We start from the raw sequence: 141,765 nt of genomic DNA, 5'->3' as shown, positions 1-141,765 counted from the left end.
CCATAGTTTCCCCAGTGCAACCACCCTCCTCATCTCTCCAAGCCTTTGGGACTCCCATGCTCTTTCTGAAAGGTAGCAGGTGCCAAGGCCACGCACAGCCCAGAGCCTAGTGTCTCCCTGGGGACAAGCAGGGCTGGGTATGAGGCAGGTGCTGCCTGGCAGCCCAGGCCTGCCCCTCCGATCACCACCCAGCATTGCCAAGCCCCGCAGGTCACGCACGGTCACGGCGTGACACACGTGCACACTAGCAGTCAGTCCCGGTGCCCGCATGTGCGCCCCATCCATTTAGGTTCACAGACATGCTTGTACCCACACACAGAGGGACTCACAAAACACCGAGACACTGCTACATACACACACGCACAGGGTACGGGGACATGCTCTTGCACGCACACTTGCATTCACACGCACAGGGGTCCGCAGAGACACACGCGTCCACACAGGAGCAATACACACGCAGGGACACGTCTGCATGGATATGCAAGGTGTGGGACACACATGGGGGCTTGCACACGCACACGTGCGCACACACGCACACACACACACACACACACACACACACACACCTTCCTTCCCCCACTGCTTGTACTTGGTCTATTTTGCCTCAGTACCCAGCGGCCAGGACAAACTGCCTCCACCCCATAGGTCATGGGGAAAATAGGAAGGGATGTTTCTTTTCTTTTTTTTTTTTTAACTCAGTGAATTAACATATAGTGTATTATTGGTTTCAGACGTAGAGTTTAGTGAATAATCAGTTGCATATAACACCCGGGGCTCCTGACATCACATGCCCTCCTTAAGGCCCGTCACCCAGTTACCCCATCCCCCACACCCGCCTCCCCTCCAGCAACCCTCAGTTTGTTTCCTATGATTAAGAGTCTCTTACGGTTTGTCTCACGCTCTGATTTCATCTTGTTTTATTTTTCCCTCCGGAAGGGACGATTTCTGCCTGGAAGTGCATTACATGTGGGAGACTGGGGCGGCTGATGCTGAATCCAGAGAGGCAAAGACCTGCAATGCGGGGCAGGCTTGTCAACTCCCAGACTCGGCGGACCCGGAGCGGGGCAAGGGGGCGGCCGCCAGGGGCCCAGCCCTGGGACACAGGATGTGACAGAGCTGGATCTCAGTGTGGCTGACTGTATTTGCATGCCTGCACCCCCACAGGAGAGGGACTCCCCCCAGGGCCGGCCTGCGAGCTCGTTGAGGAGAGGGCAGGAAGCCTGCCAGGAAGTTGCCATCCCTGGCTTCCAAAGGCCTGGGCAGGTGGGCTGACCTCATGGCACAGTGCCTGGGACACAGGAGCTGCTCAGTAAATACCTACTGATTGAGACGTAACTCTCGGCTGTCATGACCTTGGTGTTGAGTTTTTATGCTGGGTGGGAGCAATTCCAACAGCCTACGTAGGAGCCTCAAGCCTCGGGTCGGAGGGGGTCATTGCCCCGAGCCAGCCAGAGGCGGACCCGGATTCTAGCCCAGCCCCCTCCCACCTGGCTGTGTGATCTGGTGAGGCCCTATCCATCTCTGAGCCTCGTGGCTTTGTCCCCTGTGAGAGAGCTACTAACTTCAGCCTGCCGGGCTATTGTGGGGGGCCAGGCGGCTGAACGGATGGGAAAGCACTTGGCAGTATCTACAGCCCCTAAAACGCGGCACTGGGAACCCCATGCACCCCACCATTTCTCAAAGAGGAAAACATTGTGTAGCTATGAGCAAGGAATACCCTAGAACGGTCAGAAGTACTTATTATCAGCCTCACAGGATGTAAAAACATAACTCCCGTTCTTTTTTTTTTTTTTTTTTTTTTTACAGGTTATGATGTGATTTTACATGTTATCAAGTAAAAACCTTGGGTTTGGGGTGGGTTTTTTTGCCCCTTTCAATGCATGTAATTTCAATAGTCTGTTAAAAAGAGCCAACAAACAATATCAAATTACATTTTGTTGGGTTTATTCTGTAACCGCATTTTAAAAAAAGATTTTATTTTATTTTAAAGATTTTATTCATTTATTTGACAGAGAGAGACACAGCGAGAGAGGGAACACAAGCAGGGGGAGTGGGAGAGGGAGAAGCAGACTCCCCCGCCAAGCAGGGAGCCTGACGCGGAACTAGATCCCAAGTCCCTGGGATCATGACCTGAGCAGACACTTCACTGACTCAGCCACCCAGACGCCCCTAACAGCATTTTTTTTAAATCACAAATTTTCATCAAGTAGAGGAAGTCTCTGCTTAGATTCCTTTCCAGCATGGCGTGGAGACTCTTGCGTGACTTTGTCATCTGGGACATTTAAAAAAAAAATCATCCTTCTGTTGTCCCTTTTCCCAGCCTTGGTGACTTTGGTCCATTTAAGAGTGACGCCATCCTAGATTCTCTTCGTTCTCAGCAGTTTCTCTTGCCAGGGAGCCTCTCCCACCATCTCCTGGCTCTTCTCTCCTTTCCCTTCCCTTCCCCGCCCTGCTCCCTCTGGGCTGGAGCTCCGGGGCGGGGTGGGGATGCAGGGAAGGAGTGGTGCCCAGGCCCACGAAGGGCAACCGGCACCTGCGACCCTCCCACAAGCTAGTCAGGGCACACGTATGCCACAGCAACGCCCAAAGACGAGGCATTAAACGTCACCAGCCTCCAACGGGCTTTCTTTGACCAACATAGTGTCACCTGAAAATTCACCGGACATGACAAAATTTTCCAGGTGTCTTTTTTTCTTTTCCAAGATTTATCTATTTATTTGAGAGAGAGGGAGAAGCAGACTCCTTGCTGAACAGGGAGCCCGACGCGGGGCTCCATCCCAGGACCCCAGGATCATGACCTGAGCCAAAGGCAGATGCTTAACTGACTGAGCCACCCAGGCGCCCCTTCGGCTGTCTTTAAAGCAGCAGGATTTCAGGCAACTGTGGATCCAAACGCCTATAACCGGGGCTGCTATCCTGGGGGCACGAAGCTGTCCGGCCCATCAGCAGGTGTCCAGGCAGGTTGGTTGGGCGTGTTTTGATCAATTGGGCATCTGATGGCATGGGTTCGCGCCCTCCTACAAGAGTTATTCAGTATTCTACACACCACCCCCAACCCCAACAATTGCCTGAGGCGAAGCAGTCCAAGCGCACAGCTACTGAGGGGCCCGAGCCTGGGTTAGAACCCGGTGTTGTCTGACTCACTTCTCTACAGCTCCCCCTACTGGCTAACTCCTGAAGAAGCCACTCGAGCCGCTTCCTCCCTTCAACTTCAGGGGTTAAGAGAGCATGCATGCCCCGTCCCTAGGCCAGGCTTGGAGACGCCAGGGATTCCTCCAGCCTTTCAACGGCCTCAACAGGAGAATGAGATAGTCCAGGCATTGCCCTTCTCTTACCAATGCAGATACTGAGGCCCAGAGTAGGGCAATGACTTACCCATGGTCACACTGAAAATGGGAGACAGGCTGGAGATGGAAACTGAGGGCCCTACGCTCTATGCTGGGCTCTGCCCGAGACCCAGACTTGATTATTCTGCCGTGCTGCTGGAGGCTGGGATCCCTGAGTCTTCCCCACACCCCCGCCCCCGCCAACTTGAATCTACACCCTCTCTCTGGCTGGAATCTGAGGGCTCAGTCCTGGCCCTTAAGGCTCCAGCCCTGCCCCCTAAAGTGTCCCCCAAAGACCTCCACTCATTCACTTGCTCATTCGACAAGGGCTCCAGTGTGCCCTCCCTCCATGGGCGCTCGCGGAGTTGTCGGTGGGGTCCGGACCAAGTCAAACCACAGCCTCTTTGTGGTGGGGCTGGGACTGAGGGGCCGAGGGGTCCAGAGAAAGCCCCTGGACCAACATGGGGTGGGGCACAGAAAAAAGGCAGGCTGAAAGAGGGGACATTTATCGGGACCTTGAGGTTGTTCAGTAAGAAGCTTTCAGGCAGCAAAGATGGAAGGGATATTCCAGGCATGAAGGAAAAGCATGTGGAAAGACACCAGGGTGCGCTGAATTGTAACTTAAAAATAGTTACTTTAGGGGCACCTGGGTGGCTCAGTCAGCTGAGCGTCTGCCTTCGGCTCAGGTCGTGATCCCGGGGTCCTGGGATGGAGCCCCGCGTCGGGCTCCCTGCTCGGCGGGGAGCCTGCTTCTCCCTCTTCCGCTCCCCCTGCTTGTGCTGTTCTCTCTCGTGCTGTCTGACAAATAAATAAATAAAATCTTAAAAAACAAAACAAAACAAAAAAACCCAGACTTGGGGTTGAGTAGTGGGAACTTGGGTGCATGACAGAGATGGTGACAGGTAGTGTGTGTGGGGGGGAGCGTCTAGCCTGCAGGGAGGAGCTCCATGTGGATGGGGCCTGACCTCTGAAGATCCTGAGGGTGGGACCAGATGGATGGGGTGGGGCACCTAAATCAGATCCAGCTGCCTTCGTCATGAGTGAGCTCCCCGTGTTGAGAGAAAAGCAAGCAGAGCTGGATACCCCACCGACAACCAGGTGAGGCAATCTTCCCGGGAGGAAGATGGGGAGGGGCTGGGGAGAGGAGTTCAGAGAAGACTCCACAGAGGTGGGCTTTGAAGGCTGAATAGGAGTTCTCTGGGTGGGCAGGGAGGAGCGGATGTGCTGGACAGAGGGAAGAGCATGAAAAGGCATGAGTATTCCAAGAACTGCTTTTAATAAGAAGACTTAAAAATGTATCAAGCTGCAGACTAAGTATCTGACCTACATTATCACATCTAATCCCGATGACGACACCCTGGGTGTAACCGGGAAACAGGCTCTGAGAGGTTGAGTAGCTTTCTCCAAGTCACACAGGATTACATCGCAGGCAGTCTGACTTCAAGCTGTGGGGGTGAGAGGTAGGAGCTGGGGCTGCAGAGCTTAGCAGGGTCCTGGATGAACAGTGGGGCGCCACTGTTCATAGGAAAGAGAGGAAGACTACACGTCGGGGACCCCAGAGCGGAGCTGTGAGGCTTGTTCTCCTGAGGTGTGGGACCCAGCAAGAAGGGCCCAGCCCCGTGGCCTTGGCAGGCAAGCGTCTTCCTAGATACCTGGCACTAGTGCGAGGGGGTCCTCATCTCCCGAGAGTGGGTGTTCACGGGCACCAGCTGCTTTGGCAGGTGGGTGCGGGGGCCCGGGAGGGTGGCGGAGAGGCGCTCCAGCAGGGAGGCCCCCAGACTCACCGTCCGCTGCCCTCTATAACTGGCCGCCGTCACTTCAGAGTGACCCTGGGCTCAGACCGACTGGTGCCGGACACTTGCGAGAGCACGTCCCGTGTGGCGGAGCCGCTCCCGGCCCCAACGCTTCCTCCCGCGGCAGCTCTGCTGAGCCCAAGGGTTTGACGCTGATTTCAGTAGGATGGGAGCAGAGGCCCGGGACGGGTGTGGGCAGCAGGGGGCGCTGGCCCAGGCGAGGCGGGCACCTGCGGAAGCAGTAGTCCCCACAGACCCTGAGCCCCAGGGAACAGCCTGGCTCTGGTCCCCTCCCCTGGCACTCTCCTGGTCTCCTCCCCAGGCTTAAAGCTTCCCTGGGAGGGCTGTGAGGATGCAGGGCAGGATGGAGCCCTAGTAGAGGGGTGTGGGGAGGGGGTGGGGAGGGGGGGTGTCGGGGACGGCGTCCTCCCACCCTACCCGGGGCCTCCTATTCCATATCACCCAGCCAGACATCTAATGTGCACACTTGGTTAGTGGGTCGGGCGGGGTGCAGAGGGAGAGGGAGAAGCAGACTCCCCTCTGAGCAGGAAGCCCGATGCGGGGCTCGATCCCAGGACCCCAAGATCATGACCTGAGCGGAAGGCAGATGCTTACCCGACTGAGCCACCCAGGCACCCCTGACATAGCCAGGTTTTAAACTACTGGAAGCCCCTGGTTATTTGATAATCACAAGCATTTTGTTGACAACTGACTTTTGGGTACTACTGAGTCTCAAAAGCCACAAGGAGGAAAGAGTATGGTAAAATTTGTGGGAGAAAGCATTTTAACTGGTAAGAGGGTGTGAGGGGTGGAGGCAGGGAGTATGACCAAGTCCCTGGAGGGGCAGACAACTCCCACCCGAGCTCTGAGCTCTGTGTGTTGTCGAACTGGGGCCCCCACCCATCTGGCCTCCAGATGTGTGAACCAGAGGTCTGAACCCTGGCTGCCCACAGCCCCCCCTCCCCTATCCAGTTGTCTCTGCTCACCTTTCCGGGAGTGGTCAGTGGGTCCGGGCTGCCTTTGACTCCTCCTTCCCTCTCCTGCACAGGTGTCTGAAGGGAGCCCCCTCGTCGGCTTCCAAGCTAGCAGCTAGCTGCTGCAGGGCGTCATGACCTGGGGTCCCCGTTGGGGGCCTGGCCTCTGGGAAGTCTACACACCTGTGCATCCCTTCATTTCCTGGATCAGAGAGAAGGTCTCTAATGCCACTTTCGGAGGCCCTGCCAAGAAGCGCCCTTGGGCCTGGCCCGGGACCAGAGAGAGGAGGCACTGGGGCTCTTTAGCCTGTGAGGTCCTGGGTGTGAACCCTGATTCAGCTACTTACCTGCTGCTGTGACCGTAGCCCACCCACCTCCCCTCTCTGAATCGGCTTCTTCTTTGAGTAATGGCGAGGTATTCAATTATTCATTCATCCAACACTGTTACCAGGGCTTCCAGTGTGCCAGGCAACCAGAACACAAGGTCAGCGTGGGGCCCCTGGGCTCATGGAACAGGCCGGCTGTCTAGGGGAGGGGAGGCAAGCATCAGCCCGAGACATGACAGTAATAAATGTGCAAATGCAACCCATGGTGAGTGCTAAGAGGAACAGGATCGCCCTGTTAACAGAAGCTACGACCTACTCGGGGCGGCCGGGGAGTAACTTCTTTGAACATTATCCCGGCAGAGCTGTGGATTCTGGCTCACTCTTCTTCCGACGGCTTGTGGGCCTGTTGCCCCCCCTTCACATTAAAGAGCCGTGGCTTGGACTAAAGGTTTGTTGAGGTCCCTCCCAAATTTGTTTAATAAACTTTGGGGGGGGGCATCCCCCTGACCCGACGCAGGCAGCTGCTGGGCCCCAGCTGGGGACTCTCCAGAACCCGGGCGGCCTGACTCGAGGCCTTCGCGCGCGAACCCCCGAAGGGCGGTGGTGGATCCACCTGCGCCCCGCGGGCCCCCCCTCCGCGCGCCCCCGCCGCCGTCCTCCGGGTAGCGCCACAGCGCCATCTCGTGGCGGAGGGCGCCTGCATCACTTGGCTTCCGGCCGGCCTGAGTCAGGGAGCGCCTCCGCGCTTCGGGGCGGGCGGGGCCGAGGCCGAGTGGACACACACTCCCCGCGGGTGTGACCGGACCGGGCGGCGCGGCTAGATTCCACACAACAGGCCCACGCTCCGGCGTCCGAGTTCTCCGGAGAGGGTCAGGGCTGCGGAGCCCCGCCCTCCAAAGCCCCGCCCCCAGCCGCCGCCGCCGCCGCCGCCGGCTGCGCCTGCGCACTGCCGCACACACGCACTTGCCTTAGCGAAGGTCCCGTCCCAAGAAACATGTCCCACGCGCCACGCCGTCGGTTTCCAGGGAAACCCGGCGCCTCTTAGCAACCCCGCGCGGAGCCTGGGTCGTTTCCTGGCGCCCCCAGCCTAGCCATGGCGGCCGCGAGTCCCAGCGTCTTCCTACTCATGGTCAACGGGCAGGTGGAGAGCGCCCAGGTGAGCGGCCGTGGACCTCGCCCGCCCTGCCCTCAGTCTCCCCGGGGACCCATCCCGCGACCTCCGGGGCCGCTGCGTGGCCCCGGAGAGGCGCGTGGTTCCTCCGAGCCTCTTGTCTCCCTCGGTTAGGCGGGGGGAGGGGAACCAGCAGTTGAGAGGCTTGCCTGCGAATCCTCAGCCCCAGTATGCGCGGGTGGAAACAGGCCTCGAGAGGTTGAGCTCGTGCCGAGGACACGCTCGGCCAAGCCTGTGAGCCCGGGTTCGGATTGTGTCCAGTGGGTTGAGTCACGGGCAGGAGCCTAACGCGGGTGTAAGGGGAGGAGCCGAGGCTCGACCGGGACGGGGGGCCTCGGTCCTCAAGTGCTCCGCCCTCTGAACCCTCCGATTCCTGAATTTGGGCTAGAACGGAGGTGAGCTGGTGAATCGGATCCAACGATGGTGGTGGTGGTGGTGGAAAGATCCAGGGAGGGTCTGTCCAGTCTGACAGAAGCGGACGCTACTCTCCATCTCCTACACTTTATAAGAACCGTTTGTCATATTTAGATATATACATAGATATGTTCACCATGAATTCGCTCTGTGCCAGACTTGGCGCCCAGGACTGATCATTCAGCCCTCCCAGCAGCCCTGTGAAGTGGGCATTACTAGCATCCCCATTTTACAGATGGGAACACTTGCCCAAAGGGAGTTGGCAAAGCTGAGATCGGAACCCGGGTCTGCCTGCCGCCAAAACTCTGCTGCATTACCCTTCCAGGCTGTTGGAAGATGGTGTTTATTATATTATTGTGAGGATTCAGTGAGATGGTTTGGGTAAAGCTCTGGGTCTCTCTTGCCTTCCTGTTTCATCGGGATTACATCCCCATACTCCCACCCTGTCCACCTGCCCCTTGGCCTAGTGTCGACTGCCTTCCCCTCTCCTGGGCCATTTAGGGCCCTTGGCTGGGCTGGATCACGTCTCTCTGCATTGTCAGCACCCATGCCAGCCCCGCTGTGCCTCCCACTGGGTTCTGAAACCAGAACCTCCCTCTCTCCAGGCCTTGAGCTCCAGCCCTGTGTAGGCTTTATGTCCCGACAGCATCCTTTCACTTTGGCACCATTCCCTTGGACCTCCTCTGTGCCCACCCTTGTGCCAGGCACTGGGGACCCCAAAGCATCATCACACTTGTTCCCTGCACACAGTCAAATGGGGTCAACAGAAATGAACAAGCCATCAAAGCTTTGATGGAGGGAGGGACCAGCGGCTGACAGAGCCAGGATGGGGGTTGCCGGCGGCGGGGGGTGCTTAAAGCATCCTGGAAGTTAGGGCGGGCTCCCTGGAAGGTAGGTTTTGAAGGACAAATAGGAGTTTGGCAGATGGAGGAATGGGAAGGGCATGCCAGACAGAAGCCAGAGCCCGGGCAAAGGCTCAAGGGTGGTAGCAGCCTGGGACTCTCCCTTGGACTCCCACATCTCGGGCCCCAGCCCCTCTGCTGCACCCCATGTCCTCATTCCTGGCTGTTTCTTAGACCCCACCCCAGGTGCCTGGTGTTCAGAATTTCTGTCGGTTGCCCTTACCTAGCCAACGCGTCGGCCTCACCATGGGTCTCCGTGAACAGAAGCTGTGTGTGCTTCTTCCCACAGTTTCCAGAGTATGATGATCTCTACTGCAAGTACTGCTTTGTGTATGGCCAGGACTGGGCCCCCACGGCGGTAAGCTGGGCTCTCGGGCCTCCCTTACTCACAGCCTCCATGACTGATGGGGGTTCCGAAGGTGTCCACCGTGCCCCTTCCCCTCCCAGTTCAGAGCCCGTGGAGAGGTAGACACTGAGTTCAGGGGGTTCCAAGCATGACTTTGTTCCTGGTAAAGCTGGAGCGGGGAATGCAGCCCCGATCAAAGCCGTGCTCGCTCACGTTCCCTGTCCTGGGAACTTGCACATGGCGGCAAAGAGGGGTGCGTGGGCAGCCCGGAAGTAGCCGGGCCCTCTGTCCCTCCCCCAGCCCGTGGGGAGGGCTCTGGGGAGTCAGAAGGCAGAACAGAAGCTCTCCTTGCCAGGCTTGCCTCAGAGCGCTCTGACTCCCCCAGACAGCCAGACGGGAGTCCCGGCCTTCGTGGAGTGCACATCCCTGTGGGGCGAGACGGACAATAAGTACTAATGTTCCAGTGTGTTCTAGTAAAACGTGCCGAGGAGAAAGTAGAGTCAGGAAGGGAGGTGCGGAGGATAGAGAGAAACTGGAATCTAGGTAAGGGGGCCAGGGAAGGCCTCCCTGAGAAGGTAACTTTGGGTCCAGAGCTGAAGGAAGTGAGGGAAAGAGCCGAGTGGAAGTCCGTGCAAAGGGCTCTGCAGGCGGAAGGAGGAGAGGTGCACGGGCCCTGAGGCGGGAGTGTGCCTGGCGCGCTTGAGGAGCAGGGAGGGGGCTGGTGTGGCCCGTGAAGAGCGTGAGCAGGGAGGAGCGTGGCTGCGGCTGAAGCCGGGGGGGGGGGGGGGGGGGGGGGGGGCAGTGTGGTGAAGATGAGGCAGGCCGCGGACGACACAGGCACAGTAAGGACCCCAGCCTCACACAGGGTGACGCGGGACCCCTCCGAGGGTCTGGAACAGAGACGGTGACCCACCTTGTATTTTCCATCGCTCCCTCTGGCTGCTGTGTCCAGAGTAGATGGGGGAGCAGGGGCCAGATAGGGAGACCGCGGACTGTTACCAGAAACGGAGGAGCAGAGACAGCACGGAGACAAGGCGCGGCACTGGGGCGCTGCACTTTCCAATACATTTTGAAGGCGGAGGCAACACGGTTTCCTCTTGGACAGATGCGGAGCATGAGAGAGAGGAGTTAAGAATAACACCAGGCTTCTGAGCCCGGGCACTTGGGAGCAGAGCTGCCATTCGATGAGAAGACTGGGTAGAGCAGATCTGGGAGAACTTTCCAGAGCTCCGCCTGGCGTGGGTTGAGGTTGAGGTTCCGGCTCGATACCCGGGCGGAGGTGCAGGGTCGCCAGCGGAGGCGGGGCCCCTGTCCTCTGGAGGTCAGAGGTGAGGACCAGGCTGGGGACAGGGGACACGGGTTTGGGAATCAGCCACACGCAGACCACGTGGGCAGCCCCGAGATGCTCCCGCACAGAGGGGAGAGCGACACTGGGAGCCCCCTGTGAGGAGGAAAGACCCAAAGACGTGGTGTCCCAGAAACCAGGCAGGGGGAGTGTGGCCAGTGCTGCTGCTGAGTCAGGTAAACTGAGGACAGAGAAATGTCCGCAGGTCCAGCAACGCTGCGGTCACTGGTGCTCCTCGCCAAAAACACTCCAGTAGAGCGGGAGCCTGTAGTCAGACTGAAGTGGGTTCTCGAAAGGAAAGCAGAGAAGGAATGGGAGCCAGTGAGTATGGACAGCTTGTTCCCGGGGTTTTGTTCGGCAGGGGAGCTACGAATGGGTTGGGGGGCGGAGTACGACAGAGAGTCGGCGCTGCTCCCTGGTACAGAAGGTGGCGTGCACGCGTGCACGGCTGCGGCACGTCCGGGGGAATCAGTGACCAGTGGGAAACGCCCTGCGGAGCCGCTTCCTCGGGCGACGGGATGAGAACCCATGCCCGGGCCGCCTCTCGAGGCCAGCCAGCTCTAATGAGACGAGGCCTGGAGAGACCTAGGAGCTGCTCCGGCCCCTCAGGGTTCCAGTTGTGCGAAGCTGGTGTGTTGGCAGAAGGTAGTGAGGAAAACAGCCCCCCAACCTGCGCGCCCAGATCAGGGGAGGGCCGTGCATTCGGAGCATGGGCACCAGCTGTCTCGGTCCCTGTCCTCACAGGGTCTGGAGGAGGGCATCTCACAGATCACATCCAAGAGCCAGGATGTGCGGCGAGCACTGGTGTGGAACTTCCCCATCGACGTCACCTTTAAGAGCACCAACCCCTATGGCTGTGAGTCTGCAGGGGCCCCCAGGGACACGGGGGGTGGGGGGGGTGGGGGGGGTGGGGGGGTGGCGCCCTCCGCTCCCAGGTCCTCTCTGCCCGTCCCCTGGGCCCTTGTGCCAGCCCCGTCCTGTGCTCTCTTCCCACCTGGCCGTTTCCCTCTACTTTCCCCCGCCACCCTACCCATCCTCCCAGTTCGTGGACAGGCGGTAGAGTTGACCTTGAGGAAGCTCCGAGTGTATCAGGTGGAGCCCCAGCCTGCGGCCCTGGCTGGCACCATGAATACTCGCCCCGGGTGGGCTTGGACTAGCTTCCTAATCCCATGTGGTGGAGAGATTGCGCTGCGTTTCTTTTCTCACATTAGGAAACTGATGCCAAAAAGTAACATCATTTGCCTTCAGCTTTATATCTAGCAGCTGAGCGTGGATTGGATTTCAGGTCCATCTGATTTCATAGTCTGGGCCTTTCTGCTGCATGTGGCTTGGGGCCTCGGCTTGCCGGGTGCGGGGGTTCTGGAGCAGGGGCTGCCTGGTGGTCCTCCTTGTCATTATCCATGAGTAAGAATGCTTCCGTAGGCTTCCTGGACCAGGGCACTAGATTATGGACCAGTCTCCTGCTGCTGAGGAGGGCTAGCAGGGGCAAATACAGTATTAAAAAGCGAAAACAAAACACAACTATTCACAGGCATCAGAGAGCTAGCAAAGTATTGGGAGATTTGCCAGGCCAAGATCCAGGAGAAAACAGACCTCTAGAGATGTGATCCCACTCACATCGCCCCTGGGAGTATTTGCTCACTCCACCAGACGTGATCGAGAGGCTGATCGAGGGTTTTGACAGCTGCCCTGGGCTCGGGGTGCAAGAATCAGGAAAATCCCTGCAACCTGGACGGAGAGCTTGAAGTGCTTGCTGCACCCTGGGAGGAAGGGGGAACTGGGAGCAGCCCAGCTCTGGATTGTTCCAGACCTTGAACACCGTTGCAAAAACTCCCAAATAAAATATTCATAAGCCAAGTCTAGTAGGATGTAAAAGGGATAATACTTCATGAACAAGTATGGTTTATTCCAGAAATACAAAGCTTATATAATATCTGAAATCAACCAACGTGATTCAGTGCTTTAAAAAGGAGAGTCACGATCATCCCCATAAATGTAGAAACCGTGATAAAAGTCAACATCCATTCATGATAAACACTTAGCAAACTAGGAATAAAAGGAAACTTTCCTTTTTTTTTTTAAACTAGGCTCCATGCCCTGTGTGGAGCCTGATGCGGGGCCAGAACTCACAACCCCTGAGCTGAGATCAAGACCTGGGCTGAGATCAAGAGTTGGACCCCCAACTGACTGAGCCACCCAGGCGCTCCTAGAAGGAAACTTTCTTAATTTGATAAGGGCTATCTACAAAAAATTTAGAGCAGACATCACCTTTTCTAAGTGAAATGGTGAAAGATTTCCTTGTGGCCACCACCACAAACGAAAGGCATAAGAATTAGGAAGAATATGTCCTTTTTTTTTTTTTAAGATTTTATTTATTTATTCATGAGAGACAGAGGAGGGGAGAGAGAGAGAGAGAGAGAGAAGCAGAGGGAGAAGCAGGCTCCCAAGGAGCAGGGAGCCCGATGTGGGACTCGATCCCAGGACCCTGGGATCATGACCTGAGCCGAAGGCAGACGCTTAACCATCTGAGCCACCCAGGCGCCCAAGAATATGTCCTTTAAAAAAAAAAAAAAAAGATTTTATTTATTCGAGAGAGAGAGCACGAGCAGGGGAGAGGGAGAAGCAGGCTCCCTGCCAAGCAGGGAGTAGGCAGCCCATGTGGGGATCGGTCCCAGGACCCCGGGACCGTGACCTGAGCTGAAGGCAGACGCTTAACCACCTGAGCCACCCAGGCGCCCGAAAACTGTTGTTTCACAGGTGACATTATGTATGTAGAATTTGCAAAATAACCTACAGATAAGTTACGAGAAATAATAAATTGGCATGAATGCCAGATAGGAGATAGACAAAACCCAGTGGCTTTTCGTATAAAAATAAATAGAATATGTATTCTCTTGTGCACAAAAAGTGATTCAAAAATGATATTTTAAAAAGAATTCCTTTACAATCATATCAAAATATAACACAGCTCAAAAGACAGGCCACGGAATTCACACCCATACACACTGCACGTCAATGAGGAAAAGACTCATCTCGTAGAAATACGGGCGAGAGACTGAGCAGGTACTTCACGAAGGAGGACGTCCGAGTGATGGAGAAACAGAGCAAGGTCTTTATTTTAGTGAGAAAGATTGCAGTGAAGGCAGACGCGAAGGCAGGCTACGGGAAGCTGCCCCCGGAATAGCTCCAGTCAGGGAGACCGAGGACCCCCAGCACTGTGAGGATGTGGCGTGAGGGGGGTGATCCGACCCCTTTGGAAGACCGCTCCGCGTTATCTTTGCAGACCGAGCGTCCGCATACCCTGTGCGGCTCCTCCTGGGACGTGTGCACGTGTGGGCAAGAGCTTGAATGAGAGTGGCAGCGAGCTCATAGCCTCAGCACCCGGGGGGCCCCCCAAGGAGAGACTACCCACATGTCCGTCGGCACTGGAGCGAACCAAGTCCTTGCGGTTGGTCCAGAGCTAGAATGTTTACTCCAGTGTTAATAAATTTAAAAAAGGGGGCGGGGAGGGGAACGCCTGGGTGGCTCAGTAGGTTAAGCGTCTGCCTTCGGCTCGGGTCATGATCCCAGTCATGGGATCGAGTCCCATATTGGGCTCCCTGCTCAGCGGGGAGCGTGCCTCTCCCTCTGCCTGCCGCTCCCACTGCTTGTGCCCTCGCTCGCTCTCTGACCAAAAAAAAAAAAGAAAAAAAAAAGGTTCTCTAGCATTGAGAACGAGCGACAATCCCCTACATGACACAGTTCGAACAAATCTCACAAACATGATGTTGCAATAAAGAAGCTGGATGCCAATACACTATATGATTCCATTCGTATAAATTAAAAAAAAAATTAGGTAAAACCAGGGCATTGGGGTGGCTCAGGCGGTTAAGTGTCTGACTCTTAGTTTCGGCTCAGCATGGAGTCCGCTTGGGATTCTCTCCTTCTCCCTCTGCCCCTCCCCTTGCTCGCTCGCTCGCTCACTCTTGCTCTTGCTCTCTCTCAAAATTAAGTAAATAAATAAAATCTTTAAAAAAAAAGATGAGTAGGGATGCCTGGGTGGCTCAGTCGTTAAGCGTCTGCCTTCAGCTCAGGTCATGATCCCAGGGTCCTGGGATCGAGCCCCTGCATCGGGCTCCCGGCTCGGCGGGAAGCCTGCTTCTCCCTCTCCCGCTCCCCCTGCTTGTGTTCCCTCTCTTGCTGTGTCTCTGTCAAATAAGTACGTCTTTTAAAAAAGAAATTAAAAAAAAATGGGTAAAACCAAAGTACCATGTTTGGGATGCATTCTTTGGTGGGGAAGCTTTAGAAGACATGCTTTCATCAAGTCAGAATAGGGGCTACCTCTGGGGGAGGGGGAGTGATGGGAAGGGCCCAAACCGTCCCTAACACTCACGGAGCACTTGCCCTGCATCAGGCGCTACTCTCCGTCAGAGGTGAGGGACCCGAGAGGCTGGGAGGTGAGGTGATTGATGGCCTGAGGCCCGTCCCACAGGCCACAGGTCAGCCTGGAAGCTCGCCTGCCGCCTATCAGCGCCTCCCCGGTGGGATCGGTGGTCATTTAAACGAAAGTGCACGGAAGGTCTTTCCCTCTGACCTCCCCCGCAGCACCCCAAAGCCAGCCCCTGTGGCCCGTGAGCCCGTGCGGTATGCGCTTGAATCTGACCACCTGTATCAGAAAGGAAGCTCCCGAGAAGCGGCCCCTTTACTCACTTCCCAGCTGGGTCCCTGTGCCTCACGCAGAGGAGAAAAGTGCCTTCAGGGGCCCTCCCTGTGTCGTCAAGGTACAGGATCTGCGGGGCATCCCGGCCCTGTGACTCCGGGCTGAGCAGGGGGCCTTGCCGGCAGGTGGCAGACCATGCTCCCCACTGCTGTCTCCGCCCTCCTCCCCAGATTCTGTGTCGGCAGAAGCCCTTAGCGGAGAAGGGGGGGGTCCCATGTCGGCTTCCGTTCTCTGCCCTGCACCTTCCCCTGAGTTACCCCGCCCGCTGACACCTTGTCTTGTTCTTCCCAAGGGCCACAGATCGTGCTCAGTGTGTACGGACCAGACGTGTTCGGGAACGATGTGGTCCGAGGCTACGGGGCCGTGCACGTGCCTTTCTCGCCCGGCAGGTGGGTTCTGGCTGTGCCCGGCTCCCTGGGCCACAGTCCATCCCTTGCTGGGCCATGCTGGCTTAGGACCAGGGCACCCCCCCCGCCCCCGCGCAGGGCTTTTCCTGGGACAGACTTCACCCCTAGGCTAGCAGTGTGCTGGGGTCCCCACGGGCCTGGGCAGCAGGGCTTGGGGGCGGGGGGCGAGGGGGGTTGGAGCCCATATCTGGGAAGAGGCCCACGTGGGTGAGGCCAAGACTGCCACCCGAACAGCAGGTGGGTGCAGGGAGTGTTGGAGGCCCCGCGAGGGGCTGGGTCCAGCGACAGATAGTTCGCAGGCAGTTTGGGGTTACAATTCAGACGCTCAGTCCCCTCCTGTTTCTGCCCCCGCTCTGTCCCACGAGCGCTCACTGATGCCCCCATGTGCCCAGCTCCCGCTGGTGTCGTATGTGACCACATGGGGCCTTCCTCAGGAGCCCCCAGAGGAGTAGACACAGATGGAGAGACGCAACTGTCTTTCGTTAAGCACAGTGGCAGGTATAGACAGGGTATTCTGGGGCGCCGAGGACACGAGTTTGCCTGGAGAAGGTGGAGGAAGATGGAGGAACAGCCAAATGCTGTGCGCATTGTTGCTGAGACAGAGAGTGCAAGATGTGGGGAGGAGGCAGGGGCTGGGGCGGTGAGGGGCAGGACCCCAGGCTCAGAGGGCAGGACTGGGGCAGGGGGCCGCAGCGGGGGTAAGGTTCCGGGCATCGCCAGGGGCTTGCTGGAGGAAGGGCACCCAAACGGGGCCTTGGAGATGGTGGAGGATTCGGACACGTGGGGGACAGGGCTTCTGAGGGCCCCAGTGGGAGCCGGGACCCCAGCTGTGATGGTTGTACCCCAGCACCCTCCTGAGCCTTTACAAGAAACAAGACTCGCAGGGACTCTGGGCCGTTTTCTGCACCTCGCTCCCAGCGCCGCACAGCGGGTGCGGGCAGCCGGCCCGCCTGGCCTTGGCTTGGACTTGGCATTGCCTGATCCACCGCTCCGGCTCGCCGGAGGCTCAGAAAGTCCCACTTTTCTGTTAGTCAGCACATCGGTCCGGAAAAACGTTTGTTTCAGGCACAAAAGGACCATCCCCATGTTTGTCCCCGAATCCACGTCTAAACTGCAGAAGTTTACAAGGTGAGTTTTCTACATGTCTCCCCCAGCGCCTGCTTCTGACCTACGTGGTCAGAGTGGAGGGAGGGAGGGGTGTCCCTGGCCCTCCCTCGTCGGATCTCCCGACTGCTCTGTCTCTGGGGCCCATGGAAGCGGGGGACTGTGGGATGTCCAAGGGTCGCTGGGCTCCCTTCAGCCGCTGTTCCAACTGCATGAGGCCGTGCACCTTTATGCTCTTGTGGTCTTTGTGTCAGAGCAGAGCAAAAGCTCTCGTCGGATGGGGAAATGCTCATGACATAATAGGGCATTAAAAAGGTAGGACACGAGAGGATACAGCAGTAGGAGCCGAAAGGAATCCTGCCGGGCAATTTCTATCAGTTTGGAAATGCCTCACATGTGGGGGCCTCTTGGAGGAGGTGATGTCTGAGCAGAAACGAGAGTGGAGGTAAGGGCCAGTGTGGGCGATCTGGGGAGGGAACATTCCAGGCGTAGGAAACAGTGCAAGGTCCACGGGCTTCCTGGGTGCGGAGCCAACAAGGACGGGCTGTCGCTGGTGGGTGGTGAGCAAGGGGAGTGTGGGGGAGACACCAGGCAGGGAACCTCTTGCCCCTTACCACATCCGCATCTAAGCTTAGAGGGCCGGCTGACTGCCTCGAGGCTGGGGATAGAAGCTTCTGTCCGCTTAGCTCGGCTGCAAGCCACCACTGCTCCCCGCTGGGTCAGCCGGGAATGGGCCCTCTGTTCACAGCCGGGATGGGGGCGGGGGTGGGGGGGGAATGGAGGACCACCTGGGTGCCCAGGTGGCAGCTGACGAGCAGCCCCTTGCAGGCCTGGCCAGTTTTGGGGTGGGCCTTGGCCGGAGCCCTGTGGGGCAGAGGGCCAGCGTTGGGCCTGCGCCGAGGAAGCCTCACTGAGTTAAGAGGCCTGGAGGGGAGAATCTGGCAGCCCGCCGCCCCTCGAAGGCCCCCTGGGAGGCCGCCGTGGTGGGAAGGTGCCCTGGGCCAGCGTCAGCTAGAGGGGACCACACCCAGCCAAGGACTGTGGGGAAAATGGGGGCTGTGCCCGTCAGCGGGTAGAGGGAGGTTAAGGGCTTTGAGCCCACGCCGATGTCCTGCCGGGGCGTCCACGCTGCTCTAAGCCCCGCGGCTCCCAGGGAAGCTCGGGTCTCGGGGCCACAGCCCTCTGAGGAAAGGGTCTCAGTGCTGGAGAAGTTTCTGGGTGCTTCTGCCGGTGCCTGGGGCTAGCAGCCCGGGGCCGGGGCGGTCTCCCCCGGGCGAGGCGTGTGCTTGCCGTTGGGACGCTGGGGAAAGGTCTGATGAGCGAAGGCAGCTGGATCCCAATCTTCCCAGAGCCCGTCGGTGGAGGCCAGCCCTCGCCCAGCCCACCCGGCCTGCCCTCCTCCACTCAGCCCTGTGTTAGTTCCCGGGGCCGCTGTAAGCAGTGACCGCAAACTCGACGGCGTCAACGACAGAAATTTATTGTCTGCCAGGCCAGAGTCAGCGTCAGTGGGCTGAGATCGAGGCGCCGGCAGGGCTGCCCCCCCCGACCCCTCCTCCCAGGCTCTTGGGGAGAATCTGCCCCTGGCCTCTTCCAGCTTCTGGTGCCTGCGGCCTTCCTTGGCTTGGGGCCCATCACTCCAGTCTCTGCCTCTGTGGGCACGTGTGTGACCTCACGTGTCACCCCTCCCCTGTCTGTGTCACCTCTCCCTCCACCTCTCTTAGAGGGACACTTGGGGCATTTAGGGCCCAACCAGATAATCCAGGACAACCCCCCCCCATGTTTAAGATCCTTATTTTAGTCACATGTGCAAAGATCCTTTTCCCAAATACAGTCACATTTGCAAGTTCAAGGGACTAGGACCTGATATCTGGGGCCGTTGCCCAGCTCCTGACAGCGCCCCCCGCCTCCACAGAGGGACAAAAATGCTTTTCCTAAACGCGCAACCTTAGAAACACATCAAGCATTAACTTCAGCTAGGGTGCGGCGAGACCCTGCGTTCTCCTGCCCCCTGACTTCGGGCCCTCCCCGCTGCCTGCGTGCCCCCGGACTCGCTTCCTCCAGCCCGCGGGGTCCTTCCCGGCCTCAGCCCTTGCCTGGACGCTCGCCCCTACCCCGAACGGCCCGTGCTTGTGGACCCCAGGAGAGAGCAGTGCAGTGGCTGCAGGAGCTCTGAGTACGAGGAGGTGGGGCTGTGCCAGGCTCTGTGGCTGCTTCCCCTGCCTACGAGGTGGAGAGCGCCCCCCTCCTTGTATCGAGAAACTGAGGCACAGAGCGGCAGTGGCCTGCCATCCAGCCCTGGCTGGAACCCCAGCTTCCCAATCCTCCACACCCCCCCTCCCGAGGCTGGGAGCCCGTGAGCCCCCTCCTCCACTGGCTGTCCCCACGGCCTGCAGACAGCAGGGGGCAGCCACTGCTTTGTCCAGCGGAAGCCCGGACGGAGCCCCGCCCCCGGGCGGCACCTAGTGGCACCCGTGCCCTCGCCAGAGAGTGCACCCGGGGGCCGGGGGGCTGGCCGAGTCGGGGTGGACTGAGCCAACAGGGGACTCCGGCGCGGAGCTGGAGGGCCTGCTGGTGGGGGGAGGGTGGGGGCGCTGGGGTGCTGGGGCAGAGCGCAGGCCCGCTGGCCCTCCCAGGCCAGCCACTTGGGTGGAAGGCAGGGCGGAGCCTGCCCTGGGGATGCAGGAACCTCGGCGGACAGACCGAGGGGCCTCCTTCCCGTGGGGCGCCCGCTGCCCACAGCTGCATCACTGGCCTCCCCCAGCAGGACCCCCAAAGCGCAGGCTGGAGGCGCTCCTGGACGGCTCGACGCCCGCGTCTGCCCACCCGGCGGGGAACGTGCACCCAGATTGCCGGAGGCACGGCTGCTGCTGGGGAAGGAGCTGCCCTGGCTCAGGCCGCGGGGCCTGGAGCGGAGGCCTGGGACAGCACCCCTGCACGCAGCCCGCACCGTCCTGCACCGCCCTGCTGGGGCCTGGGGCACGCCACCGTGCTGCTCTCAGCCTGGGGGGGTGGGTACAGAGCGGGGCTGCTGGGAGGGGCAGGTGCACACCTGCGATGGTGGGGTGAGAGGATCGTGTCGGGCACCCTGGAGCAAGCCCGTCCTAGGGGCACGTGAACCTCGAAACGAGAACCATAATCGGACGAATGTCTCACCTGGTAGGACAGAGTGCCTTCACCTCGAGCCCTGTGAGCTAGCTACCATTAGGTACAGCTGAGAGGAACTGGGGTTCAGGGCTTCAGAGACGGGAAGTGACTTGTCCTGGATCCCACACTATTGAGAGCCCAGACCTGGCCCCTCTGCCCACCCCAAGGAGGCCAATGCCGAACTCCGGAAGGATGGAGCGGGTCACACTGCCCTTTCTGGGATTTCCACTTGGGCTCCCACTGTGCCCCCAGCCCCACATCTCCCTCAAAGCCACGGGTGACCGTGATGGGAAAGCTCGGCGTGCCGCTGAGGAGGGGTGGGGCACAGAGCGCCCCGGGCCTGGGGGCAGCCTGCCGGGCCTCCGTGGACGCCACCCGTGGCACCCAGCCGCACCTTTCCCCGGCAGAGGGAGGGGGCGTGGGAAGGTTCTGCCCAGGGCCTGGTCCCCAGGGCAGGGCTTGGAGGAGGGCTGCTGGTTTCTGCGGGCAGGAGAGCGCCCACGTCTCGGCTCTGAGGCATAGCCGGGCCGAGGATCCTCTCACCCAGTGTTCTCCTGTCTTCCCAGCTGGTTCATGGGACGGCGGCCCGAGTACACAGACCCCAAGGTGGTGGCTCAGGGTGAAGGCCGGGAAGGTAAAGCCTGATCCCCCCAACCCCACCCCCCACAGGCAAGCCGGAGCCCGGGAGGGACTAGGCGGACCCCCAGCAAACACGGTGGAAGCCAGGCACCTGCCAGGCACACAGACGGACGGCGGGGGCAGCCCCAGGCCCCTCCCCCGAGCGCCGCTCCCACCGGGGCCTGGTGGGAGGATCTGCCATGGCCGTCTGTCCCTGGTGCCACCCCCGGACCTCCCGGTCGTTCCCACTTTACAGGAGAGACTGCCGGGGCGGAGACATTATTCCCAGAGCAGCCTGCCTGACGCTGCCCTTCTCTTCCCAGTGACCCGAGTCCGCTCGCAGGGCTTTGTCACTCTCCTCTTCAACGTGGTGACCAAGGACATGAGGAAGCTGGGCTACGACACTGGGCCTCCCGACATGCAGGGCGCCTCAGGGCCCACCCCGCCGCAGGGCCTCCCCCAGTGAGGGCCCCCGCCCGGCCCCTGCCACGGCCACGGACTCCGGCCACGCCGCCGCGCAGGCCAGGCGGCCCTCAGAGAACGCAGGGCTGTCCTTCCGGAGAGTTGGCCACAGATCCACCTGCTTGTGCAGCCGTGGGGGGGGGGGCAGATTTTTATATAATAAAGCATCACCTTTTCACCGAACCCAGGCCTGGAGCTACTTCCTCTCCCCTTGGCACTGCCCCCCACTCCCTGGGAGCAGGTCACTGGGGCCCGCCTGCCACCCTCCCCGCACTGCTTAGGGGAGAGGCACCCCGACGGCCACCTGGCATGTGAGGTCTGGTGCAACCCCGCTCTTGGCTGTGTGGCCTTGCCTTCGCCTCCACACTGCGCTCCCTAACACGGGAGGGAGACCAAGAGGCTTTCGGGGCTCAGTGCTAGGAGGAGAGAATGGGATCGGCGGGAGCCGCAGGGAGAGGCCCCCAGCTCTCCGGTCTCACGGCAGCCCAGCACCCTCAACACAGGTCCCCACGGCACGGCTGGGGCAGTCCCCCTCGCGGCCTGCCCCCCCACCTGGGGATGGGACACGCGGCCCGCCGGGGCTGCTCTCCACCCGGCACCGCCCTCAGCCCGATTCAAGGGGAGCCACAGAGCCCCGGGGAACCGGCCCCCAGACCACCGGCTTCGCCACCGCGCCCTCCCCCCCGCCCCCGCCCCCGCCCCCGCCGCCCTGGCTGTCCGTGGAGCCTGCCCCACGACACCCCTGCGCTGGCCCCACTCTGCCCCTCCTCTTACTTAGCTGTCTGCGCCCCGGAAGTCTGTGCTGCTCAGGGGCCCCCCCCCCGGCCCCCCGTGTGCTCCGCAACTCGTGGTCTGGCGTCAGCAACATTCCTGTGATTCTGACCCTCTGTTCCCGGTGGAAAGTTCCCTCCACTTCGGTCCTGTGCTGAAGCCCACGCTGGCCCTCTGCAGCCCCGTTCTGCTGCCCCCCCCGTGCCCCGCCTGCCCCCCCCTCCCCCCCCGCGGACCGTGGGCCCAGAGACGACGTTTGCGTCCGGACCCCGCTCACGTTTCCAGCATTCCCACGGCCCCGTGCTGGGCCGGCGCCCACCGAGGACCCGACCGCCTTGCCCTCGGGCCATTCCGGACACCACCAGCGTCCACGCCTCTTCTCGCCTCCTCCCCTTCGATGACCTTGGCCTTACCCCTCAGCAGCCACCCATCACCCAGCCCACCGCCTGTTTCTTGTTACCAGTGACTGCACTGCCTCCAAGCTATGCACCCAGGCGTGCCCGTCCCTCCCTCCCGGTGGTCCGTGTCCCCTCACCTCGTCTTCCCTCTTGGCACCTCCAGTAGCGCTCACCCTCAGCTGAAGGGCTCATGGGGAAATGGCAATGATCCCAGACGGGCGCCTGGCTGGCTCAGTCGGTGGAGCGTGCGATTCTTCATCTCGGGGTTGTGAGTTCGAGCCCCACGCTGGGGGGCAGGGGTAGAGATTACTTTAAAAGAAATAAAATCTTTAAAATAAATAAATAAAGAGATCCAGGAGCTTCCGCTGTTCCACCACCACGTCAGGCCCCGTCTGCCCGCACCTCTGACCGTGGTCCCGCCCCCTTCTCGTTCGTTCCATTGTGCAGTTTTATCGACACTTTCTTACGAAGTGGAAAGAGGGCCACCGTGAACAGCCGGCCACCAGCCGCCCCGATGTCACCCCTGCCAGCTTCCCATACTTGGCAGTTCTCATCCCTCCTTCCATCGGCCTGGTTTGGGTACATTTCCAAACTAAATCGCAGACAGCAGTACGTTTCAGCATATGCCTCTCCGGGCCCGGAGTTCCGGATTTGTTTGTGGGTGTCGTTTGTGTCTCTCGAGGGAACGTGGGTGCGGACTGAAATGCATAAGTGTCAAGCGTGCTACGGACGCGCTGAGTTTTGACCAGCGCGTGCCCGACGCCTGGTCAGGGTCTAAAATGCGACCGTCGCCTCAGGAAGCTGCCCCGCGCCTCTCCCCGTCAAGGCAGGAGAAGGCTAGAATCTTGGGAGGCTGAGGGCACCCTGCCTGGGAAGCGGGCAGCAGGGTGGGGATCTGGGACCATCCACATGAAGAACGGTCAAGGGGGACGGCCCCGAGCTCTCCCCTCACTGTCCGCTCTGTCCTGCACGGTGACAGCACCGCGGCCTCACCGGAAGGCTCCACTCCCCAGGCCTCTTGTATACAGGTGGGTCCCTGCCGATAGTTCTGGCCAAAGAAAGGTGGGCCGAAAGGCTCTTCGGCACTCATAGGTCTGACCCACTTAAAAGCTCCCTTGGTCGACCCTTCCATGCTTCCCCATGGCACCCTGGAGGCCACATTTTGAGGACAGAACATGGTAAGGGAGAAGCCAAGGAACATCCCCACTGGGCAGTTTCTGAGCAACTTTTATCGTGTTCTGGGGCAGGTTTCTGCAGAGCATTCTAGTCTGATACGGAAATTGGAAATCACGAGTGGGCTTGCACTATCACCCAAACCAGAACCAAGTGTATGTGGTATTTGGCTTGGCAGTTGGGTGACAAGCAGGACGAACACAGAAAAACGGCTGGGCGGCAGGAGGGCTCTATTACGCGAGCCCACAACTAGGTTAAGGCACTTGAGCTAACGCGGGAGGCAGCTTCTGCGCCTGGTGGGCCAACTCCAGGGCCAGGCCAGGGTGCTGATAGGACGCGTGGGGCGGGGCGGCTACTGCGTGTGGAGAGCCGTGGGCTCAGGAGAGAAAAGGCCTGTCTGCAAGCCGACGTGACAGAGAACCCACCACGGGGGCATCGAAAGGTTGGAAAAGGAAACTTGTGTCCAGAAGTCAAATGGGAAGAGCTAAGAAGGAAAAAATGCCTCGAGCACTCAAGTCCTAGTAGAAACGTCTCGCGGGGACAAGGAACTCAGCCGCCTGGTTAAGTTATCAAGATTTACGGGGTCACGCTCCTACGTTACCCCAAATGGCCCCAACAGTAGCTACCAGGAAGCATGGCGGTAAGGCGGCAAGGAAGAACTGTGCATGTGTGCCTTTTATCTACGGCTGTGTAACAAACTGCCCCCAAACACGGTCGCCTAAAACCACCCCACACGTGATCTCCTGTGATTCTGTAAGGGACCCTAGGACGCCTCCCTTGGGGGAAGGGATACGCTCTACGTGCACAAGAACGAAATCTGTATTTGGTGACCGGAAGGCCAGCTGTGACAGAGACCAGCCACGTGTGACCCGAACCCACTCCCGCCCCCCCCCCCGGGCCCCGCCGGCCCCCGCCGGCCCCCAGCCCTCCGAGACCTCACACCCATCTCCCTCTGCTCGCTCATTCCCTTCCACGGCACCCTGCCGTGGGAAGGGAACCCCCCCGGCCCCCCCGCCCCGCCCCCGTCACGGTGCCTCGCCGGCTGCCCCCCGGCCAGTCTCCTCCCCGGACCCGCCGAGGCTCACGCAGGCAGGCATGAGGACCCGCCCCTGCCCGCCTGTCTCCGGTGGGAGACGGGTACGGATGGGAGTGCGGGAAGAACACAGCCAGAAACCGCATCATGATACAAATGATAAATTATATTTGTACAGTAAATAAGTATCAATAGTCAACACAAGTTCAAAACCAGCCACCGGCCCCTGGGGCTGAGGAAACGGCTGGGCGACCCCCCTACCACAGTGCCCATCGGGAGGGAGCGTTACAGGGGTGGCAGTGGCCGGTGGCTTCATGATCAGTGCAGCAGGCGACAGGGACAAGGCGCCTGGGACGGGCCTGGGCTGGGGCGGCGGGGCGGGGGTGGGGGGGTCTTCTGGGGCCTGGGCGGCCCCGTGGCTAGAACGTTGGGGCCTCAAAGTCAAGTCAGGAAGGGCTCTTGACTGTTATAAAAGAATCACTGACCCAGTAGTCAGGTTTGGTCTACTGGCCTGTGCGGGGGTCCAGGCTCGCACCATATGAGTGAAAGCACCTCCCCGGGGGAGCGACCTGCCGGGGCCCAGCCTGTCTCCACCCTCCCCCAGGTCGGAGGCGGCCAGACCGGGCGGGAGCCCGCGGTCCAGCCCCAGGTCTCCGGCTCTGGCGGAGGCATGGCCGGTCAGGAGCTCCGGCGGTGGCTCCTCCAGGGGGACAGCCTTGGGGAGCAGCACGGGTGAGCTTTGAAAATCAGGCAACAGGAGAGGCGGGAGAAGGCTGTTCTCAACGCTGCCTGCTCCCCTCCAGGGCAGGGCAGGTTTCCTCCGGGAGCTGGGCGAGGGGAGGGGGGGGGGAGGAACAGCAGGGGGTCGGCTGCCCTTGGGAGTCTGGGGGAGGGGGGCTGGGGAGGGGGGAGAAGTCCACAGTGGAAAGCAAGACTGGGGCGCCCACCAGGCAAGGTGACCTGACCGGACGCAGGATGGGGGGGTGGGGGTGGGGGGTGGGGTTCCCTTCCCTGGGGAGATTCGCGTCTTTTCTGGTCTTTCGTGAATTCATACTTTCCTTCTAGTGGTGGGTGGGGCGAGAGGAGAGGAGAAAGTTGGGAGAGAGAGGTAATATTAGGGCCTGTTTGTTAAAAATCCATGTGAGAATGACTTTTTTTTTTTTTTTTTCCCTGCCTCTCCAAAACAAGAGGTGATTATTTTGAAGTCTGCAGTGTGTGTCTGGAGTCAGCAGGCGGGTGGGTCGGGGCCAGCCCTGGCCGCTCACCCGTCTCGGCCTGGAGGCCGTCCCTGGGGAGCCCCCAGATGCCGTCTCCACGCCATCCCCATCCTTACCCTGAGTGCGGATTAAGACAGAGGAGATCACAGACACACAAGTTTCAAGATGCCTCTTCCGTTTCAGATTTCCACTGGAAGCGGAAGTCCTCGTTGATCCGTGCATGCCTTCAGTTACAAAAGGGAATTGGCTGATAAAAACCGGTGGGTCACATTCATCCGTTAAGATTTTCTTTTTTTTTTCTTTAACTTGATGTTGGTGGAGCAGTAAGAAAAATAGCCTCTCTCTGAATCTAGCCCAAAAGGCTGCAGGTCAACCCGTTTGGTAAGTCACCAAAAAAGGGAGTAAAAGAAAGGAAAAGGCAACTGGAGGCTGGGTTTTTGTTGTTGTTGCAGGTTTTTTTTTTTTTAAATAAACATCATCTTTCCTATGTAATCAAATTCCCATGTTTTTCCCTATAAAGAATTCGCTTTAGTTTTTTTTTATAAGGCATTTTTTTTGTCTCTTCCTATTTAAATTTTCTTTGAGTTAAACCATAAATAAGAGGGTTTAAACCACTCACATGACACGTGCCAATATCTTAATTCAGCCAGACCTGGTAAATTCTATCAAAACTAGACAGTTAAATAAGAACCACGTTATAAAAATATTAGCCAAAAAAAGACTATCAGATAATTCTGCAAACTCAAATATGAAACTGTACTAAACAAATTATGTGCAAACGTATACAAGCATACAGCCAAGTGGCAGGGTTATGCTCAGATTAGTTTAAAGCTTGCTCTAGTGGATTTAATTCAAGAGTTGTTCCACGGTGGTGTGTTTACTTTGAACTCACACACGAGTCAAAGAAAAACAAAATATGCACAACCACTTCCCCGAAAAGATCAGCGTCTCATGAAGTCAGTGCTTCATTCTGTCCACACCTGGGACCGCCTGGGGGTGTCGCTGGGGCTGGGGGCCGGGGGGGGGAGGGGGCAAAGACGCGGCGGCCATCCCAAGGCCCTGGGCCAGGCAGCGTCCCAGAGGCCCTCAGGCTGAGGCCTCCCGCCTCATCCCAGGCCCCAGAGAGCGAGCCAATCTACAGAACCAGGACCTCTGCGCTCGGGAGGAAGCGGAGAGGCGACCAGGCCCGGGTCGGGCCCCTCCCACGGGCAGCGGGCGGGCGGCCTCGGAAGGCGCGGAGACCCACGTGCTGTGTCTGACGTCTAGCAGGCCTGCCGCCGCTCGAGTCTGAGGGTCGGGGCTGGGAAGACAACCCTTTTATCAGGAAGCCGGGACCGGGAAGCCCTAACACCCCCCCCACCCCCCACCCCCACTCTTGGACACCAGTCCACAATCGAGAGTCCCTGCTCGGCGTCCTCAGGCACAGAGGCTCTGGGCATTCGCTCTGTGGTGGGTCCCAGGCCCGGGCACTAGAGAAGGAAAGGGTTGGTTGTGCCGGCGGCCTGAGCTGCAGAGGGGGGAATGCCCACGCTGCCCACCATGTTCATCGAGGCGGGGCCCAGTGGCGTCAGGGAGGAACCACTGGCCCCCAGGGCCAGGTGTGGGGCCGTGGAGGTCATGGAGGCCACAGCCATGGGCTCCACACCTGGGCTAGACCCAAAGGACGTGCTGGTCCCCAGGACTGGGCTCCCCCGCAGCTGGTTCAGCGTCAGCGGCTGGGGCTGGTTCACCTGGAAGGGGTTGACCGGGGCAGAGGCGGCGGCTGCACCTGGGGGAGAGAGGCAGTGGTAGAGTCAGAACAACGGCCGTCCCCAAGCCCAAGGGCGGGAGGTGGTGGTGACCGGCAGCACATGTGCTCCGGCGTCTGCCCCTCTGGGCTCGGGCCGGGGTGCTTCCCAGGGGCCGGCTGCTCTGCAGGGCCCGGGCGCCAGCCAACGCACGCCCCGCACGGCCCGCGCGTCCACCGGCTGCAGCTCTGGCCTCTGGTTGGGGACACGAAGGCCACTCGGAGCCAAGCGACTCGTCTGGAGTCACAAAGCCTGACTCGGGCAGTGCCGGGACCGTGCCTACTCCCAGCCGGCACCCCAGGACTCCCTCAGCAGCAAACACCTGGGGCCGCTCCCCTATTCGGTTTGCCGAGCTCAGGACCACAGGTGTCCGGGGCGCAAAGGGGGAGCTGGGAACCTCAGCGTGCGGCTTGACTGCCTGTCTCCACCCTGGACCCTGGGACCCAAGGGCTGGTGTAATAAAGGCTCTGAGAAGCCCTGCAGTCAAGAAGCGGATGCAGCTCTGTCTTATCCATCGTTTCCCGAATTTATCACACATCATCAAACCTTTTCCCCGAGCTTTTAGCAAAAACCTGTGCTGATACTCTGCCAAAACACCCGCGAGCTGGCAGCACGGAGGCTCCAAAGCAGCCCAGCCCTTGAGCACAAGGGCTGCCCGCTGCGGGGCGCCCCCAGTCACCACCAGGAGACGCTGCCCGCACTCCATCCCACCCGGGGCGGGGGCAGGCCCTGCTGAGGGCACAGCCGGGCGGCCCCGCACCTGCCCCTCTCGTACCCCTGCAGATCAGCCCCGCCAGAGCTGAGCCAACTCAGAGGTACCAGGAGCCCCACCCCACCCCACCCCGAAGGCCAGATGGCGGGGCACTGGGCAGGAAAGGCAGCCTGGCTGAGACACTGGGTTCGGATCCAGCTCCACCCAGGGAGCGAGGAGCAACCCCATCCTTGCCCATCTCAGGACCATGGGGGTGGGTAGGACCCAGGCACTCCATATCCCACCTCTGCCCTAAGGACCCCACCCTCAGCTCTTCTAAGTCCTGGGGTCCTTCTCTGGCAGGGGCCTCTGAGAGGCTATGGCCCTGGGCTGCAGATTCCGCTGTCTTAGGGAGGGTCTCAGTCTGAACGCCCTGAATGTGACACATCCCGGCCCTTGGGGAGCCCACGGCCTTGCTGGACAATCGGGGTGGGGGACACTCCCCAGGAGGAGAGGGTTGTCTGGGCTGGATGCTGAGGGTGACCGATCTCCCACTGGAAAAGAGGAGAGAGGGCGCTCCGGGCAGGGGGAGCACAGGGTGCAGGCGTGAGGAGCTCGGCGCCCCGGAGGGTCTGAGCGCACGGCCCCAGCGGCCCCGGACTCTAAAGCAAGGCCTGGGGGCTTGTCCTGCAGCCCACACAGAGCCTTTGAAGGTGCAGAACAGGCCTTTAGACAGAGCCTGGCATCAGGGAGAATGCATACAGGGGACGGGAGTTCCCAGGCGGAGTTCCCAGCCCCGGAAAGACAGGATCTGGCACCTCGAATGACTACACGGAGGGTCTGTGGGCCCCTGGAAGATGGCCCCCCCGAAAGGGAAATGTTGGGCAGCAAACCCAGGCTCTTCCTCACCCGGCCACTGCCCTTCCCCAGCTGACCGAGAAGTGGAGCCCGCTGGAGGGTCTCCCTGGCCAAGGGCACCAGGTCCGGGGCAGCTTCTGCTCAGCGGTCTCCAGTGAGAGCTGAGAGGAGCTGGTTCCCACCCATCCCCCCAAGCACACATCGGCTTCCGCGCCCCGCCCCCCCAAGGCCCTGGAGAGGCCCAGGAATGCCGGGCATGCCTCCCGCGTAAGGCAGGAGGAACCCCAAGAGGCCCGAGGAGAGGTCAGGGCCAGAGGCCGGCCCCAAAGCCAGTCAGCAAGGGCAGTCAAGGACAGGGAGCATACCTGGTGCCAAGAAAGGGTTGAGGGACTGGGCCGGCGGGGCTGGCCTGGTCACCAGCGAGTCCAGGTTGACCAGGGCCGCGTTGGGGCCCAGGAAGGACTCGGGTGTTTTCCGGGCACTGCTGGGCTTGCTTGAGGCGGCGGTCAGGGGCTGGCACTCAAAGGGGTCGGGGCTTGTAGTTTCGTTGTTTTGGGACGGTGGCGAGGTCACGGCCTCAGCTACAAGACAAGGACACACAGGGGCCCGGTGAGGACGGGGGGGCGGGGGGGGGGCCAACCCGCGCGAGACACAGACGTTCCGGGGGACACCTGCAGGGCCACGCAGAAGACGGGGATGTTCGCTGCAGCGGTGCTTGCAACAGACCCGGCCAGGGACAGTCAGCCACGGGGCGGCTTACAGAACCCCCAGTCGTGTAACCAAAGCCAGAGTGCAGGGAAAGGAGAGCTCCCGACAAGAGGGCCGTGTCACGTCACGGAGAAGCAGAAGCTGGAAAACAGAGCGTACGGCAGGATCCTCCAGAAACATTAAGATGATATTTGGGGCTGTGGGCTAGCCATGGGCAGTGGCTGTTTCTCGTGTGTTTTCCCTGTCAATTTTCTACAAGGGACATGAATTTCTTGACAGAGAAGAAAAATTATTTTTTTAAAAATTCAGCCAGCGTGGCAGGGGGGTTAAAGGTTTTTAAAAATGGTCATACTCTCCACTCGGGATTCCCATTTCTAGGGATCTAGTCTCAGGAAATAATGCGAGATGGCAACGGGGACTCAAGCACAAGAATGTTCACCACAGCGTTATTTACTTCGGCAAAACCTGCAGTCAACCAAAAGCGCACTCCCCTAGAGTAAAGTTCAAATCCGTGACTGCTGAGCAATACAAGGTATTCCATAGCTATGGACTATTTTCTAAAGAATTTTTAACATCACGAGAAAATGCTTTCAATCCGTTATTCTACGGGGGGTGGGGGGGTGGGTTGCAGGATTCAGTGCTTTCTGACAGTATGAGCTGAACAACAACAACAAAAAGACCGTGTAAACAGAGCTCAGAAAAAATGCTGGAAGGAAACAGCGGCTGAAGTAGGGAGGATTACAGAGGAGTTCCGTTTTCTTCCATAAACTTTTCCAAATATTCTACAATGGAAACAGCTCTAGAATTGGAGGTAAATCATTTGCAGGTGTACAGAAGGATTGTCCACGTAACAAGGCCACACTGCCTTCTCGCTGAGGCACACACGCGTGAGCAAGGACTGTTAGCTTGCACTCTGCCCTGGAGGGGAGATGCATGGAATTTTGTTTCTTTAACGCAGCAAAGGAAAGACCCCAAGCAGCAGTGCGTTCTAAGTTGCCTCTGGTCCCCTGAGCTGAGAGGGGGCCAAGGGGTGGTCAGGTGTGCCAGGCTGCTCGTACCTTAGACAGGGGGGCCAGCCGGGCCTGTGGCTGCCGCTGGGGGAAGCGGTGGGAGGAGGTGAGGGGGAGGGGGTGGGGGGCAGATGCAGATGGGGGGGCGGGCACAGGGAGAAGCAGAGAGAGGAACAAGAAAGGAGAGAAGCTGCTCTATGTGGTGGGGGGTGTGGGGCCCTGGCTCCGTCCCCAGCCTCTGGCCTCCACCCCCTCCCCCAGCCCAGTCTCTCTATACCCCACCCTGAAGCCCTGCCATCTTGGGGGCACTGGGCCAGGGCTCTGACAGGAGCTGGGTGGGAGCCACAGCCTGGGGTGATCAAGTGGGGGCAGAGACACCCTGTCCAGGCCCACAGCTGGGACTGTCTGGAAAAGGGGCACCGTGGGGAGTGGGGGAGGAAGGCATATGGAGACAGTGGTTCAGATGGTGCGGCGGGGGCCCAGGCTGGGCTGGGGAGGCCAGGGCGGGGGGCTTGTGCCGGCAACCACGAGGGGCCTGGGGGCAGGGCCAAGACACAGAGGTGAATGAGACAGGAAGCATGCGCCCAACACCGGGAGAGGGTGAAAGAAAATCTCAACCCCATGACTTTTCACTGCTGATGTGTGAATTCCTGCAGCTAGCCACTTACAAGCTCCCAAGATCAAAACACAAAGAAAATGCATGAAGTTGAGAGGTTTTGAAAGCCGATTATTTCTGCCATAACTGGAATGGTCAAATGCACAGAACGTTATGGAAACCACGACCACATTCACATACCTGTTTTTTTTGAAGTCCGGAGGTTGTCAAATTCAGAAAAGTCATCTTTAATTGTGCCATTCAAATTACTGAAGAGATCAAAGGCCCCTGGGGGAACACAAGAGGCTGGTGACTGCGGGTGCATCACGCCTTCGATTCTGCTTCCCGGTCTACAACCTTGGGGGGTGCTGGCCGAAGGCAGGGAAGGGATCTCTACCCCTGCTCCTGGGGGAGAGCTGAGAGCCAGATGGCAGCTCGGGGTCACCTGGTGGTCTAGCAGGGGGCCGGGTCAAGGATCCTGGCCTCCCCGAACCTGGCGTGGGGGCATGAGCCTGCCACTGCTCCCACCAGCCCCACCCCAAACTGAAGGAGGGGCTCACGTGGGGTGGGGGAGGGGCGGACTTCTGAGCCGGGTTTAGAGACCTGGATAGTGCCTGTAGGAAGCTACTGGAAGGAGTGCCTAGAGCGTAGCGTGCCCAGGCCCCCTTGGGAAGCTCCCTCTGGGCGGAGGTGCAGGGGCCCAGAAGGCCTGTGATCTCAGCATTCACAGTGGGCTTGTGGCACAGAGAGGGGCACTGGACGACTGGGGACAAAGGCTGCAGGTGACAAGGGTGGCAAGTGCAGACAAACCCACAGGTCCCATGCAGAGGAGCCAGGGGAAGGAAGAGCAGTGCAGCCAAAGGGGCTCTCAGAGCCTGGGCAGAGCGAGGTCTCACCAGAGGACGAGACGGGCTTGGTGGCCGAGGCTGCGGCCCAGGCATCCGCTGTTTTCCCGGCACTGGGGGCAGCCTGTTGCGGGGCCGCCCAGGGGTCTGAGCCCTTGGGCCCGGAGTGTGTGCTGCTGCCAGTGGGCACGCCCCACGGGTCCACGGAGGCAGCTGGCTTGGCACCTATAGGAAGGCAGGGTAGGCTCAGCTACGTCCTCAGAAAGTTCCGGAAAGCTGGGGTGAGAAAGGAAAGGGCACTGGGCCACGTGAGTCACACCCGGGTCGGCCCCACGTCAGGACAGGCGGCCACCCTAAGGGTGCTGTCCCAGGCCAGCAAAGCTGGGCCAAGCTGAAGGCCGGGCCTTTGGGATTCCCACCCTGGGGCTGCACAGGGCCCGGCCTGCTGGGAGGGTACCAGACGGCACGCAGCCGCGAACTTTCCCAAGTGCCTGCCACACGTGGTCTTGCACGGAGCTCCCTGAGCTACGTTCAAGCCCGCCTCCCCAGAGTCCACTGGCCTCGTCCGCAGAGCGAGCCCTGCGCAGGCACCCGCTGCCCCGGCCGCGCCCTGGCCCCACCTGCTTTGAGTGGTTTCTGCTTTTGACAGAAGGCGAACAGAACAGAGGACAACGTGAAGAGGACCCATCGACAAATGCCGTTTTCAAACAGTGAGTGACAAATGATCATTGTTTAGGGGGTCACAACTGGCCTTTTTTAAAAGGGTGAAACAGAAACAGCTGAGCGCACCTAACGGAAGGTGTCGCTCCCGTTGTGTGGACCTTTCATCTGTCACGTGTGGATGCGGGCGTTACTGCCGCTAAGTGCGTACACAAGTGAGCCATGCCTCGCCTTTCTTTGAGGACGGTCACAGCCGATGTTTAAAAGCCACTGCTGCCTTTCAGGGAGCAAAAGTGCCTCCCCCCTCCATGGCACCAGTCACCCCGATCTTCATGACTTTTGTGTTCGCCCTTCCCTTTATCTTTCCTCGGGTTTTACCCTGTAGAGGTACCTTGAGACACCCTATCCATCAGCTGTGCCTACTTTCATCACGTTACACAAACGGAAACACCGTACACGTTCTGGGCGGCTGGCTTTGTTCACTCCACCTTTGGGAAGAGTTCACCCGCGTTGATGCGCAGCTGAAACCTGTTCCCTTTAACCGCCCTAGAACCTTCCACTCTAGCTGGGGAGGAACCACAGCTGATCAGTCTGCCGAAGGCACTGGCTTGGCGTTTTGTGGTGCTGCTCTTTCTTCTCCTGCCCGGGCGCACTTGTACCCGTGAGGACCTCAGCTCGGGGCTCCCTCCCCTCCGCCGAGTGACCCCAGGGTGGTCTCTGCGCAGTCTTGCCTTATGTATGCTGCGAGCACACAAGTCCGGCTCCAGCAACTGCCCCCTCACCTCACTAATGCTTCCTGCTCACTTTTCCGCGCGTGCCAATCTGGTGGGAGTGCAAGGTCACCCGCCTTTTTTTTTTTTTTTTTTTTAAGATTATTATTTATTTGACAGAGAGGGAACACAAGCAGGGGGAGTGCTGAGCAGGGAGCTCGATGCAGGGCTCCATCCCAGGACCCTGGGATCAGGACCTGAGCCGAAGGCAGACGCCTAACGACTGAGCCACCCAGGCGCCCCCGCCTGGCTGTTTTGATTTGCATCTCGTTGCTCCTTAATGAGGCTGTGCCTCTTGTCATTTGCTTGTGGGTCTTCCGTGATCCCTCCCGTGATTCCTCCCCTATCGTGTGCGTGTCCCAATCTTTCTCTGCCTTCCTTTGGGTGTTTATCTTTCTCTTCCTGCTTTGAGAGTTTCTTACCCCCGCCGTGAATACTGTTTTACTTAGCTTACAAAAGAGAAGAATTTACCTCCCAATTTGCGGCTTTTCTTTTCACTCTCCTTAAAGTAGCTTTGGACGAGCAGAGACGTTCTTAAACTGAACGGGGTGCAACCTGTCAGTGTTTTCCCTTCTAATTTGTGCTTTTCCTGACATTCAGAAAAGCCTTCCCGACACCTCAACCGTCTTCCTCTTTAGCAAATCTAACAGGTTTACAGTTTGCCCTGCGTGGTCACATATTTGCTCCATCAGCAATTGATTTTTGCATATGGCATAAAATGCAGATTCGATCTCAGGCTTTCCTACCCGAACAAGTCACACTGGAGCCTCCACCAGAAGCCACGGCTTCACAGATTCATTCCTGGGCTCTCCGTTCTGATCCACTGACCCCTTTGTTTCCATCCCTGTGCTTTCTGGATTATCCTCACAGATACTAGAACTAAGAAGAACTATCTGGTACCTGATACCTTGGTCTTGTTCCTCGGGAGTATTGTGGCTATTTCCAGCCCCTTGCTCTTCCATAATCATTTTAAAATCATCTTGCCAAGTTAAAAAAAAAAATTTAAAACTTTGCTGGGGGGCGCCTGGGTGGCTTGGTCGGTTAAGCATCTGCCTTTGGCTCAGGTCATGATCTCAGGGTCCTGGGATGGAGCTCTGCATCAGGGTCCATGCACGGTGGGGAGCCTGCTTCTCCCTCTCCCTCTGCCGGCCGCTCCCCCTGCTTGTGCTGTCAGGTAAATAAGTAAAATCTTTAAAACTAATAATAATAAAAAAAAAACCTGGTTGGTATTTTGATCAGAATTGCACCAAATCTCAGATCAATTTGAAGTTAACACCACTGTTAACAGCCAGTCTTCCAAAAAACCAAAATCACAGGACATCTCTCCATTCACTTAAGTCCTTCTTTAAGTGAGTGATTTCAAGTGAAAGATTTCAGTGAAAATTTAAGTGCAAGAAAAAGAAATGAGAGGAAATTTAAGTGAAGATTTAAGCGAAAGGTTTCAGTGAAAATCTTTTTTATTTTATCCTTTATTTCCATAAGGGATTCATTCATACAACTGTAAAATCTATTTCTAGGGACTGACGTGTATGTGTGTGTGGGTGTGTTTTAAGATTTTGTTTCTTTGACAGAGAGAGAAAGCACAAGCAGGGGGAGCAGCAGAGGGAGAAGCAGACTCCCCGCTGAGCAGGGAGCCCGACGCAGCGCTCGATCCCAGGACCCTGGGATCATGACCTGAGCCGAAGGCAGACGCTTAACCAAATGAGCCACCCAGGCCCCGGGACTGGTATATTTCTAAAATTTCATTGTTATTCGTTTATTGTATGCAGAAAACATTTAATTTTATGCGCTGATTCTGGCAGCCCACAATCTTATTAAACTCTCAAGTCTAATAATTAAAATTCACGCAAATTATTTATTCTTAGAATTCTAATACCTCTTAATTATAAGAGAGTTACTCGGGTAAGTTTTTGGATAGTCTCTGTATGTGATCATAACACTTGCAAATGATGATGGCCTAATTTGTCCCAGTCCTTACACCTTTTCCTTCCTTTTCCTGTCTCACTGTGCTGGGTGGGACCACCAGTCCCAACGTAAAGAACGAGTGTGCATAGTCAGTGTCTCTGTCTTCAGGATCCGTTTTCAACATTTTACATTAAAACATTAGCATTTACCACTTTCAGGCTTTCTTCCTTCGAGAAGCCCTTTATCAGGTCACGGAAGCTCCTCAGCACTCCAAGTTTGCTAAGACTTTTGCAATGAATGGCTGGAACCAGTTTCTGTCTCTATTAAGACGACAGCATGACTTTTCTCTTTCGGTCTGTAATATGGTACACGAATAGGTCTTCTAAGGACCTGCTCCCTGTGAACCAAGTTCCTCATGATGTGCCATATCATTTGTATAATCTTCATTTTGGATTTGCAATTGTTTCTTTGCTTTTTGCATTTGTACTTGTAAGTGGGGGTGGCCTGGCAGGTCTGTTCTCACACTGTACGTCCTGTCTGGTTTTGGTGTTAAGGTTGTGCCCGTCTCATAAAACCAGGAGGGACACTCCCCATTTTCCTGCCCTCTGAAGGAGTCTGTATAAAGGTGGAATTGTTTTCCTGAGTGGTGTTAGAATTTGCCGGCAAAGCCCTCTGGGTGGATTGTGGGGTGGGGAGGATTTTTAAGTCCTGACTCAATGCCTTTAATGATTATAGCACTATCCCTATTTGGGGGTTTTCTATTGTTCTCTGGTTGGCTCTGCTAAGTTTTCTTTCTGAATTTATCTACTTTAAGTTTTCAGGTTTGTAAGCACAGAGTTGATCAAACACAGCCTCTTACTCCACCAGCAATCTTGGCAGTTATGTTACTGTGTTTCATTTCTCACAGTGTCTGTGCCTTTCCTCTTTATGTTTTATTTTATTCTATTTTTTTATTTCAAAATAGTGTTTTTATTATATAAAAGTGTAAAAATCCAGCAAAACCAGAAATACCGGATGTATTTTCCTGGGCTTTCACATTTGTTGATTTTTATTCCCAATCTCTTTTTCAGCACAATTTACAACCTCAACCCCATTTGCAGTTTGATTATACAAGTGCTAAGTGGCAGAAAGGTCTAGAATAAATACATCAAAAAAAGAGGCCAAGCTGTGAAACTAAGTTGCATGCAACAGGTCTATGAGGGTGGGGGAAAGTGTCTGGGAAATAAAACGGAGTAAGGCAAAGCAACTGGAAGGTTTCAGCTAAAGTTCTTTCAATCATCTTTGTCTTTTGCTCCATGTTTAAGGATGCGCGTGAACTCAATATAATTGCAATTTCCCTTTTTGTCGACAGGCGCTTCTCTGTTCAGCTCATCCACTTCCTCGTCTGTAAACCGATCTCCCAAGGTTGTCAGCAGCTCTCTCAAGTAATCTTCCTGGATGGTGCCAGGTGCTTCTTCATCAAAGCAAGCAAAAGCGTTTCTGATGACATCTTCTGGATCTGTGCCATTTAACTTCTCACCAAACATTGTGAAGAACATGGTGAAATTTATGGGCCCCGGAGCCTCATTCATCATGACCTCAAGGTATGCATTGGTTGGATTCTTCCCTAGAGAAGCAAGCATATCATGCAAATCCCCCTTGTCAATGAAACCATCTCTGTTCTGATCAATCACGTTGAAGGCCTCTTTGAACTCCTGAATCTGCGACTGGTCAAACATGGCGAATACATTGGATGTTGCGCGCTGGGGGCGCTTCTTGGTGGTCTTGGTCTTTGCCTTTTTGCTTGACATGGTGGCTATTTAATTCGCCGCCAGACACCAGAACCCGGGCTGCCCTGCGCAAGACGACGAGCGACGGCGACGGTGGCTGGGCTGTGGTGCGATGGCGGCGGCGGCCTGCACCTCTTTTATTCTATTTTAAGCAGGCTCCATGCCCAACGTGGGGCTTGAACTCATTACCCTTAGATGGAGACCTGAGCTGAGATCAAGGGTCGGATGCTTAACCGACTGAGCCACCCAGCTAACTCCCCCCCTTATTTTTTAAAATTAATCTTGCCGGGGAATTTGTCTGTTTTATTTATTACTCTTTTTAATTACCAACATCTGTCTTTGTGGATATTACCACACGTCTGTGTTCTAATGCGTGAATTTTTGTTCCTATCCGTATTTCATTTCTTCCACTTTATTTGGGTGGCAATGCTACGAAGCTGTCACTTCCCCTCACACTGCTGTTTCAGGTGCCCCAAGAATTCTGAAATAAGACTATTTACCTTATTATTTTTGGTTCTCAACGTTTCTGGTTCGCCTTATAATTTCTTCTTTGACTCAAGATTTCAGGAGTGTTTTCCAAGTGTCCAGTGTACGGAGTTTTTCTAGTTTTCTTTTTGTTGTTGAGGATACTGTGGTCACAAAATGTGTTCTGGGGTGCTCCCAATTTCCAGACAAGCGTTGAGGCTGCTAGACTTTATTATGTCCAGCACACGATCAAGTTTTTGTCAGTATTTGGAACGTGTGTGCTCGGGTCACTGAGAACAACAAATCCACGACCTCATGAACCGTGCTGCTCAAATGTTGTTACGTTCTCACTACTGTTGGTGAAATAAGAAATATAAATATTGGTTCTCCACACCCCCGTTCCTGGGACAGAATGCCCGAAACCCCTCTCATTTCTTAAGTGACCAGGCACTACGAGCATCTCCTGCTTACTGAGGTGACCCTGCGTGGGTTCCTGGCCGGCTCCTGGCTGGAGCCAGAATACCCAGAACCCCCAAGCCTCGATTAGAAGCTGGGATCGTTCTGTTACCTGGAAATGTCGCGTTTTACCTTCCTTCTTAAGGAATACCTTCAATGAATATAGAATTCTGGAGGATCCAGGTTGTTTTGTTGGTGTTTCAAGATGTAAAATGCATTTTACCATCGTTCTTGGAAGAGGATTTCACTAGGAAGGGAATTCAAGGCAGACGGTTTTTCTTCCAGCCCCCTGAAGACCTTACCCCATGGGCCTCTGGCACCTTCCATCCATGCTGAGACGTCAGTTACCAACGTGCCTGCCGCCCCTTTTCCATGGACCGTCCGCCCCCCCCCCCCCCCCCCGCCGTGGGTCTAGTATGTTCTCCTGTGGGGCTCTGCAGTCTCCTGCCAATGTACCGAGGTGGGAAGTTCTTTTATCATATCCCGCTTACAATTCACTAGGCTTTCTGGATCTGAGAAGTAGCTCCTTGCTGTGAACCTAAAAACCCTCAATCACGCTTTTCAAATCTAAACTCTTCTGAAACTCCAAAGAGAATGTGTGTTAGATGTCCTCGTTGTGCCTCTGCGCCTCCCCAGCCACACTGACCTCCCCAAAGCTCCCCAGACGTACCAAAGGGCACGTCCACCGCCTGAGGCCTCTGGGCCTCCACGTCCCTCCATTTTCCCGCTTTTCTTGCCTTCACTGACTCCTGGAGCCGCTCAGCCTTCTTTCAGAGCACTCATTTGCCTCAGTGTCTCCCAGGGCTGTGACCTGGCAGCGGGGCGCAGGGGAGCGTAGGCAGGGGGCGGAAGGGCAGCACCTGGGACAATCGGGCTGAGCTCCACGGCTCAGAGAGGGCCGCAGGAAGGGAGGTGACTGCCCGTCTCAGAGAAGACCAGGGGATGCTCCCAGGTCCCCAGGAGGACCCACAGCCCTGGGCACCATTGCCAGGCCTGCCCCTCTCGGCAGCCCGAGTAGCCGTGCGCAGGGACGGACACGCGGGTAGGACGGCCCTTGACTTTCAGAAACAAGAACCTCTGCGAGCCGTTCTACCACTGTGCTGGCTTTATCTCTTCCGGTCCCTGCGATGCTGAGTGGCCTTGCAGCGGGCCTGTCGAGCCCGTATCAGCCGCCACCCTGACTGCCTTTTCGCGTCTGGCTGACAGCGAGTGGGAGGGGCACAGGGAAGGGGAGGACAGGGCTGCCTCTGCTACTTCCCAGACCTGTCACCGCACCCGCAGTAACGCTGGGAGCTGGGCACGGGCCAAGGCCGATTCTGCCATGCAGCGTGCACTCCCACCACCCCCGCGACACGTAAGCCTGTCAACTGCTGTGTGGACTGGGGACTTCTGCTGCAGCCGCCTCAAACCCACAACCCTCCAGGGGCCTCCAGAAACACCCGCCTCCCTCCAGAAGCTGCTCTGACCTTTCCCTCCTGGTCTTCTCAGAATCGCACACAAAGCCACCTCCCCGTGACGGCAACCGCTCTCCCCAGGCCCACCTCTGCCGGACATGACAAGGAGCCTAGCAGGACGCTGGTCCCGGCTTGGAATCACACAGTGGGGACAGGCCCTTGCTCTGCCCCAACATGAAATGCCTCACGGGGCCTCCGTTCTGCATCAAGCCTAGAGCGAACAATGTGGTGGAAACCATGTCCGGGAGAGAGCAGGACTGTACGGAGAAGAGACGGGTCGTGGGCTCAGAGCTGCCCGGGATTGGGTCCACGGGAAGACCTGGGCCAGGCTGCTTCTGGCTCCCTGTGAGCACAGGGGTGTTCACACACATTCCACAGCCTCCCCTTGCTCGCCAGCAACCATGGGAACTGAAGGAACTCATGTCAGGCGATGCCTACTCCCTGGTTGACGTCCCCCTCGCTCACACCTGCACCCGGAGGACATGGGCTGGGGATCTCAGCGCATTCCCGTGCAGCCCTGACCACCTGGGCACCGTGGGAGAGCGACTGTCAGGGGACAGCCGGGTCACCTTCCAGCACCCCTCCCCGCTTCTCCTGAAAGACACCCTGACTCTCCTTGGGAGAATTACCCCCTCGCTTCCTCCCAGTTCCAGGCCGAGGGGAACTGACTTTGCTCTGGCAACAAGGGTGGGTTTCCACCAGCTACTGTCAAGCTGCCAAGTCCGCCACTACCGAACCCCACACCCAAATCCCTGGATGGTAGAAGGGCTACTGAGACCAGAGGGGAGAGGGCGAAAGGGCCCAGCGGGTGGGGTCCTGGTGATAATCTCTGAGCCGTGGGCGAAGCTGACCTGAAGACAGTGCTCCCCATCTCTACTAAAGCTGTCTGCAGGGCAGTTTCCTGAACAGACCTGCCTCCCCAGGTGGCTGTGGGTGTGGAGGGGTGGGGAGGGGTGTGTTTGTTGAGAGGGCACGATCCCCACCCTGCAGCCTCCACGTTACCTCATCCCACCGCCACCCACCAGCCCCAAGCCCCTCACAAGGCACTCTCCCCCTGCTCTCGCTCACGTGAGAATCTGTCTCCCCAGCCAGAGCGAACATTCACAGAACAGGGGCGGGTCTGCTTGGCCCACAACTGCTCCTGCTCCCTGAGCTCAGAACTGAGACTCACACACAAAAGATGCTCAACAGCTAAGTGGGGGCTGAGGGGAAGCCCCGAACCCCAGGGCTGGAAGGGACTTTGCACTTTCTACGCTCAACTCCTTCCAGTGAGGCATCTCTGAACAGTGGAGTTCAGTGACCACTTCTGGACGATTCTGGGTAAACGTCCAATTCAAGCGTTAGAAACCTACACAAATAAGAGCCGCCCCTAATCTCTGACGCTGCACAGAGTTTTCCAACACCTTAGATTTGGCAGTGCTTCACTCACCATGCCATTCAGAGGCCACCAGAGAAGTGGTTTTCAGCTGTGGTTGTCCTGGGAATTGCTGCAGGAATATTAGGAAAATACACCGTCTCCTCCCTTCACACACACAGACTCTGGGAGAGCCTGGGCATCTGGGTTCTTAGAAGCTCCCCAAGTGACTAGAATGGGCAGCCGCGGTGTGTGAGAGCGACTGAGCTCCTGCAGCACTCACGTGCCTGGCCAAGTCTTCTCAGAAGTGGGGGGCACCATCGGAGGGCCAGCTCAGACACACGGGCACCTGGCAGGGACCAGCCCTGCCTCACACAGACAGGTGGTCCTTGGAGTCACCGTGCTCTATCTGAGCGACACCTGGCCAGCATTCAGCAGACCCAAAAGTCCTGCCTCTGAGAGAGAAACAAGAATGTATCTACAGCAGGGGCACCTGGGTGGCTCGGTCGTTAAGCGTCTGCCTTCGGCTCAGGTCAGGATCCTGGGGTTCTGGGATCGAGCCCCGCCCGCATCGGGCTCCCTGCTCGGCAAGAAGCCCGCTTCTCTCTCTCCCACTCCCCCTGCTTGTGATCCCTCTCTCGCTGTGTCTCTCTCTGTCAAATAAATAAAATCTTAAAAAAAAAAAAAGAATATATCTACTGCAATCGGCACGGGGGTCCCGGGCAGCCGGTGACCACGGGATCGGGTGAGACAATCCTGTGGACAGGGGGACTGTGTCTTCCCAAGCACGACAACTGAACCACGTGTTCAAGAGCACACAGGAGTTTACAGGTGGCCCACAGGACACAAGGTACAAAGTAAGGATCAGGCCCTCCCGGGAACCCAGCCAGCCCCTCAGCAACCACACACCTGCCGTGCCGTGTGCAAAAGCAGGGCTTGCTCCTGCATCCAGACCCTCTCTCAGACGACGGGGGTCTAAACACACTAGGTTTCCCTCAAACTGATACACATGGAAGAGTAAGAGTCAACACAAAATCCTGCCATCGTTCTAGAAGCGCTCTTCCTGCACGAACGCTGTGGCACGCAAGGCTGTAAATATGGCATGCACTGTCATGCCGTCTCCGGGGGCCGGCGCCACACTGAGCCACCATCGTCCCGGGCTTCAACCCAGGGCACCCGGCTGCTGAGCGACAGCGCCCCAACATTGTCCGGGAGCCTCTACTGACCCTTCCCGTTACTTCCCACAGGCCCCGCTTCCCTTCTGGAATACGCCAGAACAACAAAACCCACAGGCCGGCCAAGAACCCTAAAGCCTGAAAGGGCCCAGAAAGCACCCCCGCCCCCGTGCGGCGCCACGCTTACGGACAAAGCACAGTCCCGGCTCAGAGGGCTCTGGATGTGGGATGAAAGATGCCCTTGGTTCAAACCCTGGCCAGTCTTCCAGACGGCCGTGGATAAGCAGCTCAGCCTCGGTGAGCCTTCCAGGCCCCGGGTGGTGCTTGGGGACCTACGCGCGTTCAGGCCACCGTGTTGACATTTTGCTCCATGGGGGGGCCACGAGTCAGGGGAGGCTACACACCATGGCACCCCGCTCTCCTCAAACCTACCCGGGGGAGACAGGTAACGTGGGCTTACGTGGACTCTCCCACGGGTGCTGACCGCCCACCTAAGCCGGCCTGAGGGAAAGCGGGCTGCAATGGGGGCGGACCCGGCAGATCCCCCTCCTCCCCCCCCCCAGCGAATGCCTGCTGACAGCCAGGCCGTGGGGCCCGGCGCTCCGCTTTCCTCCCCCATGAATGGACAGTAGCTTTGCTGCAAGGCCTCTCTGTGCTCCGTCCTCCACGGCCTCCACAGGGCCCGGGGCCACGCCACAGACCCAATAAATAAATGCTTGTTGAAAGCAGGAGTGAATGAGAGCAAAGGAGGATGGAACCCAGGGCCGAAAGATCAAGCAGCTTCCGGCCTCCTCCTCTGTGGGCCCATTCATAGGGAGCACGTGTCCCGGAGCCCCTCACCCGCCAGCCTGGCTCCCCCGAAGCCTCACATATGAATATTCATGTGCACAGGGGGGCCGTCACATGGTGGGGTCAGAGAACTGAGTGGCGGGGGTCACCAAAAAACCAGCAGCACCACCTGCTGCCACCGGGGCGGAAGCCGGCCCCTGTCCCAGCCCGGGCAGTGAGCGGGCGCGTGCCAGCCAAGGCCTTCTGAACCCCCAGGCTGTGGGCCCCTCTCTTACCAGGTGGCCGCTTTGTGCATCTGGAACAGAGGAGGAAGTGCCCCGCTGACCTGGGGGGCTCCGACTGCCCCCCTCTCAGCCCTCGGCACTTCCTCCCAAGGCCCCCAGTGCCGCTTGGAAAGAACTGGAAATGGCAGGGCTGGCTACAAACAGCAGCCTTCAAAAAACAGTGTTCCTTTCATCCAGAGGGCGCAGCTACCAGGGCCTGGGCGGAGACACTCTCATCTTTCAGACCGATGAATGTGTTTCCGGGCACTGGGGTGGCCCAGAAAACACGACCGAGCAGGTTTTCCTAGAGACTAGTTGGTAAGTCTTGCTCCAGGGCGGGCTCCGAAGATGGAAGGGAAGGCACTGTGACCAGGCTCCCGTGCACCCAGGAGCTGCTGCGAGGCCATCTCCTGCAGAGCTGTGGAGAGCCGGCGCGCCAGACCTGCACCACCACCTCTGGGGACGGCCATGGGCGGCTGGGTGACGGTGCTCCAGCCCAGCACTGTCCCACTGGGGCCCCTAATGCTCATCACGTAGTGCAAACGGAAGTACCTCTATCTACTTACAAAACTGTATACACAGCATGACCTCAACCATGTACAAACAACTGCCCAGAAAATACAGGAAGCAAAGAAGCTAACATGTTAGCACTGGTTACCTCTCAATGCTAGACTCTGAGGTGACTTTTCCAGGACATGCACGGCCACAGAAGGTTTCTGCAGCAGTCCAAGATAGCATGACGATTCCAGGATTAGGCGCCATAAGCACTGAACCTGCCCCTAACTTGCTGTGTGGCCCCAGAGGAATGGGCAGCCTCTCTGGGCTTTGGTGCCCCGTTTTCTCCCCAAGTCGCTGGTTAAAATGCCAAGTGTGTCAGAACCAAGAAGAGGGCCCTGGGTTGGGCAAGAGGTAAGAGATGGCAAACTAGCGGTCCACGAACCACGCTGGTGACCTGTAGATAGATTCCATCAGCCCCAACAATGTTCCCAATTTTTTAAAAATCACGGTCAACATTTAAAAATAGATTTCAGAAATTTAAGTTTCAATCTCCTCTTTAAAAAACTGGATTCAGGGGCACCTGGGTGGCTCAGTTGTTAAGCGTCCCCCTTCGGCTCAGTCATGATCCCAGGGTCCTGGGATCGAGCCCCGCATCGGGCTCCCTGCTCGGCGGGGAGCCTGCTTCTCCCTTCTCCTGCTCCCCCTGTTTGTGTTCCCTCTCTCGTTGTGTCTCTGTCAAATAAATAAATAAAATCTTAAAAAAAAAAATTGGATTCATAGTAGCCAAAAAGTGGAAACAACCCAAATGTCCATCAACTGCTAAATGGTTAAACACAATGTCGCCTGTCTATAAAATGGAATATTCTTCAGCCAAAAAAGGGAAGGTAGGGACATGGATGAACTTTGAAAACGTTAAGCTAAGTGAAAGGAACAAAGACCATCATGTCTGACTTCATTACATATCTGAAACAGCCAGATACAGGCAGATCCAGAGACAGAGTGTCGTAGACCGTTGAGTGCCAGGGGCTGGAGGGAGCGGTAACAAGGAGTGACTGCTCAGTGGGAACGGGGTTTCTCCCCGGGGTGACGGAAACGTCCTGGGATTAATAGTGAGGGGTGCACGACACCGTGAGTGGCTACGAACTACTGAACATGTCTGCCGTCGCGTGGGGTGTGATGGTTAGCTGTCACTGGGCTCCGGCTACCTCTCCTTGGCTCTGTCCTGTCTCCGGCTGGCTCCTGGTTTCCGCTGCGTGCAGGTGTGTGAAAACCCCAACAGCTGGAGGTGGCCCCGCTTCACCCACCAGGAGACTCCCCAGCACCCCTTGAGGTTAAAGTTTGGCTCCATCAAGACCGGCTCCGGGGCACAGCACTGCCCACCAGCCAAAGGAAGGGAGGAGCAACCTGGTTCACTGAAAACTCATAAATCTGGTCTCTCCTGACCAGGTAACGCACACCCCTAGTAAAGTTAAGTCGAACAGTTAAAAAAGGTAGACAGTGAAAGTCAGTCACCCTCCCACCTCCCCCCAGGCCCCGCCCCAACCACCTCCCATCAGTCACTGACTCAGCATAATCTTAAACTCACCTGGCTCTAGGGTGACTGCTTTCTTTTCTGGCCACTAGAAAAACGTCCCGTCTGCATCATGACCCATGATGACAACTTTGAAAGGGCTTGAGAGTCTTTCCTGAAGAATATCCTACCCACAACTCAAGGTGATGTGGTCATCACATTATAGAGCAACTATTTTTCAGACTTAACACAAAACTCAAAAGCCACTGTCTGGAAGGGGCCCAGGTGGGCATTTCCAGAACTGCCTTCGCTATCCCCATGTACGCTCAGCAAGACTTTAGCCCACAAGCTCCCTGAGGCCACGGACCACGTGAACCGCCAAGCTCCTGGCTGCCATGGGACTCTGGCCTTCAGTGAGGGAGACCTGTACGCCATTTGGCGGGCAGTTTGCCCCAAGGCCCAGAGGGCTCCTGCCAAAGGGAGTCTGGGGATCTGCCCATGTCCCCAACGCCAACCACATCACCAAAGGACATCTGGGGCTGACATGACCTTCTGGACACAGCTGCCAAGCCCTGAGTGGGCAGGGCCCTGACCCCACGTCCCTGCTCCCCACGGCCTGTCTCCGCACCCACCAAACCACTGCCTGCCCCCAAGGCTCTCACAAGGCCAGCCTTCTGCTGGGAACACCCTTGCCTCTTCTTGGCCTGGTCACCTCCTGCTCTTCTTTGCAGATTTCTCCAAGACGCCTGCCTCATGCCCACCAGGCTCCTGAACTAAGCCCCGTCCAGGACGCCGGTATCCCCATCTTGCCCACATCTGCCCAGGACCTTGAAGGCAGGACCATTACCTGTTTGTGTCGGAGTCCCTGGATAGCAGGACAGAGCCTGGCATTTGGTACACTTCGGCAAACATCCAGGGAACCGAGCTGAATACAAAAGATGGTTCCAGTTTGGGGAAACAGAGACCCCAAAGAGATACAGGCAAGCTGCCAAAAAATATACAACTACAAGTTCCCAGACAGATCAGCCGTGGCTGGCAGGGCTCAGAGCACCCAGAGGGAGCCTCCCAGAGCAGCAGGCTGGGTTGGAAGCCATCACCAAGCCTGCAGGCCAAGCCCCGTGTCCAGCAATCAGGAAACCCCTATGCCCAAGATTTCTACCCACACTCATGTTGCAAACCTCCTCCCACAGATTCTCTTACGTTTGGCATTAAACTTTAAAATATCCACTTAACCTAGTAAACGGACTTACTGTTGCTTTCAATAACAAATAAGAATTACAGCAAATGTACCCTTTCATCAGCAATCATAGTACGCACATCCTAATTTCCAGGTACGCCTAATTACAGCAACTTGATTGAGAGGTTTCATGCTGTGTATTACGGTTTCTTAACCTGGGGTGCTGGGTACAATTCTGAGGCCAAGAGACTGGACACATGTCCCAGAGGAGGGACAAGGCATTTCTGATGCGTGTGGGAAGCAGAGAGGAAGTCAGCTTTCCCTCTACCAAAGCAGAAAACCATTCAAAACAGGAAAGCACCGTACCATAGTCCTCAGGAGGACCCGACTGGACGTTACATCCGGGGACTGGGTAATCCTGGGCACCCACCACCAAAGACCTGCCCCGCTCCCACCTCCACCAGGTGAGAGAGCAGGAAGCTCGGCCCTATCCAGCAGGCAGGCACGGGAGACAAATGAGGCGGGTATTTACCGAACGGTGGCCAGGGGTCTGAAGTGCTGGCTGGGGCCGCCGGCCCGCCCCAAGGGTTTGTCTGGTTAGCTGAGGCTGACCGGCCCCAGGGCTCTGCTTTCTGGGCAGCAGGGCCTGAGCTGGGGAGGGCGTCCATTAAATCCAACAGAGTGGTCTGCTGTGGGTGGGAGCCATGCTTTTGAGACAAAGAGAAGGGGACACGTTTTACTTTGCTACAGTTAGAGCAAATATCCACGAGTTAGCTGTTAGCCATAAATACTGTCCGCGCCTCTTGGGACGAGAAGCCCTCTGGACGGGGCCAAGAGGAAGCTGAGCGGCCCCATGTCGTCCCACCTCCGACCCCACCCGGCCCACCACCCCACTAACCACTTCCCACTCCAGCCCAGGCTCCACCCACATGGAGCTGTTTGCTTGGGGCCCAATGCCCCACCCACTTGCAAACAGCCCCCAGGGCTTTCTAGGGTAACACAGGCTTTGCCCGGGGCTGCAGCGTCCCTCCAGAATGCTGTCCCCACCCACCCAGCTGGCAGCCATCATCCAGGGCCCCCTCTCCCGGGGCCTGCCCTGCCCGGCCCTCCTGCTCCCACAGCCACCAGAGCTGCAGTCAGGGATCCTGTGGCACCGTGACATGGGAGACCACCAGAACCCCGGGCCCTGTGAGGGGAGGGGGGGCGCCTATCTTGTGACCGGAAGAGCTTGCTGGGAGCAGAACCATGTCCTGGTCACCTCGGGCCCCAGGCTGGGAGCCTGGCGCAGGGTAAGGCTGATGACAGCAGTGAAGCCCAGCACTACTGACTGAGCCTTACCCCGTGCCAGGCATCTGTCCCAAAGCACGGGACACTTGGCTCATGGAACAGTCACCTGACCGCATGGCTACCACCGTGCTCGTTTACAGGGGAGGAAACTGAGGCCCTGGTCCAGAGGCCCCTCACCCGTGCCCATCTTTTCTCAGGCTGGTCTCGGGAGAGCCTCGGGAGTAAGGGCACAGGTGGGGGTGTTTTCAATCAGGTCTTCCCCTCACTCGTGCTCATCACAAAGGAGTATACGAGAAGGCGGAGAAGGCGCCCTGCTCTGCGGGTCAGGCTTGGACACTCGGCAACCATGGTGTGGGAGCGGTCCTAAGGCTAACCTTCCCCGGTGAGGCGCTTACCTCCTTCTTTTTTGGAACCTTAACCGTGTCTCTTCGGCTTTCTTCTAGGGCCATCTGTAATCTGAGGTCGTCACCCCGCCTGAGGCGTTCTTCCTGAAGGACAATGGGACTGTAATGACATCACTGTGCAGAACAAAGCAACGCGCCAGGAACAGGACGCGCAAATCAGAGTACGCATTATTGCAAAGGAAGATGGGAAAACAACCTGTAAAACAGTTATTCTTCTGTCCTGCGAGTGTAGCCCAGAGGGCTCACGTCTGCCCCACCCCGCTACCTTGTGTGGGTTCCCTGGTTTTGGGGTCCCACCGGGGAGATGGGGGGGAGGCACAGGCACTGCCAAGCTGGGGAAAGGGAACACTTAATCTAAAATGCTTTTACCTTAAAATGAAAATGGCTTTATAATTCTAACTATAGAAGCAACACGTCTCCTTCTAAAATACAAAAGCCTGAGAGCCCAGAAAGGAATCAGGGAGAGGGTGAAAATCACCGATCACTGTGTGTTTGTGTCTAGGATTTCAAACAGAAACGATTCACTATACAGTTGACCCTCCAACAACACGCGCGTTAAGGGCACCAAGCCCCCCCACAATCCACATATAAATTTGACTCCTCAAAAATTTAACGACTAAAAGCCAACTGCTGACTGGACCCTAAGTAAATCGCTTAAGGCATATTCTGTGTATTATGCTGTGTTCTTACAATAGAGTAAGCTAGAGAGAAGAAAATGTTATTAATAAATTAAGAAAAGGGCAATGGATTTACAGCACCGTTTTTATTGACAAGAATCCACACTTAAGTGGAGCCGCACAGCCCAAAACTCAGGTTGTTCAAGGGTCACCTGTATCTAATTTTTATTTATTTTAAGGCACAGTCACCACATGCAGGAGACTGGGCCGTCCTAGCGTTTACAGCATCACAAAATAGAAATAAGTTCCTTGTATTTTATTTATTATAAATATGATAAATCACAGAGATGAGTTATGAGCGGACACGGGCTCCAACTGCCCTCTGCCCCTGCATCCTTGCCCCTTCTCCCCAGGCTGTCCGTGACAGAGCCAGGCACCCACAGGGACGGATCTAATCGCTGTGCTTCTCCCACTGTGAACAGGGGAGCTGAAACTGAAGCTGTCCACCGCGGTCGAGCTTTAGGAGGTCTCCAGTTACAGTGACTGTAAATCGCCTTTGCACTTCTGTTACACTATACCCCTAATCTCTGTCTCTGCACATCACTTCTAGGGGACAGAGCGCCTTGTGCTCGCGGACTCCATCTACACTCCCTAACCCAAGGTCAGCGGGAACAGACCTGATCGCCAGGACCAAAGGGACACAGCTTTGAAAGGTCATTTCCAACACGCCTTTCCCTCCTGGTCCATGTTAAAGTAATGCGTGATAAGTAGAGAAAAACAGGAACTGAAAACAAATTAAAACTACACTTCCGTCACTGAAACATAATAAAGGCTCTCATTACCTGCAGCTTTTCCTCCTAGCCTTGTTTTTCAGCATTCAGATACTCCTGAGCCGTCTTAACAAACTGCCTTCCCCCGGGGCTGAGCCCACACGCCTTGCACGGAGGGGGCTGTGGACACCCAGGCTCGTTCGAAGGGACCATGACACGCGGCTGTGTCAACAGAAGTGTTTCTGGGGGGCACTCTGACCAGTTCACCCACTGGCCCACCAAAAGCTTCCCTAAATGGAACTGTGTAGGACCCCCTCCCTGACCAGGGTGGGGGGGGCAGTGGGGGGCGAGAACACTGCTGTGGCAACGCCAAGTCCCATCTCGAGAAACACATCGGAAACACTGAGGCCAGTGTCACCGTCCCCCCTGTGACCCACGCCCCCCCCCCCCCCCCCGGTCCCCAGCCCCCAGCGAGCAATCACACCTGCCTGGCACCAACCTGCTCAGCTACTTCTCGGCTCATGGCAAGTGCCAACTGAAGCTGTAGCTCTTCCTCTCCGCTCGTCTGCGGCCGGGCCTGCTCCAGCTCGGAGGACACCCTCGGGGAAGTGGCTGCGGGGGGGGGGGGGGGGGGAGGCAGAGTCACCGCATGCACAGGACAGGCTCACGCTCACGGTTACCCGGTCAGACCACACCTCGTCCCCATCTCACACCCACAAAGCCTGACAACGTGGGCGCCGTACAGGAGAGGCCTGCGAACATGTCCAGGTTAAAATCAGTAACGCCAAACGTGGATCCTCAGGGACATAAGCCATGTGGCCGGCCACAATCAAGGCAAGAGGCCTTCGGGGGCAAGGCCACAGGCCCAGCCTCGCGAGGATTAGAACCTCTGTCTTCGCTTCAGAGCGGCACTGCTTCAAAGAGAGAAACTAATATATGTATGTATTTTTTTTTACAAAATCAAAAGTATTGCTCCCTGAACAGCTGGATCAAAGAGCGTCACTCACACAAGCACAGGGCATCTATGGACCAAAAACTTCACTAGGGACACCCGCCAGCATTTAAGAGTCTCACTTTGTATCTCATGGTGGTAAAGATCACAGAAAACGAAGCCCAAATGGTTCTGCAGCAACCCCCAAAATTTTCGTTTTCTACGTAAAACTGTGCATTGACTTGGGAAAAACTTTTTTTTTTTTTTTTTGCTGTAAGCAGTTAGCTAGTACCAGCACTTGTAAGCAGCTCCTGGAAAGACAGTTTTACCGATGGCATGAGACGTGGACTCCTGGCTGATAAAACAAAACTCCAGGAAAGGCCTCTACGCATTCACACGCAGGGCTGGGCCTCCCCAGACGGAAAATGCGGGCACTTACAAAGGCCATCGGGATGTTCTGCGTATCAGAGAGTGTGGGTGTCTCCAGAAACCGGACATAAAACTTTGGGAGCATGGGGCCACCTCTGCCTCCACCCCGGAAGAGGGTGCCCAGCTTTCTGAGATTCTCAAAGCCAGGCCCCACTGCCTTCGATGGGGTTCCCCACTCCATCCTCCCTCTGGGCCTCCCGGGAAAGCCATTCCCTCAGCTCACCCAGCCAACCTCCTCGGTTCTCAGAGCTCAGCTCCCCTGCCCTGGTCCTGCTTGACTGCCCTCCTCGCGGGGGGCTGGGTCAGCAACCCCACCCCGCCACAGCACTCCCCCCTTTCCTGCACTTTGGTAGATCGTGCCAGAAGGTACGCTCCTTGAGGAGGGTCCACGCCCGTCTTCTCACCATCACATCAATCCTCAAAGTTTGGCAGAGTGGATGGCAAATACCCACTGGATAGACAGATGCATGGAAGCATGCACAGATGGATGGACAGACAGACAGATGGAGAATTCAGTTTCATGGTGGATGGGCAGTTGCTCGAAAATGCTCTAATTGTGTATCAGTTTTCTTCCTTCTCTCATTATGTCCATTTCAGCAAACCCAACAACCATCAAGCCTCACCAACGCAAATGCTGTTCCTGCCTAAAACTCCAATCTGAACTTGCTTCTTAGGATTGCCTCTTTGGGAGAAAGTAAATAAGGTCAGGAATGATTCCTGAAAGATGAGATTTCTAGTTGGCTAGGCTCTGGCTACCGTGAACAAAACATGGTAAGAGGACTAGATATAGTTAGGGTAACAGAAGAACCAGGCAAAGCTGCAAGAGGCCGAGGGCGGGGCAGGGCAGGAGAGACTAAAAGGCAATGCTCTGTCACACAATTTTTTTGACAAACACACAAAACACACAGCTGTTAAGAGTTCATTTGGAACAGTCCTGTGTCATGCTGTGATTTACTGTCATCTCAAAAGACTAGGGGAAAAAAAAGCCAGCAACCAACTGCCTCACATCTACTCGAACAAGACAAAGATCGAAGGGAGGAAGGAAGGAAGGAGAAGAAAGAAAAAGAAAAAGAAAGAAAAAGAGAAAAAAGAAAGGAAGAAATAAAATAAAATAAAATAAAATAATAAATAAAATAAAATAAAATAAAATAAAATAAAAAATAGAAAAGAAAGAAGGAAAGAGAAAGAAGGAAGGAAGGTCGGTCAGTTGGTCAAGTTGAATCCCAGCCTAGTTATATCACATTTATCTTTCCCAGAGTATTTGTTTTAAAAATACAGCTAGAAGGTAAGAAAATGTCAAGTCCGCCTTAATAATGGGATTCATTAACAACATACCAAGACAAAAGTACATTTTTTGTTATTGCTGGTTTTGTGCGAAGCCTCCCCTACGCCAGTGACAGTGCTTAGATCTCTGCCTGAGCTTTCTTGTACTCCAGAAGCAAAGGTGTCACCACCCAGATTTGCTGGAGACTAAAGAAGCCGCACAGATTCGGGGAACGGTTCTGGAGGCCTCTTCTCAGCTGACTGTGGTTCCCACACAGATCCCTGGCCACTCGGGCTGCCTGTTCCCAGCCGCCTTCCCGATAATCTCGGAAGCTCGCTTCACAGAACCCTCTGTTTATAACGAACACAGCACACTCGGCACCCTTCATTCACTACCACACGGAATTGGGGGGCACATAAAGAAGACCTATATCCCATCCCACACCCCGAGAAAGGGCTCTGAAAAAGGAGCCCCATCTTGGCTCCTCCTGGCAGGGGAAGCTGCCACTTGGCGGCTCCGCCACAAGGCCTGATTCAGTCTGGCCGGGGATGAATGTGACAGGGCTCTGAACAGGGACCTTCTAGAGAAAGGAGCCTCCCTTGTCCTGTGAGCCTTTCGGCACATCTGCAAGGCCACACTGGCTTTGGATGCAAATGTACATGTCCCTGTCTGCCATACTGACATTGGTCGCATCATGCATAGCCACCACATACAGAAAGAGCTTACCACATCAATGTGGAAATTAAAGACAAAGGGTATTCCCCTAAATGCTGTGGTTTTTGTCAACGGATGTACAGCTGTCAGTTCCGCAGATGGCAGAATTCACAGCCACCGGCCCCGACTATCAGCTGAGTTGCACACAGCGGTCTCCACTGCGAGGGATGAGTCCAGCAGAGACATTCTTGACTTAGTGACAGCAGCTCAGCCCCACAAAGGGCCCCCTGTGCCCACGTACATGACAGTGAACACAGACGGGCCTGAATGCACCCTTGGGACCACCTGAGCCTGGCCCAGCTTGGAGAGGCTGCAGGTCCCCAGGTTTCACAGGGACCCCCTGGAAAACGCCACGTGCCCGAGAGAGAGCTTTCCCACCCGCCACCTTCTGGATGGAAGACTAGGAACCGTTAGTGTAGGCTCATCACCAGCGAAGCAGCAAATGCTCCATCACCCTTTTCCTACCACTAAGATGTCTTTTTGTATACAGATCCCACCTGGAGGAACTCAAAGTTCTGGCTTGCTGTGGCCGAGAATTGGAAACATTGGCTAAGGCCTCAATTTTAACCCTTCTGGCCTGTCAACCTGGCTGAGAAAGCCCAGGGGAAAGGTTGAAGAGGAGGCCTATAAAAACCAACTTTTCCCTCCAAATACAGGCTAAGAGGAAGACCAAGAAACACCTCCCCCTGCAGAGAAATGAGAGAGTCTGGCATTCACGCCACACACACACACACACACACACACACACACACACACACACACACACACACACACACACACACACACACACCCCCACCCCCCCCCCACCGGGAGAGTGCCGGGCCGAGTGGGCATGCCCACACCCCGGGCTTCGGGAAGGACCTGTTCCCCAAATGTGCTCCTAAAGCAAAGGCTGAAAGATTTTCTAACAAAGATGCTTCAGTTGGCCAACCTCTGGCCATTGTGAAAGAAGAAATCAAAGCAGTCAAGGTAAGAGGAAAATAGGAAATCACTTCTCAGGCTGTTTCGCTATTTTCCTAGAAAGCACTTATGCAGCATCTGCAATCACATCGATTAAAGGGAAGAGACAGGGCACCTGGGTGGCTCAGTTGGTTAAGCGACTGCCTTCGGCTCAGGTCATGATCCTGGAGTCCCGGGATCGAGTCCCACATCGGGCTCCCTGCTCAGCGGGGAGTCTGCTTCTCCCTCTGACCCTCCTCCCTCTCATGCTCTCTGTCTCTCATTCTCTCTCTCAAATAAATAAATAAAATCTTTAAAAAATAAATAAATAAAGGCAAGAGACACTGTGGGACACAACGTGACGGGCAAAGGGCTCTACATGGTGACGAGCGTGACTTCTATTAAAGCTCTCTGGTCCATGAGCCCCACACAAGGTGAGCACCTGGTCTCCACGGGTCCCCGGCAAATCGATGCCGGGCGCACAAGGCACAGTGGACACCTCGGGGGCCCGAGAAGACCCCATCTGGTTCTAAACACTGCTGCCACCATTTACAACCCTGGGCCTGTTGGTGTACAGGCATGCCAGGGTTCAAATCCCATCCCTGCCACTTACTAGCAGGGAGACCACGTGCAAATAGCCTGACTTCTCTGGGCTTTTGTATCCACATCTGTGAAACGGAGACAAATGGGGTCTGTGGCAGGGGTCAGGGGTGCCCAACACACAGTTGGCTCTCCCCGGAAAATGTGCCTTTCCCCAGGTCACTGCTCTCTGTTCCATTCCATGACCACCAGACGACCTAGGGGCTGGAGCTGGCTGGCACTCCCAGTCTCCACCTCACACAGCAGAAGCCATAAATACATATCCTGTCATACCCTGGCCCTTCCCAGGCCGCCATGAGAACGGGACCGGGGCCACGGTCCTTTGAGGGAGGAGCTAGGGAGTGGACACTGAACCCCAGGGCCAGCTTCCGCCCTCCAGTGACCGGTTCCCCGGCCAGCTAAGTTCCTTCCTCATTACTGAACTGCAGCGAAGTGCTTACTGGATCTTTCTCAATGCGGTGACATCTTTCTGTGGTTCCATGGGCCACTTCCTGAGCCAGCAATGAAACCTCGGCCACCCCCACCCAGCAGCCTGGCCAGAGCTGAGGCTCCGAAGCCTGTTCCCACAGAAGACCCTCCAGGATCTTCATCTTACCTCCTCACAGGGAGGGGCAGGAAAGACTGCTTTCAGTCAAAGGAGGTAAATTATGACACAGTAAGTTCAGATCAGCCCAGGTAACATTAAAAGAGAAAAAATATAAATACATGGTTGGAAAAGCCAAAAAGGTACAAGATGAGAAGTGCATCCAGTACCACCAGTCAGATCACTTTCAGGCCAAAGGCTGTGTGTGTGTGTGTGTGTGTGTGTGTGTGTGTGTGTGTGTGTGTGTGTGACTTCACAACAGAGGGACAAACCATAGCCCCTCATGCTGTGGCCACCCTCTGCCTGTCACATGACATCACCCACCTCCCAGGACAGTTCAGTTTGGGCAAAATCTCTGATTTGATTCCAATCTAGACTCTAGATTGATTCCCGGTTCACAGAATGATAGGGCGGGGACTGAGCCGAACACTGCACAATGTAGTAGACAAACCCAGACCGAGGGACGCTCTATGGGACAACCGGCCCAGTCTCTTAGGATTTTAAGGTCACAAGAAAAAGAGCATCTGCTACAGACAGACCAAAGGGACACGATGATCAGATGCAACCTGTGGTCCTCGGGGCGGGGGGGTCTCAGTTTAGACAGATCAGCTACAACACGTGTTGGGGACAACTGATGAGACTTGAATATGGACTGGGTACTGGATGATGTTGGTGCTGTGGGTTTTGAGAGGTGGGGTAAGAGGCACCGACACTCCCCTTCAGGAAGAGAGACACACTGAGTATCTGGGGGGGGGAATGTGATGATGCCCATAACTTATTTTTAAAACACTACAGCATAAAAGGAAGTAGGAGCCACACCTCTCATCCTGCCCCCATTCCGCTCCCCAGAGGAAACAGCTGTTGACATTTTCTTGTGATTCTACCCAGAAAACCGCTGAATGCCTACTCCGTGTGGATATGCGTGGGCGCGCGCTTCCGACACTTACCCCCGGGGAAGCACGTCTATCCCCTGCTGTACGTGCTGTGTCTCGTTCCTGTGGCCTGACCTGGGCTGAGCGTTTTCCACATGAGACGCAGCCCAGCACGGAAAGCCGATCTAGATGGCTGTGCTCAGATCTGGGCTCTGCCACTTCTCAACACGCGACCTCAGCCTAGGCAGGGAATCCTCTGAGACTTGGTTTTCTCATCTGCAAAATGGAGACAGAGTACCTGCCTCCTAGGGCTGGTGAGGCACCCAATGGGCTAACCTGTGAAAAGCACTTAGGCCAGCGCCTGGCACGTGATACTCCTACAACTCTCACTAGTATCTCAATGAACCCCTCAGTCCAACTTACAGACCAGGGCTGAGGCTCAGAGGTAAAGTGACCTGCCCAAGGTCTGAGGAGAGACGATGTGGGAATAAAGAAAGCAGGGGGAGGGGGGCCCCAGGGCAGAGGAGAGCTGGGTCTCTCTTTTCAGAGGTCAGGGCAGGCCATTCTGAGCTACTGGAGCAGATGCCTGGGTCGGAGAAGGAGGCCAGGCTGAGATGGGTGGGAGCTTTACTCGGTGGGGGGGCGGAGGGGGCAGAGGCTCTGAGGCTGGTAAAGGCCAAGGGCCACGATGGAAGAACCAAGGTGGTTCTCGGGGCCCTTGGAGGGGCTTTGGCAGGTGTGGGTCTAAGCAGAGCCCTGATGCGATCTGACTGGTCCCAGAGAGCAATGGTGGGACCATGGGCCAGCCGGGATGGTAGCTTTGCAGGAGGTGAGCAGTGGCTGGACTCAGGATACGTTTCACTGAGATTCTCTTATACTTGAAAATGCTCCGGACCATCCAGCCTGAGGCCACAGGAGAGTACGTGTGACGCTGCCCAGCCCGGCCCACAGCTCACAACCGAAGCAGGCCTTAGTGTGTGATGCGGCTGCCACCAAGGGGCAGACTCAGTACTCATTGTAGGTGCTGAGGGCAGAGCTGTGTCCCTCAGGATGTCCTGGTGAGGTCCTGACTACCCGTAGCTCAGAACATGACCTTCTTTGGAAACAGGGTCACTGCAGATGTAACGAGCTAAGATGAGATCATCTTGAAGCAGGATGGGCCCTAAATCCAATATGGCTGGTATCCTTAGAAGAAGGGGAAGAGCCACAGGTGCACATGCATGCGCGCGCGCGCACACGCACACACACACACACACCCCACACGCATGCGCGCAAGGGGATACCGCGTACGATGGGGGGCGGGGGGCAGGGGCTGGGGTGCTGCAGCTGCTAGGCCAAGGGACACCAAGGACTGCAGCCACCAACAGAAGCTAGGAAAAGGCAAGTAAGAATTCTCCCCTACAGGTTTCAGAGGGAATGTGGGCCTGGAGACGCTTTGATCTTGGACCTCTGGCCTCCAGACGGGGGAGACAACCTGTTTCTGTTGTTCTACGCTGCCTGGTCAAAGCCTTTCCCCGTGCAACCTCCGGGTCTTCCCACCACCTGCCTGCACACACTGACGTGGGTATCCTTGTCACGCAGGGCAAGGAATCACGGCCCCTCAGCTCCAGGACTGACTTTACTCCCCGAGGCTGCTCACGAGCCCAACCTCTTCCCAGGTACCACAGCCGGCCAGTCTCCACTCTGTTCCTAGAAGCCTCCAGCTCCTTCCTGCCTCTGTTCCCCTCCTGCTGTTCCCTAAATTGGAAAGAAGAAACTCCTCATCCAAAGTGTGAGCTCTGACGCCGCCTTCTCAAGCACATCTTCCCCGATCACGCCGTTAGGACTCTGGCTGGCTCGATTTCCCCCACCCCTGGCACCTAGAGCAGGTGGCCTTCGTCCGCCTCTCTGTAATCAGTATTATGCATTCTACACTGTGGACCTGTTTGCAGTGTGGCCATCTCCCTGACCTGACTGGCCCAAGGCTCCACGTAGGCAGGGGCCACGTCGGCTTCGTTACAGGCACAGAGCAGGAGTTCAAACACCAGCTGAGTCATTTTCAAGTTGAGTCTCCAGTGAAAACCAGCAATGGCTACAACCTCCAAGGGCACACTTCATTCGCTCCTTACCAGCACCCTGAGACAGTGGTGCTGCCAACCTCAGTTCAGAGGTGGAAGCTGAAACCCAGGGCGGAAGGAGGTAGAGCCAGAACAATGGCCACGTTCCTCCCCAGGCCGGGCTGGGGACTGAGCTGGGGGAGGGCGGAGCAGAGACAAAAGGCAGTCCTTTTATTTGTCTGCATGATTCAAAGCCCATCCTCTGTCTGGAAATAAAAGAGCAAGTATGTGCTGTTCTCTTTGGGCTACAGATTAAACGCTCTCCATTCCTGGATCACCAGCTTGAGAGGTGGGGCTGGGAGCAATCCTTTCTCATTACTGTTTTCCCAGGGGTCCCCAGCGTTCCTGCTCTGTCATGCTGTCGAGGTGAAAGTCACTCTCTGGGTAGAGCGCTGCAGGTGCCCACAGCTCTCCAGGCAGGAGCTCGGGAGGGAGGGGCGGGGGCTCTGAAGCCTGCTTGGTCCCAGTAGAGGTCAGTGAACACTGGCACCCAAACTTGTGAGCAAGCCCAGGGCGAGGCGTGAACATCAACAAAGTTGGAATTTCTCTCTTTTTAAAACGAGTATTCTCGTAGTGCCTTCCATCTATTAAATCAGTGATGATCTGGGGCGCCTGAGTGGTGCAGGCGGTTGTGTCTGACTCTTGATTTTGGATCAGCTCATGATCTTGGGGTTGTGAGATCAAGCCCTACAACGGGCTCCGCACTCAGTGGGGAGTCTGCTTGAGATTCTCTCCCTCTGTCCCTCCCCCGCCCTTGTGTGCACACGCTGTCTCTAAAATAAATAAATCTTAAAAAATAAATAAATTTGTGACAATCTTTAAAAAAAATTACAGTACCCATGTTAAGTTCTGCGGCCGTCAACGGTCACCCACAGCTGGGGGCACTGCAAATGGGCGCAATCTGTTAGGAAAGCATTAGTAATGTTTCAGGAAACAGAAGGATGGTCACACACTTTTCTATTAATCCCACTGCTGGCGCTCTACATTGGAGACGACATCGAATCTACACTGATCTAAGGACTCCTTTTAAAAGCAAGCTTTCTGCCTGAAGTTTACCGCAGCATTATTTAAACTGGTGAGAACCTGAAAACAACAACTCTGATCGTAATGATCAAGTGATCCAATCATGGAGCATTTGCTTTGTGCAAGGCAATTATGTGCAAGCATATGTCAACACAGGTCATTTACACAATAATCCAGGAGAGACTACCCTTATCCCTACGTTACCAATTAAAAGACTTAAAACTTGCTGAAGTTAAGAAATCTGCCCAAGAGTTAACCTGTAAAACCAAGGCTAACTACATAGCGACATGGAAAATGCACATAGAAAGCTGGGTGAAAAGATGAGACAGCCTAACCGTATTATTTCTCATGGGAATCCCGAGTAAGGAGTCAGCTAAAGGGCAACCTGTCGCCACCACTGCACAGGGACCCTTGCGGTGACCGCCCACCCCTCCAATAGCCCGCCCCGTCCCACCAGGATGGCCAGCCCCCTCCCAGGCACCACACCTGGTGCAGCCTAGATATGTCTGCCTCTCCTACACTGGAAGCCCACCGAGGGCAGGGCCTCAGTGGCTGACTGTGAGCCCCTCACTACTCAGCGCTGCCCCCAGCCCTCATGGACTTACAAAATGAGCAAGTGAAAAAACTTAATGTTTGGGGACGCCTGGGTGGCTCAGTAGGTTAAGCATCTGCCTTCGGCTCAGGTCATGATCTCAGGGTCCTGGGATCGAGTCCCACATCGGGCTTCTGGCTCAGCAGGGAGTCTGCTTCTTCCTCTGCCTGCCACTCCCCCTGCTTGTGCTGTCTGACAAATAAACAAAATCTTTAAAAAAAAACAAAACAACTTAATGTTTTTGAAAATGTCACTTGTATCTTGTCATATTGTCTGCACGATATGAAACATGAGATTTGTTCTGTTTTCATGTAACAATACTCAGACGTGTGATCCAGATCTGTCAGGGTGACTGCCCTCTGGGGATGTGGGTCCTGATCTGGCCTTCGGTTCTTTTCCAGATTATAAACCTGTGTGCTTTGCCCACAGAAAGATGACCACAACGAAACCGCACAACCAGGGGCTCGAAACCTCCCGTGCTCATGGCCCAGGGAGTGGGACCCTGGCACCGAAAATGGCCGAACTGTTTGGTGGGAGCAAGAGGAGGGAATGCTTGTCCAGCATCAGGCTGGGATGAGCTAGGAAGCCCCACCCAGTGGAATGTCGAGTGCAGCTGTTAAAATGTTTACAGGGTGGTGGAGGAAGGGAGACAACGCTCCTATTACAGCGTCATGAGACAAAAAAGCAGGGATGCAAAGTTGCATTAATGAGTATGCAATCCTGGAAAAGAAGATGGTTGGAAAAAAAGTCCAAAAGGACATACACCAACACGGAAAGGACAGCTGTCTTTGTGGAATAAGATTACAGGGTATTTGTCTTCTTTGTCTACTTTCTACATAGTACTTTTATAATGAAAAAACCCAGCCGTTTCTTAGTTGACATCCACACTGGGCTTACCAGGTAGTGCTGGAGAGGTGGGCCGAGTGAGCTGGTCTCAAGGGTGTTGGTTACTCCCCATGGCTGGACTGAGCTCCCCACTGGCAGGCTGATTCAACTGGCAACATCAATTTCGAGCTGCTCAAAGCCCAAGTATCGCCTGCTGCCTGCAACTTTCTCAAAGGGCACTGCTACTGGGCATCAGATGCAGAGAGGGGAGGAACAGAAGGCTTCAGCTCAACAAAAGCCAACACGGAACAGACCACTGGAGGAGCAGTGCCCAGCCCCAGGCACACACTGTGGTCGCCAGAAACTTTACCGCCCACTGTGAAGTCTGGGCCCATCCCAGGGGTTCCGACGTCACTGGTCAGACGTGCGGCCCAACCTTTGGGACATCTGGGGACATTTAAAAGCTCCGAGGCAGCCAGCTTGAGGGCAGGTGGCTGAGGGAAAAGAGAAAAGGCACCTGGCAAAATGAGGAACAGCATTTTATTACCGAACAAAAACTAGCGTCTATAAATTATACTGTTGCTAAACTCAACCTTAAAGCATCAAGAAACTGTACAAGTATGTAAAGTGTTTCTTTATTCCTGGAAAAGCCCCAAAAATGTACTTCCAAGAGACTAAGGCTCATGCTTGGGCAGACACCAAGAGAGAGGAGCACGACACACAGAAATACCACAAAAAAAAAAAAAAAAAAAGAAAGAAAGAAAGGAAGGAAGGAAGGAAGAAAGAAAGAAAAGTTAAGGTTTATTTAGCATCTGTTCAGGGACGCCTGGGTGGCTCAGTCATTTGAGCCTTCGGCTCAGGTCATGATCCCAGGGTGCTGGGATCGAGCACCGCATCGGGCGCCCTGCTCGGCGGGGAGCCTGCTTCTCCCTCTGTACCTCCCCCTGCTTGTGCTCTCTCTCTCTCTCTCTCTCTCTCAAATAAATAAAATCTTATTTAGCATATGTTCATTGTTTACTGAACAGCTTTCCTGGGTCAGGCACCGGGCACTGAGCACAGACAAGGCTCCTGCTCTTGGAGTGTGTTCTAGTGCAGGGACACAGAAAATAAAGTGAATAATTTCAGATAGTAAAAAATACTGTGAAGACAAAATAAAAGAGAGAAACATGACCTACAGAGATTAAAGTACATTATACGGTCTATTTTCCCACACCAAGAGAAATCTATCTTAGACCTTCCTTCTTATTTTTACTTATGTAATTTTTAAATGCCCCCTTGAGGTTGACTATCTGAAACTAGCCACTGGGCAGGCGTGGCTCACACTGTCACATCTGTGCGACTGTTACCAACCCTGACTTAAATCCCCTTTTCCCTGTTTCATGCTCCGCGTACTGAGAGCTTCTCCACAACACTCCTTACCTCTACTACAAAGGTGGCTTTGAAGACAAATGGCCAGATACGAGTATCGTATTATAATTCAACTTTCTATGGCACAAGTCAACACTGATCCTTCATTGATTATCGCCAATCAGCAATCTGGAGAGCTGTGTTTCAATGTTCCGCTCTCTGACAATCACAGGAGCACCTTAAAACCTGGGTCCCCATTACTGAACAGTTTAAAGAGGTCTCCCTGCTTTTAAAAACCATAAAGGAAAGCATTATGTGAGATGGGCCATACAATTTTAAAGCTGCACTAGGTGTATGCTGTATATTCATCTATTCTGTAGAACAACTTAAACTTTACTTTTTTGTTGGAAAGCAGGAGTACCAGAGTTCTTCTGGGAAATCTGGGTTCACATTCCAGCTTTACCACTATGACAGAGAGGATTTGGGTAAGTTCATCTCCCTGTCCTTATCAACAAGGTGCCCCACCCGCCCCCTCGGGCAAGTGGGAGCAGCAAGATGGACCCGTCATCGGGGAAAGCAGAGGACGGGGGATGAGACAGCCAGAATTGAGCAGCAGCTTCACCTGGCACATTCAGACCCCACTCAGGACGCAGCCCTCGTGACAAGAATACCCATCATTAGTGTCTGACCCTCAGACAGGGTGTCAGTAACACGGCCGCCTCCGAGGACTACTGGCGTTACTGAGCAGCCTCCTCCGTGATTCCATCTGCACTTGAAGAGATTAACTCCGGAGTAAGCCAATGCTGACAGCCAGGCCCCCGCCTCTGCCCTGGGCCTGCCTGCCTGCCTGCCTGCCACGCAGGGGTCCCATGACTTCCAGAACACATTCACCCCAGCAAAAGGGAAGTCAAATGGATCCCATCTGCCACCAGATTCCTAGTCCATCCCACCTGAAAAACAATCTGCCACGAGGTGAGAGGCCCCTGAGGGCTGGGAACATTCTTCACCGGGTGGCTGTCCCTGGCCTTTCCTGGAACTGGGCAATCATCACCTGGCTGTCAGCCAGCAACCACCTCTCAGCCCTGGGCGTGTCCCGCCACCCCGTTCCTGGGCAGTGTCACTCAGCCCTGCACGTCGGGCTCCCACACTCAGGAGAGGCCTCAGCTGACCCAGGCTCCTTCCGAGTCCACACCCTGGGAAGGACAGGCTGGCTGGCTTTGATTTTTTTTTTTTAACAATAATATATTGTTATTATATATCCCCATATCCTCGAGTTTTCAAAAACAGACCTACAGGGGCCCCTGGGTGGCTCAGTCGTTAAGCGTCTGCCTTCGGCTCAGGTCATGATCCCAGGGTCCTGGGACCGAGCCCCGCATCGGGCTCCCTGCTCAGAGGGAAGCCTGCTTCTCCCTCTCCCACTCCCCCGTGCTTGTGTTTCTGCTGTCGCTATCTCTCTGTCAAATAAATAATTAAATAAACAAACAAACAAACAAAAAAAGACCTACATAGGCCTCCCTTTCTCGGCTGCCTAATCCATGTTAAAATGTCCTCTTGTGCGCGTACAGGTGTTTACATGCTCCAGCTGCACTCCCATTGTCTGGCTGCCAGGGCTGGGGCTGCAGTGACTCCGGTTTCCCCCTGAGGTTCCCTGCCATGGAGAACCAGCTTCCCTGGAGAGTTCCGGGAAGGCCTGCACCTCCGGGCTCTTCCCCAAACATGCATGTGGAACAATGCACACGGCAGCTTTCAGACTCTCCCTGATGGGCTTAGGAATGGCTGGGCGCTGTGGAGCGAGTGAGAAAGCTGTGCCATCCCCCAGCTCCGAGAGAACATGAGGTTCCCCTGGACTGAGGCCAGGCCATCAGAGTGGGGCTCAGGACGCCATCAGGACCGAGGGCTCCCCGTGAAGGCCCGCGCAGGCTGCTCTTGGGCCCGCTCCTCCCCCTGCACCGGGAGCGCCTGGCCTCCCTGCACCTCATCTGGATCCTAGACTCTTGCCCAGCCGCTCAAGAGCAATTGTTCTCTTTGGTGCTGCTGGCTGAGAAATTCAAAGCCAGATTTGGATCCATCTCCGGCCCTAATGCGTGACTCTGGCCTTCTACTTTCTCACCTTTATTTTCCTTTTGCCCCAGTTCCTTGTATCTACTTAATCCTCCGGTATTGCATGTGTTTTGGATGCCAACTGCAATCCTCTCTAGAGTGAAGCAGCACAAACACATGAAACGCTCGTAATCTCTAGTAATCACTCGGTGAATCACTGTCCACGGCGGGTGAGGGGGTGCAGCCTTGCGTGAGGGGCGCCCAGGCCAAAAGAAGGGCTGGCCTGTAGGAGGCACAGACACACTCCCGGGAGCAGGGCTGAGCCACACCGCAGGTAGCTGCTCTGCACTGGCCAAAGGGCCAAAGGTGTCACCGAGACAGCGGATCCATCAGGACAGCCCAACACCGGGTCGCAGGTGGCATCAGCCACCTGAGACAAAGCACACCACTGCCCACTCTGGTTCTGGGACGTCAGCTCGGTTCCGATTCATGTGAGGGAATGAGGGCAACGAGCATTTCTATTCTCTGTCTTCCTTGTTCCTTTTTCTTTTCTTTTTCTAAGACCGGGAATGCTGACATCTGGCCTCCCACCCAGCAATCCAAGGCGCCGAACAACACAGGGCATGCTCATGCTGCAGCAGGGCAAGCACGGCTCTGGCTCTGGGGGCTGACGGACTGGGCGCTCCTTCCTTCCCTTGCCAGCCTCCGTCCACAGAGGCCAACCCAGGAGAGAGATGAGGGGAGGGGGAGGCCCAGCCCTCACTCTGGAGCACGCATGTCAGAGGACAGTGGCAACCTTCTACTCAGGCCTCCGCCTGGACTCACAGGGACGGTTCTCCTAATCGCCCCATGCTGCCTTTCATGTGGGTTCCCACCATCCCAAGAACTTCTGCTATTTCTCCATAGCCTGCTGAAATGTCATGACCAGCCCCACAGACAGAGCCGGGAGTGGGCGGTGGGGGGTGGGGTGGGTAACGGGCAGGTGGCTCATACCCCACTCCACCCAAGCCAGCTGCCCTGTCTGTGTGGTCTCTGGCAAACCCCAACCTCTCAGCCCGAAAGGCCTTCCCTGGGCCCCACAGCTTCCCCTGCACACAGCGGTCCTGAGCACCAAATGCCTGCCAAAATCATGTAGGCAGCCAGGTCACCAGGGATTACAAGAATGTGAAGGAACCATGAACACCAGGTGAGGCCAAAGAGGTGAAGGCCTCTCCAGCCCAGAATTCTCCCCGAGGTCCTAGACTTCTCAGACCTTCTCCATGCACCTGCATGTCCAGTAGACACTCTGACATGTCCAGAACATCACCCCGCCTCTGCTTAAACCTGCTCCACTCACAGCCACCAATCTCCCAGCGGCTCAGCTAGCAGTCCTCAGCAAGCCTGCTGGCTCTCCTTTAAGACCTCCCCAGACCTCCACAGCCCCACCAGTGCCCACCTGGGTAAGGAGGGTAAGGTTTCCCCTCCCAATATACAGCCGGAGGAGAAAGCAGTGAGGGAAAGGAGTTAGAAACCTTGAGAGCAATCTGACACTGCTACAACATCCAAACACTGATACAAAAGTATCAGTCTGAGCCCATCAGGAATTGAAGAGCTGCTCCCCGCCAGAGGCAGTTTGAGAAGCCGCCCTCCACCTCTGCCAGGCCCGCCCTTTGCCATACCCCTGCCCTTGATCTCACCTGCCACTCTGCCTCACGCAGCTCTAGTCACCTGGGCGGCCTTCCTGGTCTGCAAGCACCCCTGAACACACTCCACCTCAGGCCCCTTGCACGGCTGCTCCCATCCTCTGCCTAGAATGCTCTTCCAAACCTTCACACAGCGCACTTCTCATTCCCCTTCGACCTTGGCTCCAACATCACTTTCTCAAGGAGGCTTATCCTGACACCCTCCTTAACATTGCAGACCACCCTCCCTACTCCTCAGGCTCGACTGGGTTGTTTGGTTTTTGTCTGCTGTTTCCCAGAGCACTCATCCTGTAACATGCTGGATCATGTCTTATTGTGTCTCAACACACACGTGTTGAGTGAACGAGGGAACGCGAGGGAACGCGGGAGCCAGAGTGCAGCCGGGGCGGGCTTCACGGACAGAGCCTGGAAGCGGCCCTCCAGGTGGACCTCAGCACACCTAAGCTGACGGAGGCCAGCCAAGGACCATCAGGGGCGTTGTCGGCCGTGTCTAAGGCTCTGAACTGGATCCTGGGAGATCCCTGGAATCCAGAGGAGCTCTCCAAGACCCGGGCTCAGTGTATCATCCATCAGGGTGGAAGGTGGACACAAATGGGGGAGGCTAAGCGGACACTGAACTGAGGTCACGGAACTAGAGATGAAGGCACAGAATTCGAGAGGTTTCCGAGGTCAGATCTACAGACGTATGTGAGAGGTAAGGGCAGGGGAGGAGGCACAGGGAAGATCAGACGGCTAACGGTACATGACAGGAAGGTCCCCTCAAACATCATCATGATTTCCCTGGGTCTGAACAGCAGCTAAGGCGTGAGGAGCCTCCCCGCAGTGCCTGCTCTCCCAGGAAGGGGCCTTCTCCACGGTCGGCCTCCCCTCCCCCGCCCCGCCGAGTATGCATATCCCCCCGGCCTCCCTGCAGGGTCTGGGGTCCTAAGGGTGCGTCTCCGATACGTCTCCCCGGCATCTCGGCCTGCGTCTCATGAGACCACTTCCGGAACGGCCAGCGTCCATCAGACTGCCCCACTGCCGCATTCTGAGCCCGCGTGTTCGAAGGAAATCTGCTGACGTGCGTACGGTTTGGCACTTACCTTACACGGAACACTTGGTTCTAAGTGCTAAGGAAGAACAGAAAGCCATCACGGGCCAGGGCCCTTCCCCCGCCCTGGCCCCCCCTCCGCCAACTGCCTCCAGGACAGGCAGGGTGTGAGCTATGGAGAGGGATGCATGCGCTAAACAGTCAAAGGATGAAACGTTGACACCATGTAAGGCTCTGCCCAAAACTCCTCTGGGACATGAGAAATTGTCAAAAAAGACCCACTCATTTTGATCCTTCATTTCTACCAGAGCCGAAGGAGGAGACAGCCACGAGAGCTATGCACCTGGAGCCACCTGCCGAATGTGTGTGTGCAGGGGAGGCACCCAGGTGGAAAAGAACCAGAGGGGCTGAGACCAGCCTGGGGGCACAGGGCATGGTCCTTCCTGGCCACAGCGGGAGGGAGGGGGCAGGCAGCGCAGCTGGCGCAGGCCATGGGCCTGAGGTTAATATGCAGAGGGCCCAGGAAAGCCGACCTGCACGCCAGTGAACCCAAGACTCAAAACAGACCTTCCTAGTTACTGAATGGATCCCGGAGTCCTGGGGAACACTGGGAACCTGCCGAGAACAGCCCCCAAAGATCTGGTGGAAGAAAGGGTGTGTAGCCCGAGGGCCTCTGGATGATCGTTCAGAACACACTTGTGGCCGTTTGCATTCTCTGAAGTGCAAAGCTGGTCCTCCTTACAAAATCCCATATAAAACGGGGAGGAGAACATAGGAGCATGAAGTCAAATATCCCAGAGCGAACTACAGTGATCACACACACACCCAAGTCAAACAAGCCGTAATATTAATGAGGCACGAATCAAAGGGAACGGTTTCCAGGGCTGAATAAAGGCCGGCTACCTTATCGGGGAAGTCACACAAAGGCTCCTCATTGGTGCCCCTTCTCGTAAGAGCAGAAGAGAACAGAAGGCTTTCTTCTCTATAGCGGGGCCCCACTTGGGGGTTGGACTAGCCTGAGAACATTTTCCGGTAGGCAACAGGACAAAAATCGGTTTTCAGCTTAACCTGCAACAGTTGTAAACTCTGACCAGGATACATGATTAATTAGTGAAAAGAGAAGCCCCACTTTTAGCTCCCCATTGAATTAGGTTATCTTTAAACACTGACCCAGAACTGACAGTACAGCTAACCCTCTGTTTAGCACGGTCATGGGGATTTCTGGAAGGACAGAAGTTAATTGAGAAGCAAGAACAATCCCATGTTGTCCTCATCAAGGCATGGATCACTGCATCAAGGACGATGGCTTCCAGCGACTGTCCACCGAGGCCCCCGGCTTTGCCTGGCGTTGTGAGATTTAAACCGCACCTTTCTGGCTCAACAAGCCAAGTGGTGTCTGGCCCCTACCACCCCTGGGTCTGGCCGACTGCAGAGCACCCTCCAATTTTTCAGGGCGTGGGGACACAGGGAAAGCATGGGCAGTCACCCCATGCCTTACCCAGATGGCAGCAGAACTTCTAGCAAGGGGCACAGGATGGTTAGAGGGGAGCGCCCAGGGAGAGAGCAAGACAGGGGCCCTGGGTCCGCGGGAGGCTGGACCGAGAGGCCCAGGAGGAGACAGGGAGAGAGAGAGTTGGCTGTACTGGACCCAACAAGCACACCCCCAGCAAGCTGCCCCGCATTTCTAGGAAGGAGAAAAGCAAACCGCCGTCCCACCTCGGGCTGCGCGGTCACAAGTGAGGCAGGGCTGGGACCAGTCGCCATTTGGGCGGGAGGCCAGCCCCAGGTGCGGCAGGAAGGGGTGGCGCTGGCTCAGCGGCTGCAGCTCCTCGCTCTGACCCAGCGGGGCCCCTGCGCGGTGCTGGGGACACAGCGAGGCCTCGGGCGCTGTCGGGCAGGGACACACACACACATACACACAGAGAGAGACACGCCATTAGAGGGACCGGGAGCGGCAGAGTGCGGGCCGGGGCCGAAGCCCGACGCACGCAGAGGGGCCAACAGCCTGCTGACCACGTTCTGACCCTGCACATGCAGCTCAAGCTCAAGGGCTGAGAGAACCGGAAGCTGTGCAAGCTGGGACCATGGCAGCAGCCGTCAGCCCAGCAGAAAGCCGCCAGGACCTGGGACTGGGGCCCCATCCAGACCCCCGGGCTCGGGCACCCGGACGGTCCCACGAGCTCTCAATGAATGGGACGCTGTTTCAGCTCTGGCTTTGTATCCTCTGGCTTCTTGACAAAAATGACCGCAGGAGGTGTGTGTGGAGAGCAGAGCAGGGGCCCATAGCTGGGCAGCACAGACCCAGCCACTTCCACAGAAGCGGCCTGAGACCAACTCCACCCACAGCGGCCCTTCTTGGGGGATGGAGAAACAACTGCACTCTTTCCAGGGCAATCTTCATTTTGGAGGGGAGGGGGCAACCTGGCCCAGGCAGAGCTGCAGGTCACAGTCCATTCCGGGCGTTTTCATAAAGGTCACAACCTCCGCCTCACCAGAGCAGTTCAAACGAAGAGGGGAACAACAGTAACTAGAAACGGGACGAGAAAAATGCTAACCTCTTCAAGCCTTTGATAAGAATTTGGAATTCCTAGAGGCGGGAAGTCTGACTCGGGTACGCAAATCTCCCGGTTGACACATTTCTCAAAATGCTGCTGGTGGCGGTACGGTGTCTAACTGAAGCCTGCACGCAGGAAACGTTAGCAGGCGGCCTGGTAACAGAGCCACTGACTAAACGAGGACCAAGGGGAGTCTGTCGGGTGACAAACAACTTCCTTAAAAAAGAAAAAAATGTGCTGTTATGCTGACACGGTGTTACAGATTCCAAAAAGAAAGGGGGTGTGGGGGGCCTGCACTTCTGTTTCTTTCAGCCAGAAGATACAATGTGTGCGTCCCCCACCCCACCCCCCAGGCGACCAGGGCCACCAGTCTCGACACCACACTGGGACAGCAGAGGGGCGCCCGTTCCCCGGACCACTTTTAGTGAATGCCCAGGACGCCCACACGGCTCTCCAAGACCAGCTTCCGTCAGGCCCTGAACTCCACTTCTCTTCCCTGAAATCTCGTCCGAACGAGGGGCAAGGACACCGCAGGAATCCCGCATGCAAAAAATGAGAAAACCAAGTGGCCCCACCCAGCGCAGACCCAGCCATGCAAGCAGCTCCCCAAGAGCTCTCGTCCTCATGCTGAAAGAAGAGGCCTCACTCACACTAGCACCTGCAGAGGTTTCGGCCTTTTCCTCTTTCACTGAGAGAGAGAGACCTCCCATCTCCCTCCCGTGTGATGCTGAAAGGACAGGGACACCCTGAGCCGGTGGGGAGACCCGAAGCCCAGTCATCGGAACAACATTTAACAGGAAATTAAAGACACGAGGTTATCAAGAAGGAGCGTTCATTTCCTCCTACCTACCAAACGCAGTCAACTCCCCACTGTTTTTCGCAGCAGGCCAATCACTTGGCTCCAGCCCTGCCCAGGGGTACTGAATCGGACCCTGGAGCAGCAGAAGGTCGAGACCCCTGAGCCAGAGCAGCCAAGGGACCAAATGCCCCCCCTCCAACCATTAACCGTAAATGGGTGCAGACCACTGACACTGTTATCCGGGCTGCCCAAAGTGGAGAATGGAGGGCAGATGCGAGCTCTCGCTTAGCCCAAGGGCACGTGCCACCCTACCCGCCACCCAGCGCTGCCGTGTCTGTACCCAGCACCCTCCGGCAAGGGGTGGGGAGCGCTTCCACTACTCACAGCCGTGGTAGGAAGCTGGCGACCCCCCGGCCTTGCCGTACTCCTGCTCCGAGTAGCTGGTGGAGAGGTTGGGCTGGCTGGAGCCGCGGCCAAAGGTGATCTGGTTGCTGCCCATGCCCGTGGCGACCTGGGCCATGCGCTCTTTGGTTTTGAGAGCCTGGGCCCTCTCAGCCTTCAGCCGCTCCTCGTCCTTGAGAAGGGCCACCAGCTGCTTGGACTTCTCACGCACGTTGATGCCCTGGTCCTTGCCGTCTCGGTCGATGTACTGGAAGTCCTTCAGCGTCTGGATGGCAAAGATGTTCTCCCGGCACTGCTGGGCCACGCGCTCAGAGCCCGTCTTGATGAGGTAGTCCAGCAGCGTGAGCGCCTTGTACACGTGCCGCCAGTTCTTGCCGTGGTCGTTGAGGCGTTTCCAAACCATGCTCATGATCTCCGAGAAGGCCACCACGTTGTAGGTCAGGTCGGCGATCTCGGTCATCAGGGAGCTGGACGGGCCCCACGGGTCATTGGAGGTGGCTTCCCGTACTTTTATTTCAGCTTCCGAGTAATTGTTCACAATATTTTTCATTTGCCGTCTGATAGATGAAGTCGCCATCTTTACGGTCTTTGTGGCAACTGTAAAGCCCTTCAAAGAGAGAGATGTTCCTGTGCTGGGCAAGTTCGTGCCCTGCGAAGGTTCAGTCTCCGTAACAGGCGTGGAGCAAGATCCCTGCCAGTCATTTCCTCCGCTGGAGCCTCAGGTCCGAGAAGCCAGAAGCCATGACCTAGAGAGAGAAAGAAACACACTCCCTGTACCATGAGCTCCTCCGAGACAGCAGGAGGCTCCGGCTCAGCCCCTTCTGTAAAAAGGCAGGTACCGAGGTCTGGCGGGGGTTTGGGGGGGCAGGGATGAGTGGACGCGCTCCAGCCTCCCTAGGAGGAAAGAGATCCATCGTCTTTTCCAAAATTACAACAAGATCAGTATCACAAGGTAATAGTGAATAAAATCTAAACTCGACGTTAAGCCTTTGGCAAACAAGAAGTAAACACTGAAACTGTTGCTCTAATTTTCAAAACACTTCTACTGGCACGGCTCTTCTGTGGGTTGTATTTTCACGCGTGGCAAAAGCCAGCGACAGAAGAATCGTAACACTGGGGGCAGACAGTCCTGACAAATTTTAAATTCTGTGGGAGCAAGAAAGCCTCTCATTTCAGGTATATCTTACCCAAAAAAAATGCCTATCTATGCTCGCCCCCCTTAAAGTAATCTCTGCACCCAATGTGGGGCTCGAACTCATGACCCTGAGATCAAGAGTCACATATTCTTCAGACTGAGCCAGCCGGGCACCCCTAAAATGCCTAACTATGCCTTTAAAAATCATTTGACATCTGGCTTTGGTCCACTGTGCTTCTATACTTGCCCAGGACGTTTTCTGTGAGCACTTTTCTCCTGATTTTTTATAGGTTTCCAACTACTCTTTTTTTTTTTTTTTTAAAGATTTTATTTATTTGCAAGAGAGAGAATGAAAGACAGAGAGCATGAGAGGGAGAGAGGGTCAGAGGGAGAAGCAGACCCCCCGCTGAGCAGGGAGCCCAATGCGGGACTCGATCCCGGGACTCCAGGATCATGACCTGAGCCGAAGGCAGTTGCTCAACCAACTGAGCCACCCAGGCACCCAGTTTCCAACTACTCTTGCAGAGCACAGCCCAGGCCCTCCACTGGGCTTTCAAACTTGCCAGCACCTGGCCTGAGCTAATACAACTTAGAAATAATCTGGTCTAGCCCACTCCCCTCATTTCACAGAGGGGAAAAATTGAGGTCCAGGGTTACCCATTAACGGGTCCACCTAGCCCTCCACCACAAACCCACATCCCCTCTCTCCAGAGAAGAAACATTTACTGAGCTAGAGTGAGGTCCACATCTCTGACAATCGGCTTTGGTCCACAGGTTTGGGTCTTGTTCACCAATGACCACCCAGCACCCAACACCATGCCTGGCGTGGATATAAATGCTGTTGACTAAATTTACGAAACAGATTAAAAACAGCGTCCCTGGCCCCAGGAAGGCCACAGGCTGGGAGGGGACGGAGGGGAGCACAGAGGATCTGAAGACGCAAAGCCCGAACAACCAACTCCGCTGGCTGTTGGAGGCTGCAAAGGCAGGCATGGGAAGGAGTTTCTGCCAGAAATCACTCCCAGTATGTCTTCCAAACTGAGAAGACCTGAGGGGTGGGAGGAAGTGGTAATGTAGATTATTCCTCATCTATAAAATGAGGAAATGGAGGTCCAGAAGACTCAGAGATTGCCCAAGACAGAGTCTGGACACAAAGCAAGCGCCCTCCCCTTGCCCATCCCCCACTCCCACCTGCTGGGCTCATTCTGGGCTCTTCCGGCTGTTGGAGGAGCCAAGGCAGCCTTGGGCCAGGCTCTACCTCACTTAATGCTCATGAAAACCCTCCAGGGAAGGTAGAGATGAGGAGCCTGAGGACTTCAAGTCATGAGGTCAAGCTGACTAAGGTCACCTCCTCCAAAGCAGCCCTGTGGGGGGTGTTGGGGGGGTGGCACCTCCTCCCTCCTCCTGCAGTGGCCCTCACGTTCCACCAAGCTGCTGGGCTGCTTCTGCCAGAGAAACAATGGATGACCCCCTCCTTCCTCATCTAAAGCCTCGGACAGGCAACAGGAACATCAAAAAATAAGCAAACCTAAGTTGTTGGGGCTGGGGGTGGGGGGGAAGAGCCACAGGAAACGCAATGATCACTTATCACATACGACCATACAAATAAGAGCCCATAAAATTTCATCCTGGTGACAATCGATAATATCTGCTACGGCTAACAAGGCCTTCACTCCAGCCTCAAATATGCCAAGAATTCTGTCTCCATCTGAAGCCACAGAACGGGGCTTCGGCAGAAGGCAGGCACATTCTGCCTCTCCACGGATCTGGCCAGCTCTCATAAATCCTCTAAAGCCTGTCAAAGGACCAGGGATAAAAATTTTCACGGTGACCTGCACATTTGATTTAGTTCGGTTTTTCATTCACAGCAACATTCACTGCTGGCAGAGATGGGGTGGGCCTCAAAAAGCAAAAAAGAACACTTTGATTTTTAATGAGCATCGCCCAGCTTAAAGTGCAAGTGCTCATCAAATTCAGGTGTACTTAATGCCTAGGGGCCCTCCGATGTGCTAGGGATCCCCGGGCACTTCCATTTGTCACTCCATCTGGTGCACGGCAGATACGACCGTCCCACCCTCCGAGAAGCAGGAGGAGCTGGGGTCCACCGCTGAAGAGGTCCTCAGCCACCCTCCTCCAGGTCAGGAAGCAGCTCTGACTAAGCATGACAGCAAATGGTCCTCCTGGTACAAAGACCTCAAAGGGTGAGAAATATAATGAAAACAAAAACAAAAACAAAAAACCAGAACAATTTCCTGAGGGAGAAACAATGCTCCAGGCTCTGTTGCCCTTCTTCTAGTCCAGCCACCTGGGAACCCAGTGTGCTCCTCAGGAGAGGTCAGGGAGAGGCCATGAGGCCCAGCCAGGGCATCCACCAAGCCTCCTAGGCCTTTGGTGGCAAAGAAAAGGCACCAATTCATCTGATCAAGCGCCAGAGTGCCCTCTGCCCTGCAAGACAGAGGCTGGGGAAAACTCCAAACAACTGAGAAACCGGGGCTGGAGACCTAGGCAGGAGATTTCTCTAACAGGCTCAACTTGCAAAGACATCTGTCAGTAGTCTCTCTGAAATATTTAGGCCTTAAGAAGAAGGAAAAAGGTAACCAAACGCTCCTTACAGTCAGAAAAATATATAAAGCCTATATAATTTGAATGGCTACCTGCCATTTTCTTAAAGCTATAGATGAGAGTGGCTTTCAGAATGGGCACACAGGGAGAATGGGGAGATCGCGGGAGAGGAAATTCCCAATAGGAGAAAGGACACCAAAGGCGCCTCCACGAAACCACGTGCAAGGCCAACCGGGTGATGCACCTCACCGGAGACCGTGGAGACGGACACCTCCAATTCCGTCCGTGAGAGAAGCTGGCGACACGTGAGTGGGCGGCAGGACCACAGGACCATAGCCCCGGCTGCGTGCGCACGAGGCTCCCCCAGGCGGCTCCAACTGAAGACAGGGATGTGGGTGGCTCCGTCGCACTTGTCCCTGTGGACCTCAGACCTTGCTCTTCCCGTTTTAAAACTTCTCCCCCTGAGCGTCAGGATTGGGCTGTCAACACCTAAACATCTCCACCCCCAGCAAACATCTGTCGGGCACTCCCTCCCAAAAGCCAGGCCTGAACACACTCCATCCTCAAGTAGCCACCCTGTGCTATTTCCAGAACCTAAGTTTTGTTTTGGTCTTGCTTTTCTGAATGGTGTGCATACTCCGCCTTCCGGACTTTCCCTCTCAATCTGCCAGTTTTCTTCCCTTTCCAGCTTGGGGAGCCTGAACTAACCAGCACAGGATCCCGTGTTACGTCCTGCGCTCTTCACTCAAGCCGGGGAAGTTGTGGTCAGCTCCCAAACACCCAGTCTTTTATTAAGGAGCTTCCACGCAGATATGGGGACGGTGGGAGGAAGGGGAGTGGCGGGGGACGCCAAAACGAGAGGGAAAAATAAACTTCGTTTAAGGTTTAAGACCAAGACAGCAAAAAAGAAAGGGGGGGGCTCATTTTCATAAATTACATACCAACAACTTGGGACAAATGCCATCAGAACATTACTAACTAGAAATGCCTTCAGAAATGGGAGTTCTAGGGACGCCTCGGTGGTTCAGTCGGTTAAGCGTCCAACTCTGGATTTTAGCTCAGGTCATGATTTCAGGGTCGTGGGATTGAGCCCCACACCAGGCTCTGCACTGGGTGTGGAGCCCGCTTAAGATTCTCTCTCTCTCCACCACCACCCCGACCTGTGCTCGCTCTAGTAAGAAATTTAAAAAATTAAAAAATTAAAAATTGAATTCTATCATCAGGAATTACTTAGAACCATTTCATTATAAGCGATTAAGTTTGTACGATTCTGTTACAACTTTAAATATTTTCTGAATAGAGATAAGTTGGGATTCTATTCAAAGCAAACACATTCTTCTGCACAGAAGCCATAGGACATCCATGATTCCCCTGGAATGGGATGCCCAGGGGCCCCCCACCTCACCTTCCCACTCCAGCCCCAGCCCTGAAGAGCGTGTTCTGGAACTGTATTAATCATTCATTTTATTAAGAATCAAGGCTTCTGATGCACGTGATAACCACCAGTAACCTCACTGAGTTGATAAAGCCAAGAAACGGCAAAGAAACTGAACATTTCGGCTGGCCTGGGAAAGTCTCACCATGGGCAATGCACATTTCTATCAGGCCTCCCAAAAGCCCTTGGAAGCTCTGGAGACTCCGCATCAAAAGCCACAGTCTCTTCGGTATAGAAGGAAACACTCATTTTTCTACAGTCAGGCCCCAGTACTAGAAAAGGTTCTTTAAGCCAAAGAAATTTTGTTTCTGTCCTGGAAACAGAATCTGCTGTCTCTGCCTTTGCAACATCCATATACCCTTGTCTCAGAAAGATCCTTGGTCTTCCATCGGGGGGGAAGGTGGCCAGGTGCAGGCCCAGCCCAGGCTCCACCAGAGTACCGCAGGCCCCCAGCCATGGTGGCTAGATCAGGGGCGGGCGGACAGTCCAGCCTGGGCTGCCAAAAGCCACCACAGGGCCAGGGTTTCCCTAAGTCTAAAGGCAACGCCATAGAAAGCAAAGAGCAAAGGGAAGGCGAAGGAGTGAGTCAACATGGCTGGAACCTCTGGGTCCGCTTGCGCCGGAAGCCATTTCTGCACATCTCAGCAGCAGGTGCCAACGTGGTCATCTGTCCCCTACAGCACCGTGGGCTGTGCAAGGAGCCTGAGAGCAGCCCAACACCAGATGTACTGCAAGGGTGCCTGCCCTGAGCCTCCAAGTGGGCCTCAGGTAGAAGGGCAGGGATACCAACCAGACTCTCCTGGGTCACACCCAGCCTGTCACCTCAGGCTGACCGAGGAGCTGCGTCCTTCCCAGGGAGGCTCGTCACTCCTCAAAATGCAGACAGCATTGGCAATGCAGATGGCCAATGTCCGGCCATCACTTTTTCAGTGAGGCTTACGATGGTGACCACAGAGGGAGAGCTGGATCATCATATTTGCAAGGGGCAAGCCAGGGAAGAAAATTTCTGGCAAGTTTGAAAACCCAAGCAGATTTCAAAAGACACTGGAGACTGGAAATAGGCTGAATGAAACAGCCAACAGAGCAAAACTAAACAAACAAAAACTTCCAAGGCCAGAGTGGGGCCCTTGGAGGCAAGAAGAATTCTATCAAAATGTGCTCCAGGGGTTTCTGGAATTGGGTGGGGAAATTCCTTCCGAATCTAGAGTTCCCAATCATGACAGGAAGAGGAGGCTCTCTCCAGCTTCAGGGCAGCCCAGGTGGGTCCCTGCTCAAAGCCCGTAGGTCCCTCAGCCGCTGCGCTTCGGTGACACGGAGGCAGGATACTCACCCTGTCCACTGTGGTCTCCGCCACATCCCTAAGGAGGTTTTGGCAGTGGCTTTTCAGGGATTGGGGACCCTCATCAGGGGTCAAGACCAGCTATGAGGCCATAGCAACAATCGTCTCTCCCTACTCCCCAAAACCAGTCACAGGTCAACCAATACTGCCTGTGACAATCCAGTCAAGATCAGTAAGTATCACTGAGTGCACTGATGAGAAAATCATCACCCCAGATGACAGCTCACACTCTCTGTGCCTCGAGGCCTTCCATGACTTCATATGCACTTCATTTTTCTCTGGGCAGATGACAGGGAGAGCCACGCGAACAGGTAGGTACGGCCGCCTCTCCTGCAGTGTCGTGCCAGCGTGGCCCACTGCTGGTCACCTACCAGAAGCTCCTGGGGAGACTGCTCAGAACTCCCGACAACACGGCACCTGGGGGGCAGCGCTGAGGGGATGTGACACTCTGACCAAGCTCCTATAGTGACCTCCAAGTATCCTGGAGCGAGTGCCCAGGTGTCACCGTATGACACACATAAACAGTAGTAAGTTTGTGCAACACTTTGCAAGCCTTGATTAGTTGGCTTTCATCCTCCTCTGTGTGCAATCCATGAGTGAGGAAACATCTCCACCTTCCTACTGGGGAAAAGGGTACCATGACCATTACAAGGAGGCTCAGTCGGGGTGGATGAGACCACAGCTCACATGACCAAACTGAGCCGGCTTCCCAGAAGACAACGGTCCAGTTAGGACAATATGGACAGTGCCACATTCTTCTCCACAGTAATCATTTCAGACTAAAGAGAAAGGACTATTATGAGTCTGCATCAGCCAAGCTAGCAGTAACCGAGAGCCTAATAACCACCACTCATGCAGAGGGGAGAAGTGAAAAGGAAAAAACAAAACAAAAAAACACCCTTTACCTTCACCAGAAAAATGGTGAGATTCAGCCAAAAAAAAAAAAAAAAAAAAAAGGAATGTTCTCTTCACTAACTGAATGGAGAAATTAAATTTTACATCACCATCCAAAAAGTGGGACTTAAAAAAAACAAAGCCTGTTGCATTCAAAGGATTTGGGAGGGAAAACATTTTAGACTTGACTTCCAGATGACAAAGCAGGTCAAATTAAACTGCCCCTTGCACTTTTCCTCGCTCCCTTCTAGGGGAGGAAGAGCCCCGGGGGGGGGGGGGGGGGCCGGCGGTCAGTTAACCTACCACCAGGAGGAGGTGAAGGACTCCCGCCCCCATGCTGGGCACTGCCAGCCACCCATGAGGCAGGAGGGCCTCCCACAAAGAGCCTCCTGGGCACCCTCTGCCAGGATCCGACAGTCCCTGGAACAAGTCAGCCTCCTGTGACTTTACGTGTTCTTGTGTTAATTTTTCCAAAAGCAGAAGTACTGAATACACACACGAGGAATTTCATCTTTCTTTACCAATGTGCCCCGAGCATGGACTCTCGGAGAAGAGCAGCCTGTGGGTACAGATTACACAGGTGTTGAAATGTGGTCATTTTTAAAGATCATGTGAACCAGGCGGGGGCGCCTGCATGGCTCAGTCGGTTGAGCATCTGACTCTTGGTTTTGGCTCAGGTCATGATCTCGGGGTCATGGGATCGAGCCCCATATCGGGCTCCCTGCTCCCTGGGACCCTGCTTCTCCCTCTGCCTCCCTCTCTCTCTCTCTCTGTGTGTGTCTCATGAATAAATAAATAAAATCTTAAAAATAAATAAAGAAAGAAATAAAAATATAAATATATAGGTATAAATACACAAACATACATATACATTACGTGAACCAGGGTCAGGAGACCTGTTCTGCTCATTCCGCCTGCACTCTCCATCTGAACACAGCCACTTAAGTTTCACTCTCTGATTTAGGGACAGGGTGTGTCGGGCTGTGCCTCTCTTGCAGGGTGAAGGATCAAACACCTTGACAGTTGGACCATGGTGATGCATACACATGCCATAAAGGAAAAAAGAATTCTTCATTGCTCCCCACCTCTCTTCTAGTCTTCAAAGTAGTTTTGCAAATGACCAATCATGGACAGCGTTCTTAAAAAATCAAGCCAAAAAGCAAACAATGTGGTGTTGTAGACACACAGAACCAGGAGACAGGAAACCAGGGACCTAAGTCCAGAGCTGTGACCACTCTGAGGCACCAAGCAAGCCAGTGACCAGGTTCCTTGCTTCTAAAATGATGGGGCAGACCAGATGCTCTCCCCAAACCCTTCAATTCCCAAGACCCTCTTTCTGACAAATGGCTCAATCCCCTGCCAACTCCGTGGTGTCACGGGGAGCCCAAGCTTCTGGCCAGCCCCAGCCAAAGGTCACCGACTGCAGGGCTAGAATTCTGGCCACAAGCCTAGTGGCAGATGTTTCTCTTGGTCTAGGGTGGGCTCAATGGTGGGCAAAACAATAGGGCTTCCCTTGGGCCTTTGGAAGTGTGAAACGCCGCCCTCAGAACCCTTCCCTCCTTCCAGGAAGGCAGCTTGTATGTGACCCCTGGGCTAGAGAGTCCCTATTTCTAACACGCTGTGACTCTGCTACTAGAAATACCCACTAATAACAGACAGCAATGCCACCCAGGGACTGGGAACCGCAGAAAGGGGGCTTCTGACGGCTATCCACACCATAGGGCAGGCCCAGCTATGGATCACACACTTTGATCAGTACAATTTTCCAGCTTGAGACATTTGAAAAAAATGCAGAGCTGCATGGGAAAATTTAGAATTCCCATGATTTGGGGCTTAATTTAGCCCTGGCCGGTCACTGTGATGGCAGTAAGTCCTGGGCTGTCGCCATCTCCTCAGGAGCCAGCGAGAGAGTGGAAGCAAAGCGAGGGTGAGCTAGGAGTCCCCTCAGCCAGGACCCCACAGACTTGGTTTCAGGCACAGCGGTGACCTAACACTTCTCTCAAGAGGAGCTCAAGACGCTTGCAAAGAGGAGCCGTGCGGGACGGAACGGGTATTTCCACCCTTTTAAGTACAAAAGCAAACCCATGGAGGAAAACGACTGGTTTGCTCACCTCTGCCCTCCCAAGGATAGCTGTCGGGCTGTCGGGAGGTCGTATGGGACTCTCCTGGCCACGGCTGTGAAGGAACGCGGCAGATTTCTGTGGACAGCTGGGGGCTTACTTCCGCAGACATCGGATGTGCGCGGACCCTCAAGGCTGGGCGCAGGGCCCCATCCCCACCCCAAGCAGCCAGGGGGTCAGGCCAGAGCCTCCGAGACCAGAGGACAGGCTCACCTCAGCGAAAGGAGAAAAGGGAGAAGCCAAATTATCCTAAAGTTGGGCCCGGGCTCCTCTGGGGGTAGGACGAGACGTTAACTCTTTCGTGCCACCACGTGCCGGACCCTCTTCTTTCTCACTCAGAGCCCACTTTCAACATCGCCTGCCCGGAACTGCCAGCCGCCCTGTCTCGTCACCAGCCTCGATTCTCAGCAGAGCCCCGCTCTCTACTGGGCATTTTCTTGCTTGTGCACCTGCTTATGCCCTGGTGCCCCCCTGACCCTTGTTGAGAGCAGGGTCCCGCCTACCCTCACCTCGCTCTCCTCTGTGCCTGGAACAGAGCCTGGCACACAGTGAGCGCTGGCTCAGCCCAGGGGCAACCAATAAGAACATTTTAAAAATTATCCCTGATCGCGTCTATTCCAAGACCACCGGAGTTAACACCCCAGGGGCCATTCTCCCAGTTCCCATTTCCCTTTGCGCTATCACAGGAGTTCAAAACAGCTGCTCTCCTCCACTTTACTCACTGCCCACCGATAAACTGCCCGAGGACAGGGACTTGCCGTGCCTGGAGCTTCGTGGGTGCTCACCTCACGAGAGCGGAGAGTCGCCTGAGCCCGGACCCCACAGGGCTGCATGCGAGCTGCAGAGCAGACACCACTCGATGCCCCCCGACAGCCTGGGCTCAGGAGCCAAGCCGGCCAGCCCCGGACAGTATGCGAGGGCTAAAACAGGGATTTCTTATTCCGACCATATGGATCTGCATCCTTCCTTTCCCGGCTGCAAGACCTGAGGCAGATCGATCAGCTCTCCTCAGCCTCTACGTCTACACGCCTCGGCGGCAGCAAGCAGCTGCCTAAGGAGACACTGGCAAATCATCGGCGTCCAAAATATCTGCTTCCTCTCCCCGGTACCACCAAGGGGAGGACGTCTGTGAGGACGTTACCTGGTCTGTCCCTGAGGCCAACTCAAAGAGAACCTCCAAAGCAGGAGAGGAAAGCCCGCAGAAGCCTCCAGGGGTTGAAAATGGGCTGGCTGGCTCTGGTCGGCCAGGGTGGCAGGTCCAGGCACCTCTTTCCTGACCACACAGACACGCCGTTAAACACGATTACCATTCCAACTGTCTCCCTCTGCGGCTGGCATTTCCAAGAAAGGTCTCAGATGGGCTCATTCTTTGATACTAGTAATTGCCCTAGAACAGCCTTAGGATAGCAACGAAGGGGCGCCTGGGTGGCTCAGTCGGTTGAGCGACTGCCTTCGGCTCAGGTCATGATCCTGGAGTCCCGAGATCGAGTCCCGCATCGGGCTCCCTGCAGGGAGTCTGCTTCTCCCTCTGACCCTCCCCGCCCCCATGTGCTTTCTCTCTCTCTCATTCTCTCTCTCTCAAATAAATAAAATCTTAAAAAAAAAAAAATAGCAACAGAAAAGAGAAGAGGCTCTTTAAGAGAAGCCAGCAAATACTGAGGCCTGACCATATGCCGCGCATGTTCTAAGACCAAACGTGTCCTCATGAAATCTTCCTAACGGTCCTAAAGGGAGCAATTATCATCACCCTCATTCTACAGAGGGGGAAGCTGAGGCACAGAGAGGCTCGGGAACTGGCCCAAGCTACACTGCTGGCAGGGGTTAGGACCAGGATTTGAGCCCAGACCTCTGGCATCTGGTCCCATTCTGGGATTCCTTCTGGCTTCACACCCATCCAGCGCCCAGTCATGACAGCGATGAATTTGTCCCTGCTGAAGCCACAAGTCTAGCAAGGCACCCCTTGCCTACATGCGGAAGAAGCCAGAAGATGGTGGAGAAGCCACTCTTTTCCTATCTCCCCCCACACACACCCCGTTCAGCTGGAGGTCCTCTCCCTAGCCAGCTCACCGGGCCAAGCAAGCTGAGGCAAAGATGCCGGCCTCGGGACTCAGCGAGGCCCAGAGCAGTTCAACACTGTACCAGGATCAGACCCTGGCCTTCCCAGCTCCTACCAGCACGGCCAGCCCAGGATAGGGATTTTAATGCTCTTCAAAGAAAGCTTCCCCTGGGGCGCCTGGGTGGCTCAGATGGTTAAGCGTCTGCCTTCGGCTCAGGTCATGATCCCAGGGTCCTGGGATCAAGTCCCGCATCGGGCTCCCTGCTCCTTGGGAGCCTGCTTCTCCCTCTGCCTCTCTCTCTCTCTGTCTCTCATGAATAAATAAATAAAATCTTTAAAAAAAAAAAAAAAACAAAAAACAAAGAAAGCTTCCCCTGGAAACGTGTTAAGGTTCTACAGGCCGGCGATACAATGAAATCAGCCAGGAAATACCGCAGAAACTCCAAAACTATGTTTTTAGGGGCGGGCACCTGGGTGGCTCCGTCAGCTGAGTTTGACTCTTGGTCTCAGCTCTGATCTTGATCTCAGGGTTGTGAGTTCAAGCCCCGAGTTGGGCTCCCCGCTGGACGTGGAGCCTACTTAAAAGATAATAAAAAATAAATAAAATTCAAATTTGAAAATGTATTCTTTAGAACTCACATCCTTAAGAAATGATGTCTCTTTGGCTATAATCATGTCTCCTACTAAATGAGTCACATCAACTTGAACAACCTAAGAAGTCTGCATTATTCCTTTGAAATTGCCGTCGCTATCTAAAATACCACTCAGAAAAGACAGGGTCACAATGCTGAAAGGTAAACTTCCTTTTTTGGTACAGAATAAAAATATTATTTCCCTCCCCCCTCCTCTGCTGGAGACATTCCCAGTGTTTTATTTACTCTGCAATACTGACTGGATATATTAGGAGGAAATGTTCCTTCTAACTCTTAAATGTCAGAGTCTGCCCCAGAAAAGGCATGAGCCAGCCCTAATGTCTTCTTGCTGTTCCTTTTGTTTGCTTCAATTTTTATTATGTACTATTGGATGCACATAAAAGAATCAAGTGCAAACCACATGTGAGGCACAAACCAAAGGAGCCCCTGTGACCCCCACATTCTCCTCAAGGCCTAGAACATGACCGCAATGCCCACCCAGAGGGGTCCTTCCCCTCCCTACTTCCTCTGCCCCAGGCACACAGCTTGGGTTCTGGGTTCCTCCTTGCTTTTTACAAAAGTAGATCATTTTACCACAAGTGCTATAAAATCAAGTAACATACAGTCTTCCACAACTTGCTTTTGTCATTCAATACTGCGTTTCTAAGACTCATCCACATTGCTCCGTATGGTGAGCTGCGGTCTACCCATTTCATGTTCGTATTTAACAATTTACCCACTCACTTTCCCGTCAATGGACATCCAAACTATTTCCAAGTTGTTGCCATCATGAATACGTCTGGAGTCTGGCCTGGGCCTGTGTCTCCTGGGACCCATGTGCAGAGCTGTTCCAGGGTATGTTCCTGAGAGTAGAACAGCTCAGCTCATTTACAGGGTGTGCAAAAGTTCTCTGCACATCTTAAAAAATATTTGTGCTGGGCGCCTGGGTGGCTCAGATGGTTAAGCGTCTGCCTTCGGCTCAGGTCATGATCCCAGGGTCCTTGGGATCAAGTCCCGCATCAGGCTCCCTGCTCCTTGGGAGCCTGCTTCTCCCTCTGCCATTCTCTCTCTCCCTGTCTCTCTCTGTCTCTCATGAATAAATAAATAAAATCTTAAAAAAAAAAAAATATTTGTGCTGCCCTAACTCATAACATCATTTTATCGTTACAGAGCAGACATATTAATGGTTGAGTTGATACCAGGTTCAACAAGTACTCTTCACACACTCAGTGTGTAAAGAACAATGTCCACAGGCCTGGGGGCGGGGGGCGGGGTGTTGTTAGAGAAGCACAAGACATGCCTTCTGGTCTGAGCTCGGGGTAGAGCAAAGGCAGATTACAAACTGGATGCTCCAACAAGAAGATCAGGGCCGGCTACGGGATACGTCAGGCGCATCTGAGGCAGTGCTGCTAAAGAATGAGAGGCGTGAGCAAGTGTATGGGGCGAGAAGGCTGTTTAGGCAGAGCACGGAGAGAGCGGGCTGTGTGGGAGGCAGAACTGGCTGGGGGCGGTCTGGACTTGCCAAATGTGGTTATTCACTTTCAAGATTTTGCCATATCCCCCCAATCATAATAATAGTAATAATAATAATAATAGTGGCTAACACAGAGCACTTACTGTGTGGCAGGCACCGTCTTAGGAACTGTCTCATTGAATTACCCTTATACGTTTACTATTTTTCTTTAAATCCATTTACTTTTAAACTCAAATACCCACTTTAATATAATGAAATCAGGGATCACTGCTCTGGCATTTTGGAAGAGGGGGCCTTTTTGTTTCACTTTTGAGAGAGAACTCACGGAGCCTAAGAGTCACCAGCTTCAAGCATACAGTTCACACTTACAATTGGGTATATTCGCGGTGCTGAACTACCATCACCGCTGATTCCAGAACACAGTCATCACCCCCGGAAGGAACCCTGTACCTGTTAGCAGTCACTACCCATGCCCCCCTTCCCCTGGCCTCTAAGACGTTCTGTCTCTAGGGATCTGCCCATTCCAGATGTTTCATATGAACGGAAATCATCCAACCTCTGGCCTTTTGCGTCTTGTTCTTTCGGCTAACGTACTTTAAAGGCTCATCCGTGTTGCATTACATTATCAGTACTTCATTCCTTTTTATGGATGAATAATTTTCCACTGTATGGATATACATTATATTTATCTACTTCACTGGAGGACGTCTGGGTTGTTTTCCCCCCTTTTTTGGCTATTATGAATAGTGTTGCTATGAACATCTGTGTCCAAGTGTTCGCACGGACGTATGCCCTCAGCTCTTCCGGGCATACACTGAGGAGTGGACTTGCTGGTTCACATGGTAACTCCATGTTGAACTTTCTCAACTGCCATAGTACTACGGCATTTCTAAGATAACTATTAAAATGAGTAAAGTTCAACTGCGTACCACTTAAAATTATTTTAGGAACTACTGCTGGAGCGAAGCTAAGGAAGCTGGCTTTTGTTCTGTCTGGGAGCAGAGGGATGACGCTGTCAGGAGAGTATTTCTGGAACCCTGACCAGGCAGCGCAGGGTGAGAGGGCGAGGGTGGGGACAAGGGAGGGTGGTACAGACGGAAGACCACTTAGAGCCCCCAGGGGAGGCGATGAGCGGAACTGGGGCCTGAATGTGGGTGCCGCAGGGGAACGAAAGGGCAGGAGACCTCGGACATAAACACGGAGCAGGAGAATCAACCCGATGGCCACGTGTCGGTGTGCAGTGCGACAGGCGGGGGTGGGAGTAGCCAGGAGGACAGAGGCACCCTTAACAGAATATAAAGGTGGGAAGGGTTTTTAGAGGTTTCAGGAGAAGGAAAGAGGCAGAACCGGCAGTTTTATTTCAAACAACCAAATGTAGCTGGAGTTGCCTGTAAACAGGCATGGGGGCGGGGGGTTGTTCTGTATTTGAGAGAGAATTCTTAGACCGTAAGATTCACCATCTTCACGTGTACAATTCACACTTACAATTGGGTATATTCACAGTGGCGAGTGACAGCCGGCACCTAGGGCTGGGGAGGGGGTACTGGGGTCCACATGTTCCTCTGGAAGGGGCACCTGAGAGGACCTGGGGAGAACAGGGTAGATCACGGGCTGGGATGTCACTCAGAAAGAGGCTAGCAGTCAATGGGCCAAGTCCAGTAAGTGCCGGGGGTCGGGGAGGTGAGTGCAGGAGACACAGGAGAAGCCCCCGGTGCAGGAGAGGGGAGAGCTTCAGGGAGTGACGCTAATCAACAGGGACAGAGGAGCGTCCAGGGGATGTGGGAAGAAGCATGCTTTTGGGCGCCGTGAGCAGCAGTGGGCGACTGGGAGGGCCAGGCCATCTCCTAATGACACCGAGGAGTGGCTCAGACACCCTCGCGAGGGAGGCCACACGGAACTTCCAGACCTACCGCATCATGGCCCACACCTCTGTGGCAAAACTGAACCCATCACCTCCGACCCCCCTTCCCCCCAGGGATCCTCTGCTGGACGATCTGCCACCTGCTGCCCGCCTGGGCTTCCGGCTTTCCCTCCACTTCTCCCTCCCTACTCCCACGGCCTCTGGCCTGCAGCTCTCGGGGCACAGAGGCCCCAACTGTCTCCACACTGCTGCCCGCCTCACAGGGCCTGGCACGGCGCCTGGCATACATCTGCCACAGGAATGAATGACTCCACAGGGCACCTGCTCATACGCTTCCCCCCGCCAGTCTCTGTGCTCCTCTCCGAGCCCCCCTCCCCACCCTCCAAGATGCTCTGACAGAATATAAAACACGACACGGCTCGGCAAAGTGGAAAGGTCTCCCCGCCACTGCTCGGTCCCCACTGAATCTCAGTTTTCTCTGGAAAATGGAATGGCAGCCCGTGAGACACCACAAGACAGTGGACAGGAACAGGCTGTGAGAACTGAGGTGAAAGCTTTTGCTTCTACCGGTGTCCATGCTTGGCAGGCCCATGGCCCCTCGCCACCCACCCCCAACTCAGAAGAGTAAAAGAGGACCGAGCGGACAGGGTGGGGGGGTGGGGGGGGCGGGGATTTCTGAGTCAATTTCACACTAAATTGAACAAGCAAAAACAAGCAGCAGTCTGCAAACCATGTCATTTTTTTTTTTAATTCTTAAAAGATTAAAGTATGCTGCCAAATGTCAAAACACAAAAGCCAAAAAGAAATTAAAGCTGTTATTTTCCTTTTGGTTTTATCTCCATTAGCCAAACGCTTTTGTTCAAACAACGTTTACATTGCCATTGTCCTGATTTGTTTAGAAAAATAATAAAAGGGGGTGCTTCGAGCACGGAGGGCTGGCTGGGTGCATACACAAATCTGCCCAGTTTCTCCTGGGCCCAGAAAACACCCCAGTTGAGAAATTTGTTGCGCCAGAGGCTGAGGAAGAACTGTTTACTTGCCTCGGAATATTCATCGGCCACGTCAATACCACCAACCTCCTCCCTTCGGCCACCCTGGGGATAACAGGCCGTGAGAACAGGGCAGTCCCTCAGCACATTTATGCCTCGCAGGGAAAACGTGAACCAGAAGCCTGGGGACGGCCAGGGGACGGCTTGGGGACCCGCAGGCTCGGCTGCAGCTCTAACTTACTCTGTGCCTACTATGTGCCAGAATTCTGCAGGGGAGGCATTTTACAGGTAAGAAGCAAGGGGGTGAGTGACACAGAGCCACGAGCTGGGGTGAGGCCTGAGCCACAACACCCCCTGTGAAAACTTGGGACGTGCCCAGTCCTTAACCTGGGCCGATTTAAGGTTACTCCAGTGAGGCTGCCTTCTCTCCCAGAGCACCATCACATGCTCACTCCTAAGCTGCTCCTTGGGGGACCTGAGGTCTTCTCACCGACCAGCTTTCAAGGCCGCCACATTTTGTTCCAGGTGATTTCTACCCTGGAGCCCCCGCCTTACTAAGGAACCCTTCCCGGCCTCACCTGTCCACACGGCCTCGCTCCCCTAGGTCCCACGAATGCCCATTGCTCTTCTCTGTATTAATGAGTCTACTCGCCAAGGACTTCCAGGTCAGGTCCTTCTGCGTTTCCCCACCCCCTCTAAGGTCAGTCATGGCACCGGCCAATAAAATGTGCTGGAAGTGACATGTGGTGTTTTTCTGTCAAACACTTTAAATTTAAGCCAGTGTGTGATTCTCCAAACTGCCTTCCGAGGTGGTGGTGATGGCGGAGACCTTCAAGATGGCGCCTCCTTATCTACCCGAGGGAAAGGAAAACGTGTCCACACTCAGACCCGTGTGCCAATGTTCACAGCAGCATTGCTTATGATGGCCAAAAAGTGGAAACAGCTTTGTCCGTCGACAGGCGAATGGGCAAATAAAATGTGGTGTAGCCATAAAATGGAATATTATTCAGCCTTAAAAAGGAATGCAGTACAGATACATGCTACAATGCGACAGACTCTGAAAATACGCTGAAGGAAAGGAGCCAGCCGCAAAAGGTCGCGTACTGTGTGAGTCCATTGATACGAAATGTCCAGAACAGGCAAATCCACAGACAGAAAGGAGGCTGACAGTTGCCAGAGCCCGACGGGAGGGGGGGAAGGGGATGCCTGCTTAATGGGTATGAGAGGTTTTGAGGAGTAATGGGTGAAATGTTGTAAAATACGATCGTGCTGATGGTTGCACAACTCCGAATATACGCAAAACTACTGAACTGTGTATTTCAAACAAGTGAACTTTACTGCGTGGTATGTATCAATAAAGCCGTTAACAACAACAACAACAGCAGCAAAACAAACAGACAGGGTGCTTCCCTCAGCCTGGGCCTGTGAATGACTACAATAACCACACACACGGGACACACAGCATGAGGAGAAATAAGCCTTTGCTGTCAGGCCACAGACACATGAGGGGCTGGTTGTTTTCACAGCATCGCGTGGCCCGTCCCCATACAGACTCAAAATGCTTCCACGCTATTGTATGTTCATGTTGAAAACATGTCTGTGGTCAATTAACTTAAAATCCTGGAAGGAAGCCAGGGTTGTGGTTCTGTCCCAATAGAGACTAGACTCTGTCCCAAGGCCACAGTCTGAATCTTTAAACACAGGAGATGGGGTTGGGAGGGAGGTACTTGAAGAATCTGGCGAGATCGAAATAATTCCCAGCCTGAGAAATTTTTACAACTCACAACACAACACAAGAACTATCTTCCAAAAACATACAGAGCTCACAGAAATTGAGAAATAAACAACCAATAACCCCCCCCCCAAATGGGAAAAGAACGGTCTACACAAAACTATAAATGGTCCTTAAACACATGACATAGTCGGCTCACACTTCAGAAAAATGCAAATTAAAAGTACAGTGAGCAGAAGCAGTTGGGTTCTTTTATATCAAAATAGCAAAACACCAAAAAGGAAGCTGAGAGAACCCCACTCCTTACTATCCAAGCCACACGCAAGCCTTCCTGACACCCTGTGACCGTGTGCCTTGCACGAAGTGGAAAATAAACTCCAAGCAGCCAGTTAAAACAAACAAAAAACAAAAAACAAAAACAAAAACAAAACTACATGGAGATACTTTTGACACCTGTCAGATTGGCAAAAATCCAAACATCTGACTATACCTTCTCTTGGCGAGGCTGTGGGGAAATGGGACACTCACACTTGCTGATGGAAGTACAAAATGGAACCACCCCTGCAGAGGGCAAGTTGGCAAAATCAATCAAAACCACAAACGTGTTTACCCTCTGCCCCAGCAATGTCCCCAGGGGACGCGACCCTCACGTCCACCTGCACGAGCCGGAAAGGATGCACAGGTAAGGATGCAGGCGCATGATGCCAGAAACAACCTGAATGCCTCTGCATAGGGGATGGGACTGAAAACAAAATAAAACGAGAAAAACGGCTTTTGTTCCGCCAAAAAAAGGAATACCACCTAGCTGAAAGATAATGACAACTCTCTCCAAGTACTGACATAGAAAAGTCTCCAGGCTACGGTGGTGGGTGTAGCGTGTAGTGTGTAGTGTGCCCTTTCCTCGAACAGAAAAGGGAGAAAGAAGGGTATGAGTTTGTAAGTTTGTGTTTGTTTTATTTGCATAAAGAAACACTAAAAGGATATGCAAACTCCTAAAAGGGGTTATCTATTAAGGAGAAGGGAGGTGGGGAACAACGCCGATGAGATCAGAGGTGAAGGGCAAGATCCCTCAAAGTATACTTTAGTATCTTTTTATTTTAGACCTATCAATGTGTTGCCTATTCCAAAGAACATTTAAAAAAAAAAAAAAATGTAAGCCCTATCCTCATTTAAAAAAAAAAAAGAAGAAAGAAAAATCAAAGCTGTTGGCCGAAAGGTCCCAGACGCCAGTGGCCTGAGCAGGACAGGAGTTAAGTGTGAGCCAGGCCCTCTGTCCTTCCGCCTGGCCATCTGTTAGAGCCCCCACCACAGCTGGAAAGCTGAAGGGCAGGCTCCAGCAGCTAAGCCCTGCAGCAGTCTCTGCCAGGCTCCGCAGGTTTCACACCTGGAAGGCTGCAAGTGGCCCGTGGTGGCCTTTCCCAGCTGTCCGTAACTCTCCCCTGCACTGCCCAGAGATCCGTGCACCCCCATCCCCACCTTCCCATCCCTCCCTCCCTCCTCCCCCACCCCCTCAGCTCCACACCACCCCGTGCAGGGCCCTGAGCAGGTCTCTCTTCGATCACCAGGGGCGAAGGGAAGGGAGGGAAGAACAAGAAGCTAGGAGCCCCCCCCCAAACTGTGCAGCAAAGTGAGTCCTCAGCACGGGCTACCAGCCAGGCAGCAGCAAGAGTGCTGGGGGATGCAGATCGATCCGACACAGGCCGTCTGCCAAGAGCTCACGACACCGCCCATGGGGAGCAGGGAAACACAGCTGATGCCCTACCATGGAAGCCCAAAGGGTACAGACCAGGTGTGGACCGGGCAAGGGGGTGGTCAAGGTGGGCGAGCGGCAGGCAGAGTGCACTCCAAGCCAAACGAATGGCTCGGTCCCCAGCGTGGCAAGTGGAGAGAGAAGAGCGGTGACAGGTGAGGCCAGAAGAGCGCACGCAGGCCACGCAGGACAGGCCCCGGGGGCCCATGGCCGAGGACAGGGACTCTTCCTCCAGGCACTCCAGGGCGAGGGGAGTCCCGACCTCAGGCCCCATCAGAGAGCAAGCCCACCCGCAGGCAGCCCACCCCCCCCCACCCGCAGCCCAGCCGGGGAAAGAGGAAAACAAAAGCTGCAGGTGAGGACAGGCTTTGGCCCCCAAAGGGGTGATACTCATTTGTCTGGAAATTTCCCTCTGAAGCGACTCAGGGCTCAAAAGATGCCAAATCAACAAGGTAGTGCACTCTCGTCTTCACAAAAACAGGCAAAACCGTATTTCCACACGACCTCCCGGAAGGAGAGCAACCTCAGGCGGCCCGATTTAAATGATATTTCCATAAGACTCACAGGGCAGTTTTTTTAGAAATCTCATTTCCGAGAGCTCGACTCAGAAGCCAGTGGGTTACAGAATGAGTTTTTTCTCTTAAAAAGGAACATTTCCCCTTTCCAAATTTTAAATGGATTTTCTTCTTCCAATTTGAAAAAACACCACCAAAACCCTTCAGAATAGCTTTTAAATTTCTATCAAAAAGATTCCTTAAATATCCACCGGCTGGTAGTGTGATGCAGCACACAAATGCAAACCTCAGAGTGACAAGTGTGTCCGAAGCCACCCGCCACCACCAGGCCCCGGGATGGGGTGGGCAGGTAGGGAACGCAGCACAGAGCAGGGCCTGCCCTCCTCCCGGGAAGGAAGGAAAGTGACCTCTCTTCACGGGGGGGGGGGGGGGGGGGGGGGGGGGGGTAGGCTCACTAAACCGGCCAGGCGTGCATAACACCGGTGGGCAGAGAATCAGGGACCCTCCCCCGGCATGGGAGACCCGCTCACCTAACCCCTTTGCCTGTCCCCATGCGGCGCCAGTGCCGAGGGCCCCAGAAGGAAATGACCAGCCGCTGACAGGTCACGGGTCTCCCTGAAGTGAGCCAGCTGACCCACGACCCAGACCCCACTCTCTGGGTTGGATCGGAGTGAGCTGGGGAACCTCAGGCAAGCACGTTTCCTAAGGGAATTGGCCTGTGCCTTCTTTTGGGGATTTCTGGGGAGAGAAGCAATCAAGTGTGTGGTAAGAACAGGCTGCCACCCACCTCCCCAACATCTCATCATAGGTTCAGTGTCACCAAAGGGAAAAGACACATTCAGCAACCAAAACAGCCGCCGGCTCAACCGCCGCTCCTACCTCAGAATGGAAGACAGACTGGGGCGGCAGATCAGGTATCGCATAGTCCTACTCTCTCATGTCCATCACAGATGGGGAAAGTGAGGCCCAGAGACGCCAGTGTGGCCCTCTCCGGAAGCCTCTGAAGCGCATGCAGTGCTACTGGTCCTTGGTTCCCCTGCCCAGCTCTGAAGTCATCCCCCCACTGACCGCTTCCCCATCTCAGCACCAGCACCAACAGCCTCCCCCGCCCTCACCCACAGCCAACTGGTTAATCAGCCCTCTCCATCCGGCAAAGCAGAGAGTTCCCTCGTGGCCTCCCGGCGCCTCTGGGGGCTGCAGACCCCGCCACTCCCAGCAAGGGAGGAGGGGACAAATCACAGGAAGTGCTGACCTCTTCCCACCGTGGCCATGGCCGTGGCCGTGGCCGTTCAAGGGAAAGCTCTGCACCACCCCGGTGATGGTCACACAGACCATCAAGACCCCTAGTTAGTACTAAACAAACCGACAACTTAGAGAAAACAAAGCAAACTACTAACTGCGACCACAGTGACAAGGCCATAGGCCAAGTTTGAGTTTGGTTCTTCCTACTTCCAAATTTTCCTTGATGACCATTTAAAAAAGCACCCTAAACATTCTCTGAGACTTAGGATAAAAAAGAAAATCAGCCTGGAAATACTATATTACAGATAATCTATTTTGGTAGAGCAGACGGAAACACAGTAAGAATTAGGCACAAACTGGGCCCCAAGCATGGGACGTGGGTCCTGAATGGCCCAAAAGATCTGCTTACAAAGCTGTACTCCTCCTAGGCAGGCCTGAGATCTTAAAATCCCAGTGGCTCCTCCCCAACCCTGGTCCAGGAGTGAAGGCTTCTGCGGTTCTGGCCACAGAGAGAAGTCCCTTGGAGCTTTCCCACTGGTTCCACCGGCAGGAAAACCACTGGAAGCCACATAATCCTTTTTACTCAGCTTCTCTGAGCTGAAACCACCCTACTTTGGGGTAGGCTGTCCTCCCAGACTACACCTTTTCTCTATTTATCCCTGCCTTGCTTGCTAAACAAATGTGAAATGGCCTAAAGCAGCGGGTTCCCAACCCACACATGTCAATCTTTGGGGAGCTTTGGAAACATACTTAGGCTCAGGCCCCTTCCCAGAACAATTAAAACAGAAGGTGGTGGGGCATGAGCATTGGCATTTTAAAAAAAAGAAACTCCCCAAGTGATCCTGACAAAGTACAGGAGCCAAGCAGAGAACCACTGGCTTAGAGAAACCCAGAGCACAATGAAAAGCAAGTAAACAAAGAAATCCCAGCAATAAGGAAAGAAAAGGGCGGGGGGGGGGGGGCTGGGTTAGAACCCAAAGGACAGGCCACACTAGAGCTAGCACGAGCGACTGACTTTGAGCTGAGCTTCCTGACGGCCAAAGCAAAGAGGATTCACACTGTCCACAAGAGAGAGATAAAGCAGATTCACAGAAGTTCCTCCTTGTCCTGGGACCTGAGATGAACATCTCCCTGACACCCTCAAAAGGAGAACACACAGCATGATGCAACGAGAGCATATGTCACTTCTCACCCCACAGGGCAGCCCTTGTGAAGGGTACCCACCAGTCAGCAACGGACTTACCCAGGGCTGTTTTCTAACTCCTTGCTAGAAATAAGAGCCTAACCGTGATCAATGTCTATATATACAATATGCTACCAAATCCACTTCGTTCTCCTGATCACGACGTTACCTAACCTGCCACCCTGAACTCCAGCACCTGGTCATGACAACACAAGGACACAGACTCTGTTTACTGAGGTACAGAAATAAAGGAAGTGACTCATGAAAACACCAAGAACACTGAGTCTGTCCCCATAACGCAGAAGGGGGCAAAGTCAAGCATTTCCCTCAATGCTAATGCAGAGAAAGGCCACTGTCCACCCTCAGACCCATAGCTGTGGTGTCTCAGGTCTAAGAGCAGGGTCCCCCCACCCCAAGGTTGGCAGCCCGGGAAGCAGGCCTCACGGCCGCCAAAACCAAAAAATAGCAGAAGAGGCCTCTGAGTCCCTTACGCATAGTATACTTTTCTGTTATGTATGATGTACTTCGGGAAGAAGTTCTTTGTCAATGTGTTAAAATCAATGGAATCAATAAGTAACCACCCTCGTACCCCCTTATTCGTGACATTTTCTTTTTGATCCATGCATCGCAGCACATTTCAAAGTAAGCACTGACAAGTTAAAGTGGTAACTACTCCCCATCGCCCAAGGTGGAAACAACCGAAATCTCCCATCAACAGATGAACAGATCTACAAATCGTGGTCTATCTACACAATGGAATACTATTCAGCCATAAAAACGAATGACACACATGACCCCATGGCTGAAAATGGAAAACACTATGCTAAGTGAAAGAAGCCAGACACAGAGGGTCACATATGTATGATACCATGCACGTGAAATGCCCAGCACAAGCAAATCCTAGGGACAGAAAGCAGATTCGTCCTTTTCAGGGGCCGGAAGATGGGAGGAATAGGAGCAACTGCTTAATGGGTATAGGTTTCCTTCTGGGGTGATGAAAAAAGTCTGTTAACTATGCTGTGGCGATGACTGCCCAACAGTGTAAATATACTTATAATGCCACTGAATTCTTAAGGCTTTGAAATGGTTACCATGGTAAATTTTGTGTCCCATGTATTTTACAATACAAAAATTAAAATAGCAAAATTCTTATTGTTTTGGGGTGCCTGGGTGGCTCAGTCGGTGATTTGGGCTCAGGTCATGTTCTCAGGGTCATGGGATCGAGCCCCATGTTGGGCTCCATGCTCAGCACGGAATCTGCTTGGGATTCTCTCTCCCTCTCCCTCTGCCCCATCCCTGTGCTGAGCGTGCCCATTCACTTGCTCTCTCAAATAAATAAATTAGTTAATAAAATCTTTAAAAAATAAATCTCACTGTTTTGCCCTAATAGAAGTACTAACAAAATTCAACCCACATTAAGATTTTGTATAAAGATGGATCATTATTCCACACGTGCAGAAAGTCAGCTTCGACCCCAGAGCACTCAAAAATCAAAATTAGGGGGCGCCTGGGTGGCTCAGTCGTTAAGCATCTGCCTTCGGCTCAGGTCATGATCCCAGGGTCCTGGGATCGAGCCCTGCATCGGGCTCCCTGCTCCGCGGGGAGCCCGCTTCCCCCTCTCCCACTCCCCCTGCTTGTGTTCCCTCTCTTGCTATGTCTCTCTCTGTGTCAAATAAATAAAATCTTAAAAAAAAAAATCAAAATTAGGATGGCTGGTGGCCAGTCTTCTCTTAAAAACAAGTTTCCAAAGAGTCCGTATCTGCCTCTGCCAGTGATGTGTATCGAGGCACTTATCCATGAAGTCTGGGATTTGCTTTGAAAGTAATCGAAGAGCGGGGAGGGTGTAGATAGACCACGATTTGTAGATCTGTTCATCTGTTGATGGAGCTCCTACATGGGAGTTCACTGAACTGTATTTACGTAATTAAAATTCTCCATAATGGAAAGTCTTGCTTTGTTTTCAAGCAATTCCCAAATCTAATATACTGGATAATGCTCTGCAGAGGTAAAGACCAGATGCCCTTAGGCTGTCAAATTCTAAATTCTGGTGGCTCTACCTGGTGCTCTCCACCTGCGCCCCACAGTCTAGGGTCACAGGGGCAGGCCTGTCCACAAGAGACGACACAAAGGGGCTCAGAAAAGAACCGGAGCCCCAGGTCACACTGCCAGGCAGCAACACATGGAGTCGTCTGACCTAGTCCTTCATACTGCAAACCAATACATTATCTAGGCCTCCAACATGCCAGCCCAGAATTCAGCTATCAGCTAGGGGCAGGAAACCAGGAAATTGTTCACTGACATGCCTTTAACAGAGCTATGGGACCCCCGCCACTGCAGACAGAGCCCGCCTCCCAGATCCAAGGAAGGGAGGATGCTGCCAGGCTCTCACTAGATGCAATAGGTTAAAATTGCAATTGCCTATCCACGTGTTTCTCCTCCTCCTCCTTCCTCTTTGGGAACTAGATGAGGGGTGGGAAGTAAGGCAGGTATCCTTCCCTGTTGTATTCCCAGTAGCTAGCAAAGTGCATGGCCTGTAGTAGGTGTTTGACTAAACGTTTGTTGTGTGGTCCCGACTTTTGATGGATACCGCTCTAAAGGTGCATCATAAAGACTTGCTTCTCACAAATGCCAATGCAAGACATCAAATGGAAGGCACCAGAATGTACGAGGAGAAGACGAGAGACGAGGAGTTATGGTACAAACACTACCACCTAAAATAGCATCAGAGATGCTCTGGAACGTGAAGCCCGGGGTCAGAGAGAAGGGGGCACGGAGGGGAGGTGTGGGTATGCGCCAGGCACAGGAGGGCGTGAGACGAGCATCTAAAGCTCAGGCAAGGAGGAGGGCATCGAACAGGGAGGCTGGCGAGCTCTACCACCCTGCACCCGAGGCGCTGCTGTGCCTAACGCTATGTGAGGCCCTGGGCTCCAGAGCAGGGCCCAGGCAACGAAGGGAAATGAGGAGGCATCATGGGAGGGGTGGGGGCTGCGGAGAACTGGCGCCCGAAACCCCATCCAGAGACAGCGCCGACATTGGCGCTGACCCACTGTTGCCAGGCAACAGTGCAGGCCCCCAGCTGCCAAGCGTTCCGATTTGTCAATGAAGCTCCAAGTCCGCATTGCTCTATAAGATCTCCTGATTTTCAGGTTGGCGACTCTGGTAGCCAGAATTATGGCCTCCCAAAGATGTCCACATCCTAATCCCAGTTACACGGCAAAGGGGAATGAAGGTAGCAGATGGGATTAAGGTTTCTAATCAGCTGACCTCAAAATAGGGACAGGAGCCTGGATTATCCAGTGGGCCCAATGTACCGGCAAGGATCCTCAAAAGTGGAAGCGGGGGGCCGAGGAATCAGTGTCAGAGCGATGCGGTCTGAGGCTACTGCTGGCTTTGGAGACAAAAAGGGCACGGATCAAGGAACGTGGACAGCCTCTACAAGCTGGAAGAGCCCAGGAAACAGATCTTCTCCTGAGGCCTCCGAGAAGGAACACAGTCCTGGCTACACCATGACTGTAGTCCCCTGAGACCGGTGTTGGAAGTCTAACCTGGACGACTGTTTGAGGCCCCTGCATTTGTGATCATTTCTTACAGTAGCCATAGGAAACTAATACAACAACCAACTTTAATTTTTAAGAAAAAAGGAGGGGCGCCTGGGTGGCTCAGTCATTAAGCGTCCGCCTTCGACTCGGGTCATGATCCCAGGGTCCTGGGATCGAGCCCCACATCGGGCTCCCTGCTCCGCGGGAAGCCTGCTTCTCCCTCTCCCACTCCTCCTGCCTGTGTTCCCTCTCTCTCTGTCTCCCTGTCAAATAAATTTTTAAAAAATCTTAAAAAGAAAAGAAAAAAGGACAGTAGAGCCCAAACAAAACACATCTGTGGGCTAAATGGGGCCCGTGCACCACTTTTGTCTGGTCTACTCCAAGGAGAGTTGAGGGCTGGGCATCTCCCGGGTACTCAGCACAGAGCCTGGCCCAGGAGCTCTCTGACATGCATGCATCCCAGGGTTAACTACTAGGTCCCTTACCTTCACAACCCACTCATAGAATTCTCCAGGGATTTCTGGAGAAACAGAGCTGCTTGGGGCACCTAGCTGGCTCGGTGGGCAGAGCACACAACTCTTGCTCTCGGGATCATGAGTTCAAGCCCCATTTGGGCGTAAAGCTTACTCACCAAAAAAATAAAAAAATAAAAGCTGCTTGAGTGTAAGTGCAAGGATCTCCATTCCCAACGGACCTGTTAGCCACAGCACCACAGACGCAGAAAGACGCAGATGGGGCCGGACCTCACCCTAGGACCTGAGAAACTGGCCTACAGTAGAGGGTGGAAGGGGTGAGAACCCTTCTCAACTGTGCCTTCTGCAAACACAGAGAAGTGAAGGCTGTTCAGCTCCCTGGGGAAGCCTCCAGGCCCTCCCTGCCAGCCACCCACAGGGCACTCTCTTGCTCAGTGACTCCCCAGCACCGACAGCAATGAGATCACTTTGGGTTTTGTTTTTTTGTTTTTTTTTAACAGCAGAGGAACACTTTTCAAAGGAGCTCTTTTTAGTTTCCCACGTTCAGAGCGGAGCAGAGCTGCTCTGATCAGAAGCAAAGTGGAAGACCCAGAGCACTGCCCACTCAACCATCCAAAGGTTGTGTGAAAGCCACGTCCCGACTCACAGCGCGCTAAGCACTTGGCCAGTTCTGCTGCATATCCAGCCCTCCCTCCTCTACACCCGCCCTGCTCACCCAGAGCCCGAGCCTGCCCCTGCTCCTTCGGGCCTTGGCACAGTGCTGTTCTCTGGCCCCAAGGCCTCTCATCGGTGTCCCCCAGAGCTCCCACTTTTCCTTCAAGACTTTACCTACCCATCACCTCCCCTGAAGCCTTCTCTGACACCCAGATTCACTCTCGGTATCTGATACCACTTTTTCAACTTCTCCCTCCCCAGGCTGCCATTACTTCTCCCTCCGTCAGGAGCCACTCTCTGCAGATCATGAGCTACTTGAGGGCAGAAACCTATATCTCATCACCCATGCATTCCCAACCTAGAGGGCACACTACATATGTGCTCAATAAACACTGCAGATGGAATGAATTGGACTCTAATTTTTTTCTGACAATATCATAAATTATGATATGGTGATATGCATTAAATGCACCAGGTAAAACCTCCCTTCTGATCTTCGACTAATCAAGTGACTCAGGTACCCTAAATCCCAACTATCTTTAATAGAATTACTTTGAAGAAATGTAGCTTTAAGGTTTACAAGTAGTGTTTGCCGCAGTCATTACAATTAGAGGTGGAGGAAGGAATCTGGCTCCCACGCAGGCTTGACTTGACGGACCAGGTTTAAGAACCCGCTGTGCCTGCTCCATGGGCCTGGCTGCGGAAGGAGGATCAGCAAATGGGTGGGGCACCATCTTCTCTCCTGCCCTCACAGGGTTTACACTCTTGGCTACACCAGCCCCCTTTGGCAAAGGAGCTCAAAGGCAAACTTCAGCAGCCTGGGGGGTGGGGTCATCTCTCCCTGGCACAATTTCACCTTCTCTGCCGCCCCCTCCCCCTTTCCCCTAGCCAGTCCTCAGCTACTCCACAGGAGCTCAGGGCCCAGCACCCCATATCTCATCACTGCACAGGCTTCTGGCTCTCTTCTGCCTCCAATTTTCTCCCACCTTCTAATCCCTGACGCTCCCTGAGGCTCCCCTGAGCATACAGTTCATCTCGTCAGCCCACACAAACCACGAAAATCATCTGGGGCACTTCTAAAAAAGCTACTGGCTCTCCCTCCGTGGTCTGGGGTGGGGCCCCCTTACAGGCATTTTTAAAAAGCTTTCCAGGCCATGTGATCTGCAGGTGCAGCCAAGGATAAAAAGTGCAGGCTCCCAGGCTGTCCCATCCACACTTCCCAGCCAGCACCGAGGCCTCCAGGGTCCCTGCCTCTCCCCGAACAGACCCGGGCTCCAGGACCTCCCTTCATGCTGACACGTACCTTGTGCTGTCTCTGGAACTGGGACCTACCCAGTCTCACCAACCTACCCGGTCAGGCCCTGCCACAGGGCCCCTGCCCACACACTTGAGCTCCCTACCGCCACCACCACCAAATCCCAGGGCCCTGCCTCATCAGAGCCAACAGCCATCCGGCCGCCTTAATCTTCACTGTTCCCAGCGGGCATACAATGGGCAGAGCTGCTTCTGTGAATGTGGCGTGCCCCAGCCCACCCCAAGCTTTGCCCCCTGCTGTTCCCTCCACCTGAAATGCCTTCCATCTGTCTTCTGGACCTGGACCCTGTTCCCTGTCCTTTGGGGTCCACCTCAAATCCTGCCTTTCTCCCTGAGGTCTTCCCTGACCCTTCCAGATTTTTCTCCATTCTCGATGCCCTGACAAAGAATCAAAATCACAGCTCAGCAAACCACCAGCTTCTAATTGTCTCACAAATGTCTTCTCAATCGGTGGCAGGAAACATGGCATTTCATTTACACCCATCATTTTGATTTTGACTAGAGACCACATGCTGCGTATTTTCCAGGCCGATGCCGACCTCAAATGTTCTGCTCCAATGTCATGAAACTGTCCTTGATTTGATGCCCATACGTCTACATCAACTGGACTGCTTCTCATAAAGTGGTATCAAAATTCTTCCCCTTGTCATGTGTTTCCCAAATCTTTGGACCCAAAGTACAGTCATTATACCCCAGGACAGCAATGGATATCAAAGAGGCGCTCATGGAGAGCTTGCTTGCAAGTAAAAATGTGACTTTTCAGGCTGTCACCATTCCTCCACTGCCAAGACTTTCGAGGGGAGGGAGGTGGGGGAGAGGGGGCAGACTCTGAACAGCCAACCTCTAGCTCTCACGGTTTATTCACCTCAGCCTTAAAGAGTTTACAAAACAACAAATTTGAGTCCAAACCTCCAGGGGCTCCAGAGAGCACAGGGCAGGTACTGACACATAACTGTTTACCATTCCTTGGCTTGGGAGCTGCAGGCCATTTTCAAACCTTGGGAAAGTGATCACACCCCAACCTCCACATACACTGTTAAGACCAGAAAAAGCACCCAGTTGCTGTAAGTCATATGTTAACTGCCTGCTGAGGAAGGAGACACTTTATATTTTTATTTATAGAACTTTTTAAGACTATCACGTTCTTCTGTAGGAACTTGATCACGTTTTACCAAACAACATTAACCAGGAGATTTTTTTTAGTCCTTAATTCCCATGTGTCATGTTTACAGAGCCAATGTGCAGAGCTTCAGGATTACAGAGTACAAAAGAAATGAGCCCTTTCCTCAGAGCAATTTGGCCAATTATTTTAACACAGTTCTGCAAACACAAAAACCCTTACCAGCCCACACAGACTTCCTCCCAGCCAACCCAGCCCGGGTCCTCCCAGGTCCCCGCTGTACGCTACCAGGCAGATTGAGGTCTTTGAATTTCCTTCCATGGCCCCAGACAGGGAGGGGAGGGGTTGTCATAGAAATGGCTTCATGAGGCTCCAAAACCGACAGGTATGGGACTGGCTGGGGGCGCGGGAACAAGCCTGACCCCTCTGAGCCTCAGTCTGCTCATGTGTGTGTGAAATGCATTACCTCCCAGGGTTGTGGGGTACAGCAAGGCAATGGGAGCACCTGGCAGGGCTGCAGAGTGAGGTAGTGGAAATAATGTGGTTTTGAATCTGACACAGGTGGCAGCAAATCCCTGCTAGGGTAACTTACTGGCTGTGTGGCCTGAGGCAGGTGGCTGAATCCCTCTGAGCCTTAGTTTTTGCATATATGCAAAAAGCGAAATAGTGACCTTGAAGGATCATAATGAAAATTAAATTAAATACTGTGCCTAAAAGGAGTAGCATAGGGCCTGGCACACAGAAGACATTCAAAAACTGTCAGGGCATGCGCTCGAGCGCGCGCGCGCACACACACACACAGGTTTGGTTTTGATGGACAAGCTGATAATTACTATTGGTGGAAAACAATTTTCTCCCCCAAACTCTAAACACCAAAGAATATTAAAACAATCTGAACCGTTGGAGGGAGGAGGAGTGACTTCCATTAACACCAGTGGCCATCCCTAATGGCCCCGTGGGAGTGTGCCTGGTGCCCTGCCCTTTCTCAGCTGCATTTCTAAAAAGCCTTGACAGTGACCATCTTGTTGATGTGTGGGAATGATGAACTGGCTTTTCTAACGGAATCCTGGACTTACTGCCCCTCTGAAGGGCACTGACGTTCCTTTTCATGAAGGAACACACCCCGACTAACTCACATAGTGATGATGCCTGGGACCACAGTCCCGGTTCTGATCACATAAGAACAAAAGTGAAAACATCTCTTTGACAAACAAAACTCCCTTCCCAAGGGTCATGTCTTCATCTTCTGAGCAATTTGGGTACATTTCAGAGGCAGAAAAGTACTGCTGTGTTCGAGTGTCCCAGCATAGTCAGGCACCCCCTTCGTATTCGGTCCTCTGCGCCAGGGTCCCCAGATCTGGTTCCTGGGCCAGGAACATCAGTGGCACCTGGGAACTGGCTGAAAATGCACATTCTCAGGCTTCACCCCAGACCTACTGAATCAGACTCTCTGGGGGCAGGGCCCGGCAATGTGTCTGACAGGGCTGCTGGGTGATTCCAATGCACGCTTGGAGTGTGAGAAACACCGGTCTCTCCTGCAAGATGGTTACTATTAGCCCCACTTCAGAGATGAGGAAAATGTAGCTCGGTGATTAGAGTGCTCAAAGCCACCCAGCCTGGAGACCAATTTGTACCCACATCTGATTCCAAAGCTATTTCTCACATGGCCTTTGTAGCCAAATTGTCTGTACCATTTGGTGCCCTCAGCTACTGAGCCACCGGGATGTGATGATGACATGAGCTTCAGAAGGTTGGGAGTGAGAAGAAGGATGAAGCCTGCTCTCAGAAGTGATTAATTATAGATGCCTTTAAATCCACATCATGCATCAGCCCTAGACGGTCGGCCATCCCTCAGGACGAGCCTGCTTTTCCCTGTTCCATTTATCAGCAGGGTTGCCATGAAGAGAAGGGGGGGTGGGGGAGTCCCTTCATTTACAGCCCTCTGTGCACCCGCTGCCTAGCACTCCTTTGAATAGAAAGAGAAGTTACCTATTCTGTCTCCAGAGCACTTGAAAGTGCAGTCCTGACCTTACAGGAAGGCTTTTCGGTGCCCAGGCACAAAGGTTCCAGTACCTGGGGATGCTGGGAATGAGTCACCAGAAAGAATCCATCACGTGTACACGGAGCATTTTAACAATGTTGCGGGTCTGGTTCAAAGGAGGCAGGCCTTTTTTTTTTTTTTTTTTTTTTAATCTAACCCTAAATCTGGCGTCTACCAGTTCAAGTGGTTCATTAAACTCTTGACATTCAACCCGCAGTGCTTTCACAGATCCCAGGTTAGGAAAAAGAAATCTCATTCACCATTCCCAGCCTTCTACATAGACTTGTGTGGTGATTTTCAAGATTGCAAGTTTATCCTATAATTTAAATGAGTACACCTAACACTGAGGAGCTTTATACAGGAGCTGGTGGGGTAGGAAGCCAGGTTTGGGAATGATACAGACCTTGGTTTGACTTCTGGCTGTGCTAGCTCCTCACAGGTTACTTACCCTCTCCGGGCCCGCCGCGTTTTTCCACTGGCAGATGGGTGGGGTAATCCCATCTTGTACGGTTGATTGTTTCTTGTTTTGTTTTTTAAGTAGGCGGCACGCCCAGTGTGGAGGCCAACGTGGGGTTCGAACTCACGACCCTGAGATCAAGACCTGAGCTGAGATCAAGAACAGGACACTAAACGGGACGCCTGGGTGGCTCAGATGGTTAAGCATCTGCCTTCGGCTCAGGTCATGATCCCAGGGTCCCGGGATCGAGTCCCGCGTCAGGCTCCCTGCTTGGTGGGGAGCCTGCTTCTCCCTCTCCCTCTGCTGCTCCCCCTGCTTGTGCTCTCTCTCTCTGACAAATAAATAAATAAAAAATCTTTATTAAAACAAAACAAAACAAGACACTAAAGACCTGAGCTGAGTTCAAGAATAGGACACTTTGAACAGACAGCCCGTTTTTGTTTTCCTATGTTATACGTTGATGTGAAGACAAAATGAAATTACATTAAAAAAAAATAATAAAGTCTGCTGACACAACTTTGCTGCATTTCAAGACATAAAAAACTTAACCACATGACAGGAAAACAGATCTAGTCAAAAAGCCCATAGATGGGTTACACTGAATATACTCACTTAAGGGCCCCAACACTTATTTCACTCTATTTGTTTTTCTAAGTTTCTATTTTTAGACACCCTGAACAAGCTAAATCAGACCAAAGAAAATTCCATTGACAAAGTTATCAGAAGGCTTGTCAATTTTCAACAACTCAACAGATGGACATAAACAGTCATTTCACAATGCAGCTGACAAAAACAAAATGTGCTCTCTCCCACCCTCGACAATCTTAGTTACATCACCCCACAGCATTCGTCCGTTGTCAACCTGCAGTAGGCCTTGAAGCCAGTCTCCTCATCTCTGCGAGACTGTTTCTCAAATGAAGTAGCAGGTGTAAGAGTATTTTCGAATCCAACAAACCCGTTTGAATCCCAGCCCCATCACTTACTAGCTGTGTGACCTTGAGCACATGGCTTAAGCCTCTGGGTCTCAGTTTCCTCAACTGCAGAAGGGGGCTAATATGCCTGTGGCTGATGATACCCGTGTGTCACGTAACATGACATACCCGTACGACGTATGACTGCCGGGCAAACAGTAGTGGTTTTTGCAAGAGCAAGACAGAACAGTAGAGCCTGTGGTAAGGGATCAATAAAAGTTTGTTCCTCAGCCCCCAGGACGACTCATTCACATCCCAAAATTTTACTGAGCATCTCCCATGCGTCAGAGACTGAGGTGGCATCGAAGATGTCTCAGTGCCACAAGAGCCCCAGATACAGAGATCCTGTGATTAAGTGCTCCAAAAGACTGGGGGCAGTGAGGCTTGGAGAGAAGAGTCTGAGGGACCCAAACACTGGTGGAGTTGGCTGGCAAAGGCTTGAAAGAAGACGTTCATTTAAACTGGACACATGAATAGCAAGTTCAGCAGACAAATGGGGGACAGGGTTTGAACTAGAAAATTCTTCATATTCCCACCAACCTCAAGTTCCCCAAATGCAAGCCCTTTCAATTCAGCAAGGCTCAGGATCACCAGGTACTCATGCCACGAAATGCCAACCACCACAGTCATCCATGCCCCACCAATCCGACAGGAAGATTCTGGGGGACGGAAGGAACAACTGCCAAAAAGCCTTAAAAACTTTAATGCGCTTCCCAAGAGTATGAAAGGGACAATTCCATGCATGAAAATTTCTTGGCACTTTAGTCCACAAAGAACTGGAAGTTACCCTCTTCCGAATGAAATCTTTAAGGGAAAAAAAAAAAAAGCCCACTCTTTAAGTTCTGGAAGAGCCAAGCCATTAAAACAAGTCCTAAAAACCCTTTTAAACTAATAAACTACTTTTGTAGGGCTCTTACCAGAATCCCAACTCTTAGGAAATCCGCACGTTACCATGGAAGACAGTTACATTAACAGGCATCAATTATATTTCTACAAGGGCTTTTTTACAAGGGATGGGTCATTTTCAAGGCTGCAAACATAGGTCTCATCACTTGCAAGTTACATTTCCGCACACACTGGCCACCGTGTTTGACACAACACACCTTGCTGCGAGCGAGTTCTCCACCGAACTTCCCATCTGTCAAACTCAAGGTTCAAGGAGGTAGAAAGCTTGTGTAAACCAGGAGAGATCAGTACATCCCACAGGACCATCCAAACTTGCTCCTGGTCCAGGGCCCTGTGGGATACAATCCTGTATCGTGTCTTACCATAATTTGCACTTTACCCAACTCTTTACTAGCCAGTATCTATCTCCTTCAACGCTTACAGAAGAAAAGCCCAGTGGTAACAAGACCAAGCCCATATTTAAACTAAAGAAACTAGTAAGCTTTAAAAATATAAAAATAAAAATACAGACAGAGTAAAGAGCAGATCTTGGTGGCTTCCAACACCATCACTGATCTCAAATACAATCAATGGAACAAGAACGAGTCAGGGAAAAAAAACTGTTAAGTCCCCTCTGATGTTCATTTAAATACAGATGAAAAAACTTAATTATCAGTGCAAACTCAATCACTGCTGTGCAGGATTCAGTATATGATTTTGCCAGCACCTATCATCTGGTATCTAGAGCTACAAGATGTACATGTTTTCTGCCAAATCTTCATTATCTTACGTAATTGGGAGGAGGGGGAGTAATTAAAATTCACCTTTTTCAATCATTTTCACCTCCTGTTCCAACCTTTTCTTTCACAGGGCATTTTTCTGAGGTAGGAAGGAAGAACTCAACACTTCACATCTTTTCCTGCCCATTATCTTGTGTGAATGTTAAAAATAAAAGGGGGGAGGGGGTGTTATCCTGAAGATCTCTCTAAAAAAAAAATTCTAAAATGTGTGGAGCACCTCAGAGACCAAGCTTCTAGCTCTGTCAGTGACAGAGGATCACTGCATGACCTTGGGCAAATCACTGCATCTCTGGAACCTCAGTTTCCCCCATATGAGCCCCAATACGGTCAAACCCCATCCTCTCTTAAAAGCACAGAGTTCAGATGCGTCCCCAGGACAAAACAGTGAAGGGACCCCAGGCCGTGCCCCTGGACGGTGGAAGGGACTTTCACAGGCCCCTGCTGGGGCTTCTGGGGAGAGCAAGCTGCCCCCACCCTCCCCAACCCCCCCGCAAAGCCACTGGGCCAACTTCAGGTCGCAAACAAAAACCTGTTGGCACGGACTCCTCGAGGAAGGGCCAGCCTCTCCCAACGCGCTCTGCTCCGGGGAAGCCGCCCCACCGGCAGGGAGAGGAAGGGTCTCCTTGAAGAGGCCGGCCCCCACGCACCCATTCACCCACCCGGATTAGCCGAACGGGACCGCCGGGCGGGGTCTCTGCCATCCCACGCGGAACAAAAGGCATCTGGAGCCAGGCTCTGCCGCCCCCGTCCCCGCTGTGCTGTGGGGGTCGGGGGTGGGGAGGGAGAACCTGGTCCCTGGGGAGGGAAAAGGGCCCCGCTCCAGCACGAAGGAGAGGGGGCACGGGACGGGATCCTGGACAGAGAGGACCCCTCCCCCGATTCCTGGAGGAAACAGGGGCTCGGCAGTGCACGGGGGCGGGAGGGAGATCGGGCTCGGCTCCGGAGGAAAGGGGCGCCTGGCCCGAGGAGGGGAGGAAAGTGCTCTGGGAGGTGGGGCGGGGTTGTTCCAAGCTGAAAGGTAAAGGATGAGGGCCTGGAGGGGGCTCCTGGATCTGGGGTGGGAGTAAGACGAGCCCCTGACTCCGAGGATGTAAAAGGAAGAGCTCCCCGATAGGGAAATGGGGGGGTCCTTGCAGCGGAAAGAGGGATCCTGATGGGGAGGGGGCCATGCTCCAACCCGTGGGGCGGGGCCTGGTTGGAAAGAAAGGGGTCCCACCTGAGGTGGGGACCCAGCTGGGGCAGCTGGGGTGCATGCTCTGGGGGGCTGGCTGGAGGGGAGCGGCGCCGTGAGGGCGTCCGCGCCCTGGGGAGGGGAGGGTCCGCGCCCCGGGATCCCGCTCCCGCCCCCCGATGCTCGTGGGCCCCGGCTCACCTCCGCTCCTCCGAGCCTGTCCGGGTGCGCGGCTGCGGCCGCGGGTAGCGCTGGGGAGGCGGGAGCGACCGGAGCCTGCGGAGCCGCCGCCGCCGCCGCCGCCGCCGCCGCCGCCGCAGCCACAGCGTCTAGCTCCGTTTGACACCCACACACCAGCCAACATGGCGGCCGGGAGGGGGCGCGCCGGCTGCGTGCGCGCGCCCGCCGGCCCCGCCCCTCCACCCCGCCGAGGCCCCGCCCCCGCGTCGAGGCCCCGCCCCCGCAACCTCCCCCCACATACCCTCGACCCCAAACACAGCGCTCCGCACTCCAGCGGCGCCCCACGACCTACTCCGGAATCCCTCAAGCATCCCCCCAAACTCCACACACACGCATCTCGACGACCCCCCAACCACCCGCAAACCCTGGCAAATTCATACCCGAACCCACGCACTCGGCAGCCTTCACTCAGATCCCCCCCAAAAAAACCCACCCCATACTCTACGCGCATCTCGCCACCCTCAGGCACGCGCACAGAGCCCTCCATCAGCGCTGAAACCCTGTTCTTAACCTTGCAGTATGCACTTGAAAACATTATTCCAAAAGGGGCTTCTCTCAGGAAGTAGAGCCTGGAAGGGGCCAGCGGCTACCGGGGCGCTGGTCACCTTCGGTTTCTTGAGCTGAGTGCCATTGTCACAAGTGTGTTCACTTTGTGAAAATTCGCTGATGTACACTTTAGATGTAGGCACTTTTCCGTATGTGTGTTAATACTTCAATAAAACACACTCAAAAATTATTCTGAGAAGGGATGCATCGGCTTTGCTAGATTGCCAGAGGGATCCTTACACTAAAAATGTGGAGCCCTTGGCTCACCCGTCATCCTCACATGAGGAATTTACAGACTCACCACTTCACACAGCCTGAAACTCACAAGAGCAACAGCAACTGCCCCTTCCGCCTGGTTCATCCAGTGCCCAAGAGGCACCTGCTATGTGCCAGGCTCTGTGCAAGGCTCAAAAGGAGTCGAAGACAAAGCTGGACAAGAGGTAGACCTTGGAGATGTTCCTGGGACCTCACAGCTGACTAACCTACTCCAGACAGGGTCGGGTCAGCAGAAACCCCTCATAGCAGAGTCTGGGGTATGGTTCAGGGCTCGCTGGGTTGGCAGACAGCACCATCTCTGTTGCCTGTGTTCCAAGGAGGCCCAGGTGACATCAACACTCTGCCAAGCTCTGGTTTCAGGGAAGATGTGTCTATGAGTCCCATTCTGCCCTCACTTACTAAGAGACCTTAGACAAGTCATTGCACTTCTCTGAGCCTTATATTCCTCCTCCCTATGAAGAAGAAGCCTGGTGGATGAAGATCTCCCTTCTGTTCTTGCAAGCTGGGATCTAGACTTCCCTTCTCAGGGACAAATATAAGAGCGAAAGGAAAGGGGAGAACAGAGAGAGAAACAGAGGGAAGGGGAGGAAAGAAAGGAGAGGGAGGGGAAGGAGAGGGAGGGGAGGAGAGAGAGACTAACACATTTGTAAAGCCACCCGGCCATTTTTCCTCTATAAAGTCCAGAGCTGGTAGTTCCAGATGCTAGAAACTCCTCCCCATGGTTTGCAACCCCCTCCCACTGCTCAATGTCCCTTCTCCACCAGGAGAGTGACTTAGCCTTATGGCAGGAACCTGAGCTCCCTGTTTTGAACTTGGCTGGCCCCTCTCCTGGAGAAGGCTCTCAACCGGTCTAACATTCCCTGTAAACTGCAACTCACTCTTTGCTGGGCCTTCTAGAAGAGGAGAACTTTGCATGAAATCATGACCCCTGTCCTCAGAGTTTGCAACTTCAGATGAGTTATGCCCACGCACCATGGGTGCCCGGTGCAGGCTCGAGTGCTTTACCTAGGTAGTGCTGCCCAATAGTTCTTCCTGCAATGATAGAAATATTCTCTAGCTGTACCATCCACATGCGAGCCCTTGGGATGTGGCTAGTGTGATCCAAGGAGCTGAATTTTTAAGACCTTACTTAACTTTAATTAATGAATTTAAATAGCCACACGGGGCTAGATGCTACCACACCGAACAGCGGCTGGCCTAAACCTCACCACGGCCCCACAAGGTGAGCAGTCTTATTGTCCACATCTTACAGATGAGAATTTGAGGTTTGGAGAGATGCCAGGGCTTGGTCATGCAGGCCAGTTTTTCTGTGTATAGAGCCCATTGCCTTCCCCACCCAGCTAGCAAGTCTGCGTAGCCACAGAGATAAAATGCAAACTTTGGAAAGAGATCTGGATACAGATAAAGAGACAGTGAGGGGGTGCCTGGCTGGCTCAGTTAGAGGAGCAATGCAACGCTTGATCTCGGGGTTGTGAGTTCGAGCCCCACGTTGGGTGTAGAGATTACATACATACATACATAAATAAATAAATAGATTAAAAGAGAGAGAGAGAGAGAGAGAGAGATGATGAGCTTAAGTACAGCTCAGGTAGGAAACTGGAGAGCAGGAGATTGAGCCAGGCTGGGGAGTGGAGGAGGGCCCCCTGACGCCAAAAGACCACCACCCAAGTGCAAGGTCAGAGGGGACATTCCTGCATTCCTCCAAGTCCCTTCTCCTTCCGCGCTGCATGGAGCTGTGAAACATCTTACCACCTTTCATGGAACCTCTCTGAATTCACCCTCACAATGAGCCCTTAAGGTCAGCAGTCTTATTCCTCTTTTACAGATGAGGAAACGGAGGCAGCCGACAGCCGTGCTGGGATCCAAACCCAGGTTCTGGTCCAGAGCGTGGAAGCACAGGGCTGGAGCAGACACCTCCATCTGCCCTCCCCGGTGTAGCCGGGGCGCAGGGGTGCACAAGCACCTGTCTCCGGGGGTCCCGCTGCGGACAAAATCCAAAGGCAGAGAGACAAGTGGAGGGGTAAAACAAGAAAGGAATTGACGTCAGTGAGGCCAAACCCAGAAGAAGGTTGACTAGCTTCTCAGAGACTATCTCCAAAGTGCTGAAAATACTTCCAGGTTTACGCGGGAAAATGTGGGACAAAGGTCTTTAGTCCCCGCAGGTGGGCAGTAAAGATCCGTCCATCATTGTCTTGGAGTGGATCGCCTGCGGGTGGGGTCCTGCTGGCTCAGGGCAGTTGCTGATTGCTTAACTGGGTAGTTAGTTCGGTTCCCAGCACCAGATGATTTCCCCACAGGGTCTTTTACCAGAGGGAAGAGATAAACTGGAAAGAACTTAATCAATTGGAACATTTGAGGTCAAAATGGATGTAAAGCCCTCTTTCACTAGGATTTGAAGGTTGGTTCCAGATGCATAGTGGGGCAGTGACTGGGGCTGGTCAGAGCAGTGTTTCAGGAAGCATCAAGATGGTCGCATCGAGATGGCCGTGCAGGCCAAGGGATATCTTGGGTTAGGGAAGGAGGGCATGTTGAGTGAAAATAATTAATGCAGGATAGTCGGGGGCAGGGAGGAAAAAGGCAGGCACGACAAGAGCCCTTCCCTGTCCTGCCCACCCTAAGAGGAAACCACCTTTGAAAGGATTTTACACCACCCTGGAAGGAACCCTCCACCCTTTCCCCTGTGATAGGTAGATGACAAAAACCTGATTGGACGACAGGAGCAGGGAGGGTTAATCAGATTAAAACAGGCCATCAACAAGCCCAAAACTTCGGTGGCAACCCTCTCAGGTCCCCTCCCTCTTTGGGAGATTTGTACTTTTGCTCAGTAACTATGGATCAATAAACTTTGCTTTCATCTGGACTACCTCTTCATTCTTTGAAGTGGCATGACCAAGAACGCGGGCACTAAAGGAAAAGAAATCCTGTAACAGAATCACTAGTGAAGGTGCAGAAGGAGGTCCCAGGGATCTTCACTGAAGGTGATTCAAAACCCTTCGGCCAGCAGAAAGAGCCCTGCCTTGGGAATCCAGAAACACCTAACTTCTTATGCACTGATTCGCTGCTTGAGCTTGGCCATGTCACTGTTCCCCCGAGGCCTCAGTTTCCTGATCTGTGAAGTGGGAATCATCCTTCCCACCTAATGGGATTGCACTTTGGTGCAGAATGAAAAAGCAGAGGAGGAAATGCTTTGGAAACTGTAAAAAGCCTGTCAAAAAGAAAAACCCAGACTCCAGATGGCATTTATTTGGGCAAGGCCAAGTCACCAAGCCAGGGGTTAATATCAAACCTAATTGCAGTCTCATCCTCCAGAAATGTAAGTCTTATTCATATATATCTATGAATATATAAATCATATATATACGATTTAAAGTAATCTTTGTGCCCCGTGTGGGGCTCAAACTCAACCCCGACTGAGCCAGCCAGGTACCCCAGAAATGTAAGTCTTAACCTATCAATCGGGAATTTTCTGAGTTGCACCAATGAGGTCATCTGTCACATGGTCCCTCCACCCCGCCCCCCAAAGGAAGATGGAGTAATCTGCATAGTAAGACCCCCCAGTCTTTCCCCCTAAGGAAAGGTGGTCTCGCCTGAAGCAATCCTTTCTTTTGTTTGTAACTTTCTTGCCCCACCCTCCTTCCTAGGAAAACCTTCTATTTTGTACACCTCCTCTGGAGCATCCCTCTACTTTCTAGATGGGGTGCTGCTCAATTCATGAATCATTTAATAAAGTCCATTAGATCTTCAAAATGTCCTCGGTTGAATTTTGTTTTTTAACCAGCTCTAGATGGGTGTTAGCAGTAGTTCTTATTAAAATGTGGAGATGAAGTTACTGCCCCTCTACGGGCTGGAAGTCTAAAAGGGCAGAGAGGAATCATGAACAGGAGCAGAAACTGAAACACCACATAGAAAATCACAAGAGAAAGGGCTGTGAGAGCTCACAGGGAGAAAATTTCCTTTAGCTCCTGGGGAGGGAGTAATCAGGGCAGACTTCCTGGAAGTGGAGATACTGGAGTTAGGAAACAGCAATAATAATAACAACAAAGCAGTGAGCACTATGCAAATGTTTTGTATAGATCATCTCACTTCCTCTTAATAACAACCTTGAGTTTGAGACCATCTTTGTCCCCATTTTATGGATGAGATTCAATTTGTCCATGATCACAATGCTAAAAGGCAACACTACTAGAAGGCTCTCCTGATTCCAAAGCTAACCTCTTGAGAGGAATTTGAATAGGCTGAGGGGAGAGACTGGCCCTACTATCCAGCTCCAGAGGTGGGTGTATAACAAAGGCTGAGCCAATCAGATCATCCCTCCTTGGCCATAGCGATTGGTTTAGAAATGGGCACATGACTCAAAACAGGCCAATAAGACTCAAGCCCAGGATTTTTGGAGAAACCACTGAAAGACAGGAAGCTTCTCTTCCCATTAGGTTGCTGAGCTAGTGGGATGTAAGGCTGGAGCGGCTCCACACTAGGAGATTTCAGCCTGAGAATGAAAGTAACACAGAGATGAGAGAAAAGATAGATTTCTACTGACATTATTTGAGCACCTTGAACCAGCCATACCTGAAGCTTTTACTCTGGACTTTTTAGCACACAAGCCAATGCATCAGTTGGAGCTATTTTGATAGAAAACCAAATTCAAAGTGGCTTAAATAATAATTGAAATCAATTAGCTCATTTAACTAAAATCTCCAGAGCCAGAGCTTCAGGTGCAGTATGATCAAGGTTCTGGCTCCATTTCTTTCACATATGGCATATGCCCCCTAGGCATGTCATTATTTTCCTTGGGTGGTGTCTTGACTGGCTCTAAATTGGCTGTAGCCGATCCATGTCTCTCATCTGTAGTCACACCACCCAGAAGCAAACAATCTCTTTCTCCCAACCAGCAAACCAATACTCAATGCTTGCTGTAATCAGAAGAACTTGGATTGCCTGCTCATCCCCAAGCCCGCTGTGGGGAACGTGAGGTAAGGAATTCACCCCTGGAGCTGGGTTGGGGGGGGACTTATGGGAGAGGAACAGATGCTGGGGAGGTATGTAGCAATGCCCACCACTCTAATAAACTCCATTTCCTTTTTCAGCTGGTTGACTAGGGTTTTCATCGCTCGGTACCCAGATTCCCGACAATAATGGTCATCAATCTCATTTCCAGTTTACATTTAAATTTTTCACAATTCCGTGTTTTTATACTTCCACTATTTACTAAATCGATCAGTAGACTGATCATTCTGCTTGGGATTACACAATGCCTTTTTTCCAAAGCTCTCATCACATTTCATAAACAAGTTTCAATGGCCCTCATCAGTTTTCCTCCCTAGAGCATTATGTGCAACAATAAAAACATAGAATCCATTTAAATATAGTTTCTGATCTTATGACACAACATTTCTGTTCCTTATTGACTATTAATCTTCAGGCTTTTTCCTCTATAGTGGTGAAGATTCAAACAAAACACTCTTTTTTAAAATTTTTTTTTTAATTTTTATTTTGGTGCCTGGGGGGGCCGGTGTGATGCAAAGAAGAGATGGAGACACAAGGGGTGAGTGGAGGCTGGGATTTTCCGTGGATGGAGTGTGATGAGCCTGATCCCGATGAGGGCGGGCACACAGGTCAGCCGACCCATAACTGTAGCCACCTGCGATCCCATGTAGAAGGTAGTAGCCCTTAGGTGCTCACGCTAGGGACGCTAGAGCCTGGCTACTTGGCTTCCGGTGGCGTGGGACTCTTGCCCCTGCATGAGAAAGCAACAAAAGTGCATTTTAAAACTGTTTTCTGGTGCAGCTTTTGGAGAGCAATCCCCCTCACCATCAGTGCAGGGGCAGGCCTATCCCTGGCGGGCCAAAGAGAGTGCTGCATCTCGCTGGCCACAATGATTGGTTCAGGGATGAGCATGTGACCCAAGCTCGGCCAATAAACGCTTTCTCCAGGATTTTTACCTAAAATTAGCAACGAAGTGGCCCTCTCTGCTTCTGAGATTGCGGACAATAAGGACTCGGGAGCCCTGGAGCTGCCAGGAGCCCTCTTTGTCACCCACAGAGAAAATTCTTTTTTTAAATAGAAATATAATTGATATACAATATGATATTCATTTCAAGTGTACAAGATCATGAGTCAACGTTTTTATACATTACAAAATGATCACAAGGATAGATCTAGTTACTATCTGAAATCATACAAAGTAATTACAACATTATTGACTTTATTCCCTATGTCTTACATTACATTCCTGTGACTTATTTTTGTTATAGTTCTATGAAAAAAAATGTCATTGGTATTTTGAATGGGATTGCATTGAATCTGTAGATTGCTTTGGGTAGTATGGACATTTTAACAATATTAGTTCTTCCAATCCATGAGTATAGTCTATCTTTCCATTTGTTTGTTTCATCTTCAATTTTTTTCATCAGTGTCTTATAGTTTTCAAAATACAGGTCTTTCTGGGGCGCCTGGGTGGCTCAGTTAGTTAAACATCTGCCTTCAGCTCAGGTCATGATCTCAGGGTCCTGGGATCGAGCCCCACATCAGGCTCCCTGCTGAGCTCCTCTCTCTCTGCCACTCCCCCTGCTTGTGCTCTCTCTCACACTCTCTCTCTCTCAAATAAATAAATAAAATCTTTAAACAAACAAAATACAGGTCTTTCATCTCCTTGGTTAAATTTATTCTCAGGTATTTTATTCTTTTTTGATGCAATTGTAAATGGAAGTTTTACTTAATTTCTCTTTCTGACAGTTCATTATTAATGTATAGGAAAACAACAGATTTCCGTATATTAATTTTGTATGCTGCAACTTTACTGAATTCATTTATTAGTCTTTATATATATATATATATATATATTTTTTTTTTTTTGATGGAGTCTTCAGGGTTTTCTATTGCCTTTTACTTCTTTCTCTTACCTAATTGCTGTGGCTAGGACTTCCAATACTACGGTGAATAAATATGGTGAGGGTGGATATACTTGTCCTATTCCTTAGAGGAAAAGCTTCTAGCTTTTTTTTTTTAAGATTTTATTTATTTATTTGTCCGAGAGAGCACAAAGCAGGGGAAGCTGCAGGCAGAGGGAGAAGCAGCCTCACCACTGAGCAAGGAGCCCGACTCGGGATTCAACCCCAGGCTCATGACCTGAGCCGAAGGCAGATGCTTAACCGACTGAGCCACCTAAGAATCCTGGAAAAGCTTTTACCTTTTCACCATTGAATAGGAGGTTAGCTGTGGGTCTGTCATATATGGCCACTATTATGTTGAAATATATTCCCTCTATACTCACCTTGTTGAGAGTTTTTATCATAAACGGCTGTTGAATTTTGTCAAATGCTTTTTCTGCAACTATTGAGATGATCACATAATTTTCATCCTTTGTTTTGTTAATGTGGTGTATCATGGTGATTGATTTGCGGCTGTTAAACCATCCTTGCATCCCTGAAATGATGGGTCTCACTTGGTCATGATGTATGATCCTTTTAATGTATTGGTGAATTTGACTTACTAATATATTTTTTAAAGATTTTATTTATTTGTCAGAGAGTGCGCAAGCACAAGCGGGGGAGTGGCAGGCAGAGGGAGAAGCAGGCTCCCCACTGAGCAAAGATCCTGACTCGGGATATGATCCCATCTGGGATCATGACCTGAGCCGAAGGTAGACGCTTAACCAACTGAGCCACCTAGGTGTTCCTTATTTACTAATATTTTTTTGAGGATTTTTGCATCTATGATCACAAGCAGTATCGCAGAGACAATTCTTTTTTTTTTTAAGATTTTATTTATTTATTTGACAGAGAGACACAGCGAGAGAGGGAACACAAGCAGGGGGAGTGGGAGAGGGAGAAGCAGGCTTCCCGCCGAGCAGGGAGCCCGATGCAGGACTCGATCCCAGGACCCCGGGATCACGACCCGAGCCGAAGGCAGACGCTTAACGACTGAGCCACCCAGGCGCCCTTTAATAAATATCTTTAAAAATAATCCTGGGGGCAAGAGCCTGGGTGGTGCGGTTGGTTAGGCATCCAACTCTTGGTTTGCCTCAGGTCATGATCTTAGGATCATGAGATGGAGCCTTGCATCGGCTCTGTGCTCAGCACAGAGTCTGCTTACGTTTCTCTCTCCTTCTCTCCCTCTCCCCCAGCTCGCTCTCTCTCTCTCAAATAAATAAATCTTAAAAAAAATAACAATAATAATCCTAGGGCTGGGATGGCTCAGTTGGTTGAGCATCTGGCTCTTGATTTCAGCTCAGGTTATGGTGATCTCAGGGTCAAGAGATCGAGCCCCACATCAGGCTCCATGCTCAGTGAGGACTCTGCCTGAGATTGTCTCTCTCCCTTTACCTCTGCCCCCCCATTCTCTCAATAAATAAATAAAATTTTTAATGAAAAAAATCCTAAAAATATGTGCACAAATCCTACAAATACCTACCCATTACTCTTCGAAAGTACTGTCAAGATCATGAAACACGAGAGAGACCAGTAAACTCTCACCAACTAAAGGGAGACTATGAAGACAAGACAACTAAATGCAACATGGTACCGCAGATGGAATTCTAGTACAGAAAAGGGGGATGGGTGGAAAAGTGGTGAAATCCAAGTAATTTCTGTGACTTAGTTAATGGTATTGTACCAATGTTAATTTCCAAGTTTTGACAAATGGATGAGGGTAATGTATGGTAACTAGGGGGAAATTGAGTGATGGGTATAGGGGAACCCTCTCGGCTATATCTGCAACTTTTCTGTAAATCTAAAACCAGTCCAAGTGGGCTGCCTGGGTGGCTCAGTTGGTTGGGCGTCTGCTATCAGCTCAGGTCATGATCCCAGGGTCCTGGGATCGAGCCCCGCATCGGGCTCCCTGCTCAGGGGAGAACCTGCTTCTCCCTCTCCCTCTGCTTCTCCCCCTCCCTCTGCTGCTCCCCCTGCTTGTGCAATCTCTCTCTGTGTCAAGTGAATAGATTAAAGTCTTTAAATAAATAAATTAATTAATTAATTAAACCCATCCAAGTAAAAGGGTTTGTTTGTTTATTTATTTATTTTAATTTTTATTTATTTAAGTGATCTCTACACCCAATGTGGGGCTCAAACTCAGGACCCCGAGACCAAGAGTCGCATGCACCTCTGACTGAGTCAGCCAGGTGCCCCATAAAAGGTGTTTTGTTTTTTTTTTAAACATGCACCGAGGGGCGCCTGGGTGGCTCAGATGGTTGAGCATCTGCCTTCAGCTCAGGTCATGATCCCAGGGTCCTGGGATCGAGTCCCGCATCGGGCTCCCTGCTGGGCGGGGAGCCTGCTTATCCCTCTGCCTCTGCCTCTCTCTCTCTCTCTGACTCTCATGAACAAATAAACGAAACATTTAAAAAATAAATAGGGGAGTCTGGGTGGCTCAGATGGTTAAGCGTCTGTCTTCGGCTCAGGTCATGATCCCAGGGTCCTGGGATCGAGCCCCGCATCGGGCTCCTGGCTCAGCGAGGAGCCTGCTTCTCCCTCTGCCTCTCTCCCTGCTCATGCTTTCTCTCTCTCCCTCTGTGTCTCTGTGTCTCAAATGAATAAATAAAATCTTTAAAAAAAAAAGAAACCCCAACCTTAAAAAATAAATAAATAAATAAATAAATAAATAAATAAATAAATAAACAGGCACCGAAAATTTTCAAGCAGTACGTCAGGATATACAGTGAAAAACAAGTCTTCTTCCTGCTGTATACCCAGACCTGCAGTCTCCCTCCTTTGAGGCCACTACTGTAACAGTGTAATATGGATTCTCTCTGTACTTACAAGCTCATATGTATCTGCACCACCCCCCAACCTCTACACATATGGCAACTTCCTCTATGCACTGCGTTGTGCACCTTTCACTGAACAGCGCATCTCCTAGTGACTCTTCCATCTAAACATAAAAAGAACTGCCTCATTCATAATGGCTTAGTGCATTTAACCAGTCCCCAGTGAATGGTGGATATCATCCCCTGCATTCTGTTTCTAGAAACAATGCCAGTGTGTGTCTTTGATCATCTATGTCTTTGCACTCCTGTGCAAATTTATTTGCAGGTTCCTTATAGAGCCTATGAAAGAGCAATTCCAGTCTTGTCTCCAGTTTACTGGGATGCCAGGTACCCCCAACCTATCTGGGGTTCTCAGAGCGAAGGAAGAATTTGAAGTTAACCTTTGCAAAATGTTGTATGGTTCAGTTCGGTCCCACCTGCCAGCTACAGGTGCTGTCTTTGGGAATTTGGATGATATTAGCCAACATCCTAGCCACCTGGCGGGGTCCTCCATTGGATTAACTGCCCAGCATCTGTCCTTCCTTCATGGACCACCCCACAGCAGTGTAATGCCCATCAGTTCTCCCTTCTAAGATCCTGGAGCTGCATGGGGTGGTGGCCTTTCCAAGCTTAGCCTTTGACTCTCTGAGCTACTCTAGCTCCTTCCACTAAATTTCCTTCCACTTTTTTCTTTAGTTAACCAGAATCCATTTCTTTTGCTCATGACCAAAGACCTCCTGTGTGACGCCTTGTCTAGCCCAGATGAATAAACAGCTGTCCCCACCCTGTGCCTCCATTCAAGTCATTAATAAGGGAAGGTAGCAAACCTCTTAGAGCTTTGGCAACACTTACTTACCCGATCAGAGCATCTCTCCTTTAGTTCTTGATATCAATTCAGATCTGAATAGATATTTGTTAAAATCATGCTTAAAGCTGAGTTTTATTCACCTAGGGCCCTCCCAACCATATTTTATGTGTAATAGCAAATCACTTGCTGCTTATATTCCTAAAAAGCTGCTGTCTTCAATACAGAGAGGCAGAAATGTACGACATCATCGTGCTGGGGACCATGCCCTGCCCTTGCTCACTCTTGGCCTGCATCACACCCTTCTGTCAGCATCAGCTAATCATTTTGGGCAAAAAGTCCAAATCCAGACTGAGATGACAGTCAAATCTCTGGGTATGGCCCCCTCCAATGCCAAGGGCATGACATTGAGATTCAGAAAGCCTGGGTTCAAGTCCTAGCTCCTCCATTCATTAAGCCATTTCACCTTTTTGCAGATCTAAGTTTTTCTGTCCTACGAGTTTGGTCACCCCAACCCTGCATCCATCATGAGACCTCTGCCAGAGCCACATGAGGATAAGCGGGCAGGTGCTCAGACTGCCCTGTCGCTCTCGTCCTTGCTTTCCACTCCATTTTCAGAGTCCCGATCCCCTTCCTTGTTCCCCAGAAGAAAAATGGAGGGGCTTGAGTGGAGAGCCTGCAGCTTGGAGGATTCGGGAGGGGCCAGAGAGACCTGAGCTGGCGGACAAGCCTGCAGAAGAGCATGTGATAGTGCTGTGTGAAGCCACGGAGATTTGGAATGCCTAAGACCGGGGTGCAAGGGACTTGGCAGCTGTGTGACCTCAGGCACCTCACTCTGCCTCTCTGAGCTGCAGTTTTCTTCACTACAAAGTGGACAGGGTAGTGATAACTCCTGCCTTGTCTGTGTCAGAGTGCCTAAGATATGAAAGTGCTGTGTCGGGGGCTTTCATTGGTTGAATGTCTTGACTCTTGATTTCGGCTCGGGTTGTGATCTCAGGGTGGTGGGATCGAGCCTTGTGTCAGGCTCCGCGCTCAGCGGGGCATCTGCTGGAGATTCTCTCTCTCTCTCTCTCCAAAATGAATAAATAAATCTTAAAAAAAAAAAAAGAAAGTGCTGAGCTGCAAGGAAGCATGTATGCATGTGTCGGGTTACACAGAGCTGTGCAGAGCTGGTCCCAGAACCCCCAAACCTGGCCGATCCCCAGGGAATCAGGAGCAACCATCACGCTCCTGAGGCTGGACCCCACCCGCAGGCTTCTCACATTAGATGGGGAGGAGGCCAGGCAAGGTTACTGGCCCACTTCACAGATGAACATAGTGAAGCCCTAAGAGAATCCAGAACTTTTTAGAAGCAGAGAGGAATAACCTTTTGAGATATGTTGGGGAAACCGCTTAAGTTCTCCCACTTTTCCATGTGGATGCTCTTCTCTTTGCAGAGACATGCCCCTAATCTGATCCCTTATAGGGGCCGTAACAGTGGTTGAAAATATAGGTCCTGGGGACAGAGAGGCCTGGGTTTGAATCCAGACTTGGTCACTTGCCAGCTAGGCGATCTTGGACAACTCATTGCTCCTCTCTGAGTCTGGAGCTTCCTTACCTATAAAATGGGGCCAATAAAGCCTACTTCTTCATGCTCAGATGACAGTTGGAAAGCATGCAGTCTAAGGCCCAGCACCGAGTAGGCACTCATAAACTCATAACTCAGTGTTGTTGGAAGAATGCCAAGAGGGCAGACCTCAGTGTGGGAAGGGGCCTTGGGCCAAGAGGAATATCAGGATCTACCAGTCTATCCTGACGCCACAGACCACATCTCCAGACCGGATCTCCCTGCCTCACCTCCACTCACCGGGGCAACCTTCCCTTTCCGAGCCCCGACTGTGTGATGCTGGTGACTGGGGCTTAAACAGGTTTGTCCCGGGGACCGCCAAATCTCCAGATCTTTTTTTCCCTTGCCTCCTTCTCTTTCTTATTTCCTCCCTCCCTCCCTCCTCTTCTCTCCATTTCTTTCTTTAATCCAAAGGAAATGCCACTTAAGGACGTAAAGCAATATTGTTATTAATTTTCGTAAATGTGCTTATAGCTGAGAGGCTCCAAGCAGAAGGATGAGAACAAAACTGTGTCCCCATTCTCTTGGTCTGGCTTGTTGGATCGGAGCCTCCCCAACACTGAGACAAAAGCAGGAGGGACAAGCAGGCCAGTCGGGACCTGCCCAGCCAGCCCGAGGCCCCTTGCCATCCTTGGTCTCCTGCTTTCTTCTAACACCCATTGAATAGATCAGGAGGGGAAGCGATTGCCCTCTCTGGGCTTATCTGTGATCACTGCTCCCCCACCATCCCACATTACAGGCCCACCCATCATCTGGGGTACCTTAGACGACCTCCTGCGCAGGCTTGCCTCTGAGCGTCCCTGTGTGCTGTTCCCTCAGCCTGGAGCTCCCTCTCCAGCCCTCAGACCCCTTCTAACAGTTGACCTGGCTGAGTGCTGATAGGCTTTTAGGATTCAGTAGGCCTCCTGCCTCAGAAGCCTTCCTCGATGGCCACGGGCCCTGCTCCGGGCCTTCTCCGGCTGCAGACCCTTCTAGCACCTGCCCCCCAGATGGCGAGACAGCTTAGTTTCTGTCACGCCATGGTCTGGCAGCTTTTTGAGGGAGGGCTGGTACTGGCCCTGGCAAGGTTCTGGCCACAGGCGTAATGTCTAAATATGTCTGTTGAGTGGTGGAAGCCAGTCTGTAAGCCCTGGGTTAATGGACTATGGTCCCCTGGGGAGGGGCTTGTAGCTTGCACCCTCCCTCCCCCCCCCCCAACAAATGGCAGATTCAGGAGCCTGGGACAAAGGCCTCAGACTTGCTCAGGGATGCTCTCAGAGCTCAGCTTCCTCACTGCCATTTGGGGGCGCTGTTCCTTGCTGGCAGGGGGGTGGCCGGGAAGACCAAATGAGATTGCATCACCCCCTTCAAATCCTCCAAGGACTTGGCAGGACCCTTAGAATCAAATTCCCAGCTCCTCCATGGCTAGAAGGCCCTGCCCATCCTGCCCCACCCCACCCCTCCCCCTGCACACGGAGCCTCCTCCACACTGTCCCTCGCTGTTGCCTCTGCCCGGAACGCCCTCCCCCCAGATGTCCACCCACACGCCCTGTCCTCCATTCCCTCCAGTCCAGTGCTCCATCAGTATTCCCGGACCCCCAAGATGGTGCCCTCCTCCCTCCGCCCCCACATCTCCCCCTCCCTACTCGAGGAGCAGGAGCCTAAGAGGTCTTGCCTGGGCCTGAAGTCATACGGCAGGTTAGGGCAGAGCCAGAGAGGGTTGGGGACTCCCGGGCCAACTTGGACGTCTCCCGCAGTGCTGGAGACTGAGCCCAGGTCATGGCCTCAGAGGCCCAGGTTGAAATCCAGCTGCCCCTGCAGACACCACAGCTTTCCCCGCAGCCTTGACAAGCTGGCTGTGTCAAGGGGACTCCCGGGCCCCTCACTGGCTGCTCCTTGGCTCTGCCAGCCTCAACCATAGCATGTGCAGACGTCACTAAACGCACTTCTATTTCTGAGAAAACAGAGGCCTTGGATTCCCCTCAGCACCCACTTACCCCACCCTTCTCCCTCTCTTCCTGCAAACTTGAGTCACAGTCACCCTGTTGGCAGAGGGCCCCGGGGATGTCTGAGTCAGCCTGGCCTGGGTTTCTGTCCTGACACCACATCTCACTAGCTGTGAGACTCTGGGCAACCGGCAGCTGCCGTCGAATCTCCATCTCCCATCTGTGAAGTGGAGATGTGAAAGTCTCTGCCTCGTTGGTGACTGTAAGGATGGGGCGGGTCTGTGCAGGGCCACAGCATGCAGTAGGTGCCTAATAATAACAGCAAAGTCCACAAAGAGACACCATGGCAGCCCCTCTCCTAAGCACTTCCCTATATTATCTCATTTAACCTTTGTACCAACCCAACGGGGAATGCACCATTTCACCAACGAGGGAACTGAGGCACAGGAGGTTGAAAGAGGCACGGCAAGCAGATGGTAGAGAGTATGTGAACCCCGAGTCTGTGCCCTTACCCGCTCCCTCTATGAATGGAGACCAGAGATAACACTCTTTTTTTTAAGATTTTATTTATTCATAAGAGACAGAGAGAGAGAGAGAGAGAGAGAGAGGCAGAGGGAGAAGCAGACTCCCTACTGAGCAGGGAGCCCAATGCGGGACTCGATCCCAGGACCCTGGGATCATGACCTGAGCCGAAGGCAGACGCTTAACCATCTGAGCCACCCAGGCGCCCCAGAGATAACATTCGTAGAGCTCATCCTATCTGCACGGGGCCCGGGCTCAGGGTAGGAGCTCAATCATGTTTGAAGACCGATGGAATGTCTTCATTTGGAACCCCCAGAAGCATGCAGAACAAGGATGCAAGTTCAAGTCTTTTGTTTGGATGAGATTCCCGGGACTCACCTTCAGGAGCATGGGAAGATGAGACAAGGAAGGGGAGATGCCAAGAGCTGGGGGCTCCTGGCGCAGCTCTTCCGCTGTGTGACCCCAGCCCGGCCGCTGTCGCTCTCTGAAGCTGAGTTTCCTTTTCTACAAAACAGGGAGACCAACCCCAGCCTCCCAGGAGAAAAAGGAAGGGAGGTCTCCAGGGACTGAAGAGGGTCCCATCAAGACTCCCAGCCCAAGTCTGGGAAACAGAACAGGCCCCGGCGAGGACTCCTCTGACATCCCGTGACTGAAGAAGCCACAGGAGGCAGGCACAGGGCCCAGGCTGTGACCACAGGGGCCCTGGAGAAACCACATCATGGCCACCACAGCCTCCACCATCCCACGGCAATTTCCGCTCCTGCCTGTCCCAGGGCAGCGTCTCCTATCAACAGCTGGCTGTCCCCTCCGTCAGTACCTGCCCCTGGGGGCCCTGTGTGGCACGCAGGGGAGGCTGGCCTCAGCTCCCAGAGGGGTGTGCGGTGGCGGCGGCGGTGGGTTGGCCTCAAGGGGCCACGGAGCCCCCTGTGGTTAGCAGTTCCCGTCCCTGCACTCCAGGCTCAAGTCCTGGCTCTAACACGTGTGACCCTGGGTAAGTCACTTCACTGCCTGGATCCACTGGCCTTGTTGACCCACTGGAGCTACTAGTCTGGGCGCCACCTGGCAGTCTCAGCTCCAGAAGCAGGGTCCCCTGTGTCCGCCCAACCTCCAACTTGCACTTCCTGCCCCTCCCCCCGCCCCAATCTGGAGCCTCCCCTCCCTCCCTCTTTGCCTAGCTAAGCTTTGCTCACGCTTCCAGTCATTCTTTTTTTTTTATATTTTCTTTTTAAATTTTGTATTGTTATGTTAATCACCGTACATTACATCATTAGTTCTTGATGTAGTGTTCCATGATTCATTGTTTGCGCATGCTTCCAGTCATTCTGATGCCTTTTCCTCAGGGAAGGGAAGCCCTTCTGACCACCAACCTCAGACTAGCCCAAGGCCCTCCCCCTGCCCCCACGTTTTCTTTCTCAGTAGCTCTGTGCCCAGTTTGTCAGTTTGCTTCCTCCTCGGACTCCCCCAGTGTAAAACCCACGAGAGCACAAACCTATCTGGCCTCGCACTGGGACTGGCACGAAGTAGGTGCTCAATAAATGCTTGTTGAATAAATGAATTATTGTCTGAAACCCTTGTCCTTGGTTAACGCCAGACTTAAATGTCACCTTCTCCAGGCAGCCTTCCCGGATTACTTCCCTGATTCCTCTTCTGGGTTTCCAGAATGTCCCCAACTTTTTCCTACATCACAGCACCCTTGCCTCGAGGGTGTAGCATCCCAGTTCCTGAGGCCCCAGCCCCGCCCCAGCCCTGCCCTCAACCTGCCTTCTCCCAGCGCGGGAGTAAAGAATTGGAGGAGGACGAGGGAGGAGATGCAGACCATCTAGAAGGCTCCAATGGCAGCAGCGGGCGAGTCTCGAGGACCGGCCCATTAGAGCTGGCACTCCCCTGGGGCGGAGATGTGAGCAAAGGCCCGGCGGCCGGAAGGAGGGGGAGGAGCGGCGGGCGAGGCTGGCCGGGGGCTCCGCGGGGACCGCGTGGGGCGGGGGTCTGGTATTTCCTGAGGCCGGCCCGGAAATGCTCGGGGCGGGAACTGGGGCGGACCAGGAGTGAGATCGGCCTGGGAGGGACCCACACGCTGCACAGCCCGCACACTCCTCCCCAAGGGCCGCTCTGGGGCTCCCCGCGCCTCCCCGCACGCACCGCCCTGCAGCCTTGCGGTCATCTCCGTGAACCGGCTCAACAGGCCATGGAGGTGCTGTTCAAGCCCCATTTTATAGAGGAGGAAACTGAGGCCCAGGGAAGACCGGCGGGGTTGCAGAGCCTCCAGCATTTCAGCTGACCCTGGAGCCAGGACCGGGCTGATCCCTCCGGGTCCCCTGCCCCCAGTAGCCATCATCCACAAACTCCTTCCACCCCAGTGGGTGGCCGCCGCTCGTGGCAGGGTTCCTGGCAGGGCAGAGGGACTCAGAGATGGAGCCAGCCGGAAGGGGAGGTGCTGACCTCGCTGACCCGAAGCTCCAGACAGCGCCACCTTCCACCCCTGGCCCGCTGGGCCAGCCGATGCCAGTTCACCCTGCTGGCCCATCTCAGCACCCGCCCCACGCCCCAGTGCCATCCGCTCTTGGCTCGGCCCTCCCAAGGGCCACCCTTAGAAAGGCAGGCTCCTGGTGCCCCAACACTGGAGGTGAGACGGTCAGCCCCGTTTCACACAGTGGGAGACTGAGGCTCTATGGGGTGCCTGCTTATTCACTGGCTTCATTGACTGAGGGGTCCAAGATTCCACTTTTGGCTGGACTCCCATCTACTTGAGTTCGGATCCTGCCTCCACTGCCTAGTAGCTCGAGGACCTTTGGACAAGTTGCTTTGCATCTCTGGGCCAAGGTTCTCTGAGGATGAAGGGAGATAAAGCCAGTCCTGGCTCAGAAGATTGTGGTGAGAAGTAAGTTGATCTGTGTAAATCCCTGTGCCCCACACATCGTGTGCGCTCAACAAACATTGGTTATTATAATAAAAACACGCTCAGACCTCCCCTCCCTTCAAACAAAAAGTCTCTGGCCTTGACCTTTGCCCTCCACTGACTTCTGTCCAGCCTCTCACTTTCCCTACTCTTCTGAATTCTATCAAATAACCATCCTCGGTAAAATTAAGAATGTGTTTGGCTACAAAAAATACAAAACAGATCACAATGATTTAGACAAATAGCAGTTAATTTCCCCCCAATCACGGTGAGCTTGGAGATCAGCTCTGGCTGGCTTTGTTTTATCAGGCCAATGGTGTCAGGGCTGGTGTCTCTGCAATTCGCTTGGCTTTTCCCTCTTGTTTACAAGATAGCTGCCAAGGCTCCAGGCATTTCATCTGCATTCACATTTAAGACAGGAAGGAAGAGGGATGGTTAAGTTTAGGGTTAATTGGAAGCATTTGTCCCTTTTTATCCTGAAGAACAAGACTCCTTAGATCTAATTGACCAGAGATGTGTTACAGGACCACTCCAAAGGAGAGTGGGGAAGTGAGTCATTTGTCTTTTCCATCCTGTGAAGTGGAAGGCAGCAGAGAGGGGGATTAGGAATGGCAGGTTAGATAGACAGGACTCTGCCTCAGTCTCTTACCACTTCCTAAAGTTGACCACTTCACTCATTCACATTTCTTGCCTCGCCCCTTATGGTGTAGAAGTTCGAAACCCTGAATTCACGCCTTTATTTCCCTCTCCCTGCCCTCATTCAGGGAGTTAACACACAAAATATCCCTTTTAGATATTTTATACGCATGCAGCAAAAAATTTCCTTTTGACCTCGAACCCGAAGCTCCCAGTTCCCCTCCCTAGGGTTAAATAACGCCATCGGTCCCTTGATAGAAACTTTAGAGCTATGTTATGCACATACAGGAAAATCTCTCTATATTTTCTATCCTCCCATTCTCCCCTTTGTTTTGAGTAAACTCTAGTGTAGGACGTGAATCCATGACCCCAAAAATCAGGAGTCACAGGCTTCAAGTGAGCCACTCAGGTGCCGGCCGTCACAACAATCTTCTAAAAGAGATGCTCTTATTATCTTCATTCTACAGAAGGGGAAACTGAGGCACGGAGCTACCTAGTGACTTGCCTGGAATCACACAGCGGAGAGTGGTCAGTTGGGATTTTAGCCCATGCAGCCACTCCAGTGCCAGTACCAGCCAGACAGGCACCATCCCCCAACCCAGGGCTTACTGCCCGTGTCCAGCTGAGCTCTGGGGCTCGGCAGTCCCCAGGATGAAGGGGGCCCCAGCCTGGGAGGAGACCTCCAGAGCCACATATGTCTCTATGCTCAGAGCAGGGCTGAGGTTTGGGGGTCTCTTTATCCCTGCTCTGGGGCTGGGGTACTCAAAAGACCTTAGGGACCCAGAGGCTCTGAAGCCAGAAGGCTCGTTCCCAATTGTGTAGGCTTTGGACAAACTATGTCCCTCTCTGAGTCTGTTTCTTCATTTATTAAAGGGAATCGGTAATTGTTCCTTACTCGTTGTATTGTTGGGGGATTAACTGATCTAAGAAATATAGACATCACTTAGAAAATTTCCTGGAATATAGAAAGCAAAGCCATTATTATTATATAATTATTATTATTCTCGACATTTCCCCCCAGAAACTCTTGCAATAGGAAGCGGGAGGGACAGTTTGCTGGGAGTGGGCCCATAGGAGCCAATCCTTCCTGCTGACTTTGGACCCAGGGCCCTGGAGGGGGCCTCAGACCATCCCCTGGAGCCCCATTTTACAGATGATGAGACTGAGGCCTGGAGAGAGGCAGCCCCTGGGTCCTGGCCACTCAGTGAAGCAGTCCGGGGTGTCTGCCCCCTGCCAGGCCCTGTGGGAGGCACCAATGTCCCCACACTCAGGGCAGAGACCAGGAGCACCCGCAAAAGTCTAAATGCTGATGCTCCCAGGAAGTGCCAGGGGGCCTGGGTCTGGACAGGGCTGGGGGAGCCTGCCCAGCCCTTACTCTGCATTTCTAACACCTCCGCCGGAAGACCCATCCGGATCAAGACCCGCTGACCAGGTTGTACTTAACCGGTCCTAGACACCAGCTGGGGTCTTTACTGTCCCCTCCCCACCGGGACCCCCATGCCCTTCTTCTCAACCTCCACCTCCCACTTACTTTTCAGGACAGAATTAAAAACTCATCTCGTGGGAAGCCTCTTCTCATGCTGCTTCCCTCCCCAGGCTGGTGAAGGTCTTCCTAGGGGTGCCCATAGCCTCCGTCTGGCCTCCTTGTCCCCATCGCGTCCCCACCCGCACCCCCAGTGCGGACCCTCTGCTCTCTCGTCCTCCGCGGGTTCAGCCCACCCGGCTCCTCCCGGGGCGCGGACGCGCGTCGGCAGCGCCCTCTAGCGGCGATTCCCAGATGGCGCCGCGGTCTCCGCCCGCCTGGAGCCCAGCCCTGCCCTGGGCTCGGGTTCGGACCCGGGAGTCCAGAGGGACCAAATGAGGCCCGCAGCGGGGCAAGGGGGCCAGGGGGATCTCGGCCTTGGAGCCCCAGGCTTTACCCAAGTCCCTGCCCTGCCTTCTCCGCGTAACCTCTGGCAAATCGCCTTCCCATCTCCACCTGTTTCCCCCTCTGCTAAATATATTCCCTAACTATCTCCTATCTCCTGTGATATTCTAGATCCCGAACTGGACACTGGGAATACAGCAGCGACAGGGAGGAGGAAAGTCACTGCCTCAGGAAGCAGACACGGAGGGGACAGGCAATAAACAAACACAGAGCATAACTGTAGTTACACTGCTCTACAGAAGTAATCTGGGAGGGGGACCCAGCATGGTGAAGGTGATACTTTGGGGGGGACGTGGAGGAGCTGACCTCACAGGGAGCGGAAGACATCAGTGGCCAGCCAAAGGGCGGTAGTGGGATGGCATGGGTGTGCGACACGCCGTCCCTCCTCACATCGGTCTCTCCTCCCAGTTCCCTGGGGGGTGGGGTGGGTGTCCTTGGCTGGTTCCTCCTTCTTTCTTTGTTAATGTTGGGGCATCCCTGGGCACATCCTGGGTCTTTTTTTCTGGCTGCACTAACTCCCAGGGTGGCCTCAATCCAGAGACTCTGAACACCAACCAAGCCCTGATGATTCCTAAAATACCATCCTCAGCCCCGCTCACCTGCCTCCTTCCCTCCCCCTGTGCCTCCAATCTGATCCACGCACCTAACTCAGACCTCATCCCTCCTGTGCTCAGGACCCCCTCTGGGCTCCCAGCTCACTCAGAACCTTCCCATCTTCTACAAAGCCCTCCCTTGGGGTAGAGCAAGATTTTGTGGGGCCTGAAGTTTTCATAATGTAGGAAGCCCTCTTTAAGAAAAAGAATATAGGGGCGGCTGGGTGGCTCAGACGGTTAAGCGTTTGCCTTCAGCTCAGCTTGTGCATGATCCCAGAGTCCTGGGATTGAGCCCTGCATCCCTGCTTAGCGGGGAGCCTGCTTCTCCTTCTCCCTCTGGCCTCCCCCCCCCCCCCCGCACGCGCGTGCTCTCTCTCTGTTCTCTCTCTCTCTCTCAAATAAAATCTTTAAAAAATAAAGAAAAGAAAAAGAATATAATCTTACAAGTACAAAATGAGAGACTCTGGGATGAAGAGTCAGAATGGAGGAGAGTGGTGAGTGGTCTTGACCACTGTGATCAATACTGGTTGCTTGTCTGGTCTGAGCACTTTGGGAAACAGCTTGGCAGCGCCTAGTGAGGTAGAACCCATGGCCACTCTCAGAGCCAGCGGTTCCACTGTGTCAGCACCAACAGAAATGTGCAAGTGTGTGTACCAAGAGACATGTTCTAGAATGTTCGTGGCACTATCCATCACAGCTCCACACTGGAAACAGACTAAATGCCCATCAGCAGAGGACAGGAGGTGAATGGTAACCTTTTCATACCCCAGACAACGATGCAACAACAGGAATGAGTGATACCCACTCATGTGAAGTTCAAGACCAGACAAATTAATCTGTGCGGCGAGAAGGTGGGGTAAGTGGTCATACCCCTGCGAGGTGTCAGGGAGCTGGTCACCCGGTTTTCGGTCTGGTGTCGGCGCCTCTATGAAAATTCATTGAGCTGTACGCTTATGATGTGTGTCCTTTCCTGTATGCACATTACATTTCAACAGGAACGTTTCCCAAGAGGATAAAACGAATTAAAAACAGTAAATTAACTGAACATTAGGAAGTGGAGTGACACGCATTACGTCGCAATAACCGACCTAGGTTTCTTGGGAAATGTTTAAAGTGGCTTTTGTAACACAGAGTGTGAGAAAAGGCATTTAACTTACTTTCGCAGATTTTACAAAACCCTTTGACCGGGGCACCTGGCTGGCTCAGAGGCGCGTGTGCGACTCTTGATCTCGGGGTCGCAAGTTCGAGCCCCACGTCAGGTGTAGAGATTACTTAAATAAAGAAAACTTAGAAAAAAAAAAAAAGCACGAGCCCATTGCAAGGCACCCACCAGTGAGGTGCGTGGCCTGGTAGATGAAAGGGTCTGCCGCTTCAGCTTTATTGGCTTCTCAGTGAATATGCCCCTGTCCTGCCTCCCTGTCACCTTCCACCCTCTCTCCCTCAGCCCGCTCCAGCCACACTGACCTCCTCAGGGCTCCTCAAACCCCCAGGTACTCTCCCACCTCAGGGCCTTTGCACCTGCTGTTTCAGTTATTGGGAATGCTCTTCCCCCAGATCTTGCTGTGGCTCCCTCACCTCGAGATAGAAGACAGAAGGCAGACGCGGACTGGGAAGAAGAGAGGAAGGCTCAGTGAGGCCTTGCCTCCCTGCCCTACTTAAGATTATACCCTTCCCTCCTCATGTCCTCTCCCTGCTTTACTTGGCTCTACAACACTTACTGGAGCTTGCTAAGCTCTGCATCTGACTTACCATGTTTTTGTCCACCTGCCCCATGAGAAGGTGGTCCTGTGAGTGCAGGGAGTCTGTGTCCTTCATTAGAGCGGTCCCCTTTAGACAGGAAGTGCCCAGTGATTGCTGGTTTATGGATGTCTGAGCTGGCCATGGGCCAGTCCCAGGCCTGGGCAGGATGGTGCCTCTCCCTCAGCCATCTGCTCCTCCACCCGCATGTCCGATTGTTTGCTGTATCCCTGGTATGTCCCCATCCTCATGCCAGCCCCGGGCCGGGCAGTGCTGGGACTCAGCAGAGGGGACCCCACCCTCAGACAGACGCAGCAGCCCATGTGATCACATGGGGGCAAGGGGGAGCTCATGGAGCCCAGAGGGGCCTGCACAAGCGTGGGGTGGGTGCAGATAGAGCTTTCTGGAGGTGGTGGTGCATACAGAAGGGAGACTCAAAAGGAGCAACCACGAGGAGAAAGGGTGTTCAGCGTGGAAGGAACAGAGGTGAAAGGCACAGGTTCCTGCAGATGGTTCAAGTTGGCTGGAGAAGAGTGTGCAAGCAGCCGGGATGAGGCCAGGCAGGGACCAGCTCAGGAAAGGCCTAGAGGACCAGGCCAAGGGGCTTGGTTTGGGCTCGCTCAGATTCAAGGGAGAGGAAATAGGCTTCACTTCTTGATGTGGGAATGGCACACGTATACGGGGAGGAGAAATTGGTGGTGGCCATCTTGGGAGATAATTAAGCATAGTTGGGGAACCCTGGGTGGCTGAATCAGTTAAGCATCTGCCTCGGCTTAGGTCATAATCCCAGTGTTCTGGGATTCAGCCCCACGTCAGGTTCTCTGCTCATCGGGGAGCCTGCTTCTCCCTCTGCCTGCCACTCCCCCTGCTTGTGCTCTCTCTGCCAAATAAATAAATAAAATCTTTTTTTTTAAAGATTTTATTTATTTATTTTACAGGGAGAGACACAGCGAGAGAGGGAACACAAGCAGGGGAGTGGGAGAGGGAGAAGCATGCTCCCCGCTGAGCAGGGAGCCCGATGTGGGGCTCGATCCCAGGACCCTGGGATCATGACCCGAGCCGAAGGCAGACACTTAACGACTGAGCCACCAGGCACCCAATAAATAAAATCTTAAAAAAAAAAAAAGTATAGTGGGAAGGCATTTCCTTCCTTTTTTTTAAAAGATTTTATTTATTTATTTTAGAGGGGGGAAAGGGAGAGAATCTCAAACAGACTCTGCACTGAGCAGAGAGCCCAATGCAGAGCTCAATCTCATGACCCTGAGATCATGATCTGAGCCAAAACCTAGTCTGATGCTTAACTGACTGAGACACCCAGCAGCCCCACAGCATTTCCTTCTTAATTCTCTTTCAATCTGTTGATTATATTCAGGTGATATTTCTGGATGGTGTTAGGGGGCTTTTAAATATTCTCAAAGGAGTTCCAGTTATGGGTTATGACCCCTTAGTGAGTTGTAAAATCAGTGTACTGAATACAAACCAGAAGTTCTTAAATTTTTGATCTTTTTAATTTGCAATTTTTAAAAAGATTTTATTTATTTATCTGAGCGAGAGAGAGCATACCAGTGCATGAGCAGGGGGGAGGGACAGAGGGAGAAGCAGACTCCCCGCTGAGCAGGGAGCCCAATGCAGGGCTTGATCCCAGGACCCCGGGATCGTGACCTGAGCCAAAGGCAGATGCTTAACCCACTGAGCCACCCAGGCGCCCTAATTTGCAATTTCGAGCATACCCCAAAACAGAAAGTGGGAGCCCCCATGTACCATCAAACAGCTTCAATCCCACCCATGTTTTTTATATTTCGTTATCTACCTGCCTTTGAGCCTTAAAAAAAAAAAAAAAGATTGAATAAAAGAGAATAGAAAATATCAGAAAAATAAGGGTATTATTTTGTGAAATTTTTGTTTCATCTTCATATTTGTCTCCTGGGTTGGAATGTAAGATGTGTTTGAAAATCCCTTCTCTGATACTTGACTAATCTTCCTGTTGAACAAAGAACAGGCCAAGCACAGCTTTTGTGAGAAACAGTATCCAGTAGCATTTAATAACATTGTCTTGTTTTATCATACTTTTCTTGTTATTATGTATAAAGTGACACTAATTTCCACTTAAGAGTAGCAACATGCAAGTTCTCTCTTTAAATACATTTATTGACCGGGGCACCTGGGTGGCTCAGTTGGTTAGGCGTGTGTCTTTGGCTGGGGTCATGGTCCCAGGGTCATGGGATCGAGCCCCATGTCTGGCCCCCTGCTCAGTGGGGAATCTGTCTCTCTCCCTGCTCATGCTGTCTCTCTCACTCTCAAGTAAGTAAATAAAATCTTTAAAAAAAATACATTTATTGGGGCACCTGGGTGGCTCAGTCATTGGGCGTCTGCCTTCGGCTCAGGTCATGATCCTGGGGTCCTGGGATCGAGCCCCGTGTCGGGCTCCCGGCTCCGCAGGAGGCCTGGCTCTCCCTCTCCCACTCCCCCTGCTTGTGTTCCCTCTCTCGCTGTCTCTCTCTCTGTCAAATAAATAAAACCTTAAAAAAAATAAAGTTCTTTATTAAAAAAATACGCATTTATTGACTTTTTTCAAAGATGTCCTTGTAGAACAATGATAAGTCTTATTATAGTAATAGTTCAGGGAGGCGAGGTGAAAGTCCACGGAGTGGCAGGAGAATGAAGGGAGGGAAAGGCTGCAGGCCTGGCCTGGCTCAGGCCCCTGTCTGGGAGCCCCCGTCTGGTGCTCAGCGGTGAGGCTGGATTCTAGAGACCAGATTCCAGGCTTGGCTCTGCTTGCAGCCTGCGCCCCCCCACCCCCCAACCCACCGCACAGGGACATCCCTTCTTCCCTCTGCCTCGGTCTCTGCATCTGTGGGAAGCAGAGAGTGGGTAGGGTCAGTCCTTCTCTTGGGTTCTGTGTCTGTGTGGCCTGGGCACTGAGGAGTCCCTTCTTCTAGCTCAGCCCAGACGGCTGGCCCCTCATTTCTAGACAGGAAGGCGGCCTGTCGTTCCGAAAAGTGCAGCAAGGGGGCAGAGGTGGCCACGGACTGAGGCGCTGTCTGTGGGCGTCGGCCTCGGAATGTAGATGAACCATGGGGCCCTGGGAAGAACCTCATTTACCCTGGAGCCCCAACGACCCGAGTTCGAACCCGTGTCCCTCCACTTCCGGGGCTGTCTCTTCTTCCCTCCCCCAGTAAGATGGGTCACTGTGAGGGTTAAATAATGTACCGAGTCTAAGAACCTGTCTTTCCCTAACTTCTCAGATGGGGACTGTGGACCTCCCACAAGGGCTGTGGGCCATTTAATAAACTAGAAGAACTGAAGGCATTTTTATTTAGCTGTGCGTGATATGGAAAGCTTGTGAGCCGAGAAAGGGCGTGATTAAAAATTGCGGGAAAAAAGAAAAAGAAAAATGCACTTTAAAAAAAGCTGCCTATTATCCTATCATCTTGGTATAAAGCTTTGTAGTCATTTTTTTCACTGCAAGTACATACATACGAATATAAATATATGAATACTTGCCCACGAACTCAGGGGTACAAGAAATGTCACATTACTTCATTAATTTCTTTTTTTTTTTTTTACTTTCAATAGTGATAGTTTTTTTAAAGGGAGTTTGTTTGTTTGTTTAAGTAGGCTCCACACCCAAGGTGGGGTCCTACGAAGGACCCTGAGATCAAGAGTTGTATGCTCTAGGGACTGAGCCAACCAGGCACCTCCTAAATGGTGATAGTTGGTTTTATTAAAAGAATATATGCTCAACAGAAAACAATCCAAACAATTCAGAAACTACAAAGAAAACAAGCAATAAATCAACATCATAAGTGGGATTTTCTTTTTTTTCTTTTTTTTTTAGAGAGTGCAAGCCCCCAGGAGCAAGCAGGGGGGAGGTGGCGGGGAGAGGAGCAGAGGGAGAGAGAGAGAGAGAGAATCTTAAGCAGGCTCCATGCTCAGTGTGAAGCTCATCTCAGGACCCTGAGATCATGACCTGAGCCCAAACCAAGAGTCCAACGCTTAACCAGCAGAGAGCCACCCAGGTGCCCCCATAAGTGGGATTTTCTATTTTATGAATATCATTACAGAATTCTCCCTACACAGCTTCATCATGTCTCTACAGGATGAAAGCATAGATGGACAGATATGATTATGAGATCATAATCCATGCTATTGTTTTCTATGGACAGCCTGTGACTTGCTTATTTGTGTGTAGGTGTGTGTTTAAAATTAATTGATAGATGTTGGGAAGCCAGTTTTAGTTTTACAAAAAAGTTGAGCAGAAAGTACAGAGAACTCTCACATACCACCTCACATACACCTGCACACCCCCATTTTCCTATTATTCACATCTTGCATTATAATGTGGTACATTTGTTATAATTGATGAGACAATATTGATATGTAATTTTTTAAAAGATTATTTATTTGAGAGAGAGAGAAAAAGAGAATGAGGAGAGGGCAAGAGCAGAGGGAGAGGGAGAAGCAGATCCCCCGCTGAGCAGGGAGCCTGATGTGGGGCTCGATCGCAGAACCCTGAGATCATGACCTGAGCAGATGCTTAACCAACTGAGCCACCCAGGTGCCCCTTGATATGTCATTTTTTAAAAGATTTTATTTTTAAGTAATCTCTACACCCAACGTGGGGCTCCAGCTCACAATCCTGAGGTCACATGAGTCACATGCTCCACTAACCAAGCCAGCCAGGCACCCCAATATATAATTATTAAAGTCTAGAGTTTACATTAAGTTTCACTCTTTGTGTTATACATCCTGTTGATTTTGAAAAATGTATAATGACATGTATGTACCATTAAAATATCATACAGAATAGTTTCACTGCCCTAAACCCCCTGTGTACTACCTATTTATCCCTCTTTCCCTCTGAACCCTTGGCAACCATTGATTTTTTTTTGTCTCCATAGTTTAGAATTTTCCAGAATGTCCTAGATTTGGAACCACATGGTCATCTAGTCATTTCTTCTATGCTATCCTCGAAAAGTTTTATAATTTTGTGTTTTTCATGTACATCTATGATCCATTTTGAGTTATTTTCCAGAAAGTTCTGAAGTCTTTATCTAGACTTTTTTGGGCATATTAATATTCAGTTGTCTCAGCACCATTTGTTGAAAAGACTATCCTTTCTCCATTGAATTACTTGTACTCCGTTGTCAAAGATCAAAAGGCTATATTTGTGTGGGTCTATTTCTGGGCTCTCTATTCTGTTCCATTGATTTGTCTATTCTTCACCAATACCACACTGTCTTTTTAAAAAGATTTTATTTTCAAGTAATCTCTACACCCATCGTGGGGCTAAAACTCATGACCCCGAGATCAGGGGTCCTTTGCTCCACTGACTGAGCCAGCCAGGTGCCCCTCACTGTCTTGATTTCTGCAGCTTTATAGTAACTCTTTGGGTTGGGTAATGTCAGTTTTCTGACTTTGTTATTCTCTTTCAGTGTTATGTTGGCTATTTTGGATCTTTTGCCTCTGCATATAAATTTTAGTACCAGTTTTTTGTATCCACAAAAGAACTTGCTGAGATTTTGACTGGGATTGCATTGAATCTATAGATCAAGTTGGTAAGAACTGACATTTTGAAGTTATTTTTTTTTTAAGATTTTATTTATTTGACAGAGAGAGCACAAGCAGAAGGAGAGAGAGGGAGAAGCAGGCTCCCTGCTGAGCAAGGAGCCCGATGTGGGACTCGATCCCAGGACCCTGGGATCATGACTCGGGCTGAAGGCAGCCACTTAACCAACTGAGCCACCCAGCCGTCCCCATTTTGAAGTTATTGAGGCTTATTCATGAACAGGGAATATCTCTCCATTTATTTAGATCTTCTACAATTTCTTGCATTAGAGTCTTATAGCCTTCCTCATAAATTTTATACATATTTTGATAGATTTATACCTAAGTATTTATCTTTTTTGGTGCCAATGTAAAAGGTATTATGTTTCTAATTTCAAATTTCAATTGATTATTGCTGGTATATAAAAAAGTGATTTTTGTAGATTAACCTTGTATCTTTCATCTTTGCTTTAATTGCTTACTAGATCCAGGAATTTTTGTTGTTGATTCTTTGGGAATTTCTTGGGGTTTTTTCTCTTTTTTAAAAAAAGAATTTATTTATTTATTTATTTATTTATTTATTTATTTATTTATTTATTTATTTTTTAAAGAGTGAGAAAGAGAGCGTTTGAGCAGGGCGAGGGGCAGAGGGAGAAGGAGAGAATCTTGAGCAGACTCCATGCTAAGCATGGAGCCTGACTTGGGGCTGGATCCCATGACCCTGAGATCATGACCTGCGCCAAAATCCAGAGTTGGTCACTCAACCGACTGAGCTATCCAGGTGCCTCTTGGGATTTTCTATATAGACAATCATGCCATCTGTGAACAATGACAATTTTATTTCTCCTTCATAATTGGTATATATTTTGTTTCTTTTTCTTGTCTTATTGCATTATCTAGAACTTCCAATACAATGCTAAATATGAGTACTCAAAGAGGATGTCCTTGCTTTGTTCTTGATCTTAGAAGGAAAGCATCTAGTTTCTCACCCTTAAGAATGACATTAGCTGGGGGCGCCTAGGTGGCTCAGTTGTTGGGCATCTGCCTTCAGCTCAGGTCCTGATCCCAGGGTTGAGGGATCGAGCCCCACATCAGACTCCCTGCTCCGCGGGAAGCCTGCTTCTCCCTCTCCCACTCCCCCTGCTTTTGTTCCCTCTCTCGCTGTGTCTCTGTCAAATAAATAAATAAAATCTTAAAAAAAACAAAAAAGAATGACATTAGCTGGGACGCCTGGGTGGCTCAGTCGTTAAGTGGCTGCCTTCAGCTCAGGTCATGATCTCAGGATCCTGGGATTGAGCCCACATCAGGCTCCCTGCTCTGCGGGAAGCCTGCTTCTCCCTCTCCCACTCCCCCTGCTTGTGTTCCCTCTCTAGCTATCTCTCTCAGTCAAATAAATAAATAAAATCTTAAAAAAAAAAGAATGACATTAGCTATGTTTTTTGCAACTGTTCTTTATCAAGTTGAGGAAGTTCTCCTCTATTCCTAGTGTGCTAAGATTTTTTTTTAATTATAAATAAGTGTTGGATTTTGTCATATGCTTTTTCTACATCTATTGATATGATCATATGATTTTTCTGCTTTAGCCTCTTGATGTGATGAGTTACATTAATTTTTAAAATGTTGAACCAGCATTGCATACCTGGGATAAATCCCACTTGGTCATGGTGTATAACTCTTTTTATACATTGTTGAATTTGATTTGTTAATATTTTGCCAAGGATATTTACATCTATGTTCATGAGAGATATTGGTCTGAAGTTTTCTTTTCTTGTAATGCCTTTGTCTGGTTTTGGGATGAGGGTAATGCTGACCTCATAGAATTATATGGGAAGTATTACCTCAACTTCTATCTTCTTTTTTTTTTTAAAGATTTTATTTATTTGACAGAGAAAGACACAGCAAGAGAGGGAACACAAGCAGGGGGAATGGGAGAGGAAGAAGCAGGCTTCCCACCGAGCAGGGAGCCCAATGCGGGACTTGAACCCAGGACCCTGGGATCATGACCTGAGCCGAAGGCAGACATTTAACAACTGAGCCACCCAGGCACCCCACAACTTCTATCTTCGAGAAAATATTGTAGAGAATTGGTATAATTTCGTCCTTAAATGTTGGCAGAGTTCACCAGTGAACCCACCTGGCCTGATGCTTTCTGTTTTGGAAGATTATTAAGTATTGATGCAATTTCTTTAATAGATATAAGCCTATTCAGATTGTCCATATCTTCTTGTGTGTGTTTTGGCAGGTTGTGTCTCTCACAGAATTGGTCCACTTCATCTAGGCTATCATATTTATGGACATAGAGTTGTTCATAGTATTCCTTTATTATCCTTTTAATGTCCATAGGATCAGTAGTGATGGCCCCTCTTTTGTTTCTAATATTAGCAATTTGTGTCTTCTCTCTTTTTTCTTAATTAACCTGAATAAAGGTTTATCAATTTTATCCATTTTTCAAAGAATCAGCGTTTAGTTTCATCAGTTGTCTCTATTGATTCCATTTTAAACTTTATTGATTTCCACTCAAATTTTTATTATTTCTTTTCTTCTTGCTTAAATTGCTCTTCTTTTTCTCATTTCCTAAGATTTCTCATTTTGCTTACATTATCAATTTTATTTTTTTTTAAAGATTTTATTTATTTATTTGAGAGAGAGAGAGAATGAGAGATAGAAAGCACGAGAGGGAAGAGGGTCAGAAGGAGAAGCAGACTCCCTGCTGAGCAGGAAGCCCGATGTGGGACTCGATCCCGGGACTCCAGGATCATGACCTGAGCTGAAGGCAGTCGTTTAACCAACTGAGCCACCCAGGCGCCCTTACATTATCGATTTTAGATCTTTCTTCTTTTCTAATATATGCTTTCGATGTTATAAATTTCCCTTTCACTGCCTCCCACAAGTTTTGATGAGTTGTATTCTCATTTTCCTTTAATTCAAAGTATTTAAAATTTTCTCTTGAGACTTCTTTGACCCATGTGCTATTTAAAAGGTATTGTTCAATTTCCAAGTATCTGGGGGGACTTCCCAACCATTTCTTGTTATTGATTTCTAGTTTAATTCCACTGTGGTCCAAGAGCAAACTTTGTGTGATTTCTATTCTTTTAAATTTGTCAAGGTATGTCCCAGAATGTTGTCTATCTTGGTAAGTGCTCCATGTGAGCTTGAGAGGAGTGTGTATTCTGCTGCTGTTGGATGAAGTATTTTACAGATGTTGGTAGACCAGTTGATTGATAGTGTTATTCTGTTCAACCATGTCCTTACTGGTTTTCTGTCTGTTGGATCCATGAATTGCTTATAGTGGGGTGTCAAGGTCTCCCATGTAAGAGTGGATGTAACTATTTCCCCTTGAAGTTCTATCAGTTTTTGCCCCATGTATTTTAATGCTCTGTTGCTAGATGTATACACATTAAGGAGTGTTATGTCTTCTTGGATAATTGATCCCTTTATCATTATGTAATGTCCCTCTTTATACCCAATCATTTTCCTTGCTCTGGAGTCTGATCTGTCTGACATTAATATAGCTACTCCTCAGGTACATGGCAGGCTCAGATGGTAGAGCATGTGACTCTTGATCTCAGGGTTGTGAATTTGAGCCCCACATTGTAGAGATTGCTTTAAAAAATATATACAATATAAATACATAAATATATATAAATAAATATAAATGAAATAATATATATATTTATGGTAGCTTTCTTTTGAGAGTGCATGTATATCTTTCTCTATCCCTTAACTTTTAATCTCTCTGTATCTTTATATTTAAAGTGAGTCTCTTAAGAGAATGTAAAGAAAATGAAGTAAAATAATTTGGTAATTAAAAAAAATAAAGTGAGTTTCTGGTAAACAACATAAAATTGGGTCTTGTTTTTTATTCACTTTGAAAGCTTCTGTCTTTTAATTAGTGTATTTAGACCATTGATGTTTTAAGTGATTTTTTAAAAAGATTTTATTTATTTATTTTAGAGAGAGAGCACGCAAGAGGTGAGAGGAGCAGAGGGAGAGGGACAAGCCCAACTCTGGGCCCAATCCCACAACCCCAAGATCATCACTCAAAGGCCCAACCGACTGAGCCCCCCAGGCACCTCTTAAGTGATTATTGGTATAGTTGGATTCATATCTACCATATTTGTTATTTTTTGTATTTCTTAAGATTTTATTTATTTATTTGACAGAGAGAGCACGAGCATAGGGGGAGGGGCAGAGGGAGAGGGAGAAGGAGACTCCCCTCGGAGCAGGGAGCCCGATGTGGGACCCGATCCAGGACCCTGGGATCATGACCTGAGCTGAAGGCAGATGCTTAACCAACTGGGCCACCCAGGTACCCTATTTTTTCTATTTGTTACCCTTTTCTCTGTTCCTTTTCTGTCTTCCAATTAAGCATTTTACATGACTCTATTTTTCCTCAGTATATCAATTATACTTCTTTTTCAAGCTTTCTATTTTTTTTTTGGTGTTTAAATTACTTTTATTTTTTATAGGGGGGAGGGGCAGAGGCAGAGGGAGAGAAAATCTTAAGCAGACTCCATGCTCAGTGTGGAGAACGATGTGGGGCTTGATCTCATGACCCTGAGATCATGACCTGAGCCACAGTCAAGTCAGACACTCAACTGACTGAGCCACCCAGGTGCTCTTTTTGAGCTTTTTGTAGTCGTTGCAATATACATTTACAACAAATCCAAGTCTTCTTTCAAGCAACACTATATCACTTCATTGGATGTGTAAGTACCTTATAACAGAATATTCTCAATTCCTCCCTCCTGTTCCTTATAACACTGCTGTCATTCATTCCACTTATCCACAAACTATAATCACCAAATATATTATTGCTATTATTGTTAATTAAGAATAATAAAAAGAAAATATTTTATTTTACTTTCATTGATTCCTTCGAGTTTCTGACCTATATAATTTTTCTTTTCTCTAAAGAATTACTTTTTAAAAATTTTAATTATTTTAGGTGTGCCTGGGTGGCTCAGTCATTAAGCATCTGCCTTTGGCTCGGGTCATGATCCCAGGGTCCTGAGATCAAGTCCCGCATCAGGCTCCCTGCTCAGGAGGAAGCCTGCTTCTCCCTCTCCCACTCCCCCTGCATGTGTTCCCTCTCTCACTGTCTCTCTCTCTGTCAGATAAATAAATAAAATCTTTTAAAAATGTTTAAAGAGACACAGCGAGAGAGGGAACACAAGCAGGGGGAGTGGGAGAGGGAGAAGCAGGCTTCCCGCTGAGCAGGGAGCCTGATGTGGGGCTCAATCCCAGGACCCTGGAATCATGACCCGAGCCAAAGGCAGATGCTTAATGACTGAGCCACCCAGGTGCCCCTAAAATTTTAATTATTTTAAATTAATGTATAGTGTATTATTAGTTTCAGAGGTAAAATTTAGTAATTCATCAGTTGCATACAACACCCAGTGCTCATTACATCACGTGCCCTCCTTAATGCCCATCACCCAGTTATCCCATCCCCCCCCACGTCCCCTCCAGCAACCCTCAGTTTGTTTCCTATAATTGAGTCTCTAATGGTTTATCTCCCTCTCTTTCCCTTCCCTTATGTTCATCTGTTTTGTTTCTGAAATTCCACATATGACTGAAATCCTATGGTATTTGTCTTTCTCTGACTGACTTATTTAGCTTAGCATAATACCCTCTAGTTCCATCCATGTCATTGCAAATGGCAAGATTTCATTCTTTCTAATAGCTGAATAATATTTCATTGTGTATATACACCACATCTTCTTTTTTTAAAAATTTATTGTTATGTTAATCACCATAATTACATCATTAGTTTTTAATGTAGTGTTCCATGATTCATTGTTTGTGCATAACACCTAGTGCTCCACGCAGAACATGCCCTCTTTAATACCCATCACCAGGCTAACCCATCCGCCTGCCCCCCTCCCCTCTAGAACCCTCACTTTGTTTCTCAGAGTCCATCATCTCTCATGGTTCATCTCCCCATCCGGTTTCCCCCACTTCATTCTTCCCCTCCTGCTATCTTCTTCTTTTTCTTTTTTCTTAACATATATTGCATTATTTGTTTCAGAGGTACAGATCTGTGATTCAACAGTCTTGCACAATTCACAGCGCTCACCACAGCACATACCCTCCCCAATGTCTATCACCCAGCCACCCCATCCCTCCCACCCCCCACCACTCCAGCAACCCTCAGTTTGTTTCCTGAGATTAAGAATTCCTCATATCAGTGAGGTCATATGATACATGTCTTTCTCTGATTGACTTATTTCACTCAGCATAACACCCTCCAGTTCCATCCA

At 52.8% G+C, this 141,765-nt stretch overlaps 2 protein-coding genes and 1 pseudogene across 9 annotated transcripts; 1 reads left to right on the top strand and 2 right to left on the bottom strand.

The window, feature by feature from the left end:
• The first annotated feature begins 7,390 nt into the window (after window positions 1-7,390).
• B9D1 (B9 domain containing 1) lies at window positions 7,391-21,162 on the top strand. 2 transcript variants are annotated; one of them, XM_028089449.2, is made up of 7 exons: window positions 7,391-7,575; window positions 9,196-9,264; window positions 11,342-11,453; window positions 15,589-15,685; window positions 16,769-16,831; window positions 20,518-20,585; window positions 20,893-21,162. In XM_028089449.2, the coding sequence occupies exons 1-7, from the start codon at window positions 7,513-7,515 to the stop codon at window positions 21,033-21,035; spliced, it is 615 nt and encodes a 204-aa protein (XP_027945250.1). In that variant the 5' UTR covers window positions 7,391-7,512; the 3' UTR covers window positions 21,036-21,162. The 2 variants fall into 2 exon arrangements, with proteins under 2 accessions (XP_027945250.1, XP_027945251.1); XM_028089450.2 differs by having other exon boundaries at window positions 20,826-20,981.
• Window positions 21,163-25,378: 4,216 nt separating this feature from the next.
• Window positions 25,379-106,857, bottom strand: EPN2 (epsin 2). Of its 7 annotated transcripts, none has more exons than XM_028089568.2 (10): window positions 106,709-106,857; window positions 70,146-70,909; window positions 49,925-50,052; window positions 48,045-48,137; window positions 46,895-47,069; window positions 46,033-46,110; window positions 32,169-32,342; window positions 31,474-31,560; window positions 29,325-29,540; window positions 25,379-27,391 (listed from the first exon to the last, which is right to left on the bottom strand). In XM_028089568.2, exons 2-10 carry the CDS (start codon window positions 70,738-70,740, stop codon window positions 27,093-27,095), a joined length of 1,845 nt encoding a protein of 614 aa, XP_027945369.1. In that variant the 5' UTR covers window positions 70,741-70,909; window positions 106,709-106,857; the 3' UTR covers window positions 25,379-27,092. The 7 variants fall into 7 exon arrangements, with proteins under 7 accessions (XP_027945369.1, XP_027945372.1, XP_027945371.1 ...); XM_028089571.2 differs by having other exon boundaries at window positions 49,940-50,052; window positions 106,709-106,856; XM_028089570.2 differs by lacking the exon at window positions 106,709-106,857 and adding an exon at window positions 104,755-104,839.
• LOC148163331 (myosin regulatory light chain 12B pseudogene) lies at window positions 32,358-37,706 on the bottom strand (annotated as a pseudogene).
• Window positions 106,858-141,765: the final 34,908 nt, after the last annotated feature.

Source organism: Eumetopias jubatus, unplaced genomic scaffold, assembly GCF_037043125.1.
Source record: "Eumetopias jubatus isolate StellerSeaLion01/CBP00866 unplaced genomic scaffold, mEumJub1_p1.0 scaffold_10, whole genome shotgun sequence".
Classification (NCBI taxonomy): Eukaryota; Metazoa; Chordata; class Mammalia; order Carnivora; family Otariidae; genus Eumetopias; species Eumetopias jubatus.
This window is presented reverse-complemented; position numbering and strand designations above follow the sequence as displayed.

Coding starts and splice junctions, on each gene's coding strand:
- B9D1 (XM_028089449.2), top strand. CDS start 7,513: ATGGCGGCCGCGAGTCCCAGCGTCTTCCTACTCATGGTCAACGGGCAG. Junction 11,454..15,588: donor GAGCACCAACCCCTATGGCT/GTGAGTCTGCAG, acceptor GTTCTTCCCAAG/GGCCACAGATCGTGCTCAGT. Junction 16,832..20,517: donor AAACTGCAGAAGTTTACAAG/GTGAGTTTTCTA, acceptor CTGTCTTCCCAG/CTGGTTCATGGGACGGCGGC.
- EPN2 (XM_028089568.2), bottom strand. CDS start 70,740: ATGGCGACTTCATCTATCAGACGGCAAATGAAAAATATTGTGAACAAT. Junction 50,053..70,145: donor GCCAGCTTCCTACCACGGCT/GTGAGTAGTGGA, acceptor CCCCCCCCGCAG/CCACTTCCCCGAGGGTGTCC. Junction 31,561..32,168: donor CAAGCCCGTCTCGTCCTCTG/GTGAGACCTCGC, acceptor GTGTTCCCCCAG/GGGCCTTTGATCTCTTCAGT.